Source organism: Parasteatoda tepidariorum, chromosome 9, assembly GCF_982258835.1.
Source record: "Parasteatoda tepidariorum strain Cologne lab strain chromosome 9, Ptep-v5.0, whole genome shotgun sequence".
Taxonomy (NCBI): Eukaryota; Metazoa; Arthropoda; class Arachnida; order Araneae; family Theridiidae; genus Parasteatoda; species Parasteatoda tepidariorum.
The window spans coordinates 237850-350149 of NC_141763.1; the positions used below are offsets into that span (position 1 = coordinate 237850).

The 112300-nt window shown below is 29.0% G+C and overlaps 3 protein-coding genes and 2 long non-coding RNA genes across 6 annotated transcripts; all 5 read left to right on the plus strand.

Moving 5' to 3' along the window:
• The first annotated feature begins 8224 nt into the window (after positions 1–8224).
• Positions 8225–15284, plus strand: LOC147803198 (histone deacetylase 7-like). 2 transcript variants are annotated; one of them, XM_087150533.1, is made up of 7 exons: positions 8225–8713; positions 10536–10669; positions 12027–12077; positions 12183–12250; positions 12912–13069; positions 13637–13692; positions 15109–15284. In XM_087150533.1, the coding sequence occupies exons 2-7, from the start codon at positions 10605–10607 to the stop codon at positions 15212–15214; spliced, it is 504 nt and encodes a 167-aa protein (XP_087006659.1). In that variant the 5' UTR covers positions 8225–8713; positions 10536–10604; the 3' UTR covers positions 15215–15284. The 2 variants fall into 2 exon arrangements, with proteins under 2 accessions (XP_087006659.1, XP_087006658.1); XM_087150532.1 differs by lacking the exon at positions 8225–8713 and adding an exon at positions 10033–10140 and having other exon boundaries at positions 15109–15283.
• Positions 15285–29281: 13997 nt separating this feature from the next.
• Positions 29282–31324, plus strand: LOC147803199 (uncharacterized). Its single transcript, XR_015428861.1, has 4 exons — positions 29282–29330; positions 29475–29613; positions 30570–30728; positions 31307–31324. It is a non-coding gene; the product is annotated as an uncharacterized LOC147803199 (long non-coding RNA).
• Positions 31325–44622: 13298 nt separating this feature from the next.
• LOC147803200 (beta-ureidopropionase-like) lies at positions 44623–84279 on the plus strand. The gene is made up of 15 exons (XM_087150530.1): positions 44623–44679; positions 48238–48411; positions 50548–50676; positions 51585–51639; positions 60567–60826; positions 62741–62835; positions 63471–63632; positions 65947–66001; positions 68446–68560; positions 71341–71422; positions 72335–72366; positions 72924–72950; positions 75869–75927; positions 83223–83349; positions 84268–84279. The coding sequence occupies exons 4-10, from the start codon at positions 51635–51637 to the stop codon at positions 71366–71368; spliced, it is 720 nt and encodes a 239-aa protein (XP_087006656.1). The 5' UTR covers positions 44623–44679; positions 48238–48411; positions 50548–50676; positions 51585–51634; the 3' UTR covers positions 71369–71422; positions 72335–72366; positions 72924–72950; positions 75869–75927; positions 83223–83349; positions 84268–84279.
• LOC147803201 (uncharacterized) lies at positions 84276–86717 on the plus strand. Its single transcript, XR_015428881.1, has 3 exons — positions 84276–84356; positions 85003–85162; positions 86482–86717. It is a non-coding gene; the product is annotated as an uncharacterized LOC147803201 (long non-coding RNA).
• Positions 86718–86989: 272 nt separating this feature from the next.
• LOC147803202 (histone deacetylase 4-like) lies at positions 86990–105291 on the plus strand. Its single transcript, XM_087150531.1, has 8 exons — positions 86990–87120; positions 91490–91540; positions 91645–91712; positions 92379–92536; positions 93139–93194; positions 94420–94507; positions 99892–99963; positions 105184–105291. Exons 1-7 carry the CDS (start codon positions 87056–87058, stop codon positions 99946–99948), a joined length of 543 nt encoding a protein of 180 aa, XP_087006657.1. The 5' UTR covers positions 86990–87055; the 3' UTR covers positions 99949–99963; positions 105184–105291.
• The last annotated feature ends 7009 nt before the right edge of the window (positions 105292–112300 follow it).

Sequence of the window (112300 nt, forward strand, 5' to 3'; positions counted from 1 at the left end):
CAGTCAGCCTAAACGTGGGTGGTTATCGAGGTTTTCCTCTCCATGTAACGCAAATACGAGTCAGTTTAATTAAAAAGTCCTTCACGGAGGCTAATATCTCCCAGTACTTGATCCAGGAGTTCCCTTGTCTTCTGGATTGGGTTCAAAATCACAAGGTGTTGAACATTGGTAGTTGTAAACCCAAAAAATTGGGTCGGCTGTTTAACGACGGTTTGCCTCTCTACTGATTAAGATTCTTTGTAGCTGTAACAAAATTATATTATCTCCACAAACAGTTAGTATTTTAATATATTTTTCAATTATTTTGTAAGCAATGGTGGAAAAAATTAATTTTGTTAAATTATGAGAAAATATTAAAGTAGACATTTTGTTAATACTCTAGATACAAAAAAAAATCTACCTCAAAAATAAGGAGATTCAGCAGCGACAAAATAGATGATCTGAAATTCATTAGAAATTTAAGCAAAGTTAAGACTTCTTTTTCGGCAAAATATACCCCCGCTAGCTATCGCTTGCTAATCCCCAGAATTAAATGCTTTTGCAGTTCATTTCAGATCGCTTGATTATAGTTAAGTTCTTACACTTTATTTTAATAATAGTTGATGGAATGCTCTTTCTCAAGAGTGCTGGCAACCATAATTCGTCTAATATAAACTGCTCGCACCTAAGCGTCGTTCCTAAATTAAGATTATTATTATTATAGATTAAAAGTAGTACGCCCTTTGTTAAAAATCCTTAACCCATCAAAAAGTTAATAATTCTTTAATGACTCTTCTTCTCGTTAAGTAATCTGCAGCGATACATGAAATTAACAGCACATTTTCGTACTTTATGTGCTTATAACTTTTTGGTGTTCAATAATTACAGCCTGAAATACATATTAATAAAATTATCAAAGACGAATCACTAGGGAGGAAGGTGAGATGAAGGTGGCTTAAAGATTTATATTAAGATCGGTCGTTACCAAGCACCCTATATATTCTAGGGCAATTTAAAGAAATAATAAAACTGATTAAGTTCATGCTAATATGTTTTTGCTTTGAAAAAGGTAATAAGATGAATCATTAAATCAAGGGCTAATAAAACGACCTTTTAATTTTCAAGATCGCGTATGAGTCAACATTTGGTAATTAGTTGCCAACGTTTGGTGGTCACTGTTAGGGTTAAAGTAATAAAAATTGCGCATCGATAAATCAAGGTCCAATCAAACGACCTTTTAGCTTTCTATAACACGTTTAGCAATTAGTTACTCATGTTTCTTTTTATGAACAATGTGTAACTAATATCATATCAATTACGATATTCAGGGTTAATATCATGACAAATTAAAGTATCACAAAATATAATTCATAAAAAATACGCCCTCTTATTAAAATGTTATTTTTATCCATATTGTACAATAATGATTCGTTCAACCAAAAGTTTTTTTCTGAACTTTCTACTATATATCGTAATTGCATATGAACCCGTTTTAGTGAGGTTAACATAACAGAACTCGGTGAAAATGACTAAAAAAAATTTGTTTTCTTAATAATAATTGCTTTAGAGTTAAAATATTATTTTTATTATGAAATTACTGTTATTGTAATTTCTAATGCGTATATTATTTTTTAATCTTTAACAAATTGTTGAACTTTCGTATAATAAAAAAAGGGTGTATACATTTTTGACGTCTTGTCAAAAATGAAGTTAGAAAAAACATACAAATTTAGGGACGTCAATTAAAAATAGAAAAGCGAGAAAAAAAATAGAAATGGTATCTAAACCTGGAAAATCATTAACTAGGAAATAGAGACTATTGACATGAAGACTTGTTTGATTGCTGAAAAAATTGAAAAGCGGCTTATTCATAGAAACACCATAAAATTTAATCTGTTTTTAAAACAAATTTTTTTGTTTTGAATTTTCCGTTCCTCGGTATTAGATTTGTCAGTAGATTCGAGAGTATTTTTCCAATTTTGATGACGTTTTTGTTTTTTACATGCATAAATACTAATTTGAGGCCGCTAATGTGTATGCTTATTGCCCTCGTTTTTAACAAGGAGTTTAGAAGTATAAATTAAGGGCAGTATCACACTATTTTGATCATTTAAATCCGTGACAACGGTAAACAAGTGTGTGAATGTTTCGAATATGCCATAGTTTTCGTAAAATCTTTAAAATAATTTCTAAATCTTAATAATTTTCAAATCTTTATAATTTAATGTTTGCATTTATTATCAAATAATACAAAAATGAATATGCATAATGGGTTTAAATTTAGCACTAATCAAAACTAGTAAAACCGCAATGGTTCAGTGGTTAAGTTTGTCAAAGTGAAGAACCGTTATTCAATCCCTAGTGGCGGCGTGAAACATACCCAGCTTCAGATGGATGAGTACCAGTTTGTCTACGAAGTAAAGGTGGCCTATGCCCTATCCTAACCACATAGCCATAATCATGCCGTTGGTAACGAAATTGTGAAGCTTTAGCATCTATGTTGCGGGAATGCTTTTTTTAAACCAGCATTAGTTAATAAAAATAAAAGCTGAAGTAATAATTTAAGACTACTATTAAAATTAACATGTATAGTATGAAAATATAATTTTTTTCCTTCTTACATTAAAGTCGTAGAGAAATCTATTAATTTAATAAAAATATGAAAAGAGTTTATTTAATTTAAAAGTCTAGATATAGTTCCTAAATATTGATCTATAATTATGTATACAAGTTTTTCAAGCATTCCAATTAAAATACACATTGTTCTGCAATCACCACTCTTAACATAAAAATTTTGAAACCTTGCCAAAAATGATGTAATTTACGCACATCGAATCTATAACGTGCCATTGGCAATAAAATTTTTTAAAATCCGGCTTATTTCAAACACGTTTCCAATAATTTCTGTTGATTAGAATAATAAAGAAGAAAAGAAGTGGGTAAAGGATTGTCTCTAATAGAATTACAATTTCAAGACAGGAGAAAATCGTTATTTTTTTGAGTTAATCATCCCCTCAGGCAGCATCAGATATCCTCTTCTATTAAGGACATTTATTAAATTTTTTAATAAAAAAATAAAACATATTCATTTAAATATGTGGTGGTTGGTTGTGTTCAGGACAGGGGCGGATCCAGGAATTTTTCCTGGGAGGGGGGTCATAGACTCAGATTCCTCAGATCCCCCATACTCAGATAATTTTAAAAAAAAATTATTTTTGAAAAAATAAACTAGGGTTTTTAATACTAGTCTTCTCATTTATTTTTTTCATAATGAACAATACATAACTATGACGAATTTCGTTTTAATCTTTTGGATTATGATTCTTGAGACAGTCAAGAACATAATTAGATGGGGGGGGGGGGAATCGATTTTTCCGACCTTCCTAGGTGCGTATGCCCCTTTAAATAATTTTTGAAATATTTTTTTTCTTTTTACGATTTAGTTGAGTCACCGCAAATATTTTTAAAAAAATTATATTGAGCTCTAAAGATGCCCCATTGTTGGAGACTTCCTGCCTTCCATTAGAGAAATCCTAGCATCACCCTCTATTTTAATTATTATTTTTCTTACTGTATTCTAAATGCATGACTTTTGTTTAGAGATCGCTGAAATAGATCTTTAAAATATATTGCCACATAGATCTTCAATATGAAATATATTGCCTAAAATGCAAATATATATTGATTTAAAAGTTAGCAGAATAGAATTAGCTTTTAACTGCTTATCAGAATAACTATTATAGTAAAAACTATGTATACGACAGGGTGCTTAGCTTTTTTAAAAAGTGCTCTTTTTCGATTGTCGTTTTTTAAAAGCCCTTAAAGGTGCTTTTTTCATGGGGTATTTTTAAAGTGCTTAATTTTTCCCCTTTTTCAAAATTAGTTTTTTTCCTTTACTATGTTGATTTTCATTTCGAATTATACAAAAAGACGCAGTTCACATTGTTCTATACAACGTTTTCACAATTAATTCAACCCCTATCTATTTTGGCGTATTGTCAGTCCGTAGCGAATGAAAACGCCATTCGTTTCACATGATTCAAAATTTTATGATTTTGGACAATTGTCAAAAACAATGCCAAAAGTTTTTTTTTTTGACATGACGGTTAAAACAAGATAAAACTGCCAATTGTCAAAAACTTTCCAGCTCTGCCTGATTATGATATTTTTTTAAAGTGGTTAAAATTATTTTTTGAGAGCTCGAAAAGTGCTTAAAAGGTGCTTATTTTTTGTTGAATAATTTGGCTACTCACCCTGTCTAAGAATGTGATAAATATGTATTTTTGGTATTGAATTTTATATTGGCATCACATATCCATTGTAGCCAAACTTCCGAACGGTTGCAGCTATAGTTATACAAATGGTGCCTATGTATAATAAAGTGGCTGTGCGCTAAAAGATGCGATTGCTTACAACAGCACCACCTGGTGAAATATTGTAGTGTTAGCATTCCTATCACGAAAGCGTTACAATAAGGGAGGAAATAATCTATAAAGTGTATTGATTTTAAAAGAATATACGCTTTGTAAACATCAACGCATTAAAAAAAGAAAATGCATATTTATGTTTCAGACTTTAAACAATGGGACGTAATGAGACGATCTAGGGGAAAATGTCTAGTTAACTAACAGACGCATTTATTTCTAATGAATAACGCTAAGAGAAGTTTTAGACATCGAAAATAAAGGTTTGTCGCAAAATTGAGCGTTTATTTTTGAAAGTGGTAGGTCCATTTGAAGCTAAAGAACCTGTTGTTTATTTATTCTCTTACGATTTTAATAATCACAGCTGCGTTTTGATGTTTCATCAAATTATAGTGTTAAAAACATCATCCAAATAGATTAATCTTTATCAAAGACTAACCCTTAGAAAATGGAGAGAAAAAAATAATTTGAAAAAATGGACTTATTCCGCTTTTAAAAATAATGACACATTTATTTTTCTGTTTGAAAATAACTATAATGTAATAAATCTGTTAAATAATAATATAGAAAATGTTGTTCATTGTTTTAAAAAATCTTTGTTAGCATTAAATTCAACAAGGTATGTATTTGTGTTAAATCAATCTAAGACTTTTTAATTCAATTTTATCTCCAATATCTCATATCGTTTTTGAGATAGAAATGGTAACTCGAAGTTTTTTCAGCATTTAGATATTGAGCTTTGCACATTACCTCTTTGTTATGTATAGTCACTTTACAATACATAGACACCACTTTGACTTCAGTAAGTACCTTGCATATTACTTAAAATTAATTAAATATTATATTTTAACAGAATGTTAATTTCATTTAACACTTAAAACTGTTTAGCATACCAAATTAGCATTTGAAATTGTAAAACAATCTTCAACTATATTATCATTACTTTTTTTAGGAGAGTCCTACATCCTTATATAATTCAGTCAGCAGTCCAGGTAGTATCAATGATTTCACATTGTATTCATCACCATCTTTGCCAAATATATCATTGGGGACACCTCCTGTACCTACATCTGCTGTAAGTTTATTTTGGAACTGTTATAGGAAAATATATTTTGTTCTAAAAAAATACTTAGAATTTTATCTTTCTCTTGCTTGTGAATTATTTATTTCTCCTATGTTAAAAATGCTGCCGGAAGAAAAAATTTCCCTTTTTGTTTTACATTTTAAACTCAATGCTTTTATAAATATCTTATGAAATCTAGCTTCAGTCACAATTTTGAAAGTTCTTGTGTTTTAGAAGAATAAATCGATAATTAAAATTATGAAACATTTTTTTAACATTGAATTATTCTATATTACCAAGTTTTACTTTGGCACAAATTTTACTTTTTGAATGCTTGAATACACAACTTTTAAGTGAAGGAATTTCAAGCTTTTGATTTTTAAAAATTCTCAATATACGAAGTTTTCCATGATCCTCTTAATAAGCATTTTTAGAATTGCTTTCCTAAAATGAAGTTCAAAAAATTGCATACATTACCGGATGCTAATTAATATATAAACTAGAAATAAAAGCACTATATAACAAATCACTATTGAGAGCATTGAAACCTGTTTGATTGCCAGAGGAAGCAGTGGATTTGAAAAAAAAAGTTTTTCGTCCTGCTTTCTTCAGTAGTGATTCGATGATTTCAATTTTTGAAACATCCTTCGCATTTGTAGGCATAAATAATTATGCCTCTTAAATAAATTGGGGCTCATATTTTTAATGTAATGCTTCCTTCAAATATCTGCATTCTAGTACAGGTTACATTTATTATGTCAAAATGATATCTTGTTGTTTAAGCGTTTAGAAATGAAATGAAATAATCAATGATTCTTATTAGAATTTATGTTGCAATCCTTATTCTTCTTTTAATCTTGGAAATTCTGAGCAAGTGAAGCAACTTCTCATAAAAAAGAAATTATCTAAATCTTAAATTTCTTTGATTGACTTTTATATAGAAATGCCATTTTTAATGCATCGAAAAATGAACTGAAAAATAGTATAAACCAATACTTATAACATACCCTCTAAGTTCTTTAGGCGCTAAGTTGTAAACACCCTCATTACTTGACCCTTTGTTTATGGTAAAACACGTTGTACCATCGCATGTGGTCCACATGTTGTACCAGCGGTAAGCAAAGGGTTAAAGAGGTCAACAGTACACAGTTCTTGTTCACTTCTGTAAAACTCTCACTTTAGGCATATGTATCTTCTGCTAAGGGCAATACAATGGTGAATTAAATTTTAAGTTAATTTAAATAATTAGCTTTCTTTCAATTTTATTTTAAGGCAACTTCTATTTTTATCATATTCTATACTGAATCTTGAATATTTTTTATCTACTCTACAGGAAATTGGTAAAAGTGCGGTTCTGAAGTACAGGAAAGAGATATTTCCACCATAAGTCTAGGAAGGCCTCTTGCATCAAATGTCTTACAGTCTTTAACATATTACCCAGCATTACCGGGTATACTCTCTAATTCTTAAAAATCTAGTTGTCCAAGTAGCAATTATTCATGAAATTTTTTTTAAACGTAATAAATTTTTAATTTTATGTCAAATTGAAAAGATATCAGCTTCAAACTATTGCTTTGTTTTACAATAACTTTGATTCTTTGTTAACATAAATGCAAAAATACTTCGTTGAAATCGATATATAGTATATGTTTAAATTATAATAAATATATTAATCTACGTGAAAATTTCTATATTTCTTTTAATTTTTTTTTTTGTTGAATTTAATCTGTTTATAATTCTTGCATAAATAAAAATACATTAATAAATTTAATTTATTATTTATAAATGCTTTAATATACAGCATGTTATAAAATGTGACTCACAAATTCATAGGGGTGATATTAGATATGAAAAGGATAAAAACGTAACGCAGAACAAGGGATTACCAACCACGTTAAGAGGGAAAGGGGATTTTACAGTCTACAACGACATAAAAACGATTCTCGAATGCACATGGAGATGACACCTATGCTTTTGAAGTCTGCCAAATTAATGACAAACCGCCCACAAGTCTTGCTTAAACTAGTGATTGAATTTGACTTCATAGGAAAAAGTCGCATGGACTGAGAAACAGGTCACGCTTGCCCCATTCACGATTTCAAACCTCTGAATATCGTTTGCTGCACCATGTTCTACAATCAGTTTTTATTCTATTAGTGTCTTTTATTATCCCTCTGAATTGGTTAGTTGAATTTTTAGTTACTCTGTATAAACTTTATAATATATATTCTTCTAACATTTTTGTTTATAGAAATAAAAATAGATATATTCAAGCATCTAAATTAATAAATTTATGTATTTTTTAATTTTTTTAAAATATTTATTTTTATAAATAAAAATGTCTTTTACAGTGAGACTTCCCACCTACAACAAGTATCCAAATACTGGACTGGCATCACAAGTATCCTACCACAATCACTGATGCACAAAGATTACATAGGTATGTTTGTATAATCACTGGATTAACTTAGAGTTCATGGTTCATAGCGTTTTTAAAAAGACCTTAAAAGTGCTTATTTTCGTTTTTTAAAAGCCCTTGCTTAATTTTCACTTTTCGAAAATGAGATTTTTTTTACCTTGTCGATTTTCGCTGTGTATCATGCAAAAGTGTGGTTTTCACGTTGTTCCATTCAGCGTTTTCACAATTAATTCAACCACCATCCATTTCCCGTAACGTATAATAGAGCCTAACATCTTTGATGAAATACTTGGGACTGACTACTGAGTTGGGTTTGATGAGATTCTTGCACTCCCAAATGCAACTCAGCTGCAAGATATTCTCTATTTCAGGCTTCATTTTACGCCCTCTGAAATCGAACCAAAAAATCTCTCTATCTTTTCATGGTGGCTAATATAATCAAGAAAAGAGTTCTTTGTCAGTAACTAGTAATTTTATCATGATCATATAAAGTCTTTGAAATTTATTTTGCATTTTGTTAATGTAATAGTGCTTAAACTTTTTTTGAATGCTTAAAAAGTACTTTAAAGGTGCTTATTTTTTGTTGAGATATTTTAATGAACTGGAATGTATTTCAATCTGTTAGTTTCATAAGTTTATTAAACAATCTACCTCAATTTCAATTCTAGAACCATTCAAAGACCTCTTGGGAGAACACAGTCAGCTCCACTACCTCTTGATCATCCAATGCTACAATCACAAGCCATACTTTTATCACCTCAACAAAATGAACAATATGCTCGAGAAAAGAGACTCTGTGAGCAGCAGCAACATAATCTACTCAAACAAGTAAGAGGTCTTCTGATTGATTTAATTTGCAACTTCAAGAATTAAAATATTTTTTGTCTAAAACTTTTGTACATTCCTTATCAGTTTATTTTATTTTTAGTTCCAAAATAAATACTTTTGGAACTTTTTAAAATTGTTCTTCTTTTTCTAAGTAGGATCTATCTTGAATTTATAAAATATATACTAATATTAACAGGTTATGGAATATCAAGAAAGAAAAAAAAATGCTTTTGATGCTTTTCTTTTCTTCAAAATAGTTAAATTTTTAAGAGTGTAGTTTTTATGTCGTTATCCCTCTCTAAATAAAGAAATCATTTCTAAATTATTTCTGTTCCAAACTTAGATTAGTCATCCGTCCTCATCGCGCTGTTGCTATTCAGTCTCAATTACACAATATTTCTCTGTATACACTCAACTGCTAATGACAACGCAGGAGCTATGTATGATCTTAATGTAACTGTCATGGCCAGCGATCAAAATCCAGTTAACTTAATACAGCTCTCCAGTCTATACACAAAACAGCAATGAATCAACTAGTGGTATTGTTCATCGATTCTATCACAGATAAAATTCTGAAGGGGTAATGTAGTGTGTCTACCACTACAATTATTTAATTCCAGTTCACTAGTATATAAGACATGTTAACTCAATTCTATGTTGGGACACCTTTTCATGGATGAAAGTTCACATTGTCGATAACATATGTCTTTATGTAGTATATATCTAGGTAAAAATGTTATAATGATTTAAAATTATTCTCCATACAGAACACATTGGTATATAAAGAATGGGAATATTTTGTATGTAATCTGTCACCTCAATTACAATTTCCAAGGGGCCAAATGATTTTAAACTTGCAAATTTTTTTCAAAAAACATGTAGAGGTTGGTTACGAGTGATACACTTTGAGTTGGTCCCCCTTTCTACTTTTTTTTTCAGTTTCTTGTGGGCCACTAGTTGTTGAAATTTGTCAAGACTTGGCGATTTTTTTTCCATTGATCACGATGCAGAAATCTTTCCCAAAAAATTATTGATAAATACTCTAGATGCAAAACCTGCTGCTTTTAATACAAAGCATGAAGAATGTATCTGCTGTATTAAAAATTTTTGTAAAAAGCTTAGTAATGAGAGCATATTCCTATTGAAGCTAATTGATATGTTTAATTCATAATTTTTCCGGTTTCACAACTAGATGACTCCAATGTTTCTATTATTTAACTTCATGAATTGAAAACAAATAAAAAAAAATTTATAATTAAGGAAATACATACTTCAATATAAGTGTGTAAAAAAAACTGACTTTAGTTGATCATTTATAGGTATCTACATCAGGCATCATTTGGGAAGGCCTCTGTCTCGAACCTCTTGTTGCTGCTCTTAGTCCGATTGGAAGTCGTCAGGAAACGCAAGCTCCTTCTCCTCATCAGGTGCAAACCTCTTTCTTCAAAGAATAACTTTATAAAAATTAGATTAAAAACATTCTGGCTACTGCAGAGTTATACTTAAAAGAAAGAAAAACAAGCTATTGAAATCAGATGAATTATTAACAAATTAGATCAAGGATGGATTAAAATTATAAAAAACCTTGGTTATTTAAGATTGAAGCTGAAAGCTGGTTATTAATGAAGGGCAAGTACATTCCAGTAACTCTATTTAAACTGGCTTTTGATGATTTTAATCCCTCCTTCATTCTGATTGACTTTGTAAATGATTTGCTTACAAATTTGTTTTTAATCATTTAAGTATTTATTTGCGACGCCGTATTGTTTAATAGTTTGAGCTCTGTTTTTTTTAAAAAATACCAAATTTAACTTTTTAACAGGTGTTGTGTACGACAGTTTAATGTTAAAACATCAATGTGTTTGTGGTAGCAGTGCTCATCATCCTGAACATGGTGGTCGCCTACAAAGTATATGGGCAAGGTTACAGGAAACCAGTCTTCTTAATAGATGCGAGGTAAGAGGCAATTTCGAATATTAAACAAATCTCATTTATATAAAACAAATAAATACATAATTTTTATTTTTGTCCATTAACATTTTCATAATCTTACAATGCCACATTTTCGTAATTATACAATTATTTAATGATTCGATGTAAAATTAAATGGTGAAACAAAGACAGATAACCAAATCCCATGGCTCAAAATAGTCAAAAGATCTCAACTTAATTTTTTGTCATGTTCACAATATTTGCATTTATTTTCATTTGGTGTTTTTAATAGCCTTTGTCTATACTAAGCAAATCTTATCATTACCAAAAATACAAAAGTAAACTCATTGGATATCTAATCAATCAAATTAGCTCAAGAGAAAATTCTAGTGTAAATAAAAATATAAGAAAAGTCTTACCTAAGGAGAATCCACAAATATTAGGAGGTAATATATTAAGAAAGACAAAATGTTCTGTGATAGAACTCAAATAGACTGAGTGTCATAAAAAATAGATTCCTATGAACAAAATACTAGTCATATTAAAAAAATTGCCTTTATTGAAGAGTTTTGTATTTAGATATTTTGTATTGCATTCTAATTATTACAGTTAACCACATTTTAATTCCTCAAAAGTATCCTTTTAACTTAGAATATAGAAATAAATAGAAAAGTATTAACTTAATAAATGGAAAAATATTAACAAACGTATGCCATTTTTGGGAGGGGGAAATGTAATGATTAATTTTATATATATATATATATATATATATATATATATATTAATATATATTTTAATGCTTCCGAAAACAGTTTCACTTTTGCAAGATGCTGAAGAGCTTAAGCTTTTTTAGCAACTTCGATGAAAAATATGCTAAAGCATTCTTGAACGAAATTTGATACCTATATTTTAAAATATGTTATTTTTATATCTCTAAAATCTTATATCTCGCTATATGATACATAAACTGTAATGTTAATTTCTTTTAATTATAAGCTAATTATTATATTACTGCAATAACCAGTCATTTTATAAATAACATTTTCCTTTTCCTAAATGAAATAGAATTGTTGAGGTATGTAATCATATAAATTTTTAATTATTTCAAAAAAGGATGTTATTATGATTTAAAGAAGACTGGAATGAAAGATCATTAGAACTACAGAGGTTATAAGTTTAACAAGCTTATATTAAAAGAATTCAATCACATTGTAAATTTATGAAAGTAGGCAAAATATAGGCAATTACATGTAATTAAATTTCTGTAATACTTAATGACATATATTCTAATTGGAAATATTTTATGTTATAAAATAAATTCATATTCATTCTCAATGTTTAAAAACTTTTAAATGAAAGCTTTTTATTTTATTCTTTCCAGAGAGTCAGATCCAGGAAAGCAACACCTAGAAGAAATCCAGTCTTGTCATAGGTATGCTTTGAAAAAAACTTTTAATGTGCATTTTTATAACTTATATTAAATCCTAAATTTACAATTTATTAAAATATTACATTTTATTTTTATTTGCTTGTTTAGTGAATCATATACTCTCTTATTTGGGGCCAATCCTTTGAATCGACCGAAACTTGATTCCAGCAAATTAGGTATTAAAATGGTTTTTGTTTTGATAACAGTTTTATGATTATTCATTCATGCAAAGGTTGAAAATTTTTTTTACGTTATATTAAAACTAGATTACAATATATGGTGAAACTAAACAGTTTATTCTTGTAAATACTTTTTTTTAACAGTTTTTAAATTTCACCGAGATATGCATTAAGTTTAAATTTTAAAATAAAAAGGAACCAAATCATCCAATTCTTTTGTCTGTTTCAAGCAATTTCTTGTTCATATTTAACTTTAATTAACTTAACGAGATAAAAAATTGAAGGAAAGATGAAACTTAATTATTTAAGCACTGTTTTACTTCTCTAATAACATTCTGTATCGGCAAACTATATGAGTTTAAAATATAAATCTTTTCTTTTTTTAATAAAGAACTACTTAACTTCTAACTGCATTGAAATACATTTCTCAGTTTAAATAGGTATAAAATTAAAGATTTTTCATTTAAGAAACTGAATAATATAATTATTTTATTTTATTGAAATTATTGTTTGTAACCCTTTTAATTTAAAATGGAAATTTAAAAACATTTTTAAAATCTAATTTTAATGTAATTTGAAACGTCAAATGACTTTATAAGTTCATAATTTAATGATAATAGTAATTAAAAATAAAAGTTTAATATTTAATCAATTGCAGCTGATCTTCCAATGAAGAATTTTGTGATGTTCCCTTGTGGTGGCATTGGTGTAGATTCTGACACAACCTGGAATGATCTACACACAGCAAGTGCAGCAAGAATGGCTGCTGGATGTGTTGTTGAATTGGCCATGAAAGTAGCAACAGATGAAATAGAGGTATTATTAATATTTATATTTTAATGCTTGATAGTTATGCAATACAATGATAAGCTTATTATCAATCATCATACAGAAAAATGTTACTATATAAATAACCTTGAAAATTAATTTGTTCATGACTTCTATAAGAATAATTTTGTTTTTCTTTCATTGATTCTTTGCATATTTAATTTCGTTTTCCTTCAAACATTACTTTTTTCCAAGACTAAAGTTTTAAGGGATACTTTAAGTCACTAAAGGACAAAGCTTACTGTGGAGTTGAAGACTTTAGCAATAAAATGCAGTAACACAAATAATTTCATCAATACATATTTTAACTAAGGGGAAAAAGAACCAAACCGTTGGTTAAAACAGTTTGGGGAAAAAGAGTAACAGATTTAACGGTAACAGCACTTTTTAAATGAAATACTTATTTTGATATTTTAAAATAATTTATATAAGAAGCTTCGAAGATAAATATATGTTTTTCCAAGTATATTTTTGTTTAGTCTTTTTTACAAGATTTGTACATAAATCTACAAATAGTCTACTTTTTTTTCAATGAAATATTTTATTTATTTGTAGAAGGGTTTTGCTATCGTCCGTCCTCCTGGACATCATGCGGAACATCAAGAAGCAATGTAAGTTTTTCCTAGAATGCTTTTTATTGAAATATATATGCATATTGTATAATAATAATGTATAAATATATAAATACATAAAATATATAAAACATATAAAACATATAAAAATATATGAAACATAAATATATAAATATATAAAAAATATAACAATATATAAATTACAGTAAAAATATATTTTAACAGAAATAAATTGCATTTATCTTTAACCAAAATCAATTGCATTTATCTTTAACCAAAATCAATTGCATTTATCTTTAACCAAAATCAATTGCATTTATCTTTAACCAAAATCAATTGCATTATGCATTTATATGCAGATATCTAATTAACCTGTTGCAATATTACAGTCATCACACTAACAAAGATAATTTATCGTGGTACATATTTTCTATACAATAAAATAACCTTTAATATTTATAATTATTTTAAAATTATTGTCTAAAATTCATGAAAGTATCAGAAAGAGTACCAGAGAGAGAGAAAAGTATCAGAGTGATAAAAAAAAAAGTTATGCCATGCATGAAAAACCAAGAGTTTGGTCTCTAACCTAAAAAAAATGCTATTAAAATAAAGGGATAATTCATAAATTAAAATTATAAAGGGAATATAATTTGAATTTAAGTGGGAATAAATTAATTAGGGGGATTAGGGTAAGAGAGCAATTCTCATTTTCACATGGAGCTTTCCATTCAAGACAGGAAAAACAGTGGGATTGTTTCATGAAAAGAATTTTTTACAGATATGTTTCTCAAACTTTTTAGGAAATAAAAAAAAGGCAATTTCATACAAGACTATGACTTCAACTAGAAATATAGTAATTGTCAATAAATTCTAGATACTGGTGGACTTTTCAAAAATAACTTATATTAATCTTGAAATACTCTACTTTGTAAATAGTTTTGAGAGTTCATCATGTTTTGGTTCATGCACTTTTTTTATCCAGTATGAAACTACAGAAATAATTTTTAAATTTAGCAAAAGTGATTAATGCCCTCATAAAAAGTTCAAAAATGTATTACAATATTTTAATTAGTTTATCAATCTATTTTCAATGTTTTACTAAATTTAAATATACTCAAAACTGTCTAGGATATATTTGTGGAAATTGTTTTAATATTTTCTTTCACAAAGCTAAAGCATTTTTAAAAAAGCTAAAGCATTTTTAAAAAAGCTATAGCCTAGTTATAGCATTTTTAAAAAATAAATAAATAATAGTAAATAAGACATTTTCATTTAAATTTTTCAAATTTTTAATATATTTCTATATTATTAAATCCTATCTATATTATTAATTATCTATATTATAAAATGTCCCTTCAAAATTTTTAATATATTTCTATATTATTAAATCAGAATGAAACTTCTCTATAAACTAAGATTAAATTTTTACACCAACATTCTTTAATATTACAGGGGTTACTGCTTCTTTATTTCTGTGGCAATTGCAGCGAAACAGCTAAGAGAAAAGCTGAAGCTTGAGAAGATACTCATTTTTGATTGGGTAAGATTTGTTTGTTAAACTAATGTTTTAGAAAAATATCTTTGTTGTGCTTATTTTAACAAGAAAAGTGAAACATCCAGGAAAGATCACCTCTATCTAGCGACCACATTTATTTATGACCACTTTTGGGAATCTGAAATTATCGACAGTTTATTCAAGCTGCTCATCATTCAGCGATAAACTTTATTGGTTTTTATAACATATGAGTTTACATAACATATGAGTAAAGCCCGAATTTTGATGAGATCGGCATTTTTTTTATTTTTCTTTATATTTTTATTTTACTTTATAACCGTCGTTGAACAGCTAACCCAAGTTTGCGTTTGCGACTTTCTGATGTTCAATTCCGTAGCCTTAAAGTTCTGAACCCAATCCGGAAGCCAAGGGAACTTCTGGCTCAAGTATTGGGTGAAATGTGTCGTCGCGGAGGACTCTTTGATAGAACTAACCCGCATTTGCGTTACATGGAGAGGAAAACCATGAACACCTCTCACGGTTAACTTAACGGATAGGGGACTCAAATCCATGATTCGTCTACCACTGATGATTTTTCACGTCAGCACTGTGGCCGGAGCTCGTATCAACCAGCCATCACTGGGATTCGGAAGCGGTTCACCTCATTGGAAGGCGAACTCTCTATCCCCTGAGCTTCCATGACTCTTTCGAAAAGTAATGTTATTAATGACAGTTTTACCACGATTATTGCATTGGATATTGGATATATTGAGCGAAGTATTGATCGAAATCAAGTATTGAGCAAAATTTGCCTTCGTAGAGGACATTTTGAGGGAACTAACCCGCATTTGCATTACATGGCCAGGAAAGCCACAAAAACCTCCCACGGTTAACCAGACGCGAACGACCACTGAGAGTATTTTAAGTCAGCACTGTGGTTGGCGCAAGCTGGAGCCGAAACTTGTATCGACCTACCATCGCTGGGATTCGAACCCGGTTTACCTCATTAGAAGGCGAACGCTCTATCCCCAGAGCCATCACGAGCCATGTTTTGCGTTTTTAGACACTTCTGCTAGTTCAGTGCATTTTTTGAAGCTTATTTTCACATTATTACTAGCTCATTTTTACAACATTCACTCTTTTTAAGACCTGTAGACAGTTCTAGTTGCAAATAGTATAGTGACTTTATTTATTTACAGTTTGTACAGAAGTACGGTGTGTTTAAAAAAAAATGAAAATGTTTGTTTCTAAATTCGATTTTACAGTGCATCAAAATAGTTAACTTTTCTTTCGTTATTTTTGAATTAGTGAAAAATACATCTCATTTCACTTTAATATAAATGTTTGAATACAATTGTATGCTATATGAAGTTTTAAGCTAGATGTATTTCAGATTTAATTCTTGTATTTAATTCTTGTACAAGGCAGAGATGCCAACTTGCTCCGGACAGCAAATATATATTTTAAAATGGTAGTTTATCAATTGTGATTCTTGGTTTAATAAATTCAATTTAGTAGATTTTTATCCACCACTATTTATAAATAATTCGTAGGCTTATATAACTCACCAAGTTATAGTACTTATGTCATGCTATACCTTTTAAAAAGCAATCAAAAATAGTCAAATATTTTCAAAATTAACTTTGTAATTATTTACCGTTTTTTTCAAATTATTTTGGCGTGTCCGGAGCAGTTGGCATCTCTGACAAGGGATTTTTTAAATAGGAAAAACTAACTCAAATTTTAAAATTCTAATATTTATATGGGTCTGCCTACCACTTTACTACTTTCGTAAGTAGTTTGTTGGCACTTCTACGTTAAATCATCAGAAAAAAATTGCATCCCTAAAAAACGAAACAATTTTCCTAAAAAGCACAAGTTCTATCTAATTTCTGACAATAAAAACCACAAGTTTGAATTTTGACTCCATATTTATAGTCTTTTTAATACATCGTTAATCCATACGTTAAACTATTAAAAAAACTGTAAGTAACAATTTTATGGCAAGTGTTAGCTAATATTTGACCTAAAAACTTCAAGTCTGAGTTTTGCCTCGAAACGTTGAACCCTTGTAGACGATTATTAACCTTAAAAAACTCGTTAACCAGGAAGAAAATTGCAACCAAAGTAAAAATCACGGCTAAAATAGCTTTTTCTTAACTTTAAAAAGTAACTATTTTGCAACGAAATTTAAGATTTTATCCTGCAATGTTTGCTCCTACGAGGACACTTTCAAAAAAGCTTTTTTGCGCGCTGAAAATTCATTTTCACCAACTTGAATTTTTGAGTTGACTTAACAGTTTGAGGGCTGTGTTCTCAAATATGCTAATAATTTATTGCAGACGATATTTTAAGTTACAAAATCAAACATAAAAATGCACTTTCTCTGAAATAAAATACTTTTTTTTAACGGATTCGGATTATAGCCGCAACCCAGGAAATATGGTCCTGATAGTTTGGTCAGGAGAGCGATCCAAATTTTGGACCCCTTAATGTTAATTTCACTTTTTGTATATTTCGCATGTCTCAAAAACTTTTTAAGCGATTTAAAAAAAATTTGCTCACAAATATGAAATTCGTTTTTCCAAGGATAATTCCTAGTAAAATATAAATGTTGGTAAATTTTTAATGTTTTATTTTTAAACATTACTTATTAATAGTCGGAAATTGAATTGTAAGGTATGCAATTTTTACATCATTTTAAAGGTTGTAATTTTACATGGCAAAACATTTGGGCGAAATCGGGGCTGAATATAGTTCCTGAGAAATCAAATTATAAATATTCGTCTCCTTTTAAAATATTTCGATTTTTCAAGAACTATTTTACCAATTTCTTTTAAATTTTGTATTTTGCTTTGCAAAATTACATATGATATTATGTATCTAACTATTTAGAATCTTTTCAACTATCATTTAATAAAATAATAAAAAATAACAAATATTTACAAAAATTAAAAATAATAAAAATATTTTTATTTTGGGTGTCAGAAACGCGAATCCGTTGAAAAAAAGGTATGTTTTTTTCGGAGAAAGCGCGTTTTTATGTCTGATTTCGTAATTTAAAATATTGTCTGCTCTAATTAGTATATTCGAGGTCACCTTCTCTAACAATTATGTTTGGGTCCTTGACCGTGAAGATCCGATCATTATGTCAAAAGTTATTCAAAGTAGTCCATTTTTTTCCAGCAACCCTACTGGATTTTTAGGGAAGACTACTGGAATTCGCGTGATTCTCTCGCTCTCCCGAATAAATTAAAATTTTCTCGTTTTTTTATTTGTTTTTTTTTTTACGTTTACTGATCCCTATGTTTAGGGAAATATTTAAAAAAAAATCCTATAAATGGAAAAATAGTATTTCATTGGATCTGAATAAGGCTGATTGAATCCAATATTATTAAATTGCTTTTGTTTGTAAAATTAACAACAATTCGCCAATATGGTAGGGTCATTCTTTTTTACTATTGAAGTGTAATTCAGAATTTGTCCACTAGAAAACAGAACCAATTTTCACGCAATCCAGCGTCTTTCCTCTTCATTTTTCCTTACATTTTTATATTCTTTTTATTTCCTTTCATTTGAAATCTCATAATATTTTTTTTTACAACCGTCATTGAACTGCCGAACTAATTTTTGGGTTTATGACTACTGATGTTCAACTACGTAGCCTTGCAATTTTGAACCAAATCCGGAAGACGAGGGAACTCCTGGATTAAGTGTAGGGAGAAAGTTGCCTTCGTGACGGGCTTTTTGATGGAACTAACACACATTTGCGTTACAAGGAGAGGAAGATCACGAGAGCCTTCCACTCTAAGCCTGACGGCAAAGGAACTCTAACCTATGATCCGTCTACCACTGAGGATATTTTACGTCAGCACTGTTTTCGGTGCAAGCTGGTTGTGGAATTCATATCGACTAGCAATTGCCGGGATTCGAACCCGGTTCACCTGATTGGAAGGCGAAAGCCCTGAGCCATCGCGTCTTAGGGCGTAATATTTAACAAGTTTCTATTTATTATATTTAAGAGGGAAATATTAGTTAGGTATAAAAGTATAGTGTAATACGAATTGTAACGTGAAATGTGCACATTTCTTGGTGTGTTGTACTATTTGGTGGTACTTCAGCAGAGCAGGTTACCGTAACAAAAGAGTTAATATTGCCTTCAAGTTTTGATCATATTAAAAATCTTATGGGCCCACGATAGATGGAAATCATTAGCCCATTTTAACTTCTCAACGCCGAAACAAGTTAGCAAAATTTTAACCAAAAATTCATAAGTTTCAATTCTGCATTTATGCGTTATTCCATATTCAGGAAATCTTACCTTATCCTCTAAAAAAATAATGTCTAAAAACTTTCAGCAAGTTTTTTACTTACAAGCCACAAACTCAAATTTCTCCTTCAAACATTAACTCATAAAAAAATTAGTAGTCCATTCTCCAAAAAAGGTTACATCCAAAATAAGTATTAGCTATTTTTGTCATAAATTAAAAAGTTGAAGCTTGCATCCCATTACAAAATGAAATAAGGCTAAAAAGAGTTTTAGCTTATTTTTGGCTTGGAAAACACGTGATATAAATTAGTCTTTAAATCTAATAATTTGTCTTTTTGTTTCTGTTTCTTAATAGTTATTCAACCTGACAAAAATATGGCGGGAAAAAGATTAAAATTATTGTCAAGCAAGACAAACCAGACAATTGAATTTTCCTTTCAGACATTTTCCAGTTTTAGGTAAACGTTTTTAACGTTAAGTTTTAAACATTAGGTAACGCCCACAAAATTTTTGCTTAATTTATCAGCCAAAAATTGAAAAATCAATTCAAAGCATATTAAACCATCTCTTCTGGGTTAACCTCCTCTAATCGCTCCCTCTTCTAGTTGTTGTTTTTTAACAACTAGTGTTTTATTTTTAAATAAGAAGGTAGTAAATTTATTATTTAATTTTTACTTAATTTTGTGATTCGAAATGCTTATCATTACATTTCCTACTCATCATTACATTAAATCGATCTTTTTCAGATGAATCCGAATTTCTGATCCAAAAATTAAGGGAGTAGCTGCAATCTAGGAAACATGGTCCCCATAGTTTGGTCAGAGAGTGGTTCTAAGTTTAAATCCCTTTATTTTAATTTTATTTCTTGTGCATTTCGCCGTAACTCGAAAACTTTTTAAGCTAATTAAAAAAAATTTGAACGCAGCTAAAAAATTAGTTTATCCGAAGTTAATTGCATGCAAAAAAGTATATTTTAATATATATTTATTGTCTTTTTTATTATACTATTTAATTAGTGTCAAACAACTTTTGTCATGTACAATTTTCGCCATCATTTTAAAGAACATAATTTTACATGGCAAAATGTAAAATTTGAGCGAAATTGGTCGAAGAGTATTTGAGAAATTGAATATTAAAAAAGTCGATATTTTAAAATCCGACATATTTTCCAGATTTTGTCTACCGTCTATAATTTGGAGGTCGAATAAAAAAGATATATTCAGAGTGACACTTTGTGTTTTATTTCGTTACCTAAAGTATAGTCTGATCTAATTAATTGGCATATCTGAAACCCACTCCTCTCCTCGAACCATTAAGATTCAGTTTTAGATCTTAAAAGATCCGATCATTAGATCAAAAAATATTCAGGTGCTCCTTTTATTTTTTTGAGCTCTGTAAATAAATAATATTTTTGACTTAAACAAGGGTCTCAATATTAGGAAAAGGAAAAATCTTTCATGTGGGCTTACAAAAATCAAATACACCGCAGAGCCATTACATTATGACCACTCTCCATCTATAACAATGGGCTCGCCCAGGTTTTCATGGCTTCTAGCCCAGGAACAATGTTTTTATGGGGCACATTAGGACCCATTATCCTCATAGAACAATCCCTGACGTCTGTAAGCTACTTGAACATAGTTGCAGACCAGGTTCACCAATTTATGGCAACAGTTTTTCCTGCGGGGGATGGTGTTTACCAACAGGATAATGCACCATGTCATAAGGGTCGAATCGTCGAGGAACATTCCAGTGACTTTCAAGTCATGTCTTGGTCCCCAAATTCACCTGACCTTAATCCAATAGAGCATTTGTGGTCCTACTTGGAAAACCAAATTCGTGCTGCCACGCTACCCCCTCGTAATGTGAGGGAATTGCAGGACCAGTTGGTGAGCGCTTGGTACCAGATACCTCACAATACCTATCAGCACCTTGTGGAATCAATGCCTCGGCGGGTGCTGTCAGTTTTGAGGGCTAAAGGTGGTCCTACATGTTATTAGCAGGGTGGTCATAATGTAATGGCTCTTCGGTGTATAACTGGTAGGCAGCTAAAGTCCATTTTTTTTTACCAATTCAGTAAATAATGAAATTTAATCACCAAGTCAAGTAAATGCTAAGACTGATTTTAACTTTTTAACGTAAAAACTCATTTGCTTGGTTACACTTCTTTTAGTTCTTGAAAAGTGCCATTTAACAATGAATTTTGCTTGAAAATGTATTATTTGCTGTTCAAATCCGTTTATTTTTTTAATTAAAAGAAAGAAAAAAATCAGTTAATGTTAGTTTCGTTTTCGTGAAAAAAAACCTTACAATTGAAATTCATTGTTTTATCTTTGCATACAATAAAATAAAAAATTTATTTGTGCGTGTGTATGTATATCTGTATTTGTAATTGCGGGTAAGATTACGAAACCATATTTTGTGCTTTTTACGAAGCTCGATTTTTAATTTTTAATCAGATTTTTAAATTCAGAGACATTTAAGAAATGGAATTTTCTCATTAGCTTTAGCGGAAGCCTTTGTTTCATAGTAAGCTATAGACGATTCAGTTTTGTCATATATTTTAAAGATAACACCAGTAGTGTTTGTTAGCTTATAGATCTAATCAAAAAAAGTTGTTTATCGCGCGTTCTGCAATACTTATTTTTCTATTCGTTATGCCAGGTTATCTGAAAGATGAACGTGATCTTGCTTGCATCAGCAGACTACGTCACCTAATTAATATTTTCATGGTTATCTGAAACTACGAGTTTATTTTATTTATAGTTATGCTCTTAAAACGGGTTTTAACAAAAATAAATAATTAAAAATCAATGGTAATTGAAATAAAAGGCTAAATTGAGGGGAAAATAGTACAAATTCGTTGAAGAGAAAGTACAATGCCGGTATTATTATGGACGTCAATGATAATTAATTTCGGTAATCGTTACAATTTGAAATAAAAAAATAAGTCATAGGAAAAACTAATCAGAAAATGGTACTAATTCGTTTATAAAAATCGGTTAAATAATATTGATGTCAATGATGCTTACTTATTTTTAGAAATATGTACTAATTGAAATTTAAAAAAATTAGCTATGTACTAAAAATGTAAATTCATGGAGAAAATGTATTCATTCGTTACGGGATACCGTAAATTTCTGCCATAATATTATTGACACCAGTACTGTGCAGTTTTATAAGATATAAGTACAGGAGAAAGTAGCTTGACTTTGGTAAATTTTCACTATCATGAGTTACCAGTATTATGCCAGATAATACTGAAGCCATTGTTTTAAATAGGCAATAGACGATTGAGTTTCTCAAATATTTTAAAGACATCATCAGTTATGTTTTTTATGTTATGTCTTTAATCAAAAAAGATGTTATTTGCGTGTTCTGTTATTATTAAATATATTTTACTAGTTATGCAAGGTTAACTGATTGATTAACGTAATCATGGTAGCATAAGCAAACTACATCGCAAATTTAATATTTCTAAGGTTATTTGAAACCATCGTGTTTATATTTGTTACCATTTTGAAACGTCTTTTTATAAAACTCAATAATTTAAAATCGACGGTAATTGAAATGAAAAATATCAGTTTTGTACTACAAAACAAAATGGAGATATGGATCTATTAGGGGTACTATAAAAGATCGTCTACAAGGACAATCTACGATCGTCTACTAGATGGGCTGCTAAAAATGTGTTTTATTTAACCTAATATGTTGGAGTTGCCAAGAAAAGCAGCAAATCTATACATAAAATTAAATTTAAAATTTGAGTGTCTGTTTGTGTGTCTCTATGCCGTATTTTGGGTATACGGTGAGCAGCTGTAAAAATACGAGATTAAAAATGTATCTAAATAAGTAAGATTATAAGCTTAATTACGAAGCCCGATTTTTGATTTTTTAAAATTACATTTTAAATACAGAGACATTTAAGAACAAAATTTTCTCATAGACTTAGTGGAAGCCAGTGTTTCAAAATAAGCTGTGGAGGATTTAGTTCCTTCAAATATTTTAAAGATAAATTATAGCTTATTGCTCTAATCATAAAAAAGTTGTTTATTGAGCTTCCAGTTATACTTACTTATATTTTAATTGTTATGACAGGTTATCTGTGTGATTAACGTGAATAAGCAAACTACACCACCAAATTATTATTCCTAAGATTATTTGAAAACAAGCGTTTATTTTGTTTATAATTATGCTTTTAAATCGTGATTTTACAAGACTAAACAATTTAAAATTGAGGCTAATTGAAATAAAAGCTTAAGTTTTGTACTAAAATACAAAATTATTGGAAACATGAAACTAATTCACTGAGGAATAAACATAAAAAGCACTAATTTTATTATGGACGCCAAGGATAACTAATTTTGGCAAATTACTAATTAAAGTACAATAATAAACTATGTACTAAAAGGCAAAAAAAACCAGTAGAAATGTCGTTTAAGCGAGCATAAAAAAATTAGCAAACTATTATTGATGTCAAAGATGCTGAATTAATTTTTATAATAAATAATGACATAAAGATATGCTATGTACAGAAAATGTATTTATTTATTACGAAGCACCGTCGGCATGCTATTATTGACATCAATGATACTTATGTTTGGCAATGGTCACTACTGGTATTATGGTAATAGTTGAAGTTTTGATAGGTACCAAATATACTTTTATATAGGTACAATGTATTTTAGAGTGCAGATTACAGCAGTGCAGATTTCATTTGGTGCAGATTACAGCTGCAACAATACTGTACATTTTTATAATAGATTTATTATGTGAATAGATATGTCAGATGATGCTGAATAAAGTTAGCCTTTATTTTGAGAGGAGGAACTGCTAAAAATCAGCTTTGCTTAAGCTAATAATGTAAAGGAAATAAGAGTCAACAAATAATTATAAATAAAAAAAAGCATTGTAATTATTTTAACTTCGTTGTTTACGTCGGTATTTGTGGGAAAATTTTTTGAACTATTTTGCAGTGTTGTTCATTACAGATTTATTGATGCTATTTTTTCACCCCATACTGGTAATTAATAAATAAAATAAGTGCGCAGTTTGATTTTGGGAAGGTTGATAATTTTATTTTTTATCAAGACGCCATTGATATTACTGGCGTATGTTTTTTTTTAATGTTAGCATATGTTGTACTAAACATTTTAATAACAAATTGATCACAATACCATAAGATCAAGCAAGAAATTAACAGAGGCAGAAATTAAAATCCCCTCACACTTGAACAATAACTGTTTTTATGCTTACAAATTGTTTTAATTTTTGATTTTAAATCTCTAAATATTTGAAATTCTACTTCTTTAAAAGCCAAACCAGCTGGTCCCCGACTAATATTTTATAAAGTTTAAAAACAAGTATTTTAAAACATCAAAATAAATCTCATCCTCCATTTAAGAAGAGCACTTTTCACTATTGATAATTTGAGACAAATTTAACTTTTTTTCCCTAGTGCAGACACGTTAATTGAACTTTTTCCATTAAAATAATTACGCTTTCTTTTTGTTAAGAACTTTAGGTCTTTATTTTCAATTTGTGAAAGCATATAACTATACTTTTACTCACGTTTTAATTAGATTTCATAGTTTCCTTTACGGATTTCAGATTTCGACAAGCAAGTGATCTAACAATGATGAAAGAAATACATGGATCAAAAAATATTAATATACTTTTTTAAAAAACCAAACAAATTTAAAGCGTAAAAATATTGCTTAAACATTTTGTCTCTTATGACTCAGCACACGTCCCTCCGTCCCCATGCTCTAGTCTAAATAGCAAAGGGGGGCGTTGAAATGTTTTTTGCTCCTTAAGGGGGCGGCAACGTTAAAAAGGTTGAGAACCTATGCCCTAAACCATCATGGCATTTCAACTATATCTTACATATTGCCTTTAAATATACCTATTGTGCAATTTCTTTTTAATTTTTTCCTTTAATAGTAACATATTAAAATACGATATGAATAACTGGAGCTGTGAGTAATAATTAAGTATAAAACTATTCTTTGTAAGAGTAAAAAGTTGGTAATGTGTAAAAGCTAACATGAGAAAAAAATACTTAATAGATCAGATCTTTGTAATTCATTTATTACGTTCCTTACCAGCCACTTATCAAAACAAAAAATTTCAACTCTCTTTAAAAATGAAAAAAAAAAAGAATTTAAGTTCTTTTTTTCAAAGTGTTTACTAGTTTTCATATAAAGTTTTTCATACAGTAAAGTGTTATATTAACTAATTAACACGCATAAACGTTACTCATTAATTTCGTGGATTATTGTTCCGAACTATAAGGCTATAAATTTTTAACAAAAAGAGCACAAGAGGTTGTTTTTCGAAAAACGATGTGTTCGAATTCAGAAATTGAACTTAATCGGTCTTCGAAAAGAAAAAAAAAGACCATATTCCAGAATATTTAAAAAAATTGAAGTATCTAGGACGTTCTAGTTCTTTAAATTCCTTTTAGGCCATGTTAAGAAAATAAACAAATTTTAGCTTGAATTTTAAATAATGTAAATAAAAATTGCAATTTCTTTTCAAAATAACGTGGTTCAAGGAAATAGTTAGCTATATTAGATAATATTTAGGAGGCCGCAATCTAATCTTTTCTATCTGATGTTAAAGTCATAAACTTAGCAGCTAAGGTAAAATGCATTAATTTAAAATTTTTTATATAATTTATTCCTTGAAATGTTTGACACCTTCTTTTATCAGATATAAGTAGTAAGGATAAAATTAGTACAGAATCAATTAAAAAATTATCAAGGAGAATAAAATTTTATAAAAAAAAATTCTGTAGTTATAATTTTGCTTAGCGGGCTAATTTTGGTAGACAGAAGAATGGGAAGTATGAATTCATTAAACAAAGTTGTTCAGTTTTTTATTTAAGTAAATAAAACTGAAATCTATTATTCACATATACATTAACAGTGTTGGAAATTAAACAGTATTATTTTCAATTGTTCCTTTTAAAATGCTTATAACTCACTCCTTTGTTTGGATTTTGCAGGAGATGTCTATATGAAGAGGAAGATTTATGGAAAAGTCTTTTGTGTTGCATCATAGTTTTGGTAAGAATTTTAATTATGTGCTTCAGAAATGTTTGGGCTATTTAAATATAACGACAGGGGATTTGAGATTTATTTTTTCTGACAATGGGGGGAGAAGGTGCTGACGTACATTACCTCGACTTTTTGTTGGGATGAGAATTATGAATAATTGGTTATAATTTAATAACAGATTTTATCTTGCACTCTTTTTCTAAAAGCTTTTGTCTTCTCATCCAATGATTTATTTTTTCTCGGCAAGGCCAACCAATCACTATTTTCTTGAATCGTTAATAGCAAAATTGTTACAATTGTTGCATTGATGCTAATTTTCTGAATTTCATTTTAACCTTTTATAGCATATTTTATTGAAAAGAAAAAGATTCTTCTATGAACCAACTAGATGTTAACATTAAATGCTTCTGTTGGTAAATATTTGATTTTTTGTTCACAATTCGAATTGTGTATTAATCACAAGGTCGAAAGTTCGTAAATTTTGCCTACATTCCAGAGATATATCCGAAACTGTTTCTCCTTTTTCCCTAAAAAGCTGACAAAAACCAAGGATTGTAGGAAAAACGTGTTAAATGATATATAAACTTAGAAAAAAAATTTATTATTTATATATGGGTTTATTAGAAAGAAGGAAAGCAAAACCTTCTATTTTTGTTCTGTACTGTACAGGTTTCAAGTGGGGCATCCAGATGACCAAAATTTTAAACTTAATATTAAGTGAATAAGTTATCATTTCCAAGGCAAAAAATTTAAGATTTAGAAATAATGACTTATACCTTAATATCAGTTTTCATTAAGTTACAGACTATTAAATGAAGGGCAACATCATTTGAAATTTTTAACTGTGGTAAGTGAATCTCTAACAAAGTACAGTTTTTTTTAAAAAAAATTTACACTAATAGTGGAAAATGGAATAAATAATAATTAAAGTGAAGTGTAACAAAACAGGTTATTAACAGGCACAAATGTGTAGATATATTTCACACTTTGATTTGCAAAAAACAATACTCATGCAGTTATGATATTTTGCGTGCGATATCGAGATACATAATTAATCGTACTGTGCAACCAAGATTTAACAAAATTAAATTATTTTTCTGTTTAAAGCAAGATTTTGCTAATAACAAGTATTTTTATTGCAAATTAATTGTTTTTGCATCAGACACAACTGATTTTCTTTTTATTCCATTTGTTTTTATTTATTTCCATCTCTTATTTTGCTTTTTCTTTATGAAATGAGACATAAATAGAAGCCATCTAAATATTCCTTTAGGTTAACTTACAATAATGTATTTCACTTCAGTAACCTAATAAAATTTGTTTAACTATGCTGTGCTTTAAGTTATAATATAAATAACTTAAAATTGATAAATGAGGTTTATATATATATATTTTTTATTTTACTTGTTTATTTATTCGATGTAAGCAACTCAGTTTTAATTTTTTGAGAAACAATTTAACTTTATTTAGAACATTTTAAATCAATCATTTTACTTAGAGCTTAAAAAATGTATGTATTTAGAGAAAAAAATTCAGAACATTCTGCAGTTATTTATTTATTTTTTTGAGTTAAGAAGAAAAATCTTTTTTTCAAAAATAATAAACCTACTTGCATTGCAAACTACATCAATAACACACATCCTACTAAATTATTAAGTAATTGGGATACAAATTGTTAGTAGTTATTGAGCTTATAATTGGCAAATGAAACATTAGAGGGGTAATAAGAAAAATATCAATTTTTTTTCTAGAACTCATATAAATGTTTTTCTTCATAAATTTGACTCATCTCTAATGCTACAACCGGGGGCATATACTCGTTCACTGTTGGCCATGTCACCAAATGCGAGTAAAAGGTGCAACTGTAAAAAATGTCTGCTTTGAAACATCAAATATAATAGATTGTAAGAACTGTACAAAAAGATCATTCAATTTTATGCGAGCAATAAATAAAGCTATCATTTTTCCTGTGCGTTCTTTTTTACCCGAAAAAAAATTGTTATAGACTAATAATACAATAAAAATCGTTTTCCCCCTTTTAATGTACAGTAACATCTTTTTCAATAGATTTTTTTATATTATATAAAAATAATGCAACTTCTTGGCATTTTTTTCCATATTTCTTTCTTAAAAAAAATAAAAAAAATTCAGGGACAGTTTTTTTTTATTCCAGGATTTTTAAAATTACTAAATTTAAGGAAATATTGTTTAAATATGAGTTTTATTTACATTGTTGTTAATATACCTTGCACAATTAAAATCAGTGATTTTTCAACAGCTTTTACAAGATGGAAAATTGTACAATACGCATTAATCTATCCATTCCAACAGGAAATGAAAAAAATTTAAAACATTTTTTATTCACTAAAAGTAATATATTCTACAAGTTAAACATATTATTTTCTTCACATCTATTCAAGATGGTATATTAAAAAAATAACATTTTAAATAAAATACTTTATAATATTGACACTTTTCTTGTACCCACCTGCACTTTATAAGAAAAGAAAACACACTGAGCTGGAACTTTTAAGATTCTTACTGGAAAAATCAGGGAAATTTGAAACCTGATTTGAGTGGCCACCCTGAATTTTTAGCACATTATTAAAAAGTTCAAGCTCTGTTTTTACTTATTTCAAAATAATTTAACAAAAAAAAAATTATTTTCTTTAAAAATATATTTCGATAAATTTTATTCCTTGCATTATTTGCCATAAACTGCATTGATAAAACATATTATTTTTTTAAAACACAGTTCTATCCTATTTTTTTAATTGTGTCTGTTTTTTTTTCTTAACAGATTGATGCTATGAAAAAAAAGAAAAAGGAACAAGAAATAGAATTAGAGGTTTGTTGTGAAAAATTTAAATTGATTTCGTCAAATATTTAGTCTTTAAATTTGTTAAGTTTAATTAAAAGATATAATATCAATATATTGATAATAAATTTCTAGTATGTTATTGTTTGAACAATTAAATTTATGCTTATTTAGATACAAGAAAATGAACTGAATAGAATTGAATGAGTTAAGGAAGGAAGAGTCCCAGATGGAAAGCAAACTCAATTCAAGCAAAACTCAACTTGGTGCATTGACTTCTTCTTTACAAGGAAGCACCCTTCAGATAAGTCAAGTAAATAATTTTATATTACTTAATATTGTTTACTAATTTTAGTATATTTTTAAAAATACTTGTAATTATAAAAGACAAATAATCCACTTTAATGTGATAACTATTAAAAACAGGGCATGAAAGCACAAATACATCATTCTCGCTTAATCGAACACATATATTTTCTCCATTTCATTTTGCCTATTTGGTTCGAAGATTGAGTTTGAGGCTATGAAATTTATCCACTGTAAAAAACACAATAAATCTTTTTTACTTGTCTCTACTTATTTGTTATTTATTAATTTTTTTTAAATAAATTTAAAGCTCATTTTGTAATTTGCTTTTTATGGAGAAAAAAAAAAGATGTAAACACAGCCTTATTTTATCCTTTTTCTATGAAATTTTTTTTTCAAAATAAATTTCAAGCTTATGTAAACAATTTACCTTTTTGTATATTTGCTAAAGTGATAATTCACGAAAATTGTACTTATCATATTCCTACGTTATGCTTTTCAATTATATCCTCTGCTGCATTATTATGTTCTTGAAAATTGTGGTTTGAGCTACTTGTTGAAGAAACTTGGCAGCTTAAAATATTTCCAAGTTAATTAGTAGTCTTTGTAGATTTTTTGTTGAAAACAATTAAAGTTACCTTGTTAGTGTATTTTTGTTCAGATTGAAATTAAAATTGTTCAAATACAAGATCAAATACATTACAACACAAGTTAATGAGTGAAGCTATCAAGGATATGGATAAGCAATTTAATTTTTGTCTGTCTGTTAAAGTGATAATTCACTAAAAATGTAATTATTCTACTCCTTGGCTGCACTTTTCAATTATATCCTTCGCTGCATTAGTAAGTTTTTGAAAATCAACTATTTATTGATAAACTTGATATCTTAAAATACTTAATTTGACTGCAGATTTTTTTTTGTTGAAGACAATTACTTTCTTTGCTTATTTTATTTTCTTCTAGATTAAAATTGACCAAATACAAGAGCAACATAGGTTAATGAGTGAAGCTATCAAGGATATAGATAATGCTGTTTCTTTAGCTGATTTCCGATTTATACCAGACTTTACTTTGAATGGCTTTTCTACATCTAATGATGACATAGCCTATATTTCACCAACTGTAAGTATGCATTTAGTTTTGATTAGATTATTTATCACTTAGAAACATTTATTGTGTTTATCTTTTATTCGCATCATAAAGGTCCATGTAAGCTTTATTGTAATTATTATAATTTGTATTATTGTAATTTGTATTATTGTAATTTGTAATTATTGTAATTTGTTTACATATATAAAAGGAATTCTAATTTCAACTAATTTCATATATTAAATAGAGCTCTAATTTTAGACTATATAGTTTTTTAAAAAAAAATTATCAAACATCTAAGTGTTAAAGTCAATTCTTTTTTTTACAATACTGCAAATTTCTGGTATGTTGGGAGTATATGTCGTTTACGGAAAAAGAAACCTAAGATAAAAGCTTTTGAAATTTAAAAAACATAAACGAAAATCAAGTCTCCAAAATGTTCCATTCAAACCATTACAGAGTGGGACACTGCTAATTTATTGATTCCAATACATATGAGGCCCTTGAATCTTAAAACTTCTACCTTTATAGCATATTTAAAAAAAATTTCATTAAGTTTTAGTTTTTGAAATACTCTTGAAAAAAATATTTTGATTTCTTATATTTTTCAGGTTTTTTTCTGGTCATAAGTATTGTTTTTTAAAGGAAAACCTTAATATATACAAATAATATTAAGAAAGAAAATGAAGATTAATTGTATATAACATATTAAAATAGTTTTTGAAAGTGGTAAATCCATACAGAGTTATTCATATCTATCACATCGATTATAATGCATCAATATTTCTCGATCAATTTATGTTCATCTTCACTACTGGTGTATAAGTAGAGCCCCTGATTTTGTAAAATTTTTGAGGTTCAAATATTTGATATACGTATGCATATTGATATATAGTATTTTAAGTATTCTACTCTTGTGTGTTTCTTCAAAAGAAAACACTTTAGAGCGTCCCTTTTATTAATAAGTACTGGTCTCACGACTTAGACCTAGTCATATTTAGTTAGTTTTGATGGTTGCTACATTTGTGTTTGGTGCAGTATGACCAATTTTAATTCTTCTGTCATTAAGCTTTACATATATTGTAATCCATAAGAAAATAGTTATGGGCCTTTATTTTGTTTTAACAAATTTTTTTTTTAATTTTTACTCTGCTTACTGAACGCATTGTATCATATTTCATACATTCAACGTTTTGTGTTACTTTTTTAAGTAAGGGGAAAATTTTCTTGCGGAACATGATTAAAAATATATACTAAGCGCAAGTGCAGAATTCCATAATTTTAATAAAAAAATTTCATACATTTTAACTTTCAAAATTATTTTATGAGCCTTTCAGCTTTATTTGATGCTCAATCCTTTTTTCATTTTCAAAAGGTAGTTTTCAAGTGTTTACTGTAATCAACTTGAAGAAAATAGTGAATGAAGTATTCAATATAACCACTTTACTAAAAGTTCAGAGATGTATAAAAAAGTTCAGAGATGTATAAAAAATGTGTTGTTTCAAAAAAGCTAGTTTTCAGTTCATACACCCTTTAATCCCTTTCAGAATTTATTTATTATTTTTTTTCTTAATTTTATCAATTAAAATTCTAGTCTAGGCTTTTTATATTACGCGTACTTTAAAAAAATAAAATAGCTTTAAATAATTATATATATATCTGACAGTATTTAGTTATTTGCTTTCGTATTTTTTTCTAGCGTATTTTATTGCTTCAACTCATTCTTTACTATGTTTTTTAAGTTTAAAATAAATAAATATGAAGATGCAGAGTTTTGGTTAACTTATCATTTCAATTAATGTTATTATAATGCTTTTTTAAATTTATTGTTGTGCTTTTGGGGAGAAAATAGTAACTTCGGTAAGTCATGAAAAATTCTTGCATAATTATTCTTCTTTCATTTGAGATGTCTTCTCTTTTTGTAGAGATCAAAAAAATCTCCCTCAAAGATATGTTGTTGCAATTAAGTGATGAAGAAGTTGATAAAATGTGGGAGCAGTTCTGTCAAATAATTATGAAACAGTATGAAGTATTTTGAAGAATGACAACGAATCTCCTAAAAAGGTAACAATATATGCTTTTTGCGGGATTTAAGTCATCTTATTTTTTTTATAAAAACATTCAAATTTTTTTATTTTTTTAAAAAAAGTCATTGATATAAGTACAAAATTTTTTTAAAATAATATTTATGTATTTTCATATTTTATTATGTATAGAGCGCCGATTATCCGAACTGCTCGGGACCGAACGTGGTTCGGATAATGAAAAGTTCGGATAATTAGAAAGTTGTTTAAAATCTAGTTTAAATGATTATTATTTATGCGCTAACTTCCCTTCACACTTTTTCAAGGCTTAGGACTGGCAGTACTATCCAAAATAGCTGTGGCGTGTTTAAAATTTTTCTTTTTTCAATTTTTAAATATTTTTTTATTTATTATTTTTAAACTTTTTTTTTCATTTTGAATTATTTTTATTATATTTCAGCTATTTATAATTTTTTTTATCAATTACTGATTTTACAAAATTTGATCACTTTGTTTCAAAGAAGATGATCTTTTTTGAGCAGCCATATCCCTTATTCTTTTTAAATAAATCAACTGAACTGTATAAACATCATTTTGACGTTTTAGCCAATTCATTGCAATATCTAACGAATTGCATGCTTCTTTATGAGAAGGTCCACTATCTTGAATTTTATCCTACTCGTCTGTAGAGTTCCGATTTTCATTCAAAATGGCAGCAACAATTTCATCATTTAAAATCCTGGGTCGTTTTCAGTGTCTCGACACCAGTCTTCTATTTCTTCTGCTGTATAACCTGGCATATTTTCATCGGGAAGATCTAGCAGTTCAGAAACTTCAGCTTCGTTTTTTTTTTTTTTTTTTTTTTTTTTTTTTTTTTTTTGTAAAGAATTTTATTTCAAGATTTAAGATTGCAAGCACTGTAATCACTAACCATAAGTGACAAGTACCCATCCCCCAATTGTAGAACTTCAGCACTCATCTATTCACAAGTTCCTTCCTCATTTCAACCTGTAGACTGTCAAATTGAAGTTCGCATTCTTGGAAGATAAATTTCAGTTGAAGAGGGCTAAAGGGGTATGTAGGTTTAACTGTATAACAATACATGTATGTATTGGCTACTATAAGAAAGCTGCTAAAAAAGGTTGTTAATTAAATATGGTCTTCAGATGTAGTGGATATTATTTATTCTTCTAAATTTAGAAAAATTGTCGATAAGTTAAAAAGTATTCTAAACTTTAAAAAAAAAATCGAATTTGGACATGGTTCGGATAATTGGACGTTCGGATGATCAGCGCTCTACTGTATATGTTACCGGCAAAGTTTGAAATCTGGCATTCTATCGAATGTCTAGGCATTGTGTATAATGCCTAAAACTAGCTGGCAATGTATGAAACGATTTATATTTCACACGTTTCCTAGGTATTCTATAGAATGTGAAATTAGAAACTGGCAAAGTATAAAATACATCTATGATTCGTTTCGTAATGAAATTCAAAATGTCATTCAAGCCTGCCATGTTGCAACAAGTAGGTTAATTTCTTATTTTTATATGAAAATTTTGTTTCCCTTAATAAGAAAGGTATAAATTATGTTTTGTACAACTTTCATTTTTCTTCACGCATTTTGAATAACATTTTTATTTTTGAGAAATGCATATCATTTACATAAGAACCTCATCAGGACGTTTTTTTTTCTTCATACTTTGCCTAATAGCATTTGTATATAGAATGCCTAGGTATTATATACAATGCCTAGGGAAAGTATGTAATACGTCTCATATTTCACACCTTGCCTAAAAACATACGGCGTTATATACAATGCCTAGGCATTCTATAGAATGTCAGCGTTTCATACTTTGCTGGTAACATATACATCTTTTTCTTTTATATATCTGGGCAATTCTGTTGAAAGAGTCAAACAGTTACACCTAAAATAAAAATGATTATTTTAACTATAATTATAAAAATATAATAATGGTGTTGCAGTTTTCTCTTGATGTCGGTACATTTTTTCCCCAGAAAATTACATAGTAGGATCCAGTTTTCCCACAATTAATTTACATTTTTTCTTTAATGTCACCAACATAAAATTAATTAGTCATAAAGGTATTGTTTTTCTGTTAAGTATTTTGTTTTTGTAAGCTTTGAAAGTACTTACTATTTAAAAATACATATTGCACCTCATCTGTTTTTCTCAGTTAAAAAAAAAAAGAAAGAATGACCCATCATTAATGCTCATTTATAATAAGATTATGCTCTTTTTCTTCTGTAAAAGGTTTTTAATTATTATTTAAAAGGTTATTTTTTTTTGAAAATTGAGAATTACTGACACAGAGCTGTAAAACATCTCCACAAAATTGAAAGGCAGAAAAAAGAGATGAAAAAAATTGCATCATAAGTTACTTGAAAACATTAGCCAACCACTATGAATTTAGAATTTTATTTTTAGAAGACTATATTACTTCGCTTAAATAAAACTATGCCTTAATGTATTTTGTGCAGTTTGTTATGTTACAGTACTCTTTGTTATGTCATCTACATTTTTTTTTACTAGTTGTATCAAGAGATCAGCCAAGTTATTCAAGCTGTTACAGATACTGCTCATGTAATGCTGCCAGAAAATATACCTATACTAAAGGAATTTCTTCATTTAGTTGTATTTTTGAATGGTATTTATTTAAAAAATAATCTTTAATTTAAAATATGTTATGTGTAACAAATTTTCAAAAGTTCAAGCACTCACAAGCAGCTCAATACTTCAAAAGTTTTCATTTTGTTTACTATTTCCACTAATATTAAACATTAAAGTTTGCATTATTTTAAGTGTAAGAAACTAGATGTGTACCCAATTATTAATGCTTTTCTTTTCCCGAAGGAATAAAAATATTAAAATGCTTATTACACTTTTACATGAAAATTTTGTAATGTAAGAATATTCATTTATTTTTTGTGTTAGTAATATGTATCAAATTTTATCTCTTTTTTTAAAAAAAGTAATAATAAACAAATTAATTTATCCTTCTGATGTCAATCTATAAAAAATCAGATAGGCTTAAAAACTCTGCAAAAAAGCAGTCCTCAAAAAGGACCTTTCACAAAATTCCTAACTGAATAAATGAAACAGGCAATTAGTAGAAGTTACTGTGGATTAATAAATTTTAATATTTATAGATTTAATAATGTTTCTTCATTTTATTTCGCCACCTCTTTTAATACAGCATACATTTTTTGGAAAAAGAGGAAGAATTTATATTGAGCCTGCTCTCAAGTTTTTTAGTGTCTAGTTCCACCCAAAACACAAAGTTCAAAATGCTCATTGTTCATAAATTAGTGTGCAAAAATAATTTTAAAAAAAAGCTAAACAGGTTTAAAATAATAGCTATTATTCAAGTAATTTTTAAAAAAAATTTCGTTACTATTTGACTACAGTTATGTACATAATCACTTAACAGATTTTCACATGGTATATTTACAAAGATTATGTCGTTTATTAGACAACGGTAAATTCTTTTCAATCCTGCGTTGAAGTACAAAAACATCAATAATTCATAAAACAGGTAATTCAGCAATTGATTCTCTTGAGTTTATTGCACTTGAACATAAACTAATTTCATTTTCTATTAATATTGATATTGTGTGGTTAAAAGTATTGTAGCTGACCTTGCCAAAAGTATTATATACTTCTGTAGTACCAAATTATTTTCAATTAAAATAATTGTTGGCACATTTTGTATTCTTATCTATAAAAGCAGAATGAAATATAATTCCCCATTTTAATTATTTAAGTGGCATGTTAGATGTTTACCTCGCATGCATATGCCATTTCTCAAAAATTACAAGACAAATAATTTCGTCATCTTTTCATTTTATACCTTCCTCCCATTTTATGATGAATTTATCGCATCTGTAAATGAATTAAATGTTTGTCTTTTAATCAAATTCTGAAAAAATGTGCATGATTTTTATTTAAATTAAAATGAAGTATGAGCTTTTATTCGTAGATCAAACGTACATTCGGAAAAATAAATAAATTTAGATTGAACGATTATTTAAATTTATAGATTTTAAATTAATATTTAAGTCAATTACTTTACTATTCTACCTTTTCAAAAATATTTAGAGGAGTATGGGAAAAAATTGTCGATTCTGTCATTTCCTTGTCTTTATGTCTCTTTGGAGTTTATTTATGCAATTCGTCCTTTGGCTCTCTTGAATTCAAAATTCTTGGAAATAACAACTTGCATATGTGCATGTGTAGTTTTAAGTAAAGTTTATCATTATAAGTTTAGTATTTAAGCAAAATTTACCCTGACATCATTTTGGCTTTTGTTTCATATTGTTTTGCATTAAAATATCTAAGTTTCATTTGGCATTCTGGTTATCAAAATTATGTGTTCTGTAGTTATTTATGCTACTGTATTTTGTAATTTTTATTTACATTGTTATTTGAATGTGGCAGAATTCATAGATCTACCCTGTAAGAATATATTTTCATGGAATGTACGGAATCGACGATTCTTTTACTCCTCGGAGGGCTGTTGTCCATGTTCTGGCTACTTATAAATGTGTCTGATAACCCATTTGGGGAACTATTTTGATTGCTAAAACTAAGATGATAAGCAGAGATAATAAGACAAAGCGGCAACTTGCAACAACTGCAGCTTGTGCTTTGCTTTTTATCAAAGTTTTTTTTAAAAAAAACGAAGAACTAGCTTTTTTTCCTCTGTATATGCATTATTGTAAAATGTGGCTCTGCATTCTATGATGAAATTTAAAATATGGTAGATGCGTACAAACCACAAATAAAAAAAATTAACCTTTTGTACATCATCAAATATTGATCTAACTGTTTTTGCAGTCAGATTAAAATAACCTCGCCTCCACGTTGGCGTTCGCTGGGCAACATTGCGATTAGAAAGAGGCATTATAAGGACCGATCACGGATCACAGTGGCTAAGAGGTTATATAGTAATAGTAGTAGTAGTACTTTAATTATATTGCACTGGAGCTGTATAATGGGTCCGGTCTGGGGAACATCCCCGAGTATGATCCGAAGACATGCAATCACAATTTTAATCCACTGCAGAGTGTTGGGCTCCCCCTCTTTGGTAGCTTGACGGTAGAACAGTTTAATGAAGACCGATACAACACACCCTCGGTTCTTTCGTAATTTGATCAACCTCCCTTTTACTGTCGGCAGCCAATGATGCTTGACTTCGGTGATTTACTGGAAACAGTGTCTTAACACCGGACCACTGCAGATAACAGGTTATAATAAAGTGGAAGTTTGATAAATTTAGTTCAACAAAAGCAACTCAATAAATAAGCTTTTTGATCCAGCTATATTTATAATAGAGGCACCGTTATTACAGGGAAGTCCTCTCTTCGTATTTTTTCAACAATTTCTGTCAGTTTGAAAAATTTGCAAATTCGCTCTCCTTTAATTTTTGGGGGGGGGGGGGGAGCTGCTGAACAGCATAAATTGAGCTCTTAAATTTTATTAAATCTGCTTGAACTTTTGCTAATACTAAATATTGGCGATCGTTTTTCTACGAGATAGCTATTGATTTTAATAAAAATACTTTCGGTTTCTGAGGTATTATGAACAATATTCATATAATATGTAGTGTGATAAAATTTATAAACATCATTTATTTCAAATGGGCGAATAATTAAATTTTTAATGCCAATCACGTCTGCAAAAAGGCAATTTCAATTTTTCAAATAGTTTTGCATGAGGCATTATAAAAGAAATAAGCCAACATGAGCTGCGATGGCTCAGGGGATAGAGCGTTCGCTTTCTAATGCGGCGAACCGGGTTCGAATCCCAGGTCGATACGAATTGAGCATTCGGTTTGCACCGACCGCAGTGCTGACGTGAATTATCTTCGGTGGTAGACGGATCATGGGTTAGAGTCCCTTTGCCGTCGGGCTAACCGTGGGAAGTTCTCGTGGTCTTCCTCTCCATGTAAAGCAAATGCGAGTTAGCTCCATTAATTAGGAGTTCCCTTAACTTCTGGACTGGGTCCGAAATTACAAGGCTACTGAGTTGAACATTAGTAGTCGTAAACACAGAAGATTGGGTCGATTGTTCAACGACGGTTATAAAATATAAAAAAATAAGCCAACTTTAGAAACAACTTCTGAAAATAATGTTATGGAGCCAAAATATAATTCCCTACAGGTTTATTCGTTTTAAAGGGGTCGTATAGAGATTATTACCATCGTATCTATATTGATTTATCAGATACCATAATATCAGTAGTACCTATTACTATAATTTCAATTAATTAAGCATTGCTAGCCTGATTACAGTTCATGATTGTTGGTGATTTTATTCGCCTCCCCAGGAACCGATATGAGTAACACTAATCTAAGAAAAATATCGGCACTTAAGTGTTTCGGAGTCCGAAAAAACCTATTATCACAGTACTTATATTCGCAGTGCCAAAAAAAGGGACCACCCTGAATAACATTTGTTCTAATGATCAGATCTTCACGTTTTAGAACTCAATCCTAATGGTTCAAAGGGCTGATTTCAAATACGCTAATTAATGAGTGCAGTCGATATTTTAAGTTACGAAATCCGCCACAAACACGTACTTTCTCTGAATAAACATACCTTTTTTTAGACGCATTCTGACCCTTTAAATAAAGGGGGTAGCCGCAATCTGGGAAATATCGTCCCCATAGTTTGGTCAGGAGAGCGATTCAAAGTTTGAACTTCATAATATTAATTTTACTTTTTACGTATTTCGTCATATCTCGAGAACTTTTCAAGCGAGTTCATAAATTCTGCACGCAATTGTAAAATTCGTTTATCGACAGAAAATTCCATGCAAAACAAAATGCACTTTAATAATTATTTATTATTTTTTATAATTTTATTAAATAATAAAAGAAAAATTTTGAATTGTAAGGTAAGGCATACAATTTTTAACGTAATTATAAAGTATGTAATTTTATATGGCAAAATACAAAATTTGGGCCAAATGGGGTGAAAAGTTCGTATATTTAAAATTCGATTTCTCAGGAATTATTCAACCGGTTTCGCTCAAATTTTGTATTTTGAACCGTGATGGCTCAGGGGACAGACCGTTCGCCTCCCAAAGTGGCGAACCGGGTTCGAATCCCAGTTGATACGAATTCCGCTTCCGGCTTGCACCGACAGTGGTAGATGGATCATAGGTGAGAGTCCCCTTGCCGTCAGGCTAACCGTGGGAGAGTCTCGTAGTCTTCCTCAACATGTAACGCAAATGCGGGTTAGTTCCATCAAAAAGTTCTCCACGAATGCAAAATTTCTCACAATACTCGATCCTGAAGTTCCCTTGTCTTCTAGAATGGGTTCAAAATTACAAGGCTACGGAATTGAACATTAGTAATCGTAAACCCATAAAATTGAGTCGGCTGTTCGACGGTTATAAAAAAAACATTTGCCATGTAAAAACATGCGCAACTATGAAGTTATGTAAGAAAGTGTGTATCTTACAATTCAAAATGTTTTAAGCGATTATTAAATAAAATAATTAAAAATAATAAATATTTATTAAAACTTATTTTTTGCTCAGAGTTATTTTTGGATAAATAAATTTTTAATAGCGTGGAAAAATAGTCTGCATGTACGAATGTAAAATAACTGTCAACATGTTTCAAACGCTTCAAAAATAGGCGTCCATTTTCAAAACTCGAAAGAATCTTGAAAATGGTGCCTATTTTTGAAGCACTTGAAACGACTGCTATTTCATATTTGTATATTTTTGAAACGAATAAAGTTTTCAATCAAATAATATTTTACAGCTTTAATCTCTTGAAATTATTTATTTAAAATTTAATTAGTTTAATTCAAAAAAATCATTTGAATGTCGAACCATAAAACGCTCATTTAAACCATAATGTGATTTGAGGAGATTATCAAGTTGACTGAATTGACTTGCGCCGGTGAAATGGAAAAGTACCCGTGACATAATACGAATTTTTAAACTGTTACTTCCAAATAACTGTATCGCCACTTCGCCCCACTTTTCAAATAATGCGCATAAAGCTATTTATTTCAATATTAAGTGATGTTTATATTTTGGACTATTTACTTTAATAGTTTTTTATGCGTAAAGTGCATGTTATGGTAATATATTGGGATCATAATATTTTATTTTATAACAGTTGTCGTACAGCTGGCCCAATTTTTCTGGTTTTTTCGACTACTAATTGTCAACTCTGTAGCCTTGTAATTTTGAACCCATTCCAGAAGACAAGGAAATTCCTGGATCGAGTATTGGGAGAAATTTGTCTTCGTGGAAGATTATTTTTGATGGAACTAACCATTCTAAGTCATTTTATGAAGATGGATTCTAAGTCATTTTTATCTTTTTGATTATTTACTTACTTCTCCGTGTAGGGACCGTAGGAAACCTATTACCCCAGTAGGTGTTTTGCACCGTCCCAAGTCGAAACCACTCCAAAACAGTGACCCCGCAGCCCTACTGGAAATAGTCATACCTCGTTACCATAGTCACCGCTACAGGTCCAGACGAATGCCTGGGGGAGTTCTTATTTTAGACAAACTATACTTCTTAATGCTTTTCTTTACTTAGTGCATATTTTGACAGCTAATCGAAAGCTTTTTGCACACACCTATTATTCAAAGATAATTCCATATAAAAAATATTTTTTATAATTATTTATTTTTTTAATTATTTCTTTTAAATTATTTATTCCTTATTATATACGAAAATAAGCTTTTATATGAATTTTAACATCTTCTTAAAGAAGTTAATTTTTAGTGAAAAAATATAACATTTGGAAGAAATCGGTTGTACTGTTCTTGATAAACAAAACTTTAAATATACGACTTTTTAAAAAAATTTTGATATCTCATAAAGAATTTGACTGATTTCATTAAAATTGAAGTAAAAATTTGTATACCTTACAATTCAAATATTTTTTCGACTGTTAATTGTAAAATAATGATAAATAATCATTAAAATAAATTTTTTGCATGGTTATTTTTGAATCAGCGAATTTTATATGCACTTGCAAACGTTTTCAGATTCCATTAAAAAATTCGGGAGATGTCGTGAAATAAACAAAGAGATAAAGTGACATTAAGAGTACCAAACTTTTGACGGCTCTCCTGACCTAATTATCGGGAGCATATTTTCCAAATTGCAACTGCCTTCTCCCATACATTGAAGGCCAGGAATCTTATTTCATTTAATAACCGTCGTTGAACAGCTGGCACAATTTTAAGGTTTACGACTACTAATGTTCAACTCCGTAATCTTGTCATTTTGAACCTAATCCAGAAGACAAGGGAACGCCTGGATCAAGTATTAGGAGAAATTTGCCTTCGTGGTGGACTTTTTTGATAGAACTAACCCACATTTGCATCACATAGACTAATGAAGACCATCCTGCGAAGTAGGCGTGTTCAAATCGTAGTGGGCGTTTCTGCCAAGGTAGGCCTGTTCACATCACGTCCTAAGTTCATCGACAATGTCAACCTTCATCTATGAAAAAGTACCCCAACATAGATTCAAGTCAACATGTCTTGGAATTATATTTTTGTAGAGGTAGAGACACTACAGTGAACATTCAGGCATCTTCTGATACGAAAATATATCAAATTCAACGCTTTTGATTTTAATTCAAGCTTATATGAAAGCAACAGAAAATTTTCGCATTTTTTTCCAGCTTTACTCTTTATTCACCATAAACACCATTTTGAATAGACCATATTGTTGTTTATTTTTTATCATTTACAAATCAATATAAATGATGATGCTTCAAAAACATACATATCAGTCTATATACCAGAAATTTATATGAAAATGTAATTCATTGCTTTACAATATTTTAAACATAAAATTTTAATGCGGTAACAGAATTGTTTGTATTAAACATTCTACATTGTAATGGTTTTAATTAAGCTAAAAGCTGAGATGATTCTGCTCCGGAAAAAATCCGGATTTTTCGCTAACCACGATCCGAAACTTTTCGGAAATCAAAGATCCAGTAATTTCAAAAAAATCATCGATCGCATTTGTGTATAAAAATTCGTGTATATTTTATTTAGAAATATTAGAGCTATAAGTTATACTTGGCAGCTCTTTTATTTGGAAAATAGTTTTTTCTCATATAATAATGTGATTGGACATATAAGTAAGCTTATACATAATTATCCATTTAAATTTTGCTGCATATAATTTATTTAAAATTTCATGTTTTGAAAACATCAAAAATTCGAATTTATAAAGGCGTTAATATTTTGAAATGGGTCATTAATGATTTTACTCAAGAAATTTTCAGGTTTTTTGAGTTGGGCTCGCAATCATCCCTGATTTCACAAGTTTGCATCGCAAGTTCGTTAAAAGACAATTATTTTTTATATTTTACATTGTTGCAGAAAAATTCTGCCACAGACGAATAACTAAGCAAATGTTGTTTTACTAACATATTCTGAACTAATTACAGTACTTATACTCAAACAATACGTTTAAGCAGAGACATCAACTACTACGTCGCTCAACTGCTCATTGTCAATAATGATCACAATTCATAATATTTACTGACTTTATTAGATATATGATCGTTAAATTGATTCCTAAGCTTTGATTAAGCGGTCAAGATTATTAAATTTACTGAATGTTTCTACAACATCATTAACAAATCGCAAAATTTTTCTGTGCTTGCAATTTTCAGCAGCGAAGTAACTTTTTATGATAAAATTCAAACTTGTTTATGGTTAACAAAGACTTTGGCCATATTTTTCGATAAATTGATTTGCTAACAAAAATTTTTGGTTTGCCCAACAATTTCCTACTATGGGTTAACGTATAAAAGCGAAGGTCAAACTTGCAGTTTCTAAAACATAAACCTGGTAATATTATAACCCTGGTAAATCGGAACCTGTTTATCATTGACTGATTTCTAACAATGAGCTAACGTTTTAAGGAAAGTTTTTAAGTTGCGATTTCTGTGATCTTTTGATTGGTAGTTTTGGGGTAACAGTTTTTTGCAACGGGCTTACATTTTAGGACAAAACCCAATTTTGTGACTTTTATATTTAGGTGGAAAAAAAAAGAGAAAATTTTTCATTTGGCATTTTTTTAAAATTTTTTTTTTAAATTATTGGTTAACGAAAATGTTTGTTGAACTCACGTGGCCTATTGGCATTTTTGTATAATCGACTAACGTCTGGTTTCAAAATTCTATTGTGCGGCTACTAGATTGAAAGTTAACTAAAACCTGTTTTGACCTAACAAAAATGTTTGTTTGGCTAACACCCAACGTTTTCTTATGATGAGTTAGTTAACATTTAAAAGCTAAATGAAAACTTATGTTTGCTAGATCCTTAAGTTGTATGGGCGTTGTATGGTAGGATGACGAGTTGTTAAAATGAGTCATGAGTTCTGTGGTTAAAATTATGAGTTTTTAGGTCAAAAATTAGCTGAAGCTTGTTTCACAATAGTTATATCTTCGCTTAGCGGGCTAACTTTGATAAACAGAAGTATGGGTTCGTAGAATGAAAGTTGTTCAGTATTTATTTTTTCTTTCAAATAAATAATACTTTTTATTTTATTTTAGCATGGTCCTTGAACAGCCATCCCAATTGTTTGTGTTTACGACTACTAATGTTCATCTCCGTAGCCTTGTAATTTTAAACCCAATCCAAAAGACAAGAGAACTGCTGGATTTGCCTTCGTTTAGGACTTTTTAATGGAACTAGCCCGCATTTGCGCTATATGAAGCGGAAAACCACGAAAATCACCCACGGTTATTCTGACGGCAAGGGGAAAAATATTATTAATAAATTATACACACAATACATGAATAATGTTGTAAATTAAGCAGTATTATATTTAATTGTTCCTTTTATAATGCTGATAAGCGTTGTTTGCATTTTTTAGGACGTGTCTTGATATGAAAAAGAAGAAAAGTATTTTCCGCTGCATGAGAGTTCTGGTAAGAATTTTAATTACGTTAATTTTCGTGCTGTTCAAATATAATGAAAAAGGCTTTGTGGTTTGCTTATTTTTTCTAACAATGGGGTAAGAAGGTTATAAGTAGTGCTGACGTAGGACACTAAAATTCGATCTATTTTTTAGTTCGGTCACGAATCACTACATTGAGCTAACATTTGGAAGTAGAATTCTGACTACTGTTTCCTGGGTATAAAAAGTTATGACTTTTTTTGTATTGGTAGGAGAATTAATGCAAATTTTTGCTAAGCTACCAGCTCTAAATATTTTGTAAAAAAAAAAATTGACGTTTGAAGGCACACTTCAAATCTGTAGTGTTCAACCCGTGCTAAAGAGAGTTTGAATAAACTCCGTGAACTTGAAGCACAAAAAAAAAAAAATTCGGAGCAGTCCTCGTCTATAACTATTCAAATACCGTGGCAAAAGCAAATATGCAAAATCTGAAAGACAAAAAAAAACTTTAGACAATAAATTTTATCAAACCAACGTGGAACTATGATTTCCTACAGAGCAACTATGATTAGGATGAAACATTTTGCTTACTAGGCAAAACGATTGCTAAAAAATGTTTTGTACGCTCCTTTTTGGTTGGTTTGCCAACAAATTTATTTACAACTGTGGTTTATGGGAGGGCAAAGTTTGCGAAAGTTTGTTTTGGCCATAATTTTAATGGATTAATTTATTAAATGAAATTTTTTTGCTGATGATGTTCAAAGACAAAGAAGAAGAATGTTTGACGAAAGTTTGTTTCAGCCGTTTCCTTTTAATCGATGAAGGTAGAGCCGAAATTGTTTGTTGGGCTTACGAATTTCAACAGTGGTAAGATAGAAATTTGTAAATTGTTATATTAAATGCTATTGAGATCTTCAATGACAAAATTTTGTTAGTAACTTGAGAATTTGTCGTAATAGTGAATTAGTTGTTGCATGCCGTATTTGTTGTATCTAACTTTCCCAGAACTTAGCACTTTATTTACCAAATTATTATAAAAATTATCAAATGCGTGAGTAACTTTTTTGTCCAATTTATTATTGTTTCTTTTACACCTTTGACAAAAAAAAATTAAAAAAATTAAATGTTATTTTCTAGTTTATATTACATTATAAAATTTAATTTAAGTCAAACATTTAATACAGAAAAATCTTCCGAATTTTTGCTGATTTCAGGGACTGACTAAACATTGTAAATGTTTTTTCTCTAATAGCAATAGAATTTTTTTTTCTCTTCTTAATTTCATTGTTGGTGACGCGCCGTCATCTTCGTCACTGGCAAGCAAATAAAACTGGATAAAACAATCAATTGTCAAAAACTTACCAACCCTAACTAATTATGATATTTTTTATAAGTGCTAAAAAATATTTTTTGAGTGCTTGAAATGTGTTTATTTTTTGTTAAATTGTTTGTCTACGCATCCTGCAAAAGAACTGAATATATATTTATAAGTTCAGCCTGTAATCAAGTAACAGGGGGAAAGCAATCTTTAGTTGTTGTTCTTTGTGGTATTCTCTCTATTCAGCTCTTTATTCAAATTAAGTGATGTTTTTAAAAAAGGAGTCATCTCTGCTTACTTTTTAAAAACATAAAGAAATTTTAGATGAAAAATCATCTACTGGAAAGTTTCTACTACTGGGGGATATAACTGTAGAAAATTCTCCTTAAACGAAATGGCATAGTTAAATTTAATTATCATTTTAATTTATAATTTGTTACACGACATGAAGAAGAAAAGTTAATATCGCTAAGAATAATTGAGTAAAAATTTATTTTTACCTGTGAAATAAACATCAAGAAATTAAACTGGAAGATAAGTTTAATTAGGAATAATAAAAGATTGATTTAGCATATTGACTCATTTATTGTAATATAGTCCATTTAAGCAATTTAGTCTATTAAAAATCACTAAAAATAGTTTTAAATTACTTTTTACTTTAGAAATAAAAATTACACTAAAACATAAACAGAGGGATATTTTTTGAGCCAGCAGTGACTGCTAGTTTTCTTCTCCGACCCAGTTTGTAGTTTCAACAGTCTCAGCTCATTGGTTTGGCAAACTGCTGCTGCGCTCATTGAATTATGGAAAAATAGACAGTCTGTCTTCTGTGGCGCCATGGTCAGCCTATCAAACATTATTTTGCTAGTGTGAGGGAGATTTGTCTTTACGATTTACGAATTTAAAAGTGCCAAAATAATGAGTGCCAATTAATAAGTGTAGATCATTATGGAATAAAGTGTTTGATACCTAACCATCACATTATTGTCTAACACAACAAGTGTTAGACAATGTTATTGAATATTGAAATGTTAACAACATTAGTTCTTTTATAATGCAATTTTTTCTTTCTTCATTTTCCTGAGCATTTTGTTTCTTAAAGTTTTTAATGTAAATGTAATTTTTTGTTTGTAGTTTTAGTCATTAAATATGCACATAGATAAATGCGATCCTTAAACAAATACAAATATTAGGTGTATCAAAAACATAAAATGTTTTTTTTGTGTGTGTGTGAGTGTTTATTGAAATTTATTATAGATATGGCAACATTGCGAAACAAAATGGAGAAAGACATTTATTTATATGGCGCATAATTTTAAGAAGAAAAGAAATATTGAAGAATTCGTTTCATTTATGAGCATGGTAGCCAGGTTGAGATATTCCATGTACATTAAAGCATAATAATATTTACAACTTAAACATTAAAATTACTTTTATAAACTTTTTTGAAAGGAAAAAAGTTTGAACAACCTTATTTAATAATCGTTTTTTTTGTTCTCACTGCCTCCTAACTCTTGCGAAGCAAAACGATATTTTCGAATTTTATTATTACCATACCTGCCATGTGTCCTGTTTTTTTTTAACGAAGACTCCTGTATTTTACTATTATTACCTGTTAACCCATATATTCTAAAATTTCTCCGTATTTTTTGAAGAAATGTATTTAAAATAAATTTTACCCAATAAAATATCCACTGATGGCAAAAATAATTGTCTTATTCCTCAACAGATAGTGCTTTTGCTAGTACTGCAGTATGTTGAGTGTTATTAGCTTAAGTTCTCCTTGCAGTCAAGCTAACTGTGGGACGTTTTCGTGGTTCTTCTCTCCGTGTAATGCAAATGCGTATTAGTTCCTTCAAAAAGTCTTTCATGAAGGCCAATTTCGCCCAGTACTTGATTGATCCAGGAGTCCCTTGTCTTCTGGATTGGGTTCAAAATGACAAAGCGACTGAATTGAACATTAGTACCCGTAAACCCAAATTTGGGTTGGCTGTTTAGCAACTTTTATAAAATAATTTAGAAATAATGGTTTAAAAAAATCTTCCTTAGATTAAGATTTATATACATATTATTTTACTAAATATAAGTGCTTATATTTTGAATTTCTCTTTTTGACTTGCATGATTATGCATGATGTATCAAAATTTTACTCGTAGCCTAGTAAATGTCGCTAGTAAAATCTCTGTAAATTTATTTCTTCAATATTGGCAGGTATGTATTACATTCATGTGATTGATCATTGTTTTGAAAGTATATACATTTATTTTGCAGCTGCTGTGAATTGCTTGGCTAAGTTTGGCGCTCACTGTGAAGAGCTTCTCCCAAATATTTTAGTTTTTCTGCAGAGGAGCCTCCTGGATTGTGATGATGAAGTGAGAGCAACCTACTATTTAAATATCTTATATCAGAAGCAAAAAGGACTTTTCTCCCAATTCATCATGAACGGTACATCTCTTTCGTTCATTAAATTTATAAATGAAGCCTTGAAATTTATATTTACAATAGTTTAGTAAAAGTAGGTATGAAGTGATGTTTTAAAAAAACTAAATTTTTTAGCATACAGTCAACTATGCCAGAGATGGTTTCCAAATGGAAAATATGTACAGTTTCCTAATTATCCATTATTTAAATATGTTCAGCTGTTCCTTTTTTTCCTCTTGGTTTTGCCAGCAGTTAAAACTAACATAGTTAGTCTAATATAGCTCACACAAGAGCACAGTAATTGTGTTTCCTTTTAATATATTGTGTAGAATGAATGGTGCATATCGTTTTTAAAAAATGCTTAAAGGTGCTTATTTACGATTTTTGTTTCTTAAAAGCAATTAAAACTGCCTTTTTCATGAGGCAATTTAAAAAGTGCTAATTTTTCCTTTTCGAAGATTTTTTTTCTTTACTGCTTTTCGCTGCGTTTTATGTAAAAGCATATAATCAAGAAAAGAGTTCTTTGTCAGAAACTAGTTATTTTATCATGATCATGTAAAGTCTTTGCAAATTATTTTGCATTTTGTTAATGTGTTTAGTGCTTAAAAATATTTTTGAGTACTTAAAAAAAGCACTTTAAAGATGCTTATTTTTTGTTGGAGATATGGCTAACGCACCCTACAATAGGTACAAGGAATTTTTGTTTTTCTAGATTTGAGTGGCAAACCGGGTAAAGTTTTGAAATTTATATTTGCAATAGTTTAGAGAAAGAATACTTGAATATATAGGGTTGTATTATTGAAAAAGCGTAAGTTTTTAGTGTAAAGATGGTTTCTAATGTGAACAGTTTCCTATTTATGCTATATTGTTGTAAGCTGATGTTACTGAATTCACGTAAATGCTGCTTGTCTTTTTTTCACTTATACATGAAGTACGCATCTGTACAGTTTCTATTAAAATTAAATTATTCTTAAATACAAAAGTATGGTTGAACGCATTCTATAGGGTAAAAGCTAACTGTTGGTGGTTCAGTCCATGGGGGTTGAATAAGTCACATTAAGGTTCATTTAAACTAATAATGTGTGGATTTGTAGTTTAATGGTTAGGCTATCCGCTTTCCACTGGAGAAGTTGTGAGTTCAAATTTCAGATGAGGCATTTGATTTTCATCTCTAGATTTCTGTTCTAAGAACTATTTGGTACATTTCATTCTGTTTATATCAATATATTTTAATTTAAATTATTTGAAAAAAAAATTTAAATTTTCAAATGCAAAAAAGAAGCTAAGTATTTAATTTTTTTTTTATCAAAATAAATTGATTACTTTTTTTTTAAAAAAATATGGTCACTTAAAATTTTTTGATAAACTAACTGAATTTTTTTTCAATTTTATAATAAATAATTTAAATTTTTTATTAAATCTAATTATGAAAATGTAAACAAAAGTATGTTAGACTAGTTAAAAAAAAAGAAAAACTATTTATTACATAACTAGAAAATCATTCTATTAAAAATACGAAATTTATTTCGAATGCATTCTGATTATTTGAAATTCAATGGATTATAGTTAAGTAATAGTTATTTTTTTCTTTTTTAAACAAGTCTGATAATATAGTTTTGCTTATATTTCCATAATTAAGTTTAATGGGAACTTAAAGTTATTACAAATAAAAGAAAATTTAGTTATTAAAACATATTTATTACAACTTTCTCTTTAAAAAAATAATCCTTATATTTTTATTAAAAATATTAAACATCGATTCATTTTTTTTTTGTTCTTACAAATTTTAAGTTTTAAAAAAAATTATTTAAATTCAAAAATAACTTATAAATTGAATAAAATATACTAAATAGTTATCCACTTGCGAAATAATATTTGCTAAAATTCTATCTCCTCAGTTGGGACACGAACCCCCGACCTCTCTCGTATAACTTGAACAGAGTACCATTTACACTACAAACCATAATGAGTAGGAAAGTCTGTTAGTTTAAGAGTAACTGAAACTGTAATGGGGCGTATTTTAACCTAAGGGCAGAGCTGGCAGCAAATTTTTACCCTGTCTAAGGTTTTCAACTATGCTCTTTAAATGTTCCAAATGATTACAATAACAAGATGACTAAAGTGCTCCCTTTCACTGCTCATTAACGCATTTCTTTTCAGGCTTGTCAGTTTCTATTGTTGGTTAGGAAAAAACTTTGCATTAGTACACGATAGAACCTTCAGAATTGCCTGTCGATATCAAAATTGTGCCCGTGGCTACTCAACCTTTGATAGAAGATAAGAAAGCTGGTAAGTTTCTTTTGACAAGAATTTAAGTGTATGTACTATTATGTATAAGTGTATGCAGGGTATCTGTGCACCTGGAAAATCATGAGAAATCATGGAAACTCATGAGGTTCGTTATTGAACAAAATTTGTCATGAAATGTCATGATTTTATCTATTTTTTGAGAAAAATCATGGAAAGTCATGGTTTTTGGTCGCTGAGAAATCTAATTTTTGAAATAGAATTTACCCCCACCCCCTCCAATTTCATGGTGTTGTGAATATCTGAATTTGTTACAAAATCCCCACTAACAGTAATTTTTCATTAAAATATAAGATGTTTTCATCATGTTCTTTCAAAAATATGGTGTTCTTTCAAAAAGAAAATGAAAGAAAAAATATTTCTAGAGCGAATTATCTTTTAAACTTCTGTGATTTCAGAATTTTTATCATTATTTAATTTTTTTATGTTATCAATTCAAAATTCTAACTGAAGCATGTCAGTGATTGCCGATTTTTTTTTTATTCCGAAGTGCGAACAGAAAAATTAAGTCTTTCTTTTCTTTCCGATGAACAAGAAAAGTATCCTTAGAATATAATTATGCAGAGAAAGAGAAAACAAAATTCCTTATGTATTTTTCCAACTATTTTATTGCTCCAACTCTTTCTTTACTCTGTTTTTTAAATTTAAAATCTATATATATGTGGATGCAGAGTATAACAGTTTTGCTTATACCTACCATTTCAATTAATGTTATTATAATGCTTTTTTAAAGTTATTGTTGTGTTTCTGCCGGAGAAAATAGTAACATTAAGTTATGAAAAACTCTTCGAATTGGTCATGGAAAATCATGAATTTGAATGTCTAAAATGTTGCAGATATCCTGTGCATGTAAGTATGAATATTTGATATTGTTGATTTGTTATTTTCAGATGTTCCCAATCATTGGTAAAAAGATAAAGTTGCTACTTCACGTCAAGATATGAGGTATTTATCCTTCTCCTTATTTAGTTTAACACTATTTTTTGAAACTCTTGCTCCAAGAAAAATAAAGCTACAGTATCAGTGCCTTGAATTTTATACTGCATGCGACACGTTCTCCGGTTAGTCCGACATTTGTGCCTTTATTGAATTATTATTTCCACTGCAAGCGATGTTGAAAAAAGTCAGTTAATTTGTTTTTCAATAGCAATTAATAATTCTGCATACAGTCTGATGTTTATTTTGGAAGCCTACTGTTTTGTAGGAAAATAGCTCTCTCGTTTGTTTTCCAGATAAAAATTGTGTTTTTGTAGAACGTCTGGAGTATGCATAGTTTCTAAGCTCAATTTTATTTTTATTTTATAACCGTCGTTGAACAGCCGACTCAATTTTATGGGTTTACGACAACTAATTTTCAGCTCCGTAGCCTTGTAATTTTGAACCCAATCCAGAAGACAAGGGAACTTCTGGATCGAGTATTGGGAGAAATTTGCCTTCGTTGAGGACTTTTGATGGAGCTAACCCGCTTTTGCGTTTCAGGAACAGGAAGACCACGAGAACCTCCCATGGTTAGCCTAACGGCAAGGGGACTCTAACTCATGATCCGTCTACCACTGAGGATAGCACTGTGGTCGGTGCAAGCCGGATGTGGAGTTCGTATCGACTGGGATCCAAACCCGGCACGCCTGATTGGAAGGCGAACGCTCTATCCCCTGAGCCATCGCGGTTCTCTAAGCTCAATTTAAAGCGTAAGTCGGTGCACCGGTATAGCAGCCATCATCTTGATGCATCGGAACTCTGATTAAGCAGCCAACATGAAAAGACGCACACCATGTAACGATATAAGGGTTTAACTTTTATTTTTTGCTGTTTTTATTGTACTTTTTAACGGAACATTTCAGATAACTAATTGGTCTGTTGTGAATTTTTTAATGTATATTAATATATATACCTGGTAGCATGGATATATATGCTATGGTGGACAATTTTAAACTTGACAAATAATAAAAACATTTGAAATCTCGTTGACATTTTTGAAATCTCGTTGAAAAGTAGTAATAACTGCTTAAAAGTCATTTAGATTTACGATAACACCAGAAAAAACTCGTGAAAAAGCTATTATATAAAATCACGTGAAAAAGCGTAGAAATAACTATTTGAAAAAATCCTTCATTTTAACGATAAAGCTTACAAAGAAAGTGTCGTGAAAAAAGATTATTTAAATGTATGATTCAACTTCAGGATTAATAATATTATCACATTAAAAATTTCAAGATTTTTAAAACTTTGCGAAAATACGCTGTTATAATTACCGAATAATCCAGAGATATTCGATGAAATCGACAGAAGTAAATCGCGTCAAAAAATGATTTATCAAATATGCGACCAATAACTCACTAGTCAATATATCGTATTAAACCTTACGGGATCTTAAAAATTGTAACGACGTAGGTAGCTGTAACCGCCGAAAGAACGATAGAAACGTCACTTGAATTTACGATGAATTTTTTTTTATTTTAAAAAAAAGCTAGTTTAGAAATGATTACTGAAATTTAAAATTCGTGTGTCATACTATCGTTTTAAAAATATTGGGTATCTTTAAACTGAGCTGAATTCCGTAGATACAATAACCACACAAAAAGTGATTGAGAAATTAAAAAGATTTTCTGTAGAATCTGTGAATATTGAACACGTCAAAAACTGATAACTCAAAAGACCAATTTAAAATTTTCAATATTTTTTTAAAAAATTTTAGAGAAATTTTTTTTTTTGCATGCCTGCCAAGTCTTCTGCACACTTGATTGACCCATCTTCACTTGCTGTTTGGTGAACCCCCTCCTCATTACAATACATGCAACGTTTTACTCACCATCTATCGCATTTTAATTTCTTGCCCATGTTTTAACCGTCATCGTCTTACCTTTTTTTGCAGCTCTATTTTATGCATAAGAGATTTGTTAAATAAAGCTCATCATCCTAACGTCTTTGCATTTCTCTTCGCTATTGGTATTTTATATTGTATGTAATTGCTTTTACCCAGTTTTATTCGCATTGTATTTTATTACAACATACCGTTTCAACCAGTTTTATGCAATTTTAATCAATTTGAACCTTTGTCTGATTTTATTGACTTCTGAATGTTTTGCGTGTCATGTATAGTTTTAACAATATAATGTATTTTGGCAAAATAAATAAGCTTTATCTTACATTTATTGGAGAAAAAAACCGTTTGTTTGGCGCAGCGTGTCCTTCTTTGGAGCTTGTGCCATTAAATCCTAAATTGAACGCCAAGTCTCCTGTTTGAGAACTCCTGTGTTTCATAACTGTTTCCTGTTTATCAGTATATTCTCAAATTTCTCCGTATTTGTTGAAGAAATTTAAAAAAAAATTGGCGATAAAATATCTGCTGGTGGCTTCTCTCATTCCTCAACAAATAGTGCTATTGCCAGTAGTGCAGTATGTTGAGTGTTAATAGTTTAAGTAGTTATAAATAATGGTTTAAAAAATCTTCTTTAGATTAATATTTATATACATCTATCTATCTATATTATATAAAACGCTAATACGTACGTATGTATCAATAAAACCGATGATATTTCTTTTCTCGCGTTGGCAACTGTTTTCATCTTTAATTGATAGGCTTCGGCGCATAAGAGCACGTAGTGAGCATATCATATGTCTAATCGGGTGAATTCTCACCGAATTATCAAAAAAATTCTCACAAAATTATCTTCATCGAAGCCGATGCTTTACATCCGGCTTTCAGTACTATTTCATATTGTTTTACAACACATGGTTTTAGCCCTCTGGTGGGAAAGACTTTAAAACAAAACTTACAACAGTTACTTTTCTCAACAACTGAAATTTAGAATAGTGTGATTAAGAAAAATATGTGAACTGTTTGCTATTTCAAATTAATATTGAAATGCACAGGTTTAGAATTTTTCACAGTTAAAGTTTTCGGAACTTCAGTGTTCAAAAAAGTATACAAAAGCTAGACGTTAAGAACGTATCCAATGCGCGAGCAAAGCGAGCACCGGATTGCGAAGCAATCCGAAATGAACTGCGAAAGCAGTTCCGGGGGTTGGTGAGCGCCAGCGAGCAGGGGGTGAAGCCTCCTAGTATTTTTTACTTCACTAAATGTAAGTGTTTACATTATTTCCAATTTTGAATTTCTCTTTTTCAATTACATGATTATGCATGATGTATCAAAACTTTACTCATAGCCTAAAAAAGTGTAGCTACAAAATCTCCGTAATTTTATTTCTCCAATGTTGGCAGGTATGATTGTGTTCAAAAGCTTTCGCAGGCTGCACATACGCAGTCGGTGGGCCGCAGATTGTGCACCGTTATGGAAAAAAAGCATCCAAATGTATTAAACTTTTCCAATACTTTTCAATTCATTCAAATGCTTACAAATGAGCTGCGATGGCTCAGGAGATAGAGCATTCGCCTTCCAATAAGTTGAACCGGGTTCGAATCCCAGTCAAAACGAATTCCGCATTCGGCTTGCACTGACCACAGTGCTGACGTGAAATATCCTCAGTGGTAGACGGATCATGGGTTAGAGTCCCCTTGCCGTCAGGCTAACCGTGGGAGGTTCTCGTGGTCTTCCTCTCCATGTAACGCAAATGCGGGTTAGTTCCATCAACAAGTCCTCCACGGAGAAAAATTTCTCGATTATTAGAATTAGATAATTTTTTTTTGTAATTCCTAGAATATTAGATGTTCGAATAATTGTATCTAGAACTGATGTTATTCATTCTTGAACTATTCCTTCATTAGGAGTAAAAGTAAATGCTATTAATTGAATCAGTTATTTAATATTTTTAATCGAAATGGGTTATTTGTAGAACAATGTTCAGAGATTTGTGGGGCTAATCATAGATTTATGCCTATTTCAATAATTCCTCAAATTGAATTTATGAAAATATGATTATGAAAAAGTGGCAGAATTTAGGCGATAGTCTCTTAAATTAATTATGTAATGAGTAGTTAAATTAATATAAGTTTATCAAACTAAAGATGATTTTTATTCCACAATTAATACCTTTATATTGAATTATATCTTCTTTTATTTGTAGTTTTGTTATTATTATTATTTATAAGAATTTATGGTAATTATTTAAATATAAGAAATTTTTTTGTATAATATAAAAGGATTATAAACAGAAAAAAAACACATGATATTGATAAATTTATTTTCTGTGTCTGATCCGACATCATATTTTGGTATTTCAATTAATTGAATAATTATCATATTAGTATATATAATTATATTTACTAGATTTCTTAAGATTTATTGAATATATTTAATTAGAATAAAGAAATTTTTAGCGAATGTAAGTGAAGTATTTAAGAAAGTAGCTGATTTAAAAAAAATAGTGCGTGGAGTCCCTCCGCGCGGAAGAAGTGAAACTTCGTAATGTGGAAATGAAAATAAGAGGGGGTAGAAATTGATTTTTAGTGAAATCATATTGTTTCTTTAAGACAAACTTTATTAACAATGCTTACAATTCACAATTGATCGCATCTTTTAATTATCATTTTCGAGTGGAGAAATATCCAAATCTATAACATTTACAATAGGATTATGATAACTAAAGTTAGATACGAAATGTTTGAGTTCTATTTTTTCAATATTTCTTGTAAAAACTGCATCAATGGTAGTTGGTTGTTGGATTATTCCTACCATTTATCATTTCCAATCCAAATTTGTCTTTAAGGAAACTTCAGGTAACGAGAAATTCACATTAAAATCTCCTGCAAGAATCACAGGCCGCTCACAATAATCAACTTCTTCATCAGTAACGTCTGCCAGAGCTTGTGAACACACAGTTGATAGTGGCAATAAAGAATTTGCAATAAATAATTTAATATCCCTCATGGCTGCATTTGGTGAAATATAAATGGCAATTAGAAAAGAGAAATCCTAACAATCAATTGATATTCTGAAGAGACGTACCTTGACATAACCTTAAATCCGTCACATTGTCTGTGGGATTGTTTTCACTCATTTTTTGCAATTGTTATCCACTAAGTTTGAAAATAAAAAATACTACCCTATTAAATTATATGTGTATCAAATCAAACTGAAATATTTATAGAAAAACAGTACTTTTATGACTTTTATTATTTTTATGCTAGTCAGAACCAAAACAATATGGAAATGAATGAGGGAAAACTGAGTCCTACCACGTGATTTCCCGGCCAATAAAAATGTAGCGTTAAACGTTTAACGCAACCTTGTTGGAAGTCGCATAAGAAGTATCACTTCAAAAATATTCTGGAATTATTTGTGTAAGATTAATTAGCTTTATGTATTATATCAAATTTGATAGGTTTATTTCCATTTATTTTTACTGGAACGGCTCATGTTATATTTACAATAGGACTAGGAATTGTAAGATGAATAAGCTATTTTATAATAGGATGATTTAAAAATTTTATTTGTAATGCGGCTCATTTAGTTCCTGAAGAAAGTCCTTTGCTTTTATCGCCTGTATTGATATTAATTGAATTGATTAGACATTTAATACGATCTTTTACTTAATCTATTCGACTAACTGCTAATATAATAGCTGGTCACTTAATTATTGGATTGTTTTCAAGAATCAGATTATTAGGGTCATAAGAATTAATTCCATCCTTAATTTTTCAGAGATTATTATTATTATTAGAATTTGGTGTAGCTATTATTCAAGGATCTGTATTTAGAATTTTGTTATTATTGTATGCTTTTGAATATAATTAATTATTGGAAAAGCATTATCATCCTTACCATACATTAAATATTTCTCCTTGACCATTATTTATTGGAATTAGAATTTTATCGTTTATATTAGGAAAGGTAAAGATATTAATATATATATAGAATATAATTTATTGATAGTTAGATTTATAGTAAGAATAACAATTTCGATTTTACGGTGACGAGAGGTAGCTCGTGAAAGAACTCATTTAGGATATCATTCTAGAATAGTATTGAGAGGACTTATATTAGGGATAATTTTATTTATTATTAGAGAAGTATTTTTTTTAATTTTTCTTTTGATCATTTTTTCATTCAAGATTAAGACCTACTATTGAAGTTGGTTCATTTTGAACTCCTACTGGAGTAGAAACATTAAATGCTTTTCAAGTTCCTCTATTGAATACTGTAATTTTATTGACTTCAGGGGTAAGAGTAGCATTATGTCATCAAGCTATTTTAAATGAAAATTGATTTTTGCTAAAAATTCTTTATTCGCAACTTGATTATTGGGAATTTATTTCTTGATATTGAAAGAATTTGAATATATAGAAACTTTATTTGGAATTAGAGATTCTGTATTTGGCTCAACATTTTTTATGGCTACTGAATTTCATGGATTTTATGTTATTGTAGGTACTTTATTTTTAATTGTAATATGAATACGATACGAGTAACAAAAATTCATTTTTGTAGAAGACATCATTTTGGGTTCGAAGCTGCAGCTTGATATTGACATTTTGTTGATGTAGTGTGGTTTTTTTGTTTTCTGTAGTATATTGATGGGGTTCATAAATAAATACGTATAATATGTACATTCAATTTCCAATTAAAAGGAGAATATTGATAATATTAATTATTATAATTGTTGTAAAAATTTTAATCATAATTGTATATATATTATTTTATATCATATAAAATAAATTATAGAATAGAATCATCTTCAGGATATGAATGTGGATGTAATTTTATATCTAAGACTCGAGTTTCTTTTTCTTAACGATTTTTCTTAAATGGTATTTTATTTTTAATCTTTGATGCAGAAATTGTATTATTATTATTATGTTTTCCTTTTTTAATATATAGAATGATATTTTCAAGAATATGAATTATATTTGTATTTATCCCAATTATATCCCAACTACTCACCACCAAGCAGGTCACCCACTAAAAGAAGAAAAATTTAACAATGAAATAAATCGAGATGCTTACATTGAATAAAGTATTTCTAAAATCGCATTTTTGAAAAACGAATTAAGTAGTTATCTTTTTATTTTCTTTAAATATATGATGATTTTAAATTTAACGCTCGAGATTTATTGTATTAGTTAGTATTTCACCATTGTGAGAAGAGTCATTAGGCAAAAATGCCGTTCGACAACCACTTTCGGCGCTTTTTTTTTTTTAAATCGCCAAATTTGAGAATATTTACGCTGCGTTCCTGAGAGTGATTTATTGTATTAGACTTTTCTCAGAGAAACAAATTAGAAATAAATACAAACAAAATTTTCTTATTTTTATTTAATTTGTGACATTTAAAGTAAAAATAATGATACCTTATATTGTCACATATCAATTTAATATTGATGAAAAGCTTTATAACACGATAAATTACGAATAATTGCATTTTAATTACGAATAATGACGCGATAATTTACGAATAAATGCATATTATTGTATATTCTATCATTACTTTTTTCTCTATAATTACATATAATTAAACATCTGATCCCAATGGTGGGGTTTAATCACAATCCTTCTGAGTTATCAAAAGTTTATTAGTTAGACTGTAATGAATGTAAAATTTACCAAAGTTGCTCAAATTTAAGATTTCCTACCTCTATGAACAAAATATTAAACGAAGTGGTTACTCTTGAAGAATTAATATCAAAGTTTTACACAATGCTTTCCGGTTCATTTTACTTCAAATTTCATTGCAAGAATTGGAATTTATTTACCGTTGAATGCGGATATGAAAAAAAAAATCCAAACCTGTTTGAAATACCCTAAAATGCGTTGAAAATGTAAATATAAGAAACAACTCCAATACTCATCAGGTTATAAAACTGGTTTTGATGTCCGATTCGTAAGATTTCGATACCGTTTCAATTTTTCTCAACACAATTATCAATTTCGGATTCCCCATACTAGGATACTTTGGATACTTTCCCATACTTTGGATAAGGGTTAATTATACAAAATACTGCCTGCAAATATTTTGACTTATAAGTTAGGAAATATTTTTTGTGTAGGATCATAACTAAAGGTCACCATGTTTTAGCTACAACAGGACAATGGCAAGGTAGTAAATGAAAAAAATTTCCCAGAAGGGAACAAACTCAAAAGGTAACATTTGTAGATATCTTAAGCCAAGCCACAATTTATAACTATATTTTTTGCTTTATTTTAAGCCATTCAAAAGCAAAATGTCCCCGTATGAGAAGTTATACGACATAACTAATACATTTTCAGCGCTCAACTTCATTGTGTATTTGATACCTGAGGGTTGCTTATGTAGATCACTGTTTATAAATTTGTTTTGTAAATGAATTCCATGATACTAGTGCTAAAACACGATAATATATTATTGAGTCTTGTCCTGAGTTACTTATATTACTTACGAATACGTGATTTATGTAATGAACTGTAAGGGTTCATTACTTATTGAAGAATAAAGCTTTATTATCTATTTAATCTTTAGGGTTCATTATTACAGTTTATTTGATATGACACATAAAACCATGGTTAAAACTGTCAATTGTCAAAAACTTGCCAAACCGGGTTTTTTTCTATAGTGTGAATTTGCTGACTTGTGAGATAAATTTTATTTCAGTTATATCTAATCACAATTTGTTCAGAAAATTAAGATTGGGAGAAAAAAAACACCAAAATAGTTCCCAAGAAATACGAAATACTTTTTTTATTTATTAAAGCAGGGGTTTGTCAGAAATCTCAGGCAAAAAATAAGCCTTCATTCAGAAATAATAAGTAGTATTGGTTATGATAAATAGAAGAAAAATGCGTAAAAATGACATACTAATGGTATGTACAAAAGTCGAGGAAAAGTATGTACTACAAATGTATTTCCTCAATTGTCTAAAAAAATACTTTAAATATTTTGAGGTATTTTTCAGTATTTTTTTTTTATTTATTTAATTTTAAATATTTTTGAATTTTTTAGAAAACTAGAATTTTCTGAAGGTGTTTTAGCTGAAACCACTAGCAAAAATCTTGAACTGAAAGGTTATGTTTTTGATACATTACCTGAAGATCTCCGAGCTCCCCGTCTTGTTCGAGTTGGTCTTGTACAACATGCGATTGTAGAACCTACTACTGCACCAATATCAAGACAAAGAGAAGCCATTCATAATCGTATTCGGGAGATTGTTGAAATAGCAGCACAGTGTGGAGTTAATATTATATGCTTCCAAGAAGCATGGAGTAAGAGAATGCTTTTTTCATATTTCTAGAATAGTTTACTATTAGTTTATTAGATAGAAAGAATAGTTTTCTTTATTATTGGGAACATTAACCTCAGAGCATTTTAATATAGAGTGGGAGAATTAAGGTTTTTTTTCAGGAATAATGAAGTGTTTTATTTTATGTGTTACTTAATAGAAAAGCAATTTAATAGAAAAGATGGATTCATTTCAGATTGATCTGGTAACTTGTACAAATTTTTAATGAGAACATGTTTTTCAACTTTTTTATGTCAATAAATACTCAATCTCCTTTCATTCTAATAACTTTGGGATATTCATTTGAACTTTTATTGTCTGTTATTGATTTTTCCTATATTTACCTTATATGCTTAAAAAACATATTGTAACACATTTTATATATTTCCCGATTTAATTAGTTTGTTGAAAAAAAAGTCGAAAGAAAGTTTTTTATGTAAAAGACTAGTTTAAAGAAGTAGGGAATTTCAATTAATTTTTAGAGAAAAGAAAATCCCTTTTGTTCATCTAGGGGAATTCATTCTAAAAGCCCATAGTTGATACAGAAGAACGAAATAGTTTGATGCCACACTAGGCATTGCATATTTGCTAGTTTTTAAAATTTTTTAAATTTTTTTTAAATCATTCTTTGGAGCTCCATAAATTTATATAAAAAAAATAAAGAAATAAATATTATACATTTTTTTCTTCTGTGTCCAGTTGGGACATATGTGATGCCATTATAGGCATTTCATATTTCCTAGGTTTTAAAATTTCGTATATTTTTTTTAATCATTCTTAATCGAATTTTAATTAAATTAAACCAATTATTTAATTTTTATACATTTTATAAAAAGCTAATATAAAATAATCTTATTCTTTTCTTATCAATCAATGTAACAGCTAACATTTATTTCAATACTAATGTAAGACTCATAATTTACTGTTGCAACTAAATCAAAAACAAAAATCTATTTTTAACTCTTTATTCTTTATTTCTTACCACAAAAATGTTTCAGTTACATGGTTAAACTAATTCTAACAGTCTTTTTGGCGATTCGCTTTTGCCAAATTATTTTCAAATTTAATATTGATTATGAGGGGGTAGGCTTTATTTTTGGCTATGTTATCTTTTGATAAATCACCAACCATGGATCTCTTCAAGTGATCCTAACTGTTCACTGGGAACAATTCATTCACTTTTAATTTTGAATTATTAGTAGTTGAACCAGAGGCTTCGGCCTCCTGGTCCCAACCGTTAAATGGATATCTTTACAAAGTATTCTTGACGTGAAGAGAATAATTTTCTTGATCCCTTTGAGGGACTTCTTTTCTTTATTTTTATAATTTTAGAATGTGGCTATGTTCAATTTAAGTTTTACATTATAAATCAATTTTTTCTAAATTATTTTTATTAATTTTTCTGGGATAAATATCCTTACATCGTATCCAAATTGAAATGTATCTGAAACGGCCATAATACTATAATTTTACAGGGAAACTACCTCCCACTAACCCCTATGGACTAAGAATTTGAACTAAAATGCTACTACACAGTTATTAATGTTTTGGGATTATATTTCTGGTGTCATAAAATCATTTTTGATGATACAAGTGTCATAAGCATGTTTGGTTTGAATTGTCAAAAATTTGTTTAATGATCTAAGAAAAGAAGGCAAAGGTTAGTCACTGGGGAAAAAAGATTATGTCTAAAAACAGTATGAAACTGTCAAGCATGAAAACATACCAAACCTATGCTTAATCTAGCATACATATTTTTTTTTACAAAAATCAAAATTAATAAACATTAAAAAATTTTATTGTTGAAAATATTAATATTTTGTGGATGTAGTAATTATCTGAATATTAATTATCTGAGCAGTAAACTAAGTGTGATACAATGTTTAATATTTTATAGCAATGCCCTTATCCTTTTGCACGAGAGAAAGATATCCGTGGTGTGAATTTGCTGAAAATGCAGAAAGTGGTCCTACGACACTATTATGTGCAGAGGTAATTTATAAAGGTTTTATTTCTATGAAAGAAATTAGTATTATATATTTTAAATGTTCAATACACATATTTGATTTTTAAGCAGTTTATCTTGTTTATTTATATCTATTGAAAATAAGTTATTTTTCCTCTTCTTGTATATATAATTGATATAAAAAAATAAACATATAAGTAGTAAAAGTATTTTTTTTTTTTTCATAATGACACTTTTGAAAATTCTTCCACTAATCAACCATCAATAATTAGGTGAATATCGAAGGATTTATGAAATTTCCATAAAGGTATACTGATAGGATACTAATTAGAAAAAAATATATGAATAATTTATGAAACAAACACAGTGACATATGAATAGTGTACTATCGCACTCTGTCCAAAGAATAATTTCCCCAGACTCCTACAAAGGAACGTCTTTTCCTCACAGCCAATTCGTGCTAACTCTCACATATCTTTATTCACTGCATCTACACTTGATCACTGCTCCAGCACAGCATGGAGGCATGACAAATAGTTTAATATAACACGACAAAATGACTAATGTGGTTTCACAATATACTTGTCATAGTTAACATATTTAACATCCCAAAATAAAAAACTATTTCAATACATTAATTGTGTCTCTTTATATTTTGTAGTTAGCTGCAAAACACAATATGGTTATTGTATCTAATATTCTTGAAAGAGATGAAACTTATGGAGACACTATATGGAATACTGCTGTTGTCATTTCAAGCTCTGGAGCATATTTAGGAAAATCTCACAAGTATCATATACCACGTGTTGGTGATTTTAATGAAGTAAGTGTTCAATTACTAAAAAAACATATTTTTCTTAATTATGTTTTAAAGAAAAATTGTAGATAGTTTGAGATTATCAGTTAAAAACACTTATAAAAAAAGTTGTCTGTTGTTGTTTTATTATCACTGTGTTACAACAACAACAAAAAATGCTTCAATTTATGCATAGTTTCATGTTTAGCAAATATTTCTTATGAGCAGAGATTCGGTCATGTCCTACATGCTCCAATCAACTAGACTATTTCAGTCGCCTTCTGAAATCTCACTGGAATTGACTGTATAAATTACATTCTTAAACTTGACAATTCAAAATATCTTGTTTCTTAATATAATTCTGGTTAGAAATATGTTATTTAAACATATTTTAAGGAATTTTTTTTTAAAAAACTTAAATTTAAAAGATATTTTTTTCAATATGAAATTTAGTCAAAAACTATTAAATGTACTATTATAAATTTATTCTGTGATTTGAAACAGTGTCTGGCATTTTATTAAATTCATACCTGAAGCATTTGATTCCTATAATCGGATGACCACTAATAGTATAACTAATTTGTATAAGAACAGAAAAATATTATTTTTGCTCTACAGTATGAGCATAACTGTAAAATAGGATTCAGTTATTCATATTTGTGCAAATTTATAAAGCTTAACTTTCTTCTGGAAATTTCAAATAAGTCAGTAACTAAAATTTAATGTTAAAAGAGTTGAAGCTAATTCTAGTAAAAGTCAAAGAAAACCTTTTCTATTTATCTGTCAGAATAGGCATAAAACTGAAAGCTAGTCCCTATTTCGATTAGAAGAAAATTCCTCATATCCTGACATCAAACCCTTCTGCATTCTGACAAACCCAGAACCTCATGTCTAGAGAGGTTAAAAATAATTTGACGTATAAGGGCAAGAGGAAAAGAACCTAGCGTTGTAATAAAACACCTGATAATGGACAATTTCTTAGAAAGCAGATGAAAGGGATTGTAGTGCACCTTTCGACTTGACAGCTTTATCTCACTTTTCAGCTTAACAGTTCTATCTCACTCTTTGTTTTGATGGTCCTGCAGTGGACTGATCGTAAAGACACGGTTCCCAGTAGAACACCAAAGTCAAGCATCAATGGCTGCGGTCAGTAAGCGGGTGGGTGACAACTTTGATCAGCCTGCTTAGGGACCGAGGGTGAAGGTATTGGTCCTCCTTAAACTGTTCTTCCATAAAGTGCTTGACTTTGGGCAGTTCGATGGGCTACCAAAGCAGGGGAGCTATCCCCTCTGCAGAGGATCAAAATTGCGATGGCATGTCTTCAGATCATTCTCAGGGATGTTCCCTGACCTTTGCCAATAGCCCATTGTGCAGCTCTTGTGTGACGTAAATAAAGTACCTGCCTTTGTTTTGATTTAGATTTCTTGCTGTCATGAGTCTGTTAACAAAAAAATTTGAATAATGCCGTAATTGATTTTGTATTTAAATATTTGATGATAAACAAATGGTTCCACTAACAAGCTTATAAACTGACAAGGACTTTAATTTGCTAACTTAAAATTTAATCTTTCAAAAATCACAATGGCCAATTTTCAATTTTCAAAAGCTCTAAAAAATCATTGAGTATTATCTTCTTGAATTGTGAAATATTGAATTAATAAAAACTGAAAAATTAAAATAAAATAATTAAAATAAAATTATTTATGATTATTATTCAATGCCAAATTATTATTTATTAAAATGCCAGTTTCAGGTTTTGAAAATTCATTCTACTTAAAGAAAATTGACAACACTTGCATGAAATTAATTAATATTAATGAAACTAACTGAAATGACGTTAATTATATTTTGAAATGTTTTACATTTTTAGTATAATCAAGGTTAATTTTATATGCAATTTAATACCTACTTAAAATCAGTTAAAATTATTTTGTGCATACATTCCTCCTCTTAATGGTTACTGTAAACATTACCTATATCATATGTTATAGATTGTATATTATTGTTTGAGCTAATTTTTGAGACTCAAACTTTCATTTTTTATGTCAAGAACTAATTTTTGATAATACAATTTATGATAGTAAAATTCATGACAATTCAACATCTGCTCATATTATTACAAAAATGTAATATTTAAGGCTTTTGACACTTTTAGACATAACTTTTTGAATTAGAATTTTGGCCATGATAGTTTAAATCATGTTTAAGACATTAAAAACAATAATACGAATGAAATAAAATTAATTACCAACTCTATTATTTGTAATTACCTGCTAAGTGTATTTTTTAATTGCAGCAATTTTATGTTATATTTTCAATATATATGAGTATTTTGTTTTAGTCTACTTATTACATGGAAAGTGACTTACGGCATCCTGTATTTCAAACTCGTTTTGGTGAGTATGGATAGTTTTCTTTTAAAATATATGATAATGAGTTCGCCAGTTTTTCTCCTTTAGAGAAAAACTGGCGAACAAGTGTCAAAAGTAGAGAGAAGTGGATTCGAATTCAAAGGAAGGCACTGGCCCACCCTGGGCTGTCTAGCCAGATATGATGATGAGTTTTTAATGTACACTTTTGTTTATTCCTCTATTCAACTAAATTTATCCAACCTCAGTCAAAAACGTGTCAACTGTGCTGTAAGCATAGGTTTGATCCACAAAACACATTGATGACTCCATTACACTGCTTAGAATATAGATTTGTCTCCCTAGTCTGGTTTTACAATCCAGCATTACATTACATTAGTTGCAACCTCTCTTTGGCTTTTAAACAATTTTTTTTTAAATCTTGTTTTTTTTTGTCGTTTCTTATAGTTTTTGGAAAAGATTATTATTGCACACTTTTTTTTTATTTTCTTAATTTTATTTAACTCTATATATATGTGTGTAGTTAAGGGTTTATAATAATTTAAAGCTAATCTTAAATATGATAGTATGTTAATTTTTATATCTATTTAATACTCTAAAATTGAATAGCAAATTTTTTTAGAACCTTTTTACATTTTTATTAGTAATATTTCACATTACTCATTTAATATATTTTAATTGGAATTGAAATGGGCAATCTTTATACAAAAATAGCGCTTATAGTAGTAAATATCTGTGGTTAAAAAATGCCTGTCTTTGCTCGTATTTAAAAAAAATTAAATTACGAGAAAAAAGCAATTTTTTTGCTTTCACAATACCTAGATCTATTTTTATGTTACAGTGTGTTATAAACCTACATTATTGTAGAAATCAATGTTTCAGTTTGTAAAACTTGCTATTTATGAAAGCAATAAATCGGAATTCTTAAACAGTTGTAAAATATTTCAAGTCTAATTTATAATGAATACATCCCAAGCCTGACGTACTGACACAATATTTGTAAAATGAAATGCTTAATTTTTATTTTAAATTTTTTTATGATTGTTTTTTTATTTAAGCTAAGAAAAGAATGTTTAAAAAAAATTGAAGAGTTATTTCAAATTAAGAAAAATGCTTGTTGCTAAAGAAATAACAGTTATTTCTTAAATTGTACTGCATAAAATTAAAGTATTTAACAAGAAAAGCTTACACAGTCTGCTTAATTGTAATAGACTTTTTTTTTCTATTTCATCAGCATCAAAGTTTTTAATTCTGTTTTAGCTTTTTGTTTGTTTTTAATGTTAATTTAAAAAGTATTTAGCAGAATTTTTTTTGTCTTTTAGTGATGGCAATTTTTTACACTATTTTACTTTATGAAAATTTAAACTTGTGTTTCTAACTTAATAAATTTTTAATTTTTTTAAATAAATAATTGTATACTGTATTATTTGACAGCATGAATTTTTAAGATTTAAAAATTTTTACAATTGCTGAATTTTTTAAATTGAAAATTCAAATAGCTTAGCTCTGGTATTTCATAAATGCATAGAGTATAAAGAGGGAATCTTGTGTAAAAATGTATCTTTGAATTTAATTAAATCCCTAGATAAAGTATGTTTGATATTTATACTTAAAAAATTTTATTTCATATTTTCTCTCAGAAAAAGAAATTGTGAAAAAAATGCACTATTTTTGATTTACTGAGTTTTAGACTTCAAATTATAAATAAAAAAAAAATGAACAATTCAAACTTGTATTGAAATTTTTTCATGGATATCATTAGGAAATTCTGGAGAAATCGATGCAAGTTTAAACTATAAAATAATATCAATATCACTGGGGTATAAAATTTTTTTGTTGCATTTATACAAATACTTGATCTTGCCTAATTTGGGTGTGGGAATTTCTAATCTGAAATAAGTTTGGCTTTTGAAGCTAAATATTTTTTTAAAATCACATTTTTAGTTAATTTTTTTTGTTAAAATGTGCAATTTTTAAGGCATTGTACATAATAAGGAGTCATGTAAATGTGAGAATGATTTTCTGTGGCAGTTAGGATACATAATCAGGATTAAAATTGCATAAGCACTTCCCTATTATAACCTGTTCAAAAGTATACAAAGAAAGAGTTCATAAAAGAGTAGCACTCCAAGCGGAATATGATTTTCCTATGCAATGTTTATCCAGATGATGTGTTCTATCTCCCTTAGAAGTTTGTCACAACATATATGTGACCCCTTGTTTATTTTTACACTTGAATTGTACATTTTGCTAAAAATGTCCATTTAAAAAAGAATTGCTTGTAGAGAGAATCCGATTGCTGATTTGAAACTGGCGTTCTGCAAAATCTCATACAACAAAAATTTTTTTTTTCCTTATTGTAATAAGCTTATATTAAAATGAATCCGTTGTATTGCATCTATAAAGAAGATGGACTTCCTAAATTATCCTACAACTTATGAAACAAATTATAAAATTGACTTCATTTTCAGGAAAAATTGCAATCAACATCTGTTATGGAAGGCATCATCCGCAAAAGTGGATGGTTTATGGACTTAATGGTGCTGAAATTGCTTTTAATCCATCAGCTACTATTGGAGACTTAAGGTAAGCTAAACACATATTTTTTTTAGTTTGCTGTCAAAAGTAAAAGAAGTGTATTGATAAAACTTAATGTTTTAAGAATATGCATGTCCTAAACATTCTAAGTGAATTTTTTAATAAAATATTTTTCTAAATCAGTATTCTCAAAATATATTACGGGTTTTAATTACTATTGGTTATGGTTACTGGTAATGTCTTTTATGATAACTGTTATGTATTAAGTAATACAGTCAATTGTTGATAATAATACATAATTAATACTATATAATGTGACCAGAGATTTAATAATTGTTGTATTCATGAGTGTATTTTATTCGGTATCATTGCTAGGCACTTTAATTGAACTGCAATTTTATGGAGCTTTAATTTTTGATAAACTCCCTGAAAACAGAAAGTTTTTGTTCTAAACATTAGAAAGCAGCACCACTGCTGCAGAGATATTCGTTCCCTTTGACCAGAGATGAATTATCCCAGCTGTCTGCGGCTAATTAGTGGAAACCATTAACAGCGCAGTTGCAAAAGTTGAGGTGACATTTCATTATCATTCGAAGAGCTTTTTTGGCTGCTAGAACATAACTATCTAGATGGTTATGGCTAGAACCAGGAGAAAACAAACAAGCTCATGTTGCGGGGAGGCATATGGATTTCTCCTGGTTGACTATAACGTATTTTTTAACTATAAATATTTCTTTTTTTCCCTTAAATTTAATATTAATTAAGTGCCTTTTCGTTTATATCATGTTTAAATTATATATGTATTAAATATTCTCGAAATGTTATGTGCACCAACCTTATCACTAGATTATCAAAATTATGCTATCTTGATTTTTACATAACTAATAAACTTAGTAACTCTAATAATGTTGACTATCATTTCAGCCTGAATGAACATCTTTCTAATAAGGTCTTTATAAAGCAAATATTTTTGTTTTGTTTTGGATTTAACATCCTAGTTTTTACTTGGAAGCTTAAATCAATCTTTACTTGTCTTGTCTTTTTGCTTATGTTGTATCGTAAGTTTTTATCTATACAATCACAATACTAATCATACTAAATAGATACAACATAACTAGTTAATATTTTACTTCTTAAAAAATTACTTTCGAAATTTCGTTAATATTCTCTCTTGTTGATTAATCTTATAACAATAGTATAATAATTTTTGAGGTTTTATTTATTTAATTGCATGTTGTAAATGAGTAAATTTTCAACATTTCTAACTCTAAAATAAATTTAAGTACGGATATTAATGAATTAAATATTTTTTGTAGTGAGGTAAGCTAATTTTATGCATTCACATTTCATAGTTTTGTGTATAACTATTTATGAAGCCATGATTTGTGAATTGGCAGATTTGAAATAATGAAATTATATATAACTATATTTAAATTGACGAGTTTCACTAAGCAGGCTTGCTGGTAGTGACCAGTGGCATTAGAAACAACAACAACAATATAAATTTTAATTTATACTTTTAGAAAAATGTTATCAGAAATATATATTGTGAAATTGTATGTAAAAAAAAAGAAAGAAAAGAAACAGTTTAATTTTTTATATATTCCATTCCATTAACATACCTGCCAACTTTTGATCCCTTCCATTATGATTTAACCCAGTGGTAGTAAAAAGGAATTAAAATTTCAATTGTAAATACAAAAATAAGTTGTATTTCAAGAAGCTTCAGCTGACAACCATGATAGTAACACATATTAACATATATGCTTAATTCCTTTAAGAATACTGGTTATGAAAATAATTTAAAATATAAATTTATAAAAGAAAAAATAGTGTATATTTACTACCACTTTAAATATAAAAATAAAATTTTACGCCAAATGCGTAGAAGCTGGCAGGTATGCACTAACATATAACAAATTGCAAATTAAGATTGTTTCAAACTTGTTAAATCAAATAGAAATTATTTATTCTTATTTAAGTTTTTTTTTAAATTAATTTTTCCAAAATCTATATAACTTTTAATTTAAATTATAGTTAAACTGCAACTTTCAAATTAAATTTTCGAATGTTTTTTTTTCTTCATTTTTACATCAAATATTAGAAATCAATTACATCAGAATACATTGATCTTTCTTTTCTTTTCTTGAATTGTTTTTTTTCCCATAAAATTTTTAACAACTTTTTTAAAACAAAACATAATAAGACAAACAATTTTGATGTAATAAGCTAAAAATGTTTTTTTTCCCACTTAATTCAAACCAGTTTGCTTAAAGAGTTTTAACCCAATTTTCCCACCAATTAGTCTGTTTATTTTCATCTGTAAGAAATTGGTTTCTCACTATGTTGCTCAATTCAGAGAAAGAAAAATTTCTTTTTCTCTTAAAGAAAAATTTCTTATCACTCAAATGCTAGTTAATGCTACTATTATAAAGCACCAAATTGCTTCTTCCTTATCAAGGTTGCTATTAAACTTCTCATTCATTCTGATGCAATTTTCTCCACTAATGTTTTTGTAAATCTGTTTCTTACTATATGTATACATTTATACTTATTTAATTCATCTTAAATAAGATTTTTTTAAGGCTTATTCTAAATAAAATTAAATGTATCATTCTTTTAACAAGAATACATTAAGTGGCAATATGGTTAAAGTAATTGTGATCCAAGGCATATTTATATTATTATTTTTTCTCTTATCCACAGTTTGTTAACATGTTTAAATATAATGAAACTTTTTTTTTCCAATTATTTCTTTTGTTAAAATCATGAATGATTTTGAACAAAAAGTATGCATAATATCTTTAATTGATGTAATATATTAATAGTGAACCCATGTGGCCCATAGAGACATGATGTGCTGCTATTGCCAATGGCTATTTTACTTGTGCAATCAATCGGGTTGGAACTGTAAGTAATTAGTTTTAATGTTCATATTTAATTTAATTTGTATTTATTTCTGTGATATTTATTATTCTACTACCTTAATGTCAGTTGTTTATTTACATTGTAATATCGTTATAATGGTTTTAGTTAAAATAGGTTTTTATGTAGATGTTTTATTTAATTAATATGTATCACTTTCAAATTTGATTTATATTTTTGAATTATTTATTTTTCTGCTTTTTTATTAGTTATTGTTTATCTACATTGCTATATTATAAAAATGGTTTCCATAGTTTAAATTCATTTATATATACGTTAACTTTTAAGTTAATTATTTTTTTGACATTTCTTGGTAAATTATATGAGCTCCAATGTATAAATAAATGCTCCCAGCATTAAATAAAATTGTCTTCAAATATAAGGAGTCTTGAATACACCACTGGGAATTTTTTTTGTACTTGAAATTCTCATTTTTCTTTAATAGAATCTAACAAAGATGGTAACTAAAAATGAAAATTATGCCCTGTGCGATGATAACTGAAAATTGTAAAAATTTTTTGCTTGTATGGTGTTTCTACTAGAAATTTATTGCATCAAAATCGTTATTATTTATAATCGTTATTGTAAATTTATTCAAAATCGTTAATAGGCAATAAGTATAAAAGTATAACCTCTTCGATTCTTTTGGAAAATTTTCTTGGTTGTACACATTTTTATTTATCGTATTACAATCGTATTGTGTTAATATGCTGGAATAGCCTGGTATTCTCTTGTATAAAATCGATTTTAATGTTATTCGTGTTTTGATAGAGGCATATAAAATTGTGTTGATTTTGTAAATGGATTAGAGTTTTATTTTTTACCCCTCTCTTAAACCTTAAGTTCTCTAAAGTGCCAATTTAAATTCAAATGTAAAAAGACTTTTCTTTGTTTCAGGAAACTTTTCCAAATGGGTGATGGAAAACCAGGTAAAATCTCATTTGATATAATAATATAATGAAGGTATTTGTTAAGTTCAAATTGTACAATGCTTTTAGTATTACTAGATTTTTTTTAAATGGAGTAAACGATAAATATATGTTTCTGAAATTTTTCTCTTGTGTAGATTTTAGTAAGATGTGTTAGAACTATCTTTTATACTTTTTATTTTTATTTTTGAAAAAATAAACTTTCATCAATACTAAGTAAAAATACAGTGAAATTTCATCATTATAAAAAAAAATTTAAGTTTTTTTTCCTCCTCATAATAATTATTAAAAATAAAAACCAAACTTCCCATGTTTTGTTGCAATTAAATAATTAAACATGCTAGTCGTCATCTTGAAAAAAGCTGTTGGATATGCATTTTAATTAGGTATACTTGATCAGTTACGATAGTTTTTATCATTTAAAAAAATTGTCACTGTAAGGAAAACTTTGTTTAGTGTTTAGCATTGTCAAATCTTTTTGAGTATTTTGCTTTATTTTTAATATTATTAGTGTGTTATTTCATAAAAAAATAGCGTCATTATATTTTATTTTTCAGCACACAAGGATTTTGGACATTTTTATGGTAAATATGATTTATCAGTCTTAATATTTTTGTGTATAAGCGATTCTTTAGATAATTTGACATTCGGCGAACCATAATTTATGGAATATTATTTTAATGTAATTAACCTGCACACTATCGACCAACATAAAATATATTTCGACATACTTTTTACATATATTCAATGAAGTAAATAAATATGTTAATTGAGACATAGAAAAGTGTTACCTTAAAGTATTTTCTTTTTTATTATTTCTTAAGATAATTTCTTTCAAAATAAAATTTGGTAATGTTAAAATATTCAGCAATTAACCCTTCAGAATATAAGCATAAATATATCCTTTTTGATTTACATATTAAGATAGTACATATAACAAAATTTTACAATCTATGCAATACTGATACAATACTGAAAAAATTGCACATTATATTACCGTTTGAAATTTTTTTTTCTTAAAAGGATTTATTTTATTTTATTTAATTTATTTATAATTTGCATGATTATTTAATATATTAAGTATGCAAATATTTCATGAAATTTCAAATTCTTTCTTTAATTAAGAATGATCATAATTTAATTTTTTTTCTCTTCTATGATTGGTTCATTGTATCTTTTAAGGGACAAAGGTGACCTAAAAGTGAAAATTAACTTAAACAACAACTAAAGTTAAGTCATTTTACCATTTTAGGACAATTAATTTTTAAGATACATTATTAACATAATATTGAAATACGGGAGGGTTTTTATTTGCATAAGTTGAATCAATTGTTTCAAAATTAACTATTTTCAAATATCTGGCTTGGATCTGTCATCTTAGTGCAACTATTTTGCATAAAACTAGACACTTCTTGTTTGCAGCTTTGAAAGTTAGAAAATCTCTTGTCAGATCTACTAATAAAATTTTATTAATGTTTATACTTTTTTATTTTTAAACAAGTTCTGAGTAACAGAGAATAAGGACTAAATTATTTAGTAGACTCCAATACTTCATAAGTTCTATATTTTATTGCTCATTTAGTTCTTTTTTAATACGTAATTTAGAGTCCATTTATTTTCAGTGTGATAAAATTTAAATAATTTATTATTATGAAAGTTTTTATCACTCTATTTTTGACAAGGTGTCGAAAAATGTCTATTAAGGGTGGTCATACGGAACATTCTGTGTGTAATTTTTAAAGTTTCAAATTTTCTTGCTTTTGCTCACGATAACTCCCGCACTACCATCTAAATAAATAAATGAATTTTAATAATTAAATTTTTAAGAACTTCATTTTTCCAACATTCTATATCTGTCGTATAAGAAGTTTCATTTCTAAAGTGTTCTTAAAATATTTCCATTTAATGTTATAAATTAGAGCATGAAAATCATTTTATGAATTTGAAATATATTTTTGAGTTCAAGAAATACTTTCACTTGGTTACCATCACTTACAAAATTTAAAATTTACTCACCACCACCTATTACGGCCTCAACGCTACCTAAAAATAAATATTTCAAGATAAATTAAATCGAATAACAACAGTAATTTATGCAAACCAGGGATACAATAAAATTGCGTAAAAAATTTTAAATATTTATCTAATTAGAAAAAATAGTCTTCTTTAATTAATTAAAAATTTCATGTTCCAACATTCTATAGCTGGTGCAAGAATTTTCAAAATTACTAAAATGTTCTCCAACATATTAGACATAGTATCAATTATATCATAAAAATCATTTTTAAAAATTTAGAATACATTTTGAAATAAGGAACTTTTTTTACATGGTTCAAAACATTTACAAGCATTAAATTTATTCACCGTCCCCTACCCCCTAAACAAGCTTCCAAACCACCTGAAAATAAATTATTCAATTGTAAATTAAATCGAAATGACAACAGTATTTTAAATAAATCAGTGATACAACGGAATGGCATAGCGAATTTTGTGTATTTCAAGAATTTCGTATAATGAAAAGTGGAGTAAATATGGGACTCTTTTTTTTAATTTTTTTCTTTGATACATAGTTTAAATTTCAATATAGAGCTCTGAATTTACAAAGTATATTCGAAAAACTTTTTCCAATATAATAAGTAAAACATTATGGAAAATATTTAAATAGAAAATTCCACATTTCAAATGTTGGTAGAACTTGACATTACTAACTCTGATCGTAAATTTTAAGTAAAGAAATATACTTCAGATATATCTTAAGTAGCAATAGCCGTTACTGAAAAAAGATGGAACATTTAGAAGGGAATAATGTTACATATTCGAGTGGTCTGCAATATTTTTTCGAATAAAGTAGTACAAGACTAGGTACATGATGAGAAAAGAGTCGAAAGCTGTAGATTATGTTTTGTTACAGCATCTTGATTTTATTAATAATTTATTTTTAAAAACAATGTTTTTCTCTCAAAATAATTAGTAAGAGAAGCAATTAATCATGTCGAGCAAGTATTAAGAAAATCAAAATTGAACATAATTGCAATTGAGCAATTTAAAATTTTCTTTTGAAACTTTTACTACCGAGTACAGAGGTCAGTACAATCCTGGAATCCACTAGCTGCATTTTGTATTTTTAAGATGGATTTTAAAACTGAAAAAAGAGGATTTTTTTTTATCACTGATATTTTTTATGTGTTCAGCGTTTTACAAAAATTATTCTAAAGAATACATTAAATCATTCCTGTTTGTTGAAAAAACTAATTTGTTTTAGCATATGATTTCCCTGAAAAAGGCTGTAAGTGCTGAGGGGATTAACTAGAGTTGGTTTAATAAAGTAAGAATTTCATCATGACATGAAAAAAATTACGTGAACTCATGGACTAATACCAAGAATTATTTTAATTACGCGATTAATTTAGCTATTTGTTTGAAAAATACGACTTTGAAAATGTCTTGTATTGTTAACAAAAATATTCTTATTTAGAACTAAAGTTTACTTTTTGTCTTTCAGATTTTATGCTCTCGAATCCATTCAGCAATGCAAGAAAGTTCCTTTGAATAATGAGCAGGGTAAGAGTTTTACATTTAATTACACTTTTTTAAATACTTATAACTGTGATTGCAAATTATCTTACAACAATGTGTCATTTTGACAATTCAAAACACACTTTTAAGAACTTGATGTGTTCAATTATGTCCAGATTATCTTACAACAATGTGACATTTACACAATTCAGAACTTTTAATACTTGATGTGTTGAATTTATGTCGATGGCTTTATAAACATGGGTGCCACTCTTCAATTCTGGGGATTCAGCTGTTGCTCGCTTTTTGTAATTATTCAGGTCGCTTATATTCAGCTGTTGCTCGCTTATTGTACTGCTCTTTTCACTTTTTCCAAACGTTTTGAAATGCTGACCAAAGTTAAGATTATTAACTCATTGGGATACTCTAAGAAATTTGTTGAACTTATAGATTAACATTTTAAATCATCCTTATTCAATGATAAAGAAAAATATTCCTTTTACAACGATAATCTTTATCATTAATTACTTATATTCATTATCTAATGATAATTTTAATAAGCTCATAAATTTATAGCCATTTAATGAAAAATGTTGAGCTCATATAACTAACAAGAATTATTTTAGGAAGTCATCAACTCAGTGTAATTCAATTAAAAATTCTGTTCTTGAATAATGCAGGAATTCCTTACTAATCACAGGTTTACAAGTTACGTGAATAATTACAAGTTTTGGATTAGTTTATAAAAAATTATAACTTATAAGAAATATTCAAATTTTTGACTCGAATAAAAATATTGCTATGTTAATATTCCTACTTAAGTAATACTTATTGCATACCTTCCTATTTGATAAATTGCATTTTAAATTCAGGTGTTATTTTTTGAATAACGCAAATACTAGACCGTTGAATTAATATATGTGAAAAAAATACTTATAAAAAATCGAAGGTGCACCTGCCCTGTGACGTTCTGTATAGAAAAATAAGAATGCTTACAAAATTTTAAGGCATTTATCGATTTTCTATCTCTGCTCAGTACTATTTACTGATTTAATCTTTAAACTATATCGTTTCATACGCGCTGAGACAAGAACAAAAATATTTTTTTTAATAGAAACTAGTTTTTCACAACAAGCTAGCTATATTAAGCAGTAACTGAAACATTTGGCTCAGTTTAGACAGTACATTATACATTTAATTAATAATAACAATCATTGTAAATGTAATTCGTTTGCCTCTTTAAAAAAAATTGAGGCTATTTTGCAATGACAATTGACCAATTCTTGAATTAGCTTCACAGCTCTTTCTGACAAATCATTCACTACTTTGACAGAAGGGAACATATGTCTCAGATTCATGATAATTAGGGATCATTATTCCATTCGTTAATATCTTTTCTAACCAGTCAGGGCCAAACCCCATGCTGTGAAACAAAAACCAGGATAGTTAATCTTGTAGTAAATATTCTGTGAACACCTTTTCAGATACATTTCTATCATCTTTTCTAAGGACCAAAAGTTTCAGAAGAAGGGTTAAAATTTGGGGAACTACAAGTTGATACTCATATTAATTAATCAAAATATAAATATTAATATATTCATTTTACTATTACTAGAAAAAAACTCTTGATAACAACAATTGGCAGCTGTGTTAAAGTATATAAGAAAAAAAATGCATGTCTTGTTATAATGTTACGATAAATGACCGAAATTTGTGATTTTTTGTAACCGTCGTTGAACAGCCGACCCAACTTTTGCGTTTACGACTGCTAATGTTCAACAACGCAGCCTTGAAATTTTGAACCCAATCCAGAAGACAAGGAATCAAGTATTGGGAGAAATTTGCCTCATTGGTGAAATTTTTGATGGAGCTAACCCTTTTTCGCGTTACATGGAGTGGAAAACCACGAAAACCTGCTTCGGTTAGCCAGACGGCAAGATGACTCTAACCCATGATCCGTCTACCACTGAGGATATTTCACATCAGCACTGTGTTCTATGCAAACTGGATGCGGAATTCATATCGACCAGCTATCGCGGGGATTCGAACCCGCTGTTCATCTCATTGCAAGGCGAACGCTCTATCCCCTGAGCCATCCCGGCCCCGAAATTGGTGCATGTTGATAACACATAGTCACTTTGATAAATGTCCGAAACATACTCTAGGTCTAGTTATGTGCCCGGTATACATTTGCCCTGTATGACATACATCAATGTTTTTTGTAAGGTCAAGTGCCACTGCCCGGTACTGTTTCTCCTAATCTATCCTCAGCAGGTATTAAAATCTCGAATAAATAAAATAATATCAATGAATAAATTAATATTCAATAGGGTATAACAAGTATTTCGGACATTCACCAATGTGATTGTTAATATTCACCGATGAAAGTCGACATTCTGCTGATTTCGGTCATTCATGGTAACAATAATGTTGGCAACTTGCAATAGAAAACTTTTTTTTAACGGTCATAAGCGATAAAAAAAACGGTCCAATTTACACATTGATCAGAAGTTCTAAATTAATATATGAATTTGTTCAATTATGGTAAATGTCCGAAATCTGGATTAGGCCTAGTGTAATGAGAAAAATTAGACTTTATAAATATGGGTATGTAAATAATTAAATGTAATTCTACATCAATAAAGGGTTATAAATGAATTTTTATTCATGTGATAAAAAGTTTTATTTAAATTCCAACGATTCAATATCCAGATCATTTCCGAAAACACTGGAATTAAAATCGAGAAAAGCAGGTTTTTTTTGGTCAAAAGGGTAAACAATAGTATCAGTTATTTCGTTTTTGTTTTGTAACTCGTTTTTATTTTACTCCTAAATAATAATGTGCTACTTCAAAGGCAATGGTTTCGTCTATGACATAATTATAAAATTATTATTGATATATTAAGAGCAATCATTATAAAACACCCTATATTGAATATTAATATTGTTTAAAGCAGAATCATTTTTGTACAATTTCCGTTACTAAGGTTATTATAGATGATGCGCTGATTCGAATATAACTAATATCAAAAACCTTGTTTATAAACTCACACAATCTTTTATCGAATACGATTTATTAAATGCCTCTGAAATTATAGTCCACTAGAGTTAATATGGCAGTGTTTGCAATATTTTGTTTTAATGTGTCTGTAAAAAAATAAGTGTATCAATATAAACTAATTTCACATAGTTTTTGTGTGATGCGCATAATTTTTTACATATTGTTTTTTTTTCTGTTACCCATGCGCAAACAAATCCAACAACTTTCATTTATTTATTTGATTTTATAATTATTTTTAGAAAAACCCACTTTTTTATTCTAAAATAAAATAATTGAATTGAAATAGTTGAATTTTCACAGACTATTATAGATTCATTAATAATTATTAAACTTAATCTTTCAGCTAAATTTGTTATTTACTAATCTCAAAATGTAAACTTAATTTATAAACTTAATTAATGTGGGTTGAGGCCAAATACAGACCTTGGGGGCTCAATGTACACCAACAGCCGATGGTTAATTGGAAAAAATCTACTTAATATTGTTACAAATTATTTTAATTGCTTTGCAACTTAATTTCACTGAATTTTAAAAAGAACGCAAAAACTATTATATTAAAATTCCAAAATGCAAAGATATTAATTTATGTTTTATTGAATATTTCATTTTTTAAAAGCATTTTCACTAAAAAAAAACTTTAAAAATATCTAGTTTACAAATAAAGTAATTTTTATAAAGTTAACAAAAAATTATTAAAAATTCAAAACCTACTACATTTAAATATATATTTTTGAAGGCACAGTGTGCCAAAATTTTAAATGCTTTAATAATCGAAAAAACTAGAATATATGTCGTTTCTAATTTTTATCTTTAATTTGCTTTTAATTGTCCGTTAATTATCTTTGCTTTTCTATTATCTTAAAATTCATATTTTTATAAAATTTATATCGAAGTTTCGTGTTCCATTGGTGTAACTACGGAATATTTAGATATTATCTATATACAGAGTGTATCCCGATTCCCTGTGAGGGTTTGGAATGCTTATAACAAAAAATATATTATCAACACGTTAACGAAGTTTGTTTTATCTGACAAGGAAACACCACATTTTTTTTAATCATAAATATGCAATTTGAAGCTTCAAGTTTCAAGTCAATTTCTTGTTGCGCTCTCTGCAACATGCAACGATCAATGGTCGCGAACGCGGCTGTGTTTATTCATTGATATGCTGCAACTGTAGTTAATACCACAATTGCAAGAAGTTATGCGTTCCTCATTTCTCACTGAGAGAGAACACCCTACTCAATATCAGACAGACGTTTATGATTTCCTAAATAATGAACATCCTAGTAATTGGATAGGACGGGTCAGATGACGACCCCCCCCCCCGAATTTTTCCAGGGACATCCAGACTTAACACCCAGTAATTTTTATGGGTCTATATCAAATAGTAAGTGTTTGCTTTGTGATTAAACTGCGATATGATAAAGGATCACAACCGCATTCGCTATTATAGATATGTTACAGATTGTTGTTGTCTTCGTTTCCATGGATCTTCAGATAACATCAAAGGTCTAGTCTAGACTATAGCGGCCGCCAGCTTCGGCACCTCTTGACTGTAGAGAACAGCTCTTAGATTGTCCTCAATTGGTACCCATCCCAAATTTCAAAACATGCGTGGTGAGGGCGTGTCACTCGAAAATGTGTTTTGGTGCCAACATGACATCCGGGCAGTTTTCTCTCTTCTATAAGTGAACTCAACAATTCTTTCACAAAATCTTCCTCGTAGTTTTCGTTTTCTACCATGCATTTCTTAAGTTCGAATAATTTCAACGTTCGCAACGCCCATTTCGGTAGCAATAGTCAGCAAATCTTCTTTCCTGCCTCTCGCAAGGAAAGTCATCTTTTATTTAACAAAATAAACAGTTCGAAATTGAATATAATTATTCAAATAGATCCATAAAAAATCCTGTGCGACAGTGCGGTATCTGCGGTTACTGAGTATGGACTTATTGAATAGTCACCAAGATTAAACTTAATAACATTTATTAAAAATTAGGAAAACAAAACATAAACAAATGAGCTTAAGCCGGATAAGCTTGATCGTTGCCGGTTAGAATATTAATTACTCCCTTTAGGAAGGAGGGAACTACCAAAAGCAATGCGATGGCAGCTCTGAATTAACACAAATAGTAGGCAAAATGATAATGTTACAATCGTCTGATATTACAATCGTTAAGATGTTTTAACTGTAAGGTTAACAAAAGTTTATTCAGTTAACATAGTGCTAACGTTTTTTACAATAATATACCGTTTAAAGGTTAACAAAAGTTTATTCAATTTACATAGTTCTAACACTTTCTTACCATAAATTAACGTTTAAAGGTATGTATTAAACTTGTGTTTTCTCGAGCATTAACGAGCAAACATTTGTTCTGGCTTTAACTTCTCTTGGTATATGGATTAACGAAAACTTTTGTTGAGCTAATGATTCCTTAGACTGAGTAATGTTTAGTGGACAAAACTCAAGCTTTCATTTCTAGGTCAAAAGTAAGCTAATACATGATTTGAACGCAACTTTTTTTTCAGTTGGAGTACTAACGATGATTTTTTTGGACTAACGTATAATTACAATGACCTAACGTTTAAAAAAGTTCAAGCTTGTTATTTTCAAGTCATAAATTAGCTGAAACTATTTTGGCCGTAAAACTTTTTTTACCGGTGAACTATCGAAAAAAAAATTTACATTGCGGTCACAACGACGTGATTTCAAGCTTAAGAATCCAAAATTAGTGGGTTATCATTTGGAGAAAAAATTTAACTTTCATGGTTAAAAAGTACAGAAATTCTATAAATTGAATTTTAGCCCAACAGCGTTTAACTTGGTTTGAAATTGATCTAGAGTATTTTAGTGTTGAAAGGCGACGGTATACGGTCAGTGATGATGCTCCGTATATGGTCAAATCTGCAGCAGCAATGGAAATTTTTTATCCCAGAATGCTTCATATTACATGTTTGGCTCATGCTGTTCACAGACTGGCTGAGACTGTTCGAGAAGTATTCTTCTCTGTGAATGATTTAATTTCTAGTATCAAGAAAGTTTTTCTCAAGGCACCTGTGCGCATAAAATTGTATAAAGAAGTGTATCCTGATTTGCTCTTACCTCCACAGCCTGTGATAACTAGGTGGGGTACATGGATTGAAGCTGCACGTTTTTACGCTAACAATTTTGATGCAATAAAGTCAGTTGTAGATGCAATTGACAGTTCCTGTGCTTCTTCAGTTTATGTCACAAAAGAATTACTACAGGATATCTCTTTGCAGAAGGACTTGACCATAATTGACACTCACTTTTCTTTCTTAAGTGGAGCAACCCCTGGCTGAGGCCATATCCGAAATTGAAAAAAATTCAACAGTGCATCAATGCTCCTCCAAACTCAGTTGGGAAGAAAGTAAAGGAAAAATGGTGTTTCGTTCAAAACAAAAATTCGGGTTTTGCACCAGTGAAGAAGATAAATGATTTTCTTAATGGAAACGGAACTGAACTTCCAGAGAAAGTAAAACCAATGAGTACGAAATTGTACAAGTTTTGTCCAATAACATCGGTTGACGTGGAGAGGTCATTTTCTGCTTTCAAAATGATCTTTGATGACCGACGACATCAATTCACTCTTGAAAATTTGGAAAAACACTTAGTTGTGTATTGAAACCAAAATTATTCACTTTATAAAATCTTTCCGGAAAATGCGATGATTTTTCTTCTCTCATTTATCATACTTCAGTTTTAGCCTTTTCTTCAGAAATTTGTAGATTCAAGTAAGAAATATTTTGATTTTCTTCCTTTTAACAAAAAAATGTTTTAGCTGTGCTTGTTGGAAAAAGTAAGTAGTAGTATTTAAATAAGTTGAACTTTTAAATGCATATTTCTAGTTTTAAGAGCATATATTCAAGTTTTTTAGTGCATATTTGCATGCATATTTTGTCCGTTTTTTAGTGCATATAATCCGCTGTCTACATACCCTCCAAGTTCTTTAGACGTTAAGTTGTAAACACCCTCATTACTTGACCCTTTACTTACGGTAAACCACGTTGTACCATCGCATGTGGTCCACATATTGTACCAGCCGTAAGCAAAGGGTTAAAGAGGTCAACAGTACACAGTTCACTTCTTTAAAACTCTCACTTTAGGCATATGTCTCTTTTGCTAAGGGCTATACAATGGTGAATTAAGTTTTAAGTTAATTTAAATAATGAGCTTTCTTTCAATTTTATTTTAAAGCAACTTCTATTTTTATCATATTCTATACTGAATCTTGAATATTTTGTATCCACTCTACAGGAAATTGGTAAAAGTGCTGTACCAGCTGGTTCTGAAGTACAGGAAAGAGATATTTCCACCATAAGACTAGGAATGCCTCTTGCATCAAATGTCTTACAGTCTTTAACATATTACCCAGCATTACCAGGTATAGTCTCTAATTCTTAAAAATCTAGTTGTCCAAGTAGCAATTAATCATGCAAATATTTTTTAAACGTAATAAATTTTTAATTTTAAGTCAAATTGAAAAGATATCAGCTTCAAACTATTGCTTTGTTTTACAATAACTTTGATTCTTTGTTAACTTAAATGCAAAAATACTTCGTTGAAATCGATGTATAGTATATGTTTAAATTATAATAAATATATTAATGTACGTGAAAATTTCTATATTTCTTTTAATTTTTTTGTTGTTAAACTTAATCTGTTTATAATTCTTGCATAAGTAAAAATACATTAATAAATTTAATTTATTAGTTATAAATGCTTTAATATACAGCATGTTACAAAACTTGACTCACAAATTCATAGGGGTGATATTAGATATGAAAAGGATAAAAACGTAACACAGAACAAGGGATTACCAACCACGTTAAGAGGGAAATGGGATTTTACAGTCTACAACGACATAAAAACGATTCTCGAATGCACATGGAGATGACACCTATGCTTTTGAAGTCTGCCAAATCAATGACAAACCGTACTATTCTGTAGTGTGTCCACAAGTCTTGCTTAAACTAGTGATTGAATTTGACTTCATATGAAAAAGTCGCATGGACTGAGAAATAGGTCACGCTTGCCCCATTCACGATTTCAAACCTCTGAATATCGTTTGCTGCACCATGTTCTACAATCAGTTTTTATTCTATTAGTGTCTTTTATTATCCCTCTGAATTGGTTAGTTGAATTTTTAGTTACTCTGTATAAACTTTATAATATATATTCTTCTAACATTTTTGTTTATAGAAATAAAAATAGATATATTCAAGCATCTAAATTAATAAATTTATGTATTTTTTAATTTTTTTAAAATATTTATTTTTATAAATAAAAATGTCTTTTACAGTGAGACTTCCCACCTACAACAAGTATCCAAATACTGGACTGGCATCACAAGTATCCTACCACAATCACTGATGCACAAAGATTACATAGGTATGTTTGTATAATCACTGGATTAACTTAGAGTTCATGGTTCATAGCGTTTTTAAAAAGACCTTAAAAGTGCTTATTTTCGTTTTTAAAAGCCCTTGCTTAATTTTCACTTTTCGAAAATGAGATTTTTTTTACCTTGTCGATTTTCGCTGTGTATCATGCAAAAGTGTGGTTTTCACGTTGTTCCATTCAGCGTTTTCACAATTAATTCAACCACCATCCATTTCCCGTAACGTATAATAGAGCCTAACATCTTTGATGAAATACTTGGGACTGACTACTGAGTTGGGTTTGATGAGATTCTTGCACTCCCAAATGCAACTCAGCTGCAAGATATTCTCTATTTCAGGCTTCATTTTACGCCCTCTGAAATCGAACCAAAAAATCTCTCTATCTTTTCATGGTGGCTAATATAATCAAGAAAAGAGTTCTTTGTCAGTAACTAGTAATTTTATCATGATCATATAAAGTCTTTGAAATTTATTTTGCATTTTGTTAATGTAATAGTGCTTAAACTTTTTTTGAATGCTTAAAAAGTACTTTAAAGGTGCTTATTTTTTGTTGAGATATTTTAATGAACTGGAATGTATTTCAATCTGTTAGTTTCATAAGTTTATTAAACAATCTACCTCAATTTCAATTCTAGAACCATTCAAAGACCTCTTGGGAGAACACAGTCAGCTCCACTACCTCTTGATCATCCAATGCTACAATCACAAGCCATACTTTTATCACCTCAACAAAATGAACAATATGCTCGAGAAAAGAGACTCTGTGAGCAGCAGCAACATAATCTACTCAAACAAGTAAGAGGTCTTCTGATTGATTTAATTTGCAACTTCAAGAATTAAAATATTTTTTGTCTAAAACTTTTGTACATTCCTTATCAGTTTATTTTATTTTTAGTTCCAAAATAAATACTTTTGGAACTTTTTAAAATTGTTCTTCTTTTTCTAAGTAGGATCTATCTTGAATTTATAAAATATATACTAATATTAACAGGTTATGGAATATCAAGAAAGAAAAAAAAATGCTTTTGATGCTTTTCTTTTCTTCAAAATAGTTAAATTTTTAAGAGTGTAGTTTTTATGTCGTTATCCCTCTCTAAATAAAGAAATCATTTCTAAATTATTTCTGTTCCAAACTTAGATTAGTCATCCGTCCTCATCGCGCTGTTGCTATTCAGTCTCAATTACACAATATTTCTCTGTATACACTCAACTGCTAATGACAACGCAGGAGCTATGTATGATCTTAATGTAACTGTCATGGCCAGCGATCAAAATCCAGTTAACTTAATACAGCTCTCCAGTCTATACACAAAACAGCAATGAATCAACTAGTGGTATTGTTCATCGATTCTATCACAGATAAAATTCTGAAGGGGTAATGTAGTGTGTCTACCACTACAATTATTTAATTCCAGTTCACTAGTATATAAGACATGTTAACTCAATTCTATGTTGGGACACCTTTTCATGGATGAAAGTTCACATTGTCGATAACATATGTCTTTATGTAGTATATATCTAGGTAAAAATGTTATAATGATTTAAAATTATTCTCCATACAGAACACATTGGTATATAAAGAATGGGAATATTTTGTATGTAATCTGTCACCTCAATTACAATTTCCAAGGGGCCAAATGATTTTAAACTTGCAAATTTTTTTCAAAAAACATGTAGAGGTTGGTTACGAGTGATACACTTTGAGTTGGTCCCCCTTTCTACTTTTTTTTTCAGTTTCTTGTGGGCCACTAGTTGTTGAAATTTGTCAAGACTTGGCGATTTTTTTTCCATTGATCACGATGCAGAAATCTTTCCCAAAAAATTATTGATAAATACTCTAGATGCAAAACCTGCTGCTTTTAATACAAAGCATGAAGAATGTATCTGCTGTATTAAAAATTTTTGTAAAAAGCTTAGTAATGAGAGCATATTCCTATTGAAGCTAATTGATATGTTTAATTCATAATTTTTCCGGTTTCACAACTAGATGACTCCAATGTTTCTATTATTTAACTTCATGAATTGAAAACAAATAAAAAAAAATTTATAATTAAGGAAATACATACTTCAATATAAGTGTGTAAAAAAAACTGACTTTAGTTGATCATTTATAGGTATCTACATCAGGCATCATTTGGGAAGGCCTCTGTCTCGAACCTCTTGTTGCTCTTAGTCCGATTGGAAGTCGTCAGGAAACGCAAGCTCCTTCTCCTCATCAGGTGCAAACCTCTTTCTTCAAAGAATAACTTTATAAAAATTATATTAAAAACATTCTGGCTACTGCAGAGTAATACTTAAAAGAAAGAAAAACAAGCTATTGAAATCAGATGAATTATTAACAAATTAGATCAAGGATGGATTAAAGTTATAAAAAACCTTGGTTATTTAAGATTGAAGCTGAAAGCTGGTTATTAATGAAGGGCAAGTACATTCCAGTAACTCTATTTAAACTGGCTTTTGATGATTTTAATCCCTCCTTCATTCTGATTGATTTTGTAAATGATTTGATTACAAATTTGTTTTTAATCATTTAAGTATTTATTTGCGACGCCTTATTGTTTAATAGTTTGAGCTCTGTTTTTTTTTTTTAAAAAGAAACCAAATTTAACTTTTTAACAGGTGTTGTGTATGGCAGTTTAATGTTAAAACATCAATGTGTTTGTGGTAGCAGTGCTCATCATCCTGACCATGGTGGTCGCCTACAAAGTATATGGGCAAGGTTACAGGAAACCAGTCTTCTTAATAGATGCGAGGTAAGAGGCAATTTCGAATATTAAAGAAATCTCATTTATATAAAACAAATAAATACATAATTTTTATTTTTGTCCATTAACATTTTCATAATCTTACAATGCCACATTTTCGTAATTATGCAACTATTTAATGATTCGATGTAAAATTAAATGGTGCAACAAAGACAAATAACCAAATCCCATAGCTCAAAATAGTCAAGAGATCTCAACTTAATTTTTTGTCATGTTCACAATATTTGCATTTATTTTCATTTGGTGTTTTTAATAGCCTTTGTCTATACTAAACAAATCTTATCATTGCCAAAAATACAAAAGTAAACTCATTGGATATCTAATCAATCAAATTAGCTCAAGAGAAAATACTAGTGTAGATAAAAATATAAGAAAAGTCTTACCTAAGGAGAATCCACAAATATTAGGAGGTAATATATTAAGAAAGACAAAATGCTCTGTGATAGAACTCAAATAGACTGAGTGTCATAAAAAATAGACACCTATGAACAAAATACTGGTCATAATTAAAAAATTGCCTTTATTGAAGAGTTTTGTATTTGGATATTTTGTATTGCATTCTAATTATTACAGTTAACCACATTTTAATTCCTCAAAAGTATCCTTTTAACTTAGTATATAGAAATAAGTAGAAAAGTATTAACTTAATAAATAGAAAAATATTAACAAACGTATGCCATTTTTGGGAGGGGGAAATGTAATTATTCATTTATATATATATATATATATATATATATATATATATATATATATATATATATATATATATATATATATATATATATATATATATATATATATATATATATATATATATATATATATATATATATATATATATATTAATGCTTCCGAAAACAGTTTCACTTTTGCAAGATGCTGAAGAGCTTAAGCTTTTTTAGCAACTTCGATGAAAAATATGCTAAAGCATTCTTGAACGAAATTTGATACCTATATTTCAAAATATGTTATTTTTATATCTCTAAAATCTTATATCTCGCTATATGATACATAAACTGTAATGTTAATTTCTTTTAATTATAAGCTAATTATTATATTACTGCAATAACCAGTCATTTTATAAATAACATTTTCCTTTTCCTAAATGAAATAGAATTGTTGAGGTATGTAATCATATAAATTTTTAATTATTTCAAAAAAGGATGTTATTATGATTTAAAGAAGACTGGAATGAAAGATCATTAGAACTACAGAGGTTATAAGTTTAACAAGCTTATATTAAAAGAATTCAATCACATTGTAAATTTATGAAAGTAGGCAAAATATAGGCAATTACATGTAATTAAATTTCTGTAATACTTAAGGACATATATTCAAGGTGGCCACCCACCTGGAAAACCTTGAAAACCTGGAATTATCAGGAAATTTTTTTTATACTGGAAAAAACCTGGAAAAATCAGGGAAATATGGATGAAAACCTGGAAATTTTAAAGAAAAGCTGGAAATTTTTTCTTATATATTTTTTTTAATTTCACTAGTTTAAATTATTTGCTAATTTTCTTAATTTAAATTGTTTCATCCATTATACCCACATTTTTTAGACGGAAATGTATCTCCAAACATTTAAAATATCATCAACTTACTTTGCTTTCATCAAAATTTGCTCCATTCTAACCCTGTTAAACTAGAATACAACATAAAATTCTCCCATGGTTGCAAAGCAAATGCCTTTGATCTCTATGCAGACTGTGCAATTTAGGAAAGGCAAAGATTATGGTGGGTGTGGAAGACGGGGTTAGGATTCGATTTTTAAATTCTGTCCGTGTTCACACAATGATTCAAGTTTGTTCGCAATTGAGAGTGGTAATTTTTTTCTATTTTGACAAAATGTTTTTGTATTTTTAACTTTATTAAATTCTCTAAAAATTAGTTGGTTATAATTTAATAATAATAGATTTTATAATGCACTCTTTTTCTGAAAGCTTTTGAACTCCCATTCAAAGAAATCTGTAAATTATTTTTTCTCAGCAAACCGACCAATCACGCATTTCATTTTAACCTTTTATAGTATATTTTTATATTGAAAAAAGTTTTTTTTAGAACTAACTATATATTATCAAATTTTACGGTTTTGTTGGTAAATTTTAGTTTTTTGATTCAAAATTTGAATTGTATATTTAGCACAATATCGAAAGTTTGTAAATGTTGCTTGCATTCCAGAGATGATATTTCAAAACTATTCATCTTTTTACCTAAAAAAGCTGACAATGACTAAGGAATATATAGGAAACATATTAAATGATGTATATACATAAAATATAATTTTTTTTTATTCATATGTGTTTAGTCAGGCGAAGGAAAACGAAACTTAGTGTTTTAGTTCTGCACTGTACAAGATTCCAGTTGTTCAAACAAAACAATTAACTATGCTGAACTAAAAAACTGTGTTTAGATTGGAATTCTTTAAATGTTTTAATTTCAAATAAGAAAAAAAAATCAAAAAAGTATAAATTTTAAGGAATTTTATCTATTTTTCTTCTTCTATAGAGTATAGAACTGAAAATTAGACAATTTTACAATTCTGACATTTATTTTTTTATACTGAATCTCTTAAAATAAAAATGTTATTTTAAAATACCATTATTTAAAAATTTGACTTGAGATATTGGTTTAAGGAAAGTATGATCAGTGAATTTTATAAAAAGCGCTGGTAAGATGAAATACAGTATACAGTACAGCTTTATATTGAAATGTAATTACAGTGATTCACAAAAGTGTTGATACACTTTATGACTTTCAATGAAATATGACTATCCATTAATTAAAATGAATGTTTTTATATATATTTAGTATAAATGAATATAAATGAAAATGAATATATATTTAATGATAAAAAATGTGTTCTAATCTTAACAAAACTGAAATATTTTAAATGACAATATGAAATATTTTGAAAACAAAGGAAAAGTTTATTTTTAAGGAATCAATCATCAAAAAGTGACAAAAACTTTATCCCACAAAAGTCATCATACACTTTTAAAGAAAAACTCAGTCTATTAGTAAATCTAATTTTTCGTTAAATTAACATTTAGTGGAGTTTCCTTTAGCATCTGCAATAGCTTTTAAAGGTTGGAAATACGTGTAACTGTTTTTTTTTGTCAGGTGAAATTCCTGCAGAATATTTTTTTAAAATTTTTGCAGAAACTTTTACAACACTCAATTGCAAATTTATGAATTTTTCCACAAAATTTATAATTTTAATCTCTGATATGAAGTCCTTCTTTTAAGCATTTCATCACATATTGCACAGTTCAATTGAATACAGTAAACTAATTTAACATTTTCCTTACTGATTTACCTCTTATGAAGACAAATAATCAAATTTGGTCTTTCTATTACGACCACAAGTCATTTTTAAATGATAAATTAAAATATTACGGAGTTAGAAAGGAAAAATTAAAATATAATTTTGCTATTATATGTTTGATACTAAATTGCTAATAAAGAAATAGAAAATTAAATGAAAAATAATTAAATAAAAAAAGCAATTGACGATAATTTTAATTCTGAGATCCAAAACATTTAAATCTACGATGACTTTCGTGGGGTAACATTTTTGTTACTATTTGATAAAAAAATTAAGTTTTGCTTTGTTTTTAAAATATTCCGTGCAGTTTTGCTAAGAATATATTATACATCTTATTATCAAATACCCATTGTGAAATATTCATTTTAATTATTGAATTTTTATTTCCTATTTCAATATAAGTTATAAGTGAGTGTGCACTTTTGGGAGCCACTGTAATTATTAAAAATTATTGATATATAATCACCTGAAACGGTTTTCTTTTTCTTAATGAAAATATATTAAACAATACTTACCAAGGTTTTATTGGTTACTCTGATTTAGTCATTTTGTAGGTACAATGTGAACGAATACTACTTCAAGTAACACATTAAATTCAATAAAAACAATTAAAATTATTCAATAAAAACAATATATTCTGCAAGCTAAACATATTATTTTATCCATGTCTTAATTTTTTAAAAATTAGTGTTGTACCAGAACATTGAAAAATAATAAAAAAATATCTTGTAAAAAAAATTGTTTTTTCAAGATATGTTTAAAAAAATGACATTTTGAATAAGATATTTTATAATACAGACACTTTTCTTGCATACATCCTACACTTTATAAGAAAAAAGGAGAAAAACACAAACCTGGAAATTTTAAGATTTTTACCTGGAAAACTTGGAAAAGTCAGGGAAATTTGAAATCTGTTTTGAGTGGGCACCCTGATGTTCTAATTGGAAATATTTTAGTTTTTAAATAAATTCATATTCATTCTCAATGTTTAAAAACTTTTAAATGATAACTTTGTTTTATTCTTTCCAGAGAGTCAGATCCTGGAAAGCAACACCTAGAAGAAATCCAGTCTTGTCATAGGTATGCTTTGAAAAAACTTTTAATGTGCATTTTTATAACTTATATTAAATCCTAAATTTACAATTTATTAAAATATTACATTTTATTTTTATTTGCTTGTTTAGTGAATCATATACTCTCTTATTTGGGGCCAATCCTTTGAATCGACCGAAACTTGATGCCAGCAAATTAGGTATTAAAATAGTTTTTGTTTTGATAACAGTTTTATGATTATTCATTCATACAAAGGTTTAAAATTTTTTTTACGTTATATTAAAACTAGATTACAATAAATGGTGAAACTGAACAGTTTATTGTTGCAAATACTTTTTTTAACAGTTTTTAAATTTCACCGAGATATACATTAAGTTTAAATTTAAAAAAAAAAAGGAACCAAATCATCCAATTCTTTTGTCTGTTTCAAGCAATTTCTTGTTCATATTTAACTTTAACTTAGCAAGATAAAAAATTAAATGAAAGATGAAACTTAACTATTTAAGCACTGTTTTACTTCTCTAATAACATTCTGTATCGGCAAACTATATGAGTTTAGAATATAAATCTTTTCTTTTTTTAATAAAGAACTACTTAACCTCTAACTGCATTGAAATACATTTCTCAGTTTAAATAAGTATAAAATTAAAGATTTTCAATTTAAGAAACTGAATAATATAATTATTTTATTTAATTGAAATTGTTTGTAACCCTTTTAATTTAAAATGGAAATTTTAAAAAAATGTTTAAAATCTAATTTTAATTTAATTTGAAACTTTTCTTTTACTTCAAATGACTTTTATAAGTTTATAATTTAATGATAATAGTAATTAAAAATAAAAGTTTAATATTTAATCAATTGCAGCTGATCATCCAATGAAGAATTTTGTGATGTTCCCTTGTGGTGGCATTGGTGTAGATTCTGACACAACCTGGAATGATCTACACACAGCAAGTGCTGCAAGAATGGCTGCTGGATGTGTTGTTGAATTGGCCATGAAAGTAGCAACAGATGAAATAGAGGTATTATTAATATCTATATTTTAATGCTTGATAGTTATGCAATACAATGATAAGCTTATTATCAATCATCATACAGAAAAATGTTACTATATAAATAACCTTGAAATTTTTTTGCTTTTCTACATCTTTTAAATCAACTAATTAATTTGTTCATGACTTCTGTAAGAATAATTTTGTTTTTCTTACATTGATTCTTTGCATATTTAATTTCGTTTTCCTTCAAACATTACTTTTTTCCAAGACTAAAGTTTTTAGGGATACTTTAAGTCACTAAAGTACAAAGCTTACTGTGGAGTTGAAGACTTTAGCAATAAAATGCAGTAACACAAATAATTTCATCAATACATATTTTAACTAAGGGGAAAAAGAACCAAACCGTTGGTTAAAACAGTTTGGGGAAAAAGAGTAACAGATTTAACGGTAACAGCACTTTTTAAATGAAATACTTATTTTGATATTTTAAAATAATTTATATAAGAAGCTTCGAAGATAAATATATGTTTTTCCAAGTATATTTTTTGTTTAGTCTTTTTTACAAGATTTGTACATAAATCTACAAATAGTCTACTTTTTTTTCAATAAAGTATTTTATTTATTTGTAGAATGGTTTTGCTATAGTCCGTTCTCCTGGACATCATGCGGAACATCAACAAGCAATGTAAGTTTTTCCTTGAATGCATATCGCGTATAATAATAATGTATAAATATATAAATACATAAAATATAAAAAAACATATAAAACATATAAAAATATATAAAACATAAATATATAAATTTATAATAAATATAACAATATATAAATTACAATAAAAATATATTTTAACAGAAATAAATTGCATTTATCTTTAACCAAAATCAATTGCATTATGCATTTATATGCAGATATCTAATTAACCTGTTGCAATATTACAGTCATCACACTAACAAAGATAATTTATCGTGGTACATATTTTCTATACAATAAAATAACCTTTAATATTTATAATTATTTTGAAATTGTCTTAAATTCATGAAAGTATCAGAAAGAGTACCAGAGAGAGAGAAAAGTATCAGAGTGATAAAAAAAAAGTTATGCCATGCATGAAAAATCAAGAGTTTGGTCTCTAACGTAAAAAAATGCTATTAAAATAAAGGGATAATTCATAAATTAAAATTATAAAGGGAATATAATTTGAATTTAAGTGGGAATAAATTAATTAGGGGGCTTAGGGTAAGAGAGCGATTCTCATTTTCACATGGAGCCTTCTATTCAAGACAGGAAAAACAGTGGGATTGTTTCATGAAAAGATTTTTTTACAGAAATGTTTCTCCAACTTTCTAGGAAATAAAAAAAAAGGCAATTTCATACAAGACTATGACTTCAACTAGAAATATAGTAATTGTCAACAAATGCTAGATACTGGTGGACTTTTCAAAAATAACTTATATTAATCTTGAAATACTTTACTTTGTAAATAGTTTTGAGAGTTCATCATGTTTTGGTTCATGCACTTTTTTTATCCAGTATGAAACTACAGAAATAATTTTTAAATTTAGCAAAAGTGATTAATGCCCTCATAAAAAGTTCAAAAATGTATTACAATATTTTAATTAGTTTATCAATCTATTTTCAATGTTTTACTAAATTTAAATATACTCAAAACTGTCTAGGATATATTTGTGGAAATTGTTTTAATATTTTCTTTCACAAGGCTAAAGCATTTTTAAAAAAGCTATAACCTAGTTATAGCATTTTTAAAAAATAAATGAATAATAGTAAATAAGACATTTTCATTTACATTGCCCTTCAAAATTTTTAATATATTTCTATATTATTAAAGCAGAATAAAACTTCTCTATAAACTAAGATTAAATTTTTACACCAACATTCTTTAATATTACAGGGGTTACTGCTTCTTTAATTCTGTGGCAATTGCAGCGAAACAGCTAAGAGAAAAGCTGAAGCTTGAGAAGATACTCATTTTTGATTGGGTAAGATTTGTTTGTTAAACTAATGTTTTAGAAAAATATCTTTGTTGTGTTTATTTTAACAAGAAAAGTGAAACATCCAGGAAAGATCACCTCTATCTAGTGACCACATCTATTTATGACCACTTTTGGGAATCTGAAATTATCGACAGTTTATTCAAGCTGCTCATCATTCAGCGATAAACTTTATTGGTTTTTATAACATATGAATTTACATAACATATGAGTAAAGCCCGAATTTTGATGAGATCGGCATTTTTTTATTTTACTTTATAACCGTCATTGAACAGCTAACCCAAATCTGCGTTTGCGACTACTGATGTTCAATTCCGTAGCCTTAAAGTTTTGAACCCAATCCGGAAGCCAAGGGAACTTCTGGCTCAAGTATTGGGTGAAATGTGTCGTCGCGGAGGACTTTTTGATAGAACTAACCCGCATTTGCGTTACATGGAGAGGAAAACCATGAACACCTCCCATGGTTAACTTAACGGGTAGGGGACTCAAATCCATGATTCGTCTACCACTGATGTTTTTTCACGTCAGCACTGTGGCCGGAGTTCGTATCAACCAGCCATCACTGGGATTCGGAAGCGGTTCACCTCATTGGAAGGCGAACTCTCTATCCCCTGAGCTTCCATGACTCTTTCGAAAAGTAATGTTATTAATGACATTTTTACCACGATTATTGCATTGGATATTGGATATATTGAGCGAAGTATTGATCGAAATCAAGTATTGAGCGAAATTTGCCTTCGAAGAGGACATTTTGAGGGAACTAACCCGCATTTGCATTACATGGCCAGGAAAGCCACAAAAATCTCCCACGGTTAGCCAGACGCGAGCGACCACTGAGAATATTTTAAGTCAGCATTGTGGTTGGCGCAAGCTGGAGCCGAAACTTGTATCGACCTACCATCGCTGGGATTCGAACCCGGTTTACCTCATTAGAAGGCGAACGCTCTATCACGAGCCATCCTGAGCCATCACGAGCCATGTTTTGCGTTTTTAGACACTTCTGCTAGTTCAGTGCATTTTTTGAAGTTTATTTTCACATTATTACTAGCTCATTTTTACAACGTTCACTCTTTTTAAGACCTGTAGACAGTTCTAGTTGCAAATAGTTTAGTGCCTTTATTTATTTAAAGTTTGTATAGAAGTACGGTGTGTTTATAAAAAAATGAAAATGTTTGTTTCTAAATTCGATTTTACAGTGCATCAAAATAGTTAACTTTTCCTTCGTTATTTTTGAATTAGTGAAAAATACATCTCATTTCACTTTAATATAAATGCTTGAATACAATTGAAATTTTAAGCTAGATGTATTTCAGATTTAATTTTTGTATTTAACTCTTGTACAAGGCAGAGATGCTAACTTGCTCCGGACAGCAAATATATATTTTAAAGTGGTAGTTTATCAATTGTGATTCTTGGTTTAATAAATTCAATTTAGTAGATTTTTATCCACCACTATTTATAAATAATTCGTAGGCTTATATAACTCACCAAGTTATAGTACTTATGTCATGCTATACCTTTTAAAAAGCAAACAAAAATAGTCAAATATTTTCAAAATTAACTTTGTAATTATTTACCGTTTTTTTAAAAATTATTTTGGCATGTCCGGAGCAGTTGGCATCTCTGACAAGGGATTTTTTAAATAGAAAAAACTAACTCAAATTTTAAAATTCTAATATTTATATGGGTCTGCCTGCCACTTTACTACTTTCGTGAGTTGTTTGTTGGCACTTCTACGTTAAATCATCAGAAAAAAATTGCATTCCTAAAAAACGAAAAAATTTTCCTAAAAAGCACAAGTTCTATCTAATTTCTAACAATAAAAACCACAAGTTTGAATTTTGACTCCATATTTATAGTCTTTTTAATACATCGTTAATCCATACGTTAAACTATTAAAAAAACTGTAAGTAACAATTTTATGGCAAGTGTTAGCTAATATTTGACCTAGAAACTTCAAGTCTGAGTTTTGCCTCGAAACGTTGAACCCTTGTAGACGATTATTAACCTTAAGAAACTCGTTAACCAGGAAGAAAATTGCAACCAAAGTAAAAATCACGGCTAAAATAGCTTTTTCTTAACTTTGAAAAGCAACGAAATTTAAGATTTTATCCTGCAATGTTTGCTCCTACGAGGACACTTTCAAAAAAGCTTTTTTGAGCGCTAAAAATTCCTTTTCGCCAACTTGACTTTTTGAGTTGACTTAACAGTTTGAGGGCTGTGTTCTCAAATATGCTAATTAATTATTGCAGACGATATTTTAAGTTACAAAATCAGACATAAAAATGCACTTTCTCTGAAATAAAATACCTTTTTTTAACGGATTCGTATTATAGCCGCAGCCCAGGAAATATGGTCCTGATAGTTTGGTCAGGAGAGCGATCCAAATTTTGGACCCCTTAATGTTAATTTCACTTTTTGTATATTTCGCATGTCTCAAAAACTTTTTAAGCGAATTAAAAAAAAATTTGCTCACAAATATAAAATTCGTTCTTCCAAGGATAATTCCATGTAAAAAATAAATGTTAGAAAATTTTTAATATTTTATTTTTAAACTTTACTTATTAATGGTCGGAAATTGAATTGTAAGGTATGCAATTTTTACATCATTTTAAAGGTTGTAATTTTACATGGCAAAACATTTGGGTGAAATCGGCTGAATGTAGTTCCTGAGAAATCAAATTATAAATATTGGTCTCCTTTTAAACTATTTCGATTTCTCAAGAACTATTTTACCAATTTCTTTTAAATTTTGTATTTTGCTTTGCAAAATTACGTATGATATTATGTATCTAACAATTTAGAATCTTTTCAACTATCATTTAATAAAATAATAACAAATAACAAATATTTACAAAAATTAAAAATAATAAAAATATTTTTATTTTGGGTGTCAAAAACGCGAATCCGTTGAAAAAAGGTATGTTTATTCGGAGAAAGCGCGTTTTTATGTCTGATTTCGTAATTTAAAATATTGTCTGCTCTAATTAGTATATTCGAGGTCACCTTCTCTAACAATTATGTTTGGGTCCTTGACCGTGAAGATCCGATCATTATGTCAAAAGTTATTCAAAGTAGTCCATTTTTTTCCAGCAACCCTACTGGATTTTTAGGGAAGACTACTGGAATTCGCGTGATTCTCTCGCTCTCCCGAATAAATTAAAATTTTCTCGTTTTTTTTTTTATTTTTTATTTTTTCTTTTATGTTTACTGAAATATCCCTATGTTTAGGGAAATATTTAAAAAAAAATCCCTATAAAAAGAAAAATAGTATTTCATTGTATCTGAATAAGGCTGATTGAATCCAATATTATTAAATTGCTTTTGTTCGTAAAATTAACAACAATTCGCCAATATGGTAGGGTCATTCTTTTTTACTATTGAAGTGTAATTCAGAATTTGTCCACTAGAAAACAGAACCAATTTTCACGCAATTCAGGGTATCCAGCGTCTTCCCCCTTCATTTTTCCTTAAAATTTTATATTCTTTTTATTTCCTTACATTTGAAATGGCATAATATTTTTTTATAACCGTCATTGAACTGCCGAACTAATTTTTGGGTTTATGACTACTGATGTTCAACTACGTAGCCTTGCAATTTTGAACCCAATCCGGAAGACGAGGGAACTCATGGATTAAGTGTAGGGAGAAAGTTGCGTTCGTGAAGGACTTTTTGATGGAACTAACCCACATTTGCGTTACAAGGAGAGGAAGATCACGAGAGCCTTCCACGGTAAGCCTGACGGCAAAGGAACTCTAACCTATGATCCGTCTACCACTGAGGATATTTTACGTCAGTACTGTTTTCGGTGCAAGCTGGATGTGGAATTCATATCGACTAGCAATTGCCGGGATTCGAATCCGGTTCACCTGATTGGAAGGCGAACGCTCTATCCCCTGAGCCATCGCGTCTTAGGGCGTAATATTTAACAAGTTTCTATTTATTATATTTAAGAGTGAAATATTAGTTAGGTATAAAAGTATAGTGTAATACGAATTGTAACGTGAAATGTGCACATTTCTTGGTGTGTTGTACTATTTGGTGGTACTTCAGCAGAGCAGGTAACCGTAACAAAAGAGTTAATATTGCCTTCAAGTTTTGATCATATTAAAAAACTTATGTGCCCACGATAGATGGAAATCATTAGCCCATTTTAACTTTACAACGCCGAAACAAGTTAGCAAAATTTTAACTAAAAATTCATAAGTTTCAATTCTGCATTTATGCGTTATTCCATATTCAGGAAATCTTACCTTACCCTCTAAAAGAATAATGTTTAAAAACTTTTAGCCAGTTTTTTACTTACAAGCCACAAACTCAAATTTCTCCTTCAAACATTAACTCATAAAAAAATTAATAGTCCATTCTCCAAAAAAGGTTACATCCAAAATAAGTATTAGCTATTTTTGTCATAAAGTAAAAAGTTGAAGCTTACCTCCCATTACAAAATAAAATAAGGCTAAAAAGAGTTTTAGCTTATTTTTGGCTCAGAAAACACGTGATATAAATTAGTCTTTAAATCTAATAATTTGTCTTTTTGTTTCTGTTTCTTAATAGTTACTCAACCTGACAAAAATATGGCGGGAAAAAGATTAAAATTATTTTCAAGCAAGACAAACCAGAAAATTGAATTTTCCTTTCAGACATTTTCCTGTTTTAGGTAAACGTTTTTAACGTTAAGTTTTAAACATTAGGTAACGCCCACAAAATTTTTGCTTAATTTATCAGCCAAAAATTGAAAAATCAATTCAAAGCATATTAAACCATCTCTTCTGGGTTAACCTCCTCTAATCGCTCCCTCTTCTAGTTGTTGTTTTTTAACAACTAGTGTTTTATTTTTAAATAAGAAGGTCGTGAATTTATTATTTAATTTTTACTTAATTTTGTGATTCGAAATGCTTATTATATCATTACATTTCCTACTTTTTCCCTTTTTTTTAAATTAAGACTTGTAACGAATTCCGCATCCAGCTTGCACCAACCACAATGCTGACGTGAAATATCCTCAGTGGTAGACGGATCACGGATTAGAGTCCTCTTGCGGTCAGGCTAAACGTGGGAGGTTCTCATGGGGTTAGTTCCATCAATGAGGGTTAGTTCCACCCAAAAGTCCTAAATAAAGGCAAATTTCTACCCATACTTGATCCAGGAGTTCCATTATCTTATTGGGTTCAAAATTAGAAGGCTATGGAGCTGACTAGCCGTAAACCCAAAATTTGGGTCACCTGTTCAACGACGGTTACAAAATAAAATATAAAGAAATAAAATATTGTTATGTTAACTTTCCTTATAATTCGAGTTCTTGTTGCAAAAGTTTTAATAATTTTACAGCAGAAAAAGCACAATTTCATTTAATTTTCGCATTTTCCAGATAGGATCATTTCCATTCAACAAACAAGGGGTGGATGGCTTTAAGATCAGTGAATAAGCTTATTAAAAACGAGTAAGTATATTAACAGCAGTGACTTTATTTATGGACAAGTGAATGAGTTTATAAATTCATAATGTGTTACTACAGTCAACGATAATTTTTCGTTTATTAAAATAATTTTTAACAAAATTGCAATATATTTAAATCAAAAGTCCTTAAAAATATTTAAATATATGCAGAGCGCCAAACAAATAAATAAACGGACCACCCAGAATAACTTTTGATCAGATCTTCACGTTCTGGAACTTAATCTTAGAGGTTCAAAGTGATTATTTAAAATACGCTAATTAATTAGTTCATACGATATTTAAAGTTACGAAATCCGACACAAAAAAGTATTCTTTTCTATATAAATCGATCTTTTTCAGATGAATCCGAATTTCTGATCCAAAAATTAAGGGAGTAGCTGCAATCTAGGAAACATGGTCCCCATAGTTTGGTCAGAGAGTGGTTCTAAGTTTAAATCCCTTTATTTTAATTTTATTTCTTGTGCATTTCGCCGTAACTCGAAAACTTTTTAAGCTAATTAAAAAAAATTTGAACGCAGCTAAAAAATTAGTTTATCCGAAGTTAATTGCATGCAAAAAAGTATATTTTAATATATATTTATTGTCTTTTTTATTATACTATTTAATTAGTGTCAAACAACTTTTGTCATGTACAATTTTCGCCATCATTTTAAAGAACATAATTTTACATGGCAAAATGTAAAATTTGAGCGAAATTGGTCGAAGAGTATTTGAGAAATTGAATATTAAAAAAGTCGATATTTTAAAATCCGACATATTTTCCAGATTTTGTCTACCGTCTATAATTTGGAGGTCGAATAAAAAAGATATATTCAGAGTGACACTTTGTGTTTTATTTCGTTACCTAAAGTATAGTCTGATCTAATTAATTGGCATATCTGAAACCCACTCCTCTCCTCGAACCATTAAGATTCAGTTTTAGATCTTAAAAGATCCGATCATTAGATCAAAAAATATTCAGGTGCTCCTTTTATTTTTTTGAGCTCTGTAAATAAATAATATTTTTGACTTAAACAAGGGTCTCAATATTAAGAAAAGGAAAAATCTTTCATGTGGGCTAACAAAAATCAAATACACCGAAGAGCCATTACATTATGACCACTCTCCATCTATAACAATGGGCGCGCCCAGGTTTTCATGGCTTCTAGCCCAGGAACAATGTTTTCATGGGGCACATTAGGACCCATAATCCTCATAGAACAATTCCTGACGTCTGTAAGCTACTTGAACATAGTTGCAGACCAGGTTTACCAATTCATGGCAACAGTTTTTCCTGCGGGGGATGGTGTTTACCAACAGGATAATGCACCATGTCATAAGGGTCAAATTGTCGAGGAACATTCCAGTGACTTTCAAGTCATGTCTTGGCCCCCAAATTCACCTGACATTAATCCAATAGAGCATTTGTGGTCCTACTTGGAAAACAAATTCGTGCTGCCACGCTACCCCCTCGTAATGTGAGGGAATTGCAGGACCAGTTGGTGAGCGCTTGGTACCAGATACCTCAGAATACCTATCAGCACCTTGTGGAATCAATGCCACGGCGGGTGCTGTCAGTTTTGAGGGCTAAAGGTGGTCCTACATGTTATTAGCAGGGTGGTCATAATGTAATGGCTCTTCGGTGTATAACTGGTAAGCAGCTAAAGTCCATTTTATTTACCAATTCAGTAAATAATGAAATTTAATCACCAAGTCAAATAAATGCTAAGACTGATTTTAACTTTTTAACGTAAAAACTCATTTGCTTGGTTACACTTCTTTTAGTTCTTGAAAAGTGCCATTTAACAATGAATTTTGCTTGAAAATGTATTATTTGCTGTTCAAATCCGTTTATTCTTTTAACTGAAAGAAGAAAAAAAATCAGTTAATGTTAGTTTCGTATTGGTGAAAAAAACCCTTACAATTGAAATTCATTGTTTTATCTTTGCATACAATAAAATAAAGAATTTATTTGTGCGTGAGTATGTATATCTGTATTTGTAATTGCGGGTAAGATTACGAAACCATATTTTGTGCTTTTTACGAAGCTCGATTTTTGATTTTTAATCAGATTTTTAAATTCAGAGACATTTAAGAAAGGGAATTTTCTCATTGGCTTTAGCGGAAGCCTTTGTTTCATAGTAAGCCATAGACGATTCAGTTTTCTCATATATTTTAAAGATAACACCAGTAGTGTTTGTTAGCTTATAGATCTAATCAAAAAAAGTTGTTTATCGCGCGTTCTGCAATACTTATTTTTCTATTCGTTATGCCAGGTTATCTGAAAGATGAACGTGATCTTGCTTGCATCAGCAGACTACGTCACCTAATTAATATTTTCATGGTTATCTGAAACTACGAGTTTATTTTATTTATAGTTATGCTCTTAAAACGGGTTTTAACAAAAATAAATAATTAAAAATCAATGGTAATTGAAATAAAAGGCTAAATTGAGGGGAAAATAGTACAAATTCGTTGAAGAGAAAGTACAATGCCGGTATTATTATGGACGTCAATGATAATTAATTTCGGTAATCGTTACAATTTGAAATAAAAAAATAAGTCATAGGAAAAACTAATCAGAAAATGGTACTAATTCGTTTATAAAAATCGGTTAAATAATATTGATGTCAATGATGCTTACTTATTTTTAGAAATATGTACTAATTGAAATTTAAAAAAATTAGCTATGTACTAAAAATGTAAATTCATGGAGAAAATGTATTCATTCGTTACGGGATACCGTAAATTTCTGCCATAATATTATTGACACCAGTACTGTGCAGTTTTATAAGATATAAGTACAGGAGAAAGTAGCTTGACTTTGGTAAATTTTCACTATCATGAGTTACCAGTATTATGCCAGATAATACTGAAGCCATTGTTTTAAATAGGCAATAGACGATTGAGTTTCTCAAATATTTTAAAGACATCATCAGTTATGTTTTTTATGTTATGTCTTTAATCAAAAAAGATGTTATTTGCGTGTTCTGTTATTATTAAATATATTTTACTAGTTATGCAAGGTTAACTGATTGATTAACGTAATCATGGTAGCATAAGCAAACTACATCGCAAATTTAATATTTCTAAGGTTATTTGAAACCATCGTGTTTATATTTGTTACCATTTTGAAACGTCTTTTTATAAAACTCAATAATTTAAAATCGACGGTAATTGAAATGAAAAATATCAGTTTTGTACTACAAAACAAAATGGAGATATGGATCTATTAGGGGTACTATAAAAGATCGTCTACAAGGACAATCTACGATCGTCTACTAGATGGGCTGCTAAAAATGTGTTTTATTTAACCTAATATGTTGGAGTTGCCAAGAAAAGCAGCAAATCTATACATAAAATTAAATTTAAAATTTGAGTGTCTGTTTGTGTGTCTCTATGCCGTATTTTGGGTATACGGTGAGCAGCTGTAAAAATACGAGATTAAAAATGTATCTAAATAAGTAAGATTATAAGCTTAATTACGAAGCCCGATTTTTGATTTTTTAAAATTACATTTTAAATACAGAGACATTTAAGAACAAAATTTTCTCAAAGACTTAGTGGAAGCCAGTGTTTTAAAATAAGCTGTGGAGGATTTAGTTTCTTCAAATATTTTAAAGATAAATTATAGCTTATTGCTCTAATCATAAAAAAGTTGTTTATTGAGCTTCCAGTTATACTTACTTATATTTTAATTGTTATGACAGGTTATCTGTGTGATTAATGTGAATAAGCAAACTACACCACCAAATTATTATTTCTAAGATTATTTGAAAACAAGCGTTTATTTTGTTTATAATTATGCTTTTAAATCGTGATTTTACAAGACTAAACAATTTAAAATTGAGGCTAATTGAAATAAAAGCTTAAGTTTTGTACTAAAATACAAAATTATTGGAAACATGAAACTAATTCACTGAGGAATAAACATAAAAAGCACTAATTTTATTATGGACGCCAAGGATAACTAATTTTGGCAAATTACTAATTAAAGTACAATAATAAACTATGTACTAAAAGGCAAAAAAAACCCCAGTAGAAATGTCGTTTAAGCGAGCATAAAAAAATTAGCAAACTATTATTGATGTCAAAGATGCTGAATTAATTTTTATAATAAATAATGACATAAAGATATGCTATGTACAGAAAATGTATTTATTTATTACGAGGCACCGTCGGCATGCTATTATTGACATCAATGATACTTATGTTTGGCAATGGTCACTACTGGTATTATGGTAATAGTTGAAGTTTTGATAGGTACCAAATATACTTTTATATAGGTACAATGTATTTTAGAGTGCAGATTACAGCAGTGCAGATTTCATTTGGTGCAGATTACAGCTGCAACAATACTGTACATTTTTATAATAGATTTATTATGTGAATAGATATGTCAGATGATGCTGAATAAAGTTAGCCTTTATTTTGAGAGGAGGAACTGCTAAAAATCAGCTTTGCTTAAGCTAATAATGTAAAGGAAGTAAGAGTCAACAAATAATTATAAATAAAAAAAAGCATTGTAATTATTTTAACTTCGTTGTTTACGTCGGTATTTGTGGGAAAATTTTTTGAACTATTTTGCAGTGTTGTTCATTACAGATTTATTGATGCTTTTTTTCACCCCATACTGGTAATTAATAAATAAAATAAGTGCGCAGTTTGATTTTGGGAAGGTTGATAATTTTATTTTTTATCAAGACGCCATTGATATTACTGGCGTATGTTTTTTTTTAATGTTAGCATATGTTGTACTAAACATTTTAATAACAAATTGATCACAATACCATAAGATCAAGCAAGAAATTAACAGAGGCAGAAATTAAAATCCCCTCACACTTGAACAATAACTGTTTTTATGCTTACAAATTGTTTTAATTTTTGATTTTAAATCTCGAAATATTTGAAATTCTACTTCTTTAAAAGCCAAACCAGCTGGTCCCCGACTAATATTTTATAAAGTTTAAAAACAAGTATTTTAAAACATCAAAATAAGTCTCATCCTCAATTTAAGAAGAGCACTTTTCACTATTGACAATTTGAGACAAATTTAACTTTTTTTTCCCTAGTGCAGACACGTTAATTGAACTTTTTCCATTAAAATAATTACGCTTTCTTTTTGTTAAGAACTTTAGGTCCTTATCTCCAATTTATGAAAGCATATAACTATACTTTTACTCACGTTTTAATTAGATTTCATAGTTTCCTTTACGGATTTCAGATTTCGACAAGCAAGTGATCTAACAATGGTAAGGAAATACATGGATCAAAAAATATTGAGTATTGTTGCTACATAATGTCTAATGTCGACATAGTCCATAATGACAGTGAGTCAAAATTCTTTTTCAGTAATTTCTATTGAAAATAAAACCACAAAAATAGTTTATTTTAAAGAATCGGACACTGTTTGAGTCCACTATAGAGCGAAAAAAATAAATTTTAATGTTTACGATTTGATATTTGTTAGTCATAAAAGATTATGCTTATTAAAAATATTGCCTATAATGAATATTGCCTATAATAAATATTGCCTATAATAAATATTGACTATAAGAAATATTGACAATAATAAATATTGCCTATAATAAATATTGACTATAAGAAATATTACCAATAATAAATATTGACTATAATAAATATTCACTATAATAAATATTGACTATAATAAATATTTACTATAATAAATATTACCTATAATAGATATTTATTTTAGAATACTTGAGGTGATATTCTCATGAATTAAACTAACGACTTTCATTTTTAACAATGAATGAGGCTAATTGTTATTCATCTTGTTCATATGTTTAAATCAACATTTAGAGTTGATACTGATTTTATATTTTTGTGGTATGTAAAATATAAAAAGCTATTTTTCACAGCGTTATGACAATATCAGTGAGACAATTCAAGAAAAAGAAGTTAATATTGATATCTTCTTGATCCAGCTTCTTTTTTCAAACTAAAGCTTAGGGCGCTGTTTCCAGTATCGCATGGTCCGCCGGCAATGACTTTAATAATGCGCCCTGTGTTGGTTAAGATTTGTTACCCATTTTAGGTCTAACAAAAATTAAAATATTTTTCCAATTTAAAACATTTTAGAAAATAATTTTTTAAACTTTTTATTTTAGTTTGATGTCTGTAATTTTCTTTGTGAGTTCCTATTTTAAAATTAAGTTTAGGTAAAGTAGCTACAATATTGCCATTAATTTTACTGGCATTATTTTTTTTAAAAAGTAATATAAAAAAATTGAACTCAATTCTTACTTAGGTCAACAAAAATGTTTTTATTTTAGTTATTTTTTATTAAATAATTAAAAAAATTTCCTAACTAAATTTAATGAATGAATTAATATTTGAAAAAACTGCATTCACTTCAAGTGTCATCCACTGCAAGTTTAAAAAAATGTATTTGAGTGGATGAATCAAAAGTATTTTATTGAACAATTGAACAAGATAATAGGAAGAGTGTGAATTAATAGTAGGAATTGAATAATATCAAATTGGATTATTAACATCACGCACTAAATTAAATTTTGAGCTCAATAGCTTGTTGAAAAGTAATGGAAATTTCGATGGGCATAAAGATCTTTTGGACGTTGAAATAGCTAGTAACATTTTGATTATAGCTGAACGTTATAGAAAACGTTTGATACTTATACTGTCATCTCACACAATACTCCAGTTAAAATTTAAACACCCTAACTAGTCAAAAAATGGTAAAAATATTACCTAATGATAATTCTGCTTGTGGTGATCAGGAAAACTTTTTAAACTTTTTTAAACTTGTGAAGTTCTCAGACATAGAGCTGCAGTTGAAGTAAGAGTAGCTAGATTACGAGGGTTGCTATTTATATTTCTGGCCTAATAATGAAAAAACAAATATGTAGGATCGAAATTGGCTTTATTGTTTTTCAAAATATTCTTTATGATGATCAATACAGTTTTGCATGCGTTTGAACCAATTTTCAAAGCACTTTTTCCAGTTCAATTGAGGTAACTCCAAAACATGCGTTTTGAATGCATCAACAGCTTCTTCGGGAGTCGAAAATCGTTGTCAACGTAGTTTATTTTTGATGTGTGGGAATAAGAAGAAGTCATCGGGTGCCAAATCAGGGCTGTACGGCGGATGACCCATCAGTTCCTCTTTCGCTCCATCAGAAATGCCTTTGTTTGAGTCGATGTGTGAGAGCTCGCATTGTCATGATGAAGAATGATTCGCCTGTTCCTCTGCTTTTTTCGAATTTCTCCGATGACTTCTGGCAAACAAATGGTCGTGTACCATTCAGAATTGATCGTCCTGCGTTGCTCTAACGCCACTGTTGCCACATGACCGTTAATGCCGAAGAAACAGGCAATCATTTGTTTCGATGTGCTTCTTCCTCGAACAACTTTTGTTGGTTTTGCCTCTTCTTGGAAGACCCATGCAGTTGATTGCTGTTTTGTTTCCGGCTCATATGCATAGATCCATGATTCGTCACCTGTGTAGATGTTATACACAGCCTTTGATGTGCCTTGAACGTATTTTTCCAACATTTCCTTGCACCATTCGACACGAGCCTTTTTTTGAGCGTTTGTCAGATTATGCGGGATCCAACGCGAACAAATTTTTTTTACGCTCAAATGTTCATGCAATATTTTATTGATGCTAGTCATACTAATATCCAAAGACTCCTCTATCTCACGGTATGTCACATGACGATCTTGCTTTATCAGTTCACGCACAGCATCGATCTTTTCTGGCACAACAACGGATTTTGGACGACCTGCACGGGATTCGTCCTGGATCGAACATCGACCACGATTAAATTCGTTATACCAATTTTTTACAGTGCTGTAGGATGGCGCTTTATCGCTGAATAAAGAATTAAGTTCATCGAAGCACTCTTGTCTTGACAATCCACGTCGAAATTTATGAAAAATAATGGCACGAAAATGTTCACGATTCAATTCCATTTTTTGAAAGAGAAGAACTTTTCAATTTACAGTCAACAACACAAATCAAGCTATAATGCTAAATCGTCTGCTGAATTTATGTTTAAAAATATCAAACTTTCGATTAAAATCATCTTCGGTCGCCTAGCAACACTTACTGTTGCCAAGGTCAGAAATATAAATAGCAACCCTCGTATTCGGAATGTCATTGACGTTTTAGATAAGAAAAAAATTTCATTTGGTGTTAAGTCTTCTTGTAGCTATAACGATACCATTGAAACCTCCATTGATACCAGGCATAGTGCTGCAAAAAGAGATTTGAGTGCACTGGCAAGTGGAAAAGTGGATAAAATTTCACCTTCGCAGATATAAAAGGGATTTAATAAAGCTATATTAAAAATAAAAGAAACGTTTATATAAAATTTTACAATTTAATTATAGAAATAGTTTTTTTTTGTTCAATAACAATTTGACATTTCATTTTAAAAAGTGATTCACTTTAATTTCTGAAATGATTACTTTAAATAAGAATTTTTAAATTAATATAAATACTGCATAAAAATATCAATAGAATAGTAAATGAAAAAGTTATTTTTTACAAGTTGTCAAAATCATTCTTATCTTGGGTTATTATGGTCATTAAAATACGTTAAAATTGCAAAAAAAGCGTAAATCAAAAAATATATTTAAGATATTATAATGATTCCAGTATGAAAATTTTAAAACAAAAAAATTAACTTATTAGTGAAACACTGAACTAAGTTACACCAGTACTAACATAAAATATTCTCTTTATGCTGTGTCCTTCGGAAGATCTAAGAATTTCACCTTTAATTTTGAAGAAAAAAAATGCCTCCAATTTAGCTAGTAAAATTTTTTCTGTCCTTCAAATTTTATGTACTATTATTTTTTATATTTTGTGTACAAAACAGTTTTGTCTGTTACAAAAATGTTGCATTTTAGAGCCCTAATTGAATAATCTTAAAATAAAATTAGATAAGTAGATAATAAGACTTATTTTAAATAAGTCTTATTTTAAATAAACTAACCTAAAAATGTCTAAATATTTTTTAAATTTTAGTCTAAATTTTTCTTAAATAAGTCTTATCTTCTAATTTAAATGGTCTAATTTTGATTTCGAAGGTTTTACCCCTAGACATAAGGATTCTATTGCATTCTTTCCCATATCATCCTAATGATAAAACAAAAAGTTTATCATAACGATAAAGTGCAATTTTTAATATTCTTAAAAAAAATTGTTTTGAATATTAACATCGTGAAGCCTCTTAGAGCTCTGGGCAGACGATCACTTGCTCCACCTTTGATAACTCTGAATACGAAAATTCATTTTCTAGTTCAATGTTATATTTAAAATAGAGAAGAAATCCATCTTGGTTTCGATTTTTTTTCCAAATTGATCTTATTGATTTTTTAATCTTTTCCAAATTGGTTTTTATTCTTTTTTCTCTCATTTGTATTTTAATATATTTAAATCGAGATTCAAAAAGTTGATCAAGGTTAAGGAGGAGAATTACATTGCACGAAAATGAGATTGCCGGAGGAGTGACAGGTGCTTTCGTTAATTGACGAAATTTGAATGCGATTAACACCGGATTTCGAAGTTCTGTCGCCAAGGAAAATAAAAGAAATTCGCAGTTTAAGTGCCTGTCACTAGAAGAAAAATGATTGTTTTAAACTATAAATACCATTTCACGTGAATAATTATTTGGCTTTAAAATGGACAAATATCTTAAATAATTTAAAAGTTATCAAATTTCTTTTTTAAAAATAATATCCAATTTTATTTTATATTTTATAACTGTCGTTGAACAGCAGACCCAATTTTTGGGTTTGCGACTACTAGTGTTCAACTACGTAGCCTCGTAATTTTGAACCCAATCCAAAAGACAAGGCAACTACTGGTTTAAGTATTAGGAGAAATTTTCCTTCATGGTGGACTTTTTGATGGAACTATCCCGCATTTGCGTTACATGGAGAGGAAGACCACGAGAACCTCCCCCGGTTAGCCAGACGAAAAGGGGACTCGGACCCATGATCTGTCCACCACTGTGGATATTTTATGTCATCACTGTGGTCGGTGCAATCCGAATGCGCAATTCGTATTGAGCAAACATCGATGGGATTCGAATCCGGTTCCCATTATTGGAAGGCGAACGCTCTATCCCCTGAGCTCATCATTTTTTGCCTTTTTGGACTAGCCCTTTTTTACGAACTTCTCTCATTTTAACACCTGAAGACCGTTCTAGTTGCAAATCACTTAGAGCTTTAGTAGTTTATTTAAAGCTGGTACAGAAGTACGGTGTTTTAAAAAAAAACGAAAACATTAGTTTCTGAATTCAATTTGACAGTATATCAAAATAGTTAAGCTTCTTTTTTTGTTATGTTTTAATTGCTGAAAAATATGTCATTTTATTTAAATATAAATCTTTTAAGACAATTGTATGCTATTTGAAATTTTAAGAAACATGTTATTCAAAATTAATACTTGTATAATTACAAGGAATTTTTTTAATAGGAGAAACAATCACAAACTTTAAAATTCTTATATAGATATGGGTTCAGATATTCCCGAATTTTGTGCACGTTCAGAAGACCCTCTGTTTTCTACTCAAGTAAATGAGGATTTTAAAATAGTCTGTTCAAATCGATAAATAGAGAAATATCGATTTTCAACCCAACATTTTTCTATTTTTAATTAATAATAAAAATTTGATACACAATCTAACTTGAATGGTGATGAATTTAAGTTCATGCACTTTCATAATATTTTCAGCCAATCCAGCAATAAATCATGTAAGTTGAATTTCGTAGTTTTACAACTATCGTATCATATGATTTTAAAATTGATTGGCTACTATCAATACAGTAATCATGAGTCACAATGACTCAGGGGATAGAGAGTTCGCCTTACAATGAGGTGAACTGGGTTCAAGTCCCAGCGAGGCCTGGTCGATACGAATTCCGCATCCAGCTTGCAACGACCACAGTGCTGACGCAAAATATCCTCAGTGGTAGACGGATCAAGAGTTAGAGTCACCTGTCGTCGGAATAACTATGGGAGTTTTTCGTAGTTTACTTCTCCATGTAACGTAAATGCGGCTAGTTCCATCAAAAAGTCTTTCGCGAAGGCAAATTTCTCCCAATATCCAGGTTCCCTTGTCTTCTGGTTTGGGTTTAAAATCACAAGGATTTGGAGTTAAACATAAGTAATCATAAATCAAAAAAGAAATTGGGTTGGCTGTTCAACGACAGTTATAAAATAAAGCAAAATAAAATAAAATACAGTAATCATAAAATGGAATTTTTGGATGGCGAATTGGGAGATCATTTAACAATTAAATTTTTTTTTCGTTTCATTTTTTTTAATATTATTGAAATCCTACTTTAATATCATTTGATTAAGAAATTCTTGAACTGTATTAAAGATCTTCATCAAATATGATTGCAATTACGGAAGAATACCGACTAACTGATGCCGTTTAGTCTTTTTATGCAACATTACTATAAGAATTTTCTATATATTGATATTAAGCTTTTAGTAAATGTTTAGTGTTCCATTAATTAAATTGTGCTAAAAACTTTTAAAACTTTATGTTCTAAATAAAACAACTATGAAAAATAGTTATATAGTAAGTACATTATAGTATGTTGTATACCATAAGGACCACAATTTCTAGATTGCAGCTTACCCGCATGATTTTAAGAGTAAAAAATTCATATGTGTAAAAAAAAATTCATGTTTATTCGGAGAAAGTATGTTTTAGTGTTCGATTTAGCATTTTAAGTAATAGTTAGCACTAATTATTAATTAATAGTTAGCACTATTTAATTAGCGAAGTTGAAGTCACATATTAAAATAGGAACTCTTAATGGAAAACCAATGAGATTAATACTTAGCTCGTGAAAATCTGATCATTAGAGCGGAAGTTATTCAGGCTGTATTTTTACGCACGGTACATATATCTGTTTAAGTTGTTCAAACGTCGAGGTGGACAAATTTATTGCTACATTTTTAGCACAATAGGGTGTACAAAAAATTGTATTGTTCCTTTCGTCATTTTTTGTCTGACGCCCGGTGACTGAATAGTAGCGCTTCACGCTCTTGAGCCACAAGTCCTTTGCTCGATTCTCATACCGAACAAGGTGGACTCAGCCTTTCATCCCTTCTAGTGGATCGATAAATGAGTACCAATCATGCTTGGAACCTGAACACTGGGGGTTCCGCATTCAGCTAACCACCTAAACGGAACATCTGCTCCTGCACCTTAGAGCCAAAGGTCAGAGAGACTGAAATGGGCACATTTGGTTTTGGCCCTTTATGGGCTGTAGCGCCACTTAGTTTAGATTTTAATCTATTGTCAGTCCCACAAATCTTAAAATATTTA

Coding starts and splice junctions, on each gene's coding strand:
- LOC147803198 (XM_087150533.1), top strand. CDS start 10,605: ATGGTGGTCGCCTACAAAGTATATGGGCAAGGTTACAGGAAACCAGTC. Junction 12,078..12,182: donor GAAATCCAGTCTTGTCATAG/GTATGCTTTGAA, acceptor TTGCTTGTTTAG/TGAATCATATACTCTCTTAT. Junction 12,251..12,911: donor ACTTGATTCCAGCAAATTAG/GTATTAAAATGG, acceptor AATCAATTGCAG/CTGATCTTCCAATGAAGAAT.
- LOC147803200 (XM_087150530.1), top strand. Junction 66,002..68,445: donor TGTATTTCAAACTCGTTTTG/GTGAGTATGGAT, acceptor CTTCATTTTCAG/GAAAAATTGCAATCAACATC. Junction 68,561..71,340: donor GCTACTATTGGAGACTTAAG/GTAAGCTAAACA, acceptor ATATATTAATAG/TGAACCCATGTGGCCCATAG.
- LOC147803202 (XM_087150531.1), top strand. CDS start 87,056: ATGGTGGTCGCCTACAAAGTATATGGGCAAGGTTACAGGAAACCAGTC. Junction 92,537..93,138: donor TAGCAACAGATGAAATAGAG/GTATTATTAATA, acceptor ATTTATTTGTAG/AATGGTTTTGCTATAGTCCG. Junction 94,508..99,891: donor AGATACTCATTTTTGATTGG/GTAAGATTTGTT, acceptor CGCATTTTCCAG/ATAGGATCATTTCCATTCAA.